Here is a 129,845-nt window from a genome sequence, read left to right as displayed (position 1 = left end):
TTTAATATCATCAAGGCAACATGAGCTTTTTGAGCATATAAATTGAGCATATAAAGTGACATAAAAATATTTAAATCTACAATTATGGTTATTTTATTTATGGGTTTAATTTTTAAAAAAAAGATTATATGGTGATATGACCTGGATGAATTGACATGTAACTACTCAGGTTTGTTATTTATGTAAAAGATTTTGAAAAGTCCAATTATTGCTATTTAATGGCCACAGTAGCCATTAAACATATTCTCCTGTCAAAAAAGCTCAGGATCTTATAATCTAATAATTTATCTTTGCTTATTACCGAGCACAAGTCAGGCAATACAATCTCTGAATAATGGTTTTTTTGCTCTGTTAAAATGTTATTGGAAGAAGCTTCATAGAGCTGAAAGACAAAGGAAACATAAAAAATGTTAATAATAAGGAAACATAATAAGTCTGTATTTTGGCTCCATTAAAATTTTTTGCTGCAGCTCTAGAACAGCTCCAGAGCGGCTCCAGGAAAAACAAATTAAAAAAATAAAATATTTTATAAAATATCAGGTTTAATGAGGAATACAGTTTGCTTGATATAAATTTAAGTGCAGAAAATAGCCTCTCTACATATGCTTGTGAGAAAGCCATGCAAGTGACTACTTTGCACATCTTTATCCTTTTTGGATATTCATCAATTCCCTCAAAAGCTGATTTCGCTTCTAATAGTTCCTTTTCTTCCATAACTTTACAGTCATCCATGAAATTTTTATTAAAAGCATTTTTATTTAAAAGCCTAATTTTGGTTATGCTTCTCCTTTTTTCTTTTTTATCAACCTCTTTTTTAAACTTGTCTTCTTCTTCATCAAAATTAGATTTACCTAAAACTGAATGAAGTATTCTAGATAATTAAGCTGCTTTCCTTATTTCTTGACTTACTGTTATAGTTTTTTTCTGCTATGGCTTTTAAGCCTTGTTTTGCTAATATATCTGATTCTCTTTTAACAGTATTCTAATCAGCATCAACATAAACTGCAGCTAGAAATTTATAATGACATTCTTAGCTTTTTCACAACATACCAGACCCTTGCTAAAAGTTGGGTAGTGTGTTTCTTTAAAAACATCACAATTAGCTAACTGCCAGGTGTGAACAATGCAGCATGTCACTTAAATCTTGGTATGCTTACACCCTTCTTGGAGAATAAAGGTTAGATTTTTTTCCAAACTGCTGCCCTTTCTTCCTTGTTCATATCCTGTTGTAAATACTCCTCTTCATCCAGTATAGCTTCATCTAGAAAATTTTCATCACTTGAATTTTTATTGAAAAGTGTCGTTGTCCCTATTGTTTTAAAGTAACTTATCATATGCAGCAACATAAACCTCATGATATATTATAAAAAATAATTTGATCAAAATTAATTTCTAAAAAATGATGTATACAAAAATAACTTTGATCTTCCAAATTCCTTTTTAACAAAAAATACTCATACTTTGATCTTCCAAATTATCAAAGAGAGAAGCTAGCTCAGAGCTGGCTCTGGAGCCAGCTCTGCCTGCAAATATTTCAGCTCCAGTTCGGGTTCAGCTCCTTGTAAAAATACTAGCTACAGATAGTTCCGGCTTCAGCTCTGGAGTAGCTTCAATGCCCTGTTGACAGCACTTGCAATTGAAAAAAAAATTTTTTGGAAAGCCAAGAAAAAGATTAAAAGAAGATAGTGTCAGCAATAGAGATGTGATGCCTTTTTTTGGTTCTTGTTTTTTTGGGTTTTTTGGTTATTTTTTTGGGAAAAAACGCAGGCGACCATTTTTTTGGTTTTTTAGGGAGATATTCAAAAATTCATTATCTATGCTACTAAATTTAACTTTAATGACAATATCTTAGCTCATATTTTAACTTCTGATTTAAATAGGACAAATAATTCTGAAATTATTTTTATTTTGGTATGCTTGAAGGTTAACACGGTTGAAGCAGTCCTGTATAAAAACTTCTTAGATAATTTTGTCTTCCTCAATTTTCTCTTTATTGGTTTTAGTGTTATATATTGACAAAATAAATATTGTTTATTTACATTTATTAGATTTAATTAGATTTAACAATTGATATATATATATATATATATATATATATATATATATATATATATATATATATATATATATATATATATATATATATATATATTTACTCTGATTCACTTCCACCCAATAAGACTGCAATAAATCACTATTAAGTTGAGAGTTACTAGGAAAAAAAAGAATAGAGTTATAAAGCTAGGAAATGGTTGACAGAAGACTTAAAGAGTAGTAGGTTGTATGAATAAAGAAAACATGAAGAAGAAAGAATGTTCCAAAAGGTTAAAATGCGGATAAAAGAACTAGAAAAATAAAAATTTTTAGAGCATGTAGGGACAGATACAATAAATGAATGAGACTTAGCTGAATGATAAGTCAAGTGAGAATGATTTTTTCTTGATGAAGCTAGAGATGATAAATCCTTTGAGCAGCAACCAGGGTAGAATTTGTAGAAAAGAGAAAGAGATGCAACTTTACGACTATGGGAAAGAGGCTCAAGCTTAGCAGATAGAGCGGTTACAACTATGTTTACAATGCATTTTCGGACCATGTCTAGAAGAAAAAGAGCATCAGCCCAAATATGAGAACAGTAATCCATACAGGGACAAATAAGAGATTTGCACAGGTAAAGAATAGAATCAGGGGTAAAAAAATGACCATAATGATAAAGGGATGCTAATTTAGCGATCGATTATATATTTTGTTTACATGAAAGGTCAGTATTAAATGATAACCCAAGATGTAAAAAAGAGGACTCAGTGAGAGGGTTTATATATATATATATATATATATATATATATATATATATATATATATATATATATATATATATATATATATATATATATATATATATATATATATATATATATATATATATATATATATATATTATTAACTCAATTATTTTTATGTGCTGTGGTTATCTTTTGTGAATAATTCAAGTCTAATTTAAGTTTAATTGTTAATAAAGTTTAATTTAAGTCTAATATTTAGTTCATGCTTGAGCTCATTTTCTATTCAACAGGTCCCTAATATTGTTTAAAAAATGTTTATATTAAAAAGGTCAACTTAGTACTCATAAGAAGTGAAATTTTATTAAAATTCACTTCTTTTGAGTACTAATATTTATTTTAATAGATTTATTAAAATAAAAAATATTTATTTTAATAAATCTATTAAAATAAATATTTTTAAATAAAGATATCAAAAAAATTAAAGAAATTCATGTTTTTTATTTTTGATATAAAAATTGTAGTTTTTCTGCAATAGAATCTAAAAGTAGATTAACACAAAAGATAACCACGCCATATTAAAAACACTAAGTTGTGATTTTCTATCTAAAGCGGTTTTAAAGCACCATAATATCTATATATACATACATATATATAAAGAGAAAGGATATCCTTAAATTATTGAGTGATATTTTTTTTGTTCTTTTTGTTGGTAATCAATTATGATTAAGCTCTCCATTCAGGGGGCAGAAAAAAAATCTTAGTTGCCAATTTATTTAAACCTCTGAACCAAATTAGCAAAATGGAAAAAGTTAAACGTTCCTTTTGCCATAAGATTATGTCTAAAAATTGAACTTGAAAAACAAAGCATGTTAAAAACTTCTGCAAGTGTTCTGATATTGTACTATATAAAAATGTCCAGATAAATAAATCATGTAATTAAAAAAAAAAATCTAGATAAAAAATAAATTCTAAATAAATCACAAATCATCAGATGAAGGTGGTCTGGGAAACTCTGTAAATAATAAAAATTTAAAATTTTTAAATTTTCCTTGAAATTAAGTTCAGTATAGGGTTTTTTTTATAAGGGCCTATTAGCAATATTTTTTTTTTGACAAATATAACAATGTAAGACTGAATTACTACACAATATAAAAATGCTCAAATAAATAAACAATCTTGATAGATTATGATATTAAATTTGCATGGTACTATATACTAATATATTTATATTATCAGAATTAAAATGGTAACTTTCTTATTAGATAAGAATAGTTTCTATATATAATGAGAGTTACAAATGCTAGTACAACATGACAAATTAACATTTCCATACAGTATGAATAGATATATAACTAACTTAAAGTTTAATTTTTTATTAAAACTTTATTTTAAATTGGTGTTTACAACTAATAAATAAAAACTGAAAAATTGTTTAAAAAAAAGCAAAACAACACCCAAAAAAAACAAAAAAAACACGTTTTTTTGACCCAAAAAAATGTCAAAGGAAAAAAACGTGTTTTTTTGCAACTCTAGTCAGCAATAAAAAGGAAACTACTAGATATATTATCAGCATATGTTTTAAATATATATGAAGAGATAAATAGGATAAAAACAAATTAGGTATCTCACAAGTAGTTTAATATGAAATGTGTTGATAAAAAATGAATAGAAAGTTAGTTTTGAAAATATATTTATGTTCTACTATATGTTAAGTTATCACCTTGAATATATAAAAAAAGAGAAAAACTTTTATTGTGGTTATTAAATGACAAATCATTTCATATTAAAAATAAAATATCTAAAATTCTATTCAAATGTACTCTATATATTATTTATTTTAAGTGAAAAACAATATAAATACTCAGTACAAACAAACACAAAAAAAAATTGAAAATATTTACCAACAGTTTTAACATTACCAGATGAATGTTTTTCTATTTCATTTATATGTATAACTTTGATGTCTATGTAAAATATCGGGAAAAAAAAATTAATATTAAATATGTATCATATAAATGCCAATTATTTTTAAATTTGATATTAGTAGACCTTTAAAAAACTTTTTTTTTTTTTTTTTAAAAATTTGACAAATCAGTTTTTATTGACAAATGCTTAATCTATGCAAACGACTATGTTTATTAATAAAAATAACAAACATCTTAAAGAATTTTCTTAAATGTTCCAAAAGAATCATATATTTACTTAAATGCTCCAAAGAGCAAATATACTTTATTACAAGCTTTTAATGTCCCATAGAGCATAAGATATCCTACTACAAGCCTAATATCATATTTGAGAATATTAAAGCAAAGTTTTAATATGGTCTGCTAATATTAAATTTTGAAAAAATAAAAAATTTATAATAATAAAAAGAAAAACAAATCAAAATTTATTTTTAATAAAAGTAAATCAAAAATCCAATAACAAGTTGCATAGTCTTGATTCCTTTATTCAATCTACTAGGAACCAGATACTAAACTACTAAGAACCATAAACATACTTTGATCCAATGCAAAGGCCAATGCCAAGACATTTAAAATTGCCTTGAAGCTATCATAAGACTCATGATACCTATCACTAATATATAATAAAGTATATCTTTTAATCTCATTTTTAACTTATTTATTTCTTATTAAATTATAATAATTACTTATTTCAACTTTATATCATACAGGGCTCAAATTAAGCTTATCGAGATCGCAAATCACAATTGCTTTTCACAACTTCGCAATTAGTTTTTTCATAAAAAAATATTTTTGCAATTTGTTTTTTCTTTTGTTACTGTTTTTTTTATTTTGTTTTCTTTTCTAATTTAACATTTTTTTGGCCATTCTTAAAAGTAATGTTTTAGTCTAAGTATTTTATTAGGGGTCATAAAGTACTTCACGCTAAATTTATCTTTTGAATAGAAGTACGATCTTTGCTCTCTTGCGCGGAGATTTTATTCAACATAAAGCGCTTTTGAATTTAAATTACTTTAAGTCTCTGGGTGGACGCCAATATTATTTTAAAGTTATATTTAGTTTGATTTACTGAATGGATAAAGTACTGCACAGTAAATTTACCTTTAAACTAAATCAAAACAACTAGTTAAGTTATTACAGTAACTTACAGTTACTCAACTATTAAATTTACTTAATATACTCAAAGACTCGCACAAATTAGCCATATAAATATTCTTATTTATATCTTATATGTTGTTTACATATAATATAAGCTTCTAGCTAAAAATTATGTTAACAAGAAAACTTGAATAGAATATAAATAACGCAATGTCATTTTTTAATATTTTATTTAAAGTAATATCAAGATCAAACATTTTCTTTAAAAACCCAAGCTGTTTTTAGGAATTTTATTATAAAAAATCTATTTGAACATAAGAATTTTAGTTTTCTAAAATTCTCTTATTCAAATAATTTTGTGATTGAAATTTGAAATTGAAAAAAAAAAAGGAAAAATTTAAAAGACTAAACGCTCAATAATTATAAATTTAATTCAGCGCGGTTGTAATACCCAGTCCGTAAAACCCAGCATAGTGAGAATCTTTGCTGAATGTTAAATATATATCTAGCTACAGTAACAATATCAGATTTAGAACATAGTGCAAGTAAGGAAGAAAGTTTTATTTAAATTGTAAATGTTTTAAATAGTTAATTATATTTTGTTTCTTGAAAATAGTTTTAAAAGTATAAACATTATTTTGCAAACATTAAACCAGTGATTGAAAAAGTTAAAATAAAAATTAAATTACAAAAAATTTAAATTTAAATTAATAAACTATTTTAATTCTGTTAAAAGAAATTTTTTTCTGAAAAAATAATTTAAGCATATTCTTAAACTTGAGGAAATATAATTTGATTTATTAAACCAAATTTTTTTTGTTTCACATTTTATTGCAAAACAATCTGATGTTAAAACAACTTTTTGCAGTTTGTTTTATTGTTTTATAGCTTTTTACAATAACAATTAAGTACTCTTTAAAAATAACATTTGTTTTATTGTCAGAATGAGTGTATTAAATAGTTTTCTATGACTAATTAAAGTTGTTTAAATATTGTAATATTTGCGTTTTCACTCTTACCTTTTTACTTTTACTGTTATAAGTATCATGTTAAGTTAAAACAATTACTAAAAGTAAATCTTAAGAGCATTAAATATGTTACTTGCTCATACTGCAACTTAAACTTTAAATTATAATTTAAGCTGTAAGTTATAATAGTAACTTATGCAATTTTAAACTCCACCAAACGAGAAAATTATAAGGTATTATTTAAATATGAGAGATAATATGAAATAAAAAAACAACAATTATGAACGAATGTACGAATAATACAATTTTATACTAATGCAACCAACCATCCCTCCCCCATTACCACAAAGTGACACCAGGGATGAGAGGAGGGTAGGGGGGGACAATTCTTTTTTTTTGCAATTAGATTTTTTTTCGTTAATTCGAGCCCTGTCATAGATGAAATTTGAATTCCTATTGTAGCCTTTTTTTGTTTATTATATAAAAAATCATATATATAAAAACTATTTTCCAAATTAAAAAGATGTTTTAAAATTAAATATATTTAACATGTCTATCTTTCAAATTATGAAGCAATTATTTCTTCTATTTAAACAGCTTGCAGAACTTGTTTGTAGTATTTTGCCATTTAGGATCGAATGACTATGTAACCTTATTTATAATTTATTTTATACTGCCATAATAATGGATAAAAATGGTTTTATTTATTATAAAAGTAGGAGGGGGCACAGTTAAAAACTTTTTAATATTATTATGATTTTTTGCTGTAATAAGATATTTATTTTCTGATTAAATTGTGGAACAGTTATTAAAATTAAGTTAAGAATTTCACTAAAATATTAATTTTCTTTAAACTCTTTTAATCACTAACTTTAGAAACTAAGTAGTAAACTAAAAAATTCAATAACCTTTAAAAATAAAAACAAATACCATTTAGAGCGACAGCAAATATTAACCCATACTGATTGGAAACAGCAACATGATTAACTCTCCCATTTATGAATGTAACACCAGGACTTACACGAACTTTACAAAGTTGTCGAAAATAAAAATCCTAAAAGTTGTATTATAATAATTATAATATATGATACTTTTCAAGATGTAATTGAAAGATGAAAGTTGTAATTGAGAAACTTAAAATATAATTTAGAACATGAAGGTTGTAATTGAGAAATGTAAGATCAAGCCTTACCGGGAAGCATGTGCGGTCGCACGCCTTGTACGCTCACGCTTAAAGTAATTTTTTTAAACAACTTGACCACATTTTTATATTGTAGGCATATTAAGAATTTGTGGCAAAATAAAGCTATAAGAAACTAGAGAATAAATCAGCAATACTCAAGGAAAAGAACCAAAGACTATAAAAAATAGAAAATCTGAATAAAATAAGTTAAAAAAATTATTAATAAAAAAAAGAAAATTGTTGTCAAAAAAATAATATACCTAAATATTTACTGTTTTTGTTTGCTTATTTTTAGAGCATTTATTATTTTTCACTACCAAAATTGATACAAGACAAGGAAAAAAGTAGGTAAGAATATAACAAGAATAAAAATATTCTTCGATTTATAATTTTTTCGCAACTTTTTTCAGTCAGTATATAAAGGAAATACTTTATAAATTGTGCTAGAAACACGGACAGTTTTTTAATTTGTTTTTCAAATGTTTTGGCTAAACTTTACTGTTTTTATCAATGGACAGAAAACTAATTGCTATTTATTTGTGAAAAATTTTATTTTTTTAAACAAGTTTTTCATGTAAAAAGGAAACGATGCTGCAAAATTTTGTAGGCAAGTGCATTGTTAATTTATTGAACTTTCTTAACAAAATTTTTAGGAGCCTATTTAAAACTTTTTTTTAAGTTTTTAAATAAATTTTTTCAAACAGAGAAATCGTTATTTTCATTATCTCTAGTAATTTGTATTAACATTGGAAATTGGGCAATATAAAAGAAACAATTTCATACATGCATCAAATGCGGTAAATAAATTTATTAAAGAAGTTATTCTTTTATTTAACTTATTCTGTCATTAACAAAATTTATTAATCAAATAATATTTTTTACAAATAAATAATTTATTTCCTTATTTTCCTATTATATAAGTATTGAGAAAAAGTGTCAAATATAGCAAAAACTTTTTTAAAAGTAAAAAGACATAAAAACGAATAAACGTAATAAACGAATAAACGTAAGAAAAAAAATTAACAAAATTTCTAATAGTTCTTGGTACATAGCATACATTTAAAGCGTATATTTAAATTAGTTTCTTAATTATATGGACTGATAAAAATCGTGAATAAATTGCATATCAAAACTTTCAATAGTTGTTAAATCGTTATAAAAGTTTTTTTTTCAACAACTCTAAAAAAAAGAATAAAAAAGTTGCATAAAAGTTGAGAAAAAACTTTTTTTTTTTAAATTTACTTTTTTTAATTAATAAATTTTCTAGTTTATTTAATTAATTTAATATTTTGTTATAATTTTGTTTCCTTATTTAAGAATTGATTTTTTTTTTCTTAATAAATAATAATAATCTTTATAAGTTAAAAGATGCGAGCTGCCGTGGTCAGTTAGTATAAAAAATTACTTAAAACGCGGACGAATAAGGCATGCGACCACACGCGCTTCCGGGAAGGCTTATAAGATGTAGTTTAGAACATGAAAGTTGTAAATAAGAAATCGTTAGACATAATTGAGGTAATTAAGAAAAGTTTATAATATAGATTCTCAGAACAAAGTTCTTTGTATTTTTAATTTTATTGCTTTAATTTACCTTGTAATTTAAGTTTTACATTTAAGTAAGATCCTAATTTGCCTAGGTGTCCATATGGGTTAGTTTTCAATAAGTAATAATATACTATCAATAAAATAAAAAAGTGATGAAAAAGGCATTTGCGTTTTGGCGGTAACTGGAAAAATCCTATCAGGTGTAAGTTAGAACTTTCTTTTTTTTTTTAGTTTGTGAAAAATTTATTTGGCTTAACATATTAAGCAACTCTTCTGTCATTCGGTGAAGAAAAAACATAATGTTTTCTTTCAACTTGTTTGGTTGTATGTATTTCATGCCAACAAATTGGACAAGCTGGCTCTGGTTGTTCCAGAAGCGAATATAAACTAATTCAGTGAAATAAATGCTGACACAGATTCAATTTAATAGAAGACTTTCAAGTCATATTGACAAATAAAACAACATTTTATTTAATATAAATTTAAAATAAAACACTATGACCCGTTGTTTAAATAAAACAATATTTCAATTCCATTATTATTACTGGTGCATACAAATGCCTAATTTGAAATTATTAATTTATTCAAATTCATGTTCCAGAAAATTTTTTATAATGACCTATAAGCTTATATTGTAAATTTGCAATTACAAATTATATATTCTCATTTACATATTACAACTTTTTAATTATAACTTATATATGCTTAATTACATATTATGATTTCTAATTTACACGTTGCGTTTCTCAATTGCACTTTACAATTTCTTAATTAAAACTTAGATATTCTTAACCACATCTTGAAAAGGTGTAGAGTTAATGTCATTAAATGCAATCATAACGCCCTTAACCCATATTAATCCAGTGTTCCCAAATGGGAACAAATAAATAATTTGATGTTTTGCTAATTCTGCTAATTTTATTTACTTGCTATAAAGACCAGCGTTCCAAAATGAGAACATTTATTTATATCCTCCAAAAACATTATCAATACTCTTATTTTGCAAAAATATATTTTTTCCTGTGTTCACATATGTGGATTCTAATAAAAAATAAAAAAATTTACAAAGAAAAATTTGGTCCCAAATGGGTTAATTAAAAAATAAAGACCAAATCAAATCCAGCAAGCTACTGATCAATATAACTTACTTCAGTTATTAGCAAAGTAATGGAACATAAAAAAGTATCTGGAAACAGCATGGATTAACTAACAAAAAAAAAACTGTTGCACAAACCTTTTAGAACCTATGGATCTACTAACACAAATAGTGGAAGAAAAATTACCAGTAGACATCATTTTCTTAGATGTCACAAGCTTTTGATTCCGTGCCTTATCACACATTGTGTTTTAAACTAAAGTGGTATCAAAAATAAAGCACTATGATGGTGTAAAAATTTTGTGTGTAACAGAGTGCAACGTGTTGTCTGTAACAACAAACTTTTTGCCCTAAGATTTTGTCTTGTCCATTTATGCTTACTGTTTATATAAACGCTTTACCAAAAGAGTTATTAACTAAGTGTAAAATGTATGCTGATGATATAAAGCTAATTAATATAATCAGATCAGCTTCTGATTTAGAAAAAACTCAAACTGATCTAAATAAATTAATGACATGGTCAAAATTATGGTTATTAAAATTTAAGGTAAGCAAATGTAAACGCATATATATAGGTAGTAAAAATACTAATATATTTACACAATGTATGATTGAGTGTTAAATTGGGTTGAACCACCATAAACCAAAGCTGAAAAAAGGTTTAGGAACTATAATTTCAAACGACTTAAAATGGTCTGGTCAAGTCGATTTTGTGTCTGGTAAAGCTGATAAAATATTAGGAATAATAAAACATTCATTTAAAAGCTTATTTGAAAACTTCTATTGTAAGACTGTATCTAGACTATGCAACTTCACTGTGGTTTCTTTACTTAGAACAAGACAAAAAAAATTGAAAAGATACAATGTAAAGCAACACGTTAGAGAGTATACTTAGAGATATATAGAAATATATAGATAGGATATATAGAGATATATAGAGATATCTAATTTAACCCATATGTGGCTAGCGTCAGTTTAAACTGACAGTCACATTATCCGATTTAATTTGCAAAATAACAAACATTCTTTGCATTTTTCGTAATAATTACGTCATGTGTGAATGTATGATGCTGATAATAAAGTAAACTGCATTAACTTATTTTAATTTTTGCTCAGTTGACACACTTTAGTAGCGTTGATAAATATTTTTCAAACATGAGTGTTTCGTCAAGAAAAAGGTATGCATATATGTTTTATTTTTAGTTGAAATATAGATTAAATATATTGTTAAATATCGTTTTAACATTTGAATATTCAGTATAGTCAACAAAGCTAGTCTTTTTAATTTTTATGCAATTTCTGTGCGTCAGTTTAAACTGACACTAGCCGCAGGAGGGTACAGGTTTTCAAACAGTTTATTCACCTCGGAATAGAAGGCATTTTCATCAGTTTGTAGACACTGTATGACTCCTTGTAAATATATGAGCCTTATCTAATACAAAATAATTAAACTACAGCAGTCTGGTATTTATGTAAGTTACTGTGACCCACCTTATTTCCCTTCTGAGTTCTTATATTTGAAGGTTGAGAGTTGTTTATTGTTAATTTTTATCATTATTTTACTGCTATTTTATAATGACATAATTTGTGGGAATGCTTTGACGTCATTTCAACATCAGAGCAAATAAATAAGTAATAACTAATTTCATATATTTTGCAGGTACCGGCTTCATGAGGTGCTACAATTGCTAGAAGATACAGACGATGAATGTCTTCAGAGCGCCGAAATATCAATTGTTCCTCCAATAACCTCTGGTGCAGACACTGACGAAGATTCTGGTGATGAGAATGAGGTGTGTGGAGATCCAAACCCAAGACCCAATGGAACTGATGTTATTGGAATGGAAGAGTCGGACGGTGCAGAAGACACTGCAGAGGAGGACAATGCAGAAAATAATACACAGGACACTGCAGATGATATAGTGGAACAGGGTCCGCAGCACAAGAGAACAAAGAAACAAGTTCCGTATAAACCGTCATGGGTCAAAAGCGACTTCAAGGAGGCCGTCAGAAAGGAAAAGTTTCTATGGACCATACCCCCACCTAAAGTAGAAAACCATCTGTCACCAGTGTCATTATTTGAGTTGTTCATGACACCAGAAATAATGCACAGAATATGCAACGAAAGCAAAGAATACGCTGCTCAAAAAGGCCATGACAATTTTGATCTGGACATTACATCACTCAAGCTTTTCCTATCGATTCTTCTAATAAGCGGCTATGCTCCTCTGCCTCGTCGCCCTATGTATTGGGAAACTGCGGGGGATGTACACAATTCCATGGTGTCGGCCGCTATGTCACGCAATAAATTCAGTTCCATAATGAGTAATATACATTTTGCCAATAACAACGAACTTGATATGACTGACAGGTTTGCCAAAGTCCGCCCTCTTATCCAGTCCATCAATGCTGCTTGCCTGGCAAACTTTCAGCCTGAACAAATCATCAGCATCAACGAAAGTATGATCCCTTATTACGGAAAACACGGTGCAAAGCAATACATCCATGGCAAACCCATCAAGTTCGGGTATAAGATGTGGGTGGCAGCAACTCGTTTGGGATATGTAATCAATTTCTACCCATATCAAGGTGCGCCATTGAAAAACATCAAAGCAATGGACAAGCTGCCTCGTGGCTCGCATGACGTTGCCCTGGATCAAAAGGCTAATGTATGCTTGGTACGCTGGCATGACAGTAAGGTTGTGACAGTCGCATCAACTTACGCTGGTGTCGCACCACTTCGCAAAGCTAAGAGATATTCATCAGCACAGAAGAAGCGCATAGACGTTGATCAGCCTTCAGTAATACAACTGTACAATTATGGGATGGGCGGTGTGGACCGCCTAGACCAAAATCTAGCTTGCTATATGATTCAGCACCGATCAAAGAAATGGTATTGGCCAATATTTAGATTTTGTGTTGATTTGGCCATTCAGAACGCCTTCCAGCTGTACGGTATGCAGGAGAAAATACCTGGCGCCCCGGAGCATGATCTGCTGTCATTTCAACGTCAGATTGCACAAACCTATGTGCAGACACTATCAATGAAGAAGAATTCAGTGCCGTATCCGCCACCTTGTGTAGCAGTCGATCGACGAGTACTTACTGAAGTACGCACAGATGCTACAGATCACTGGATTGCTCAGGGTACACAGTGTCGATGTGTGGCACTCAGCTGCAAAGGCACATCAGTCTTCTACTGTGAGAAGTGCAATGTGGGACTGCATCCTGGTTGCTTTAAGGCATTCCACTGCAAATAACTGATGCCTGTTTTTGTCAATGAAATATAGTCTTTGCAACTTAACATTAATGTGACATTACAGTTATTATGTGCTATTTAAAAGTTCATGACATTTTTTGCATCCATTTCGTTGTTTCTGAACACTTTTGCGTCAAACGGGCAGTTTTCACTCGCTAGGTGGCCTTGTGAAATAATTAATAACAGTTATAAAACGTCACTGTGAGTTATGCTGCATCAGTTAACATTGCCATGTGATTCCTGGTTTCAGAGTTTGACTATTCTTCTTGTCATAGCCAAATATGACACGTGAGAAAACCTGTACCCTCCTGCAGCTAGCGTCAGTTTAAACTGACACCTATATTTTCACCTATATTCACTTAAGTATATAAAAAATTATGAAACAGTTGATGAATATTGTTCATTTGGACCTAAATCACACCAAATAAAGACAAGAAACACATTTTAAAAATCATGGGTTTATATGGGTTAAAAAGTAAGAAAGAATGTAGAGTAAATAGAAAAGGAATAGGAGCTAACTCTATTGTTTGCACAGTTTATAAACTATGGTTCTACAAGAGATGTAGTTGTATATAAGATGCTCTTAATAAAGTTGGTTTTGAATGTAGAAACTGTACTTTTTAAAATCTAGAAAAATAAAATAAGTAATGGTGGAATAATTTTTGGTATCCAAGAGCTCTAAAAATATAAATAAGTTTATGGACTACTGATAGGAAAAAAATTAAGACTTTTAGGTTAGAGGAACAACCATTTTTTGAACCTGGAGTTCATAGGTATAATGGCGGCAAAGACTCCGGGACTCCAGGACTCCGGGCTTAAAAATAATAAGTTTCAAGTCATTAAATCTCATGAATTTTTTTCTTATAGCAGATCATAAGTCAACAAACATGTTTAGAGCTTCTGGACACTACAGACTTGGAAAAAGTAGTGATATAAAGCCGGAGTCCTTTTCGGACTCCGCATCCCTGTTTTATTGTATCATGTTTTAAAATAAAGATGCTTATTTAACCCTTGGAATTAGAAAAAATGAAGTCGGCAATAAATTGCTAAACTCAAAATGTTAGAGGTTGGAATCAGGTCAGCTAAAAAATGTGACACAAAGGGGTTACCATAAAAGATAGAAACAAGGTTGGCAAGTGTTTAAGGTCAGCATTTAGGTCAGCATTGCTAAATGCTGACCCTAATTCCGAGGGCTGATTATTACACCTCAAACTTTTTAGTTAAATAATTAACAAACAACTAACAATGTTTTTTTATTTTCTTTAAACTGATAAAAAAAATATTTTCATAGAAAAAGTATAGATTTAAAACAACAATACCAAACAATTCAAAAGAAATTATCTTACATTAACTTCACACTCAGTTTCTTCCTCCATGTTAGAGAGATTTAAAACTCAAAATATTCAAATCTATTTTCCAGTTCACACTTTTAAGCAGCTAAAACAACACAGACTTTTATTATTATTGCAGGAGTATATGCATTGTGTTTCATGTTCATCTATTTAAAAGGAGGATTTCTTTTCACCCACCCACCCTGGGTCAGGGTAACAACATCAGTTTTTTGCCATGTCTAATAACATCTGAAACTTCATTGGTGTCTAATAACATTTGTGCAAAAATTAAATGAATATTGCAGATGTAGTTAAATCTTTTAAATTATCGAAGTGTAATAACATCTATGCAACTATATCTTTGGATTTTACAGATGTAGTTACATCTTTTCAGTTATCAAAGTGTAATAACATCTGTGCAACTTTATCTGTAGATTTTAAGGTTAAGTTATTTTTAAGATGAATTACCTAAATAATGCATTATTTTACCAGATGTAGTTAGATATAGGATTTTTTCAGATGTAATTACATCTGGAAAAAAATATTTAATAATAATGCATTATTTTAACCAGATGTTTTTACATATAGAAATTTTTTCAGATGTAACTATATCTGTAAAAAAAATTAACTAATAATGCATTATTTTAACCAGATGTAGTTACATAAAGGATTTATTTCAGATGCAATTGCATCTGGAAAAATAAATTAACTAATAATGCATTATTTTAACCAGATATAGTTACATATAGAAATTTTTTCAGATATAACTACATCTGGAAAAAATTCTTCCAGATGTTATAGGAATTGGAGAAAAATTATTAGATGTAATTACATCTTTCTAAAGATGTTGTTAGGGGTCGTTGAATTTTCAGATGATATTGGACAGATGTTATTAAAGTAAAAGAAAAATACAGATGATCTTGGACAAAAGTGTACAGAAGATCTTGGACTACTCCACAGATGTTGTTGGACAGATGCAGTAATCTTTTGCCCTCACCCTTTCATATTTCTTCAAATTTTAACCAGCAGTACCGAAACTTTAATTAACTTATATATTGTGAACTGTTCAGAGTTTAAAGGAGTCTTCTTTAAAGCAAAGTGCAATTATTTAGACATTTTTGAACAATTATTTGATCCATCAAATAAAGCCTTTTTTTTTCTGATGCAATCCAAAACATTTAAGGGAGCCTTGTTCATTATTAAATTGCAGTTTTGGACTAGGAAATAAAGTTTTTCAGTCTCACTCATTTTTGTACAAGTAATTTTAAAGGCTTTAATTTCAAAAGGCTTTATATTCAGCTGTTGATGCTTTAAAAATGATAATTTTTAAATGACCTTTCATAGAGGTCAAGAAAGGCAGTCAAAAAAAAGAATTGTTTACTAATTTTATAGAGGAGCTCATGCTTAACAATAATCAGTTTTTAAAATATATAAGTTTATTATTAACATTTATATAGTTGTAATACAAAAAATAATGTTTTTTCTTCCCACTTTAAAAAAAACTTTTCTTTTGCTCTTCAAAGAATGATTAATTTCCAATGTTGTCAGCATTTTCCAAGTTGTTGTAGTATTTGCTAAACTGGGATGGTGTTTTTTATTACAACTTATTAAGTAATATATACATATATATATATATGTATATAATATATATATATATATATATATATATATATATATATATATATATATATATATATATATATATATATATGTATATAATATATATATGTATATATATATATATATATATATATATATATATATATATATATATATATATATATATATATATATATATATATATATATATATATATATATATATATAATTTTAAAATTAAAAAATGGCAAAGAACTGAAAATAAATCCAATTTCTAAAGTCAGGAGTACCTGATTAGACCATAAAACAACACCATACAAAATTTAAAAGTTGTAAATTCTATCTTATTTTAAAATAAATTTTAAACATATAACTAATAATAAACCTTTTTTTTTTTAAATTTTTATATATAATGAAGCATAAATATATTTTATTATTCTTTTAAATATATTGAAACATAAATATGTCATTTTTTAACTTAAACTTTGTTTTAGATATGTTAATGTCCTTTCAAAAAGGATTGCTTTACCTAAAATCAACATAATTAGATGAACTTATAAAATAAAAGCATTGGTAAAAAACATTATTATAAATATTTGGCTTAACATAAAAAAGTAGCAAAAATAAAGGTTCACGTAGTTCCTTTGAAGTAAAAAAAAAAACTTTTTTTTATTTTTATTAGCTTTAAAAACTTAAGCTTTGCAAAGAAAAAATAAGATGCTTTTGCATTTCATTATTATTAATATTATTAGAATTTATTAGGTAATATATATATATATATATATATATATATATATATATATATATATATATATATATATATATATATATATATATATATATATATATATATATATATATATATATATATAATATATATATATATATATATATATATATATATATATATATATATATATATATATATATTACTTAATAAAAATATATATATATTTAATTTACAAGATATTTATAGATAGTACTGTTATCTAATTAATTATTTCCTCTATTAATAATTATTAGAGTGAATTCAATATAAAGATAATAGAACATTTACAAAAACAATTGCAGTGGTAACTTGAACTTTTCCGAGGAATGAAAAATAAAGTAACTTTTAAAACAGGGAATGAGAAAAACATTTATTTCAAAACCACGTGATTGACCCGACATGATTTAATTGCCTTCTCAGTGTTGTTAAGGTGAGTCAGTAAAATTTACATCAAAAATTTCTAAAAAGTTCCTAACTTTCACTATATTTTACTTTAGGCGGTAAATGAAATAAAATAAATGAAACTTTATGTTTGTTTAATAAAACTGTTTCTGCTTGTGTTAAAAAAAAATACATACATACATACAGAAATAATAGTTTTTATAAAGTCGAAATTTGAACTTTAATGCGATTTCGCTCAGTCTGTTTGCATCAAAATGTCTTGAATAAAACTACAAGTATCTAAAATTTAAATATCATTATAGTTCAAAAAAGCTAGAACTATTACGAAGTGTTTAAACCCAATAACTTCTTTAAAAAAGTGTTTTTTTTACTAAAAATTTAGGTGTTCTTTACTTATTAAGAGTACTCAAAAAACTGAATTGATGTCACTCTTTTTCTTCTATAAGCTAGACGAATTTTCTATTATTTAAGTGTCTTTGCAATAGTTAAAATTACTCCACAACCTTGCGAAGACTAAACTTAAAAATAGGTTTCACTTGAAATGCTATAAGTCTGCAAATTGCTATAATAGTAGCAATTACTCTATATAAAATTATATTTGAAAAGATAGTTTTATTTTGATAGACTTTTTTCTTTTTAAATAAATTGTGAAATTTTTGTTTGCGGAAGACCTCGCAAACAAAAATTTTTCCTAATAAACTATCTGATTATTTATCATGCAGACTAGATATTTTACGGAAAAATCACTCTTGTTTAAACTAATAACTGACTGATCGCAATATCTTTAAAATGACCTTTACTACGCTGAGTTCCCCTTTAGACAGAAAAGTACCGGACTATGCGTCACGATACACATAAAAAAATGACCACTTTAAAATACAGTTTGCATCTAATCTTTGTATCTAAGTTTGTATTTATATACTCAAAAAGTATTTTAAATTTTGCGTTCTATGAGTTTTTCGAATTAATTTTCTCGTATTGTAAAAAATATGGAATACTAGTAGTGTCAGTGACGGATCCATTAGTTTTCGGTCGATGACGGTGAAATATTTTTGTATTTTGTATCACATTGGCTTCTCCTTAAAAAAAGGTCCTCCGTTTCTATGAGATTTAAGGACTTTCAGATTCAGGTGGGAAGGGAGGGGAAGCATCCCCCATACCCTTTCCCCTCCTCCTGCATCTGTCACTGAATTGTGTTAATGTTCTTGAGCTATTTTGTGCTTGGAAACTTTATACATTCATAACTATAAGGAATCTTCCATAAATTATGTCACGCAATTTTTGACCGTTTTAAACCCTCCCCCTCCTTTGTCATTACATCGTAGTAACTTCGTACTATAACATCGTAATAATATCGTACATTACATCGTACATTACATCGTAGTAACATCGTAGTACTTGTTACTACTAGTAACAAGTCGTCATAAAACCACTGACCCCTTCCCGCTCCCATAGCGTGACGCAATTTATGGACAACACCTTATAAACTTTTCAAACAAAAGTTTGGAAATATTTACCAAAATGTAATCTTAAAAAAAATTTTGAGCTTAAACACCTTTTCGAATTGCAATCATATTAGATCCGTTGTCATAGCCTTGACTCCTACAGTTGCTTAGGTCTAGACTACTAGACTTTATTTCTTCAATTAGAAGATTAGAATGAGCTTCACCAGTCGACTCACACACTGCATATCCAATAAAGCTTTCTTGGACAATAACTATTGTTTCATTTTCTTCATGAACATAGCTGATGGTTAGTGAAGTGTGGCCTTTTTAACGAAGGTCTGGAGTGCAATTCATAATAACTAAAAAATGCTTTCCAAACTTTACCTTGTTCACAGTAGCTTATTTTACATGCAAAGCTAAGAGGTTAATGACTTTGTTTTGAATATTAAACGTTTGTGAACGTCTTTCTCCATCTTCAATTTACCGTTAATGCTCCATCCAAATTTGATTAAAATTAACCAAGTATTTGAATAAAACCAAGGAAGTTACAATTATTTTTGGTGTACAGCTTTGATGAGCTTCCACGGAATGCAATATTACCTTCTTTTTTTCCCAAATATAATTTTGGAGTTGGTTTAAACAGATGACAAGGTAGACAATAAGCTGATTCAGTTTCTGGAGAGTGATTAACCCATCACCTCTTCACTTATTTACCATTTTTTGCTACCCTGTATCGAAATTCATTTAAGAAATGGTATTTTTTGGTTTTAGGATATTCTTTATTGCTCTTCAGAAAAGGTATTGGACTCTCTCTTACAGCCAACCGTTTTGGCCAAGTGGACAAGCCATTAGATAAGTATCTGCAAGTGTGACTTCTGTGCGAAACATCTATTATAATTGTGATACTGTTATCTGTTTCAACTTTTATAGGTTTTAAACTACATTCAGGCTCTTTGCCTTTCTTTGATACTTCCTGAGATTTTTGGCTACAAATTTCCAAGGATAGAGTTGATGAACATGAGGCAAAACTAGCTAAAGCGGTTGAACTATACAGCAGAGGGTTACTCGCATTATCTTCCTCGTGGTTAGATATAAACTCAGTGGAGGTCTCACTAGATGTTTTTAAAGAGTTAGAGAAAAAAAAGAATGTGTTAGCTTTGGCACTTTACTTAAAACAGCTTCATAGGCTGCTTGAAAGCAGTTTTTTTAACACCTTTGATAAAATAGTATCAAAATTTAATTAACAGTGTGAAACTTTATTTTTCTGGAAACATAAATCCTCCATGTAAGTTTTTAACTCATCTTCAAGGTCTCTACTAATTACAGTTTGCAATTCTTTTTATTACAACGTTTTTATAAACTTACTTTTTTGTTTTATTTATTTATTGCCCGCGCAAAACAAACATGAGATCAGCGTTAATAATCGAAATTATTAAAAAAAGTAATAAAAACAAACAACGCAAAAATAACCGTTATTTACGCGTAAATAAAAGAATTTGTTTCGCAAAAAAAGTTTCGCAAAACAAACTTTAGTTTAGTGTTTAGGGGAGACCGGGGCTAGTTGCTTCCGTTTTTAATCTTTGAGCTCTGTAGCCCAAACGGCAAAAATTTTTGTAAATATTGCGCAGTTTTAAAGAGTATGAATTTAGGTAACATTTTTAACTTGCATTCATTATAAAAAAAATTTTGTTGGGGCCTCAAAAAAAGTTAGCCAACTTACCTCACCCCGGGGTAAGTTGGCGCAAACTATAAAAATAATTATTAATGTACTATTAAGCGCAAAATTTATTAAAATTTTTATCTGTGAAAAAAAAAACCTAAAAAAAAAATTAATTTTATAAAAATATAAATTTTTTTCCATAGGAAATGCTATGAGCTAACTTACCCCGAGAAAATTTTGCCAACTTACCCCAAAAGCCTTTTTACAATAAACAGTCCAATTGTGACTGGAATTTTTACAATAATTTTTTTTTTCATTCGACTAACTATTTTCTTTGTAAAGTAAAAAAGAAGCGAGGTTCCAAAAGTTACGTTTTTGTCCGAAAAACACATAAATCCTAATATCTATCATGCGCATGCGCGAATCCCAACATTACTATAGTGAATGGTGAAATGGTCAATTAGGAATTTTTGTCACTTTCTGATGAACAAAGCAAAGACTTTGTGTACAAACGCAACCTGAAATATTCATTAAAGTCAATGACTAAAAATGTTGGGCCCCTTAGTCTTTAATTAGTAAAGATATTTTTCTGATGTTACGAAGATCGCTGAAAATGTTCTATTGCGGCGCCCCCTAGGTCGTGGCGCCCAGGGTAGTTTTCCCTGGTTGTCCACCCTAGAGATGCCCTGATTACATCAAATAAAAATGTTTTTGAAAAAGTTGTGGTGATTGGGATCTTGAAACAAAAACATCTTACAAAAGTTTACCCTTACCTAAATGTGAAGGTAATAACTTATTAAAGTAATTTTTTTCACTGTCTTTTATTAAACTTAAACTCATTGTTAGGTTTTTGTTTGTTTATTGTTTCATCTAATAATCTATTAATGTTTAAATAATGACGATGTAAAACTTACAACCACCTCATTTCGAGGAGGAGGAGGGGGTAGAAACTTTTGAAAACTAGACTAAATTCAAAACGTTGAGTTTAAGTTTAGTACATGATAAGTGGAAAAAACAACCTAATTAATTGAAATTATGTATATTATAGTTATATATATATATATATATATATATATATATATATATATATATATATATATATATATATATATATATATATATATATATATATATATATATATATATTAGTAGTAGAAAATCACTTAACAAAAATTTTTTCCATTTAACACTGTGTTTCATCAACAAAGATTCATCAGAAATGGATGATCAAATTAATAAAACTTCAATTTATACCAAAATTAAATTACAGGAAGTTGCAAATGTCTTAACTACTGTAAATTTTCACACATTGGTGGAATTTGCTGACACTATTATAAAAAGAATTCTTTAGAAATGATTACTTATGCTATTTTTTTAAAATGTTTTTTTAAAAAGGGTAGTTAATGTAAATATTATTTGAACTCATTTATTTTTATAGTTTTTTAGGAGAAACTTATTTTCGTGCCTACATTTAGAAATTAATTCCGATCTTTTGTTTAATAAGCATTCTTGATTTGCATGTGTAATTATTTCAAATTTTTCTTGTAGGCATAGTATGCATTTTTTGGAAATATTGTTATATGCAGGCGCTGTTTTAAGGATAGACCAATTCAGTATAAAATCATCAATATTTTTTTCTTTTAATTCCCATATATATTTTGACAGCATGGTGTCTTTTGAATACTTTTTATTCTTGAAAGATTGCTTATGATTGGCAAAACGTTTGGCAAGAATGCTTATTAAACAAAAGATCGGAATTAATTTCTAAATGTAGGCACGAAAATAAGTTTCTCCTAAAAAACTATAAAAATAAATGAGTTCAAATAATATTTACATTAACTACCCTTTTTAAAAAAACATTTTCAAAAAATAGCATAAGTAATCATTTCTAAAGAATTCTTTTTATAATAGTGTCAGCAAATTCCACCAATGTGTGAAAATTTACAGTAGTTAAGACATTTGCAACTTCCTGTAATTTAATTTTGGTATAAATTGAAGTTTTATTAATTTGATCATCCATTTCTGATGAATCTTTGTTGATGAAACACAGTGTTAAATGGAAAAAATTTTTGTTAAGTGATTTTCTACTACTAATATAATTGCTCTGTTCTTTTAAGAACATTGAGCACTCTATTGTGTAGAATACTTTTTAAAGTTGTTTAAATATATATATATATATATATATATATATATATATATATATATATATATATATATATATATATATATATATATATATATATATATATATATATATATATACTTGTATATTACTTATATATAACCTTTATATAATAAGTAATATACAATTATATTAATATTAGTATAAGTTATATTCAAGTATATGTATATTACTCATATAACAATTGGAAAGTGGGGCAAACTTTTTAGGTACATTTTTCCTCCGAAATTGCAATCGCCGCATTTTTTTTCAAAACATTCTTTCTTAGGTGCTTAGTACACGGGAGAAGGGACACCACCCCCACCCCACGATTATTAATATTTACTTGTTATCAACAAAAAAATATCAGAGACAAAAAAAAAAATCAGAAAAAATATATATATAACATTTTTGATTTATATAAATATATATATATATACATATTTTTTTTTTTATAGATATATTATATATCAGCCACTGATAAGAATAAAAAGTTTCAGTGTAACCAGGCCTTAGGAATCGTCGACCTTTAAAAAATCTCATAAATTTGTCAAAAACTAGATTTTTATTTATTTTTTCACCATACCCAAGGTAGTTAAATCGAATTAGTAAATCTTAAATTGAAAATTTTGTTCATTTAAAGCTTTAAATATAGAATGTGAAAAACCTCATTTTTGACATTTTATAATTAAAATTTTAAATGAAATAAAATAAATAAAAATTTATTTTTGTTTTATACCACTACTTCAGCTTGTGTTTTAAAAAAATTTCTTAAAGTTTTTTTTTTGTTTACACAGAATTTAAGACTTATACAAAGTCTTTTTTTGAACTTTATTCATGTTTTGCTCAGTCGGTTTGCCTTAAAGTTTTTTAATTAAAATTAATAAACGCCCTTAATCTAGACATTATTATAGACAGAGGCAATTTTACGGGGGGTGGGGAGTGTTCCACGCCCCCCAAGAAGGTGATTTTCAAGTTATAGTTGGTTTTTTTATGAATTTATTCGGTTAGCCGGGTATTTTACACAATTCAGTCAGGTGAATTTTAGTTTTTTTAAAAAAACGTTATTTTCGCTTTTTTTAAGTTTTTATGTTCTCTACTTAACAACTAAAATAAATCTTTGTTTGATAACAGATACTCATGGAATTCATGACATGAGTATGATTTGAAATTATATTTTACTCATAGAATACTTTTAACAGACTCTACTGATAATCTACTTCTTTCTTTTGTCCATTGGCAAAACATTAAAGAAAACAATCGTTCTACAGAGGAATTGTGGCTTGGAATGCAATAAAAAAATTGCACTATTCTCAACAGTTCACAACCACAGGACTTGTCTGGCAAGTTACTAAAATATTTGACACAAATACAGTTAGAAAGTTTTAACTTGTTGTGTAATTTAATGTCTTTTTTATTGTTTTTCTTTTCTTCTTCATCGATTTTTTTTACCTCTTCTTTGTGCCTTTTAAAAAACTTAACAAAGTTAGGAAATTGGTCATGGCACAATGATTCATTAACTTGAAAAGAAGCTTTTTCATTTACAAATAAAATTGAGTCTTCAACCTGATCCCAAGTTGGGATACTATCCAGTTTCATCCAACTGAAAGCTTTGAACTCTTGGTATTGGAAGAGCCATTTATTGAGGTACAAAATTGAGCCTTCATATACATTAGAAAATTCAACAAATAGAGCACTACATTTATCTCCATATCCATTATTTTTCATTTTCTTGAGAATACTTTAAACATTTAAAGGTACAAAGTTATTACTTTTTCTGTCAGTTAAAATTTCAAGAATTTCCTCTAGGATGTAGATACTTTCAGCTAAACTGCTCTTTTCTTTTTCTAGATAAACAATTCTCTCATGAAATACATACATTAGACTATGAACAAAAAAGTCTAGCTTCATTAAAATCATCATCAAAGAAATTTCTAATAATAATAGGTACAGATTCCTGAGATTGGAAATAGGACTTAAGTGCTAGGTACATTTGTAAGACTCTATTCACACAAGGAAACAAAGACATCCACCTTGTTTTTGAGTGGTATAACAATCGCCTGTATTCTACATCTACGAAATTACAAAAGCACTTCAGTTCTTACTGTATATATTGAGAAGTAATTAAATATTTTCAAGATATTTGACTCTACATCAATGGAAAGTCCTCTGTCCAAACCGTTTTGAATACAATTGTGCAAAACATGAGCAGGACATCCAGATCCTAACATCTTAGGATTAAGGACATTTTTAAGAAGGCTTAACACATTATTGCCCTGACGCCTGTTGATACCCCCAAAGTTAGTGTTGGTGTTATCCCCAGCAAAGGCAATGCATTTGTTTTGTATGTTTGAGTTTTTTAAAGTGTCAATAGTGTAGCCTGAGATAGTTTCAGCTGTCTCATCTGGAGTGGCTTTAATTTCAATGACCTTAGTTGTAACACCTTCTTTATTTGGATCAAAGTACTGGATTAAAATAGAAAATATTTTGGTAGAACCATGATTACTGCCATCGCTTGCTAATCCAAAACAAGCAATGTTTTTCAGATCCTTTATAGTTATGTCAATTGAGTGGAGAGACAACACTGACGTAATTATTGCCTCTGATTTTGTTCTGGTACAAGTGACTTCTTTAGCAATTTTTGAATCAGGATATACAGTTTTGTGCCACTTACTGACACAATCCATCGAATTAAAAGACTAGTGATGACTTACTGTATGAAATGCTAATGCACCCTCTGCAGCATGATTTTTTTCTTGAAGAAGGTTGTCTTGTTTAGGCTGTAAAAATGACTTAATTATCCTAGTAGATGCAACTGATTTTAAACATTTTATGTGTTTTGTTGTGTTTAAGTGATATTCCATATCCAGAGCACCTAAAACAAAACAATATTTAAAAAAAAACCCACATGATTTGTAAAGATGTAAAACATTAAGGCTACGGTAAAAAAAGACTAAAATCAAATCAAATCAAAATCAAATCAAATCAATATATTTTCACTTTAATAATAACTGTATATATACAATCGTGCGGGACATTTACAAACAGTTATAAACTGATGACGCGTAAAGACCTATGATGGTATAAATATAGCATAATAATAATAATGATAATAATAATAAGTAATAAAAAATAAATAAAAATGAATAGTAATAATAATAGTAATAAATAGTAATAATAATATTAAATACAGTAATATAATAAGTACTATCTATATATTTTACTATATATAGGTATATATTTTACTATATATTTATCTATATATATTATAGTGATTATCATAAGGATAATGCAAAAAAAAAAAAAAAAAAAAAAAATATAAACATCATAACAATATCAATAACAAAAAATATAACAGTAAAAAGAAGGAAAGAAAGGAAGAAGAGTCAAAGAAGTAGAAGTCATTGGAGTTTTGTTGTGATCCAGCATTTTTCAAGCATAGAAAAATTGAATATGAATTAAAAAAAAAGAAAAAAAAAAAAAAAAAAAAATTTTTAGTAGTGCCACAAATTTTAGAGCCATATAACTTTACAGGATGATGAAAATGAAGGTACTTGATTGTGACTAAATGAACATTTATATATTTTTATGTTTTATTTTTAGTTTTATGTTTTTATTTTATTTTAGTTTTATTTTATGAGTTTTATATTTATATTTATATTTTATGGGTTTTATATTTTTATTTCTATTTTTGGTTTTATATTTTTATTCTTATTTTTATTTATGAGTTATTTTTATTTATTTCTATGTTACTTTTATTATATTAAAAATTTAGTTATAGAGAATAACTAAATTTTTGATTTGGGGTGATTGCATAACTGATAGTTCATTGATAATTTTTACTGAAGATAAATTTTTTTACATGGGTTATAAAGGCATTTCTATTTGATATTTTGGAGAATATTTTTTTAGTTTCAACAGGAAGAGAGTTCCAACATAGAATTGATTGATACTTGATTGACTTTATGCCATACTTGTGTGTTTATTTTAAAGGCATAGAAAGACTACAATAAGATACAGACCTAAGTTTATAAATATGAACATCATTTGTGAATTTAAAATAGCTAGTGAAGCAGCTAGGCGTATTATGGTGGACAATGTCCCATACAAGAACACAGTTTGATAAGTAGATGAGTTCGTCAAGCTTTAAAATTTTAGAAAGATTATACAGTATGTCAGAACAAAAACTGTTAGGTTGAAAGTGAATTATTCTTAAAGATTTATTCTGGAGATTTGTAAGGTTTTTTTTATAAATGGATGGACTTTGCCCCCATATCTGACAACCATAGCGTAGGTGGGAGTTAAAAATAGCATGCCAAATATTCACAAGGGTTTCATAATTCACAAAATGCCTTATTTTGGTAAGCATTTCATTTGCTCGACTTAATTTGTTTGATATGGACTTAATTTGTTGAATGAACAAAAGATTTTCATCTAATAATATGCCCAGATATTTTATTTTATCTACAATATTTAGTTTTTGACCACTAATTCTAGTTTTTTGGTAATTTTTTTGCCTTGAGGTTTAAATAGAACTAATTCAGTTTTTTTGACATTCAAAGATATTTTGTTTGATCGCAGCCATTGAACCAGTGATGCCAGGTCATAATTTAGGTACTTATTTAGCTTTTTTAAAGACTTATCTACAATCAGAAGGTTAGTGTCATCAGCAAAATGATACACCTTTGAGTATTTAATACAAGTGTTTAAATCATTTATGTAGATAAGGAAAAGAAGCGGACCCAGAGTTGAACCCTGAGGAACACCTATAGATGTAAACTTAGTAGTGGATGAGATATTACCAATAGTAACACTTTGTGGACAATGGTTTAGATATGACTTAAACCAGTTCAGTGCAATTCCCCTTACACCATAATGATACAGTTTTGATAATAAAATTTCATGGTTGACAGTATCAAAAGCTTTTTGCAGGTCAACAAATACTCCACCAGCAAATTGCTTTTGATCCAAAGCCTCACGTATGGTTTCAGTTATATCTATGAGTGCTGGGTTAGTAGAGTGTTTCTTTCGGAATCCAAATTGCAGACTATATAAGCTATCTGATAGATTTAAAAAACTGAGCAGCCTGTTATACATAAATTTTTCAATTAGTTTACCTATATTTGAGAGTAAGGATATAGGCCGATAGTTACATGGATCTTGTTTACAGCCGCTTTTAAAAATTGGAACAACTTCTGCAACTTTAAATAAGTCAGGGAATATCCCTGATTGAAAAGATTGATTTATTATAATACTCAAGGGGAAGCTCAATTCTTGAGATGCTAAGGTCATTATTTTTGAAGGAATGCTATTGGGACCGGTGCTTTTTTTTGGATTCAAGAGGGAAATATAGTCATTTACTTCTTGAGGAGTAACTGGAGATATAAAAAAAGTATCAGGATTTTGATTTTTCAAATAGTGGCTGAAGTGAAATCTAGGAGGTATAATTTCTTTAGAAAGTTTATCTGCAATTGAAGAGAAGTAATCATTAAAAGTGTTTGCAATTATTTTCTTGTTAGTTATAGTTTTATTATTGATATTTAAACTATCTATATTATTGTTGATCTTTGATTTAATATAAATAATACTCCTTATTCCTTTCCAGGTATTTTTAAGGTTATTTAAGTTTTCATTAAAGTAGGTTGAATAATATGATTTTTTTGAGTATCGCAGTAGGTTACTAATTTGATTTCTGCAATATTTGAATTTTTGAAAGTATTGTACCTTTAAATTCTCATTTTTACATTTTATAAACTTCTTGTGCAACTTATTTTTAATTTGTATTGACATAATGATTCCATTAGTAATCCATGGCTTTGATAAAGATTTATTAGCTTTTTTGGTTGACATTTTAAAAGGGGCGTGACTGTCAAGTAATCTTTTAAGTGCATCCAAAAACTTTGAAGTAGAGTTATTAACACAGTAGTTTAAATGGTTTATTGAAAGCCAATCAGTTTCTTTAAGGGCTTTTAAAAAACTTTTTTCATCAAAATTTTTAAAACATCTACGATATAATTTGGAATGAGACTGTTTTAAGTTCTTGGATGGAAAGGATATGAACTGAACAAGATGGTCAGCAAGACATACTGTTAGGTTGCCTGATTTAGTATTTGGAGTGTGAAAGTTTACAAATATATTATCTATGAGAGTCTTTGATTTTGGGGTAATTCTGGTTGGTTGAGTAATTAATGGGAAGAGGGAGAAAGAGCACATAAGATCGAGAAAGTTAGAAAGATCATTGCAGGAGTCATATTTTAAAAGATTAATGTTGAAGTCTCCTAAAATAACTATATTTTTATTCTCTAGTGATAACTTGTCAAGTAAGGTTTGTATATAAGTGATATTAAACTCACTAGTGCTCATACATGGGTGGCGATAAATGCAACCTACAATAATATTTTTTTCTGATGGCAGTAAAATTTCAATAAAGGTTGATTCTAGTTTCTTTAAAATACAAACTAATAGTTATAATAAAGCATAAATAATAATTCAAAAGCTGAAAAGACCTACAATAATTATAGTAAGATGCATTTGATAAATAAGATCAAACTAAGAAAATTTAGATAAGATGAATTACTTCTTACCTTTGTAAGAAACAGAAATATATGTTCCAGAAGGACAAATTTTGCATTCGGCTTCACAATCAATTCTTCCTTTCTTAAAAATAGAAAACTTTTCTTGAAGGACATCATTAAAAGTGCAGCTATACTTTTTCTTTTTTAGGTTTTGGTTTAGATTTGACATTAAAATTAATTAATTAAGTGATGTTTGACATGTTACCTTCGTGTTTACGAGTTTGGAGACACGCGCGCATTTTATAATAATATGTAAAAGAGAAAAAAGAGTACTTGTTGTTTGAGCATTTTCAATAAATCCGTAAAACAGTACGTTTTATTTTAGTTCGCCTTTTTATACTAAAATTTTTTGCATTTAATAATTTAATTTAATAAAACATGTTGCTCTTAATAATTTTTCTATATATTCTCGAAAAGTTCTATATATACTCGAAATTTAGGAATTTGAAAGGGTTTTTTTGATAGAAACTTTCAAAAAGAGGAGATCTTTTTTCTGAAATCCTCCGGAGACATTTTTTTGGCCCCAAAATCCGGAGATCTCAGGGTAAATCCAGAGATATGGGAACCCTATACATATATATATATACATATATATATATATATATATATATATATATATATATATATATATATATATATATATATATATACATATATATATATATATATATATATATATATACATATATATATATATATATATATATATATATATATATATATATATATATATATATATATATATATATATATATATATATATATATATATATATATATATATATATATATATAAACATTCATTATGACTGATATGGGTAGTGATCTATTACATTTGACAAAAAAGTGTTTGAAAATCTTATGTTATGGTTTGCATATTTTTATATTCTTTTATATAATTATACTTTAAAAAAGTATATAATAATTATTATATACTTTAAAAAAGTATATAATAATACTTTAAAAAAGTGTTGTGTATATGGCTGCAAAACTAATTACCAAAGTACCAAAAACAATAAAAGCTTTGAAAAAATATTAGTTTATCGTTTTCCTAAAGATAAAGAACAAAAAAATATTTGGATAAAAAGTATTCCAAATTCTAATATTTTAGTTTCAGATGAAACTGTTTTTGTCAATTACATTGGCCAACAGTTTTTGAAAAAGTTACTGTTCAAGAAAAATAAAGACCGATAATGCCACCATCTGTATGTCCAGGAATATCTTCAATTCAAATACTTACTCTATTACCACGTCATTGCACAACACAGAAATCTTTAAGGGTTGTTAGAAATGTTAGAACTGATGAACTTAGCACTTTTTTATGGGCCGATACAGCAACATATATTGATTTTAAAAATATTTTATTAAATAATCTCAGGGTTTTTTCAGTTTCAGTAATAACATATATGATTGAAAAACAATTAATGTTCAATCTATTATGTTTTATGATGGTATTCCTTTATTTCTTGTTAAAATTTTTGAGAATTTACATTTTGAAACATTTCATTGTGGAATAAATGTTTTATAAAAAGTTTGTGTAAAAATCGTATAAATATACTACATTTTATAAATGTCATGGAAATAGATCATAAGAAAAACATTATTCAGCAACAAATATCAGTTATGTATGCAAAGCTTATTATTATTATAGAAAAAAAAAATGAATCAGATACAATTATACGTAGTTTTGAATATTTTTCAACATCTTGTGCTTTATACAGTAAACTAAGAAACAATTTTCAATTGCCATCAGTTAATACTTTGACATGCATAACATCAAAAGTTTGAAAAATTGATGATGCTAGTTTCTTAGACTCAGTTTTCAAAAACATTGAAGAAAAACAAAAAGTTTGTATAATTATTTATAATGAAGTATATGTCAAAAATATGATGCTTTGCCATGGTGGAACATTGTTTGGTAAATCTTTAGATGATCCATCATTGTTGACTAAAACTGTGTTTGGAGTTATGATAGTATGTCTCAAAGGTGGTCCTAAATTTCTGTATAAGATGATTCCAATTTCAAAATTAAGTTCAAATTTTCTGTTTGAACAAATAAACTCCGGCATAAAACTTATAAAATCATCATCTGGTGATGTAAAAGTTGTTATCTGTGATGGATCGTGTAAACCAAGCATTTTTTAAATTACGTCATACTATTCCAGATAAACCTTGGAAAGCAGAAGATGGGATGTATTAACTGTTTGATTTTGTTCATCTTTTGAAAGACATTAGGAATCTATGGCTTACAGAAAAAACTGGGGAACTAGTGTAATGTGATAATGATATTCAAAGAACAGCTAAATAAGAGCACCTTAAATGTTTATATCAATTAGAATCAGAAAAGTTATTCAAATTGTCAGACTTAAATGAAATTGCAATAGCTCCCAAGCCAATTGAAAGGCAAAATGTATCTACTTGCCTTAAAGTTTTTTCCAAATAAGATATATCATGCCTTACTGACCTATTCTCAAAATATTTATAAATAAAGTAATAAACTGGTGGAAAATTTTCAATGTGAAAGATCGTGAAGCTGATGTAAGACACAATGATCCACTAGAAGCACCTATTTGTAGTCCTGACGCTTTCCTAATACTCTACTTCAGTTTGGTGATATGGCTCTTGAAATGTGTTGTAAAAATGGCAAAAGAGTGAAGCAGTTATTTAATGATTCTGCAAAATCAAATCACCATACTTGCTATGGTATTGTTGAGATATGCAAATATTTATTAGCAACAAGTCATGATTATGTTCTTCTTGGTATGTTTACAAATGACCACTTAGAAAAAGAATTTGGGAAATTGAGACAAGGTTCCGGGGTGCCTACTTTATAAATGTTCAACAAGTTATAGAAAAATTGCATATAAATCACACATCACTGTTGTTATCTTTAAATATTGACATAGGTTCTTTTGATTTTAGTTCAGGTCATGAGTGTGCTTCTTGTACATATGTTTAATGTGAAGCAGGTAGTGAAATATTTGACAATTTAGAAAAACTAGAGTCATCAATTTCTGATACTACCAAAATGTCTTTGATTTATATTGCTGGTTATGTATGAAGAAATGAATATAATGAAAACATTCTGTTCAATCAAACATTACTTTATTATGAAAAATTTGGTAAGTACCTCAAGTCTATATATCGTGGTAGTCTTAAAATTCCACCAGACAAAAACATTGCAACACACTTGCTAATTTATTTTTAAATAATTTTTGTGCACAAATTACACCAAGATCTAATAAAGAACCTGCATTAAAAGTTTTAAAGTTATCATAAATTTGTTTAGAAAATAATGATTTGTATCTGTTGTTGTTAAAATATATGCAAATATTTTCTTTGTTATAATTTTTTTAATAAGAATAAATATATTAAATCCAATTAAATTTATGATGAAACATCTGTTAAGAATGCGCATTTGACTGCAAACCACTCTAGAATTAAATTGTTCTAGAACTGAACTGTCTAGAATTAAATGTATAAGTGTTCGGCAAAAAATTCCCACCCTCCATTTTATTAAGACAACATGCCCCCTTCCCTTCCTTTTTTATTAGATTTAGAATAAAATTACCACCCCTCCCTGCTTTTATTTATAACCATGCCCCCCTCCCTCTTTGTATTAAGCCCGCGATACTAAAGATCTTGCAAAGTTGTATGAGTACAGCAAGTATATTATTATTGAATTGATATTGATTAAATTATTTAAATACATTAGTTTTAAACGGTTAAAACTTTGCTTGGAGCAGCATTAATAAAACAATACTAAAAAAATTTTTCCACAAACAAAAACATACAGTTAAGATAATAATAAGTGCAGTCGTGGTGTAGTGTATAACTTTCTACAAACAAATTTTTATAAAGTCGTATTATATAAAGAATTATTATAATTAAAATATAAATCATATTACATAATGATGCAAAGTGTGGGTACCGCAAGCACCGCGAATTTTTTAAAATAATGTTTTTCATTATTTATATAAAGTTTGATAACCTCATTTTTAAAGAAGATATTGTGTTACACTTTTAAATTATGTATATCCTAATCGACACGATAACTTGTGAATATTTGCAAGAACTTTTTTAAAATCAAAATCAAACTTTTTCGAGAACTTTTTTACAGTACAATTGAAAACATACAATTCCTTTCTGTAATGTTATACGAAATAAAAATTATTTTTGCTACGCATAATTTGTTGCTATTTTTATATATTTTTTATTATGCTTTGTTATGTTCGACCTTACAGGGAACCCCGGGATTGATATTAGACAACCTCAGGATTTCGGAAGTATAAAAAAACCTAGGATCCAGGAATCCCGGGATTACAATTGCTAATAACAAATAAATAATTTTTTTTTAATTTTCTTTTGAAGAATTAATTAAACTTGAAAAATTTTCTGTAATTGCTTTACACACTGTTCTGAATTGTCAAATTTAATTCTTTGATTAATGACACGGAAAAGGTAACTTGCTTTAAAATAGTCCCAGGCCCAAGATATCTTAATCTACCACTAAGTGAATTTAAATGTAACGTTGAGTCATGCGTACAATACATAACACAGTTATATGTCTATTAAATAATGTTATTTAAATTAGTTGCTTTTACATCAACTTATATAATTAATGTTTATTAGATTAATAGAAATAATAAATTTAATTTTGAAAATAAAGTTCTTGATTGACGTAAAAAGTTATTCAAGAATACGAGTTTGTTGATAGTCGAAAATTTATAAAAGAAAATTATTTATTTTATTGAAACTTTATAACATCATATTCAGAAAGTGATTCTCTACAACATGATCAAAAAACTCTTGTAGAAAGTTTATTCAATGACTAATTAAGATCAGTTAATCCATAAATTAATAATATATTAAATAGTTCCTGGTTTTAATAGCTACTAATATGCTTGTAGAAAATTTATTCAATAACTTATTAAAAGCCAAAGAATAAACATCTTCATAACTATTTCATTAAATCCTCAATTTTATTTCATTATATTCTTTATTTTATTTCATTATACCGTCTATTTTATCTCATTCTATCCTCTATTTTAGTTCATTATATCCTCTATTTTATTTCATTATACTCTTTATTTTACTTTATTAAACCCTCTTCTTTATTTAATTATACCCTCTATTTTATTTAGCTATATCCTCTATTTTTATTCTAATCTGTTTTACTTCAATGTAGTTTGCATTAAACATAAAAATTGCAAACATTTTTTATTTTCTTTAATTAGCGAGTATTCGTAAAATGTCACTACATGTATATTACATGTAATACACTTCTTTATGTAATTTATAACAAACTACTTTAAATGAAATAAAAACATATTTTTTATTTATAAAGTATTTGCAAAAAATTATTTGCCTTACTTTTTTTGATCCGTTTTTACCAACACAGTAGGCCATTTTGCATTATTAGTCTAATGTTCGTTTCACCACAAAATACCTATACAAAAATTATTTTTAAATACACAAATAAACGATAATCTATATTCATATCAGGTAAAAAATTGGTTTTAAATTTAAATAAACTTAATTTAATTTATTTTATTTAAAGAAGTTACGTAGCACCCCGGAATAGCATTTGATAAAGAAGTTTCTCGCTGCTCACTAATGTTTGTTTCTCGCTGCTCACTAATGTTTTTTTATGGTCAAAGCGGATATTAAACCATAAATTTTTTTACTCTAAAATCAGCTGTTTAAATAATTGCACTACGACTACTTTATTGTATAGAGGTTCACTTAATGGGCAGCTTTTTCTTCACCTTTTAGTCCCCACTCTATTTGACTTGAAGTTCTTGTTAAATAAAAAGAACATTCGTGAATTGAAAAAAATCGCTAATTTTATAGTACTTTTCCGGTGTAAAATAGCCTAACTATTTAAGAAAAATTACTAGGGTCAACTACGCCTCCGCAATAGGCCATTAAAGATAAACAGTATTCAAAATTGTTAAAGAAGTCTCAATAATGAAAAATTTTATGTTATCGTTAGTCCATTAACAGAAGCAATTTAATAACAACAATGATCAAACAAAAAAGGAACTTTATACTTATCTGTTTTGTAGTTAAATCTTAGTAAACAGTTAAAAATAATTTTAACCGTTTATAAACTATTTGATTTTAAATTATTAATGAACCATTCGGAAAATTTTTTACGCAAGAATAGCTCATCATCATATTTAATGAGACAAATATTTTTAAATTATTAAAGTTTGTGCAAAATAATCAAATTGTTGCGGTGAGTCTATTGGAAAAATATAATTCTTATAAGCTCTTCGCCGTTGTGGATATCCATTTTAGAGAAACGTAGTTTTCAGCGGAAAAATTTCCGTTAGAAAATATAAGGAAGAACAATATGGAGAGCAATAGGGAAAAAAATGTTTAAATGAAAAAATTTAAAATTAATGCAACAAGAAAAATAAGATTAAAAAGAAACTGCACTATTTAAATTTTTTAAAAAGTTAGAAATTTCCATGGTCATGGTCGAAGCAACATTGAGCTTTGCGGCTGGAACGCTGCTGACATTTATGATGGCAAATGCTGTTGTGGTTGCCAGAGGATTTCTTTTACCATACACGTGTAAGAAAGGACACGCAGACGGAATAAAATGTAAAAACTGTTGCCGAATAAAAGAAGTTAATAAAAAGTGGTCAACAGAAGATCTGTTTGGAGAAAAAGTAAAAATGTAGATTAAGAATAATTTTTATGGGTTTTTTTAGGTAAGTTATTGTTAGTTTATTTACAATTATTGATTTAATGTATTAATTAATTACAAAATGAAAAAAATTTAAACAACGTTTTAAACTTGTATATTGAAAAAATTAACTATATTTCAGACTATATATATATATATATATATATATATATATATATATATATATATATATATATATATATATATATATATATATATATATATATATATGTATATGTATATATATATACTACCGTCCGTAAGTTTGGACGCACCTTACAAAAATAAACAAAACGCGTTTTAACTCATGAATAAAATTAATTAAGAGTGTCTACATTGGTCTCATCATAAAGTACTGTGAGAACATACTAAAGAGAGATATTTTTAAAAGAAATATATTCTTACATATATATATTAAATTTGTTATTGTTTACAAAATAAAATAAACAGAAACATTTTTAAGCGATATCCACTTGTATCGTAAAATAAATAAATATTTAAATAAGATTACTTTTTATTTTGTTTGTTATTTTAGTGTGTTATAAGACTTTTTTTTTTCTGTTTTAAAAAGTTAATAAATCTATAGTTTTTGAAAATTAATGATTCGATTGATTTTGAACTATCAATTTTCGGTAAGAAAATTTTTTTAACTTTATTTCTCATTTTTTCAAATTAACTATTTTATTTTAGTATTCTTATAAGATTCGTTATTTAAAATGGCAAAAAGAGGACAGATAAATTTAGAAAAACGTATAGAAATTTGGATCCTTCATAATTTAGGCTTTTCTAATCGAGAAATTAGTCAACGCCTCAGCATTTCAGAGAGTTGTGTCGTAAAACGATTAAAAGAAAGTAGAAACGGGGTCTTTCTGCGATCGTAAAAGAGTAGGGAGACCTCGTTCTAGTACGAAAAAGAGGATAAGTACATAGTAATTAATTCTTTACGAAATCGTAGACGCACAACGCCAGATTTAGCAGCTGATTTTAATGAACATCATACCACAAAAATAAGTACAACGACGGTAAAAAGTGTTCTTGAAGTAGGGCTTAGAGGTCGTGTGGCTGTTAAAAAACCACGTCTTTCAACCGTCCACAAACAAAAAAGATTAGTCTTGGCCAAAGAACACAAAAATTGGACGGTAGAAAAGTGGAATAGAGTACTTTGGTCAGACAAATCAAAGTTTGAGATTTTTGGGAATAAACACGGGTCATTTGTTCGTCGTCGGGTAGGAGAAAGAATGCTGGAGCAATGTACTATGGAAACAATTAAGCATGGAGGCGGGAATATAATGGTTTGGGGTTGTTTCGGTGGTGGCTAAGTGGGATCAATTGCCAAAATTGACGGGAAAATAACAAAAGAAGTCTATTTAAAGATTTTAAAAGAACATGTTTTAGTCTGTGGAACCAAATTAATTGGCGAACGATTCGTGTTCCAACAAGATAACGATCCTAAACACTCTGCTAAAGTGGTTAAGCAATATTTAAATGAAAAACAAGAGGAAGGATTGTTGAAGGTCATGACTTGGCCACCGCAGAGTCCTGATTGTAACCCAATTGAGTTATTGTGGGATCATTTAGATCGAGAAGACCGAAAAACTCCTCCAAAGGGTAAAAATGATCTTTGGGAGGCAATCCAAAACAAAAATATGGAAAAATATTGATGAGTTATATTTTTTAAAAATTGATTGATCGCATGCCACGTATCTGCCAAGCGATAGTCAGAGCTAAAGGTGGCCATTTTGACGAAAAGATGATTTAAATAAAAACATTTTATTTTAGTAATAATTTTTGATACTATTATTTATTTTTTTCTTTAAAAGTAATAAAAGAACATAAAATTATCGATTTATTTTATTAAAGTCACAAATCAAAATTATTCTAACACATTTTCCTCCTAATATCTGTAGTTGCGATAGGTGCGTCCAAACTTATGGACGGGAGTGTATATATATATATATATATATATATATATATATATATATATATATATATATATATATATATATATATATATATATATATATATATATATATATATATATATATCAGGCGCGGATCTAGAGTTTTTTTATATTCGAGCTAACTTCCAGACATGTAACTAACTCCAAAAATTTACATATTTGAATTTATATCAAATAAGAATGATTTGTGATAATTGGAGTTTGGGAACAAAAAAACCCAAAAATTTTGGCTTACAACTGCACCCAACAAGAAAACAACATATTGATAAAATACTTTTTTTACTATTCTTAAATAAATCTAAATTTATTGATAAATTCTAAATTTCATACAATAATCTCTGTTCCAAAATTCCAAAAATGTTGTGTTCCAAAATTATGACAATAAAACGTTTGACCCCCCCCCCCTCGATTTGAAGGGTTACAAACTTTATAAGGTCATAATTTTTAAACGTTAAGAGATTATTTTATGAAATTTAGAATTTATCTATGAATATAAATTTATTCAAAAATAGTTTATTTCAAAAATATTTTATCAACATGTTGCTCTCTCATTTTGAGGTAGTTTTGGCAAAAATTATAGGGCTTTTTTGTTCCAAGAATTTATCAATAAACTATGCGGTAGTAGTGTAGTGGTAGAGCGCTCGCTTCATAAGCGAGCGGTTCCGAGTTCGATTCCCACCACGTCCCTGGTAGTACCGCGCTCAACTTGTTTCTCCGCGCAGCGGCCTTGTTCGTCAAGGTTCGTGTTTCGGAGTTATAGAGTTGAGAGAGGGTGATAACCACAAGTAGCCTCCTCATCTGTAGTGGCCTTCTCGGTTTTAGGGAGGTGAATTATTAAAAAAAAAAAAAAAAAAAAAAGACTCCATATATATATATATATATTTATATATATATTTATATTATAAATATATATTTATATATATATATATATATATTTATATATATATTTATATATATATATGCACTTTAAAAGCAACTTTGTGAAAAGCATCATAAGGTATTATTGGCACAGCCGATGACACCGGGCAGGGGGAGGCAGAGGGCATTGCCCCCCCCCTACCTTTCACATTTTTTTTAAGGGACCTTTTTTTTTGAAGAAATTTTTCGAAATAGGCAACTTATTTAGAAATTGACAATTGTGCCCTCCACTTTTTTTTTACCCGTGTCGTCGGCTCTGATTGGACATGTCTGGCTGGAAACTGGAAGTATAAAAATTGTTCGGAAGTAACCTTTTCGTAATTGATCTGCCTGATAGTGTTTGTTAAAGTTTGATGAGTTATCTTATCTTTGTGTTTATGAAATTTATTATACTTTTATTTAAAAAAAAAACTAAATAAATTTACAATAAAATTATTTTATCTACAGCATGGTAATGAATTAAACTACTCAATCAAGTTAATTTATTAAGTACAAGATACTTTAGCTCTACAAACATTGTTAGCTATACATACATTATTGTCGATTTTAAAAATACCAGATGTACCAGTTAATAAAATCTCATTTACATGAGTACAGGTTTTGTTTATATAATTAAAATAATTTTTTTTAGAAATTATTGAAAAAAACGAAAGAAATTTATTGAGAAGTTATCAAAATAACAGAAATATCGAAAAATCGAAAATATTGAAGTTTATTTCAAAAGTATTATCATTAGTTGTAATGAAAAAGTTTTAATTAAATGTCATTATTTTGATTAATGTTAAAAAATTTTATATGAAGTAAAAAATCATTTTTGTTTTGGTTTAAAAATTAAGTTGAAATATTTTTTATATTTATCTCAAGGAAAATTGTTTAACATATTTTGCATTTATAAACACAATACATCGTCGGTGAAAATGACTTCGAAATGATTTTTCACCGACAACAATACGTTATATAACTAATATTTAGTTTTTAGTATAAACTTTATACTAAGTTTTTTTATTATAGCAATTTATGCGAACTTTTTTTATTAAAAAAACTTGTAACTTTTGTATTAAACTAACTTGTAAATTTTTTAACTAATTAATTTTTTTTTACTAATTTGTAAAGTAATGTTACGTACTGTTGTGTAGGGAAGACAGGGGTAGACAGGGGCAGGACGCCTTCTCTACGCTGGTTTGTCAAACTTAAGAGTGTTTTTTTAAAGAAACTATTTATTTATTTTGTTGCTAAGTCATTAACATAGGATAGATTGGTAGCACCAGGATAGATTGGTTACTTTTTACCCCTGTCCACCCTTAAGATTACGTATATTTTAAGACAAATAAATATTTGAAGTTATCTTGTTATTATTAACTCTAAATAAAACTTTTCATGATCGTACTAACATTTTCCCCCAAAAGTTTCGGCTCTATTTTTTCTCATTAAACGTTCGTTCAATTAGACAAAGAATAAACATCATGCAACTACTTGTTTACATAAACTACTTGTTTACATAAATCAAAATAACAATATATTGTGAGAATGTCTTTATTTATAGTAATTGACAATAAAGCATAAAATAGGGTTAGGGTTACCAAAAATTATTTGCCAACAAAATTGTTTTTTAAACAAAGATACTACAAAAATTGCAGTTACTTTTTATTCTAGCAAACAGAATTGCTAAAGATATGCTATTGCTTTTAAAGTTTGTTATAGTACCAGCGGGTGAATACCGTTTGGACCCGTTGACTTACGTGGGTCCATCTACTGCAGCTGTAATACACGTCATTGATGCAACGGCATCGGTTAGCGTTTGGTAAACTGAAAATCGAAAATTTTTGATGTTTAATTTTATTGACTTTTTAGGCATTTACTGCATTACTTAAATAAATTATAAATTTTTTTCAGTTTTTATCTAAATTATTAAAAGAATATTCTCCGTTTATTTCAAAAAACGCTCATTACCAACTTTAATAACTGAAGATTTTTTAGTTTGTGTTTTATTTCAGTATAGTACGTAGAAATATCAACGTTATTATACCCATTTTGTGCAATTCCCAGAGGAAAATCTATAGTAATTGAATAGACTGATTTCCTGATTAATCAACAACAAGTTTAGAGTATTGATTTTCCATTAGCTTTGACATCAAAACGCTTAATATGGCCACAAAGCAATTTTTAGAAAAAAAATAAGAAATTTAAATTTACTTTTAGAAAAAAAATAGAAAATTAGGAAACCAATTATCAAAAAGATTTTTAACTTTTTATTATTGATAGCTTCTTTAGAAGCATGGTACCATTAATGGAAAACTATAGCTTCATCATTACAGTTGATGTTAGTATTGAGTGGTCTGTAAAAATTAAAAAATACCCACTCAAACTAAAATGCATTGTCCCTTATTTGCATACCATGTTACTAACATAACATACCATGTTATGCTAGTGTAAGTTAGGTTGGCTCATGTTTTTTAAGAAGTAAGCAATCATTTTGTTAAAGTATATACAGACATCCAAGACTTTCTGTCTGCTTTGTGATAATTTTGAATTTGACTATCCAAGATTTAAGATTTAGACTCAATCATATGAATCAGAGCTCATAGTTTGTCTATTTTATTTTTCAATAAAATAGACAAACTTGAATGGTGTTGAATTGGTGTTTGAATGCTGCTAGTTAGTATAATTATCTAGAAATATCAATTAGTTTAGCACTATCTGCAGTGTGAGCCGCGGTGTGAGCAGCATTACTTATGTAGTTTATGTCTATAATATGTGCACTTAATATATGCGGACGATGTCCTTGTAATTGCCTCAAATGTTGAAAAATTAATTGTCCGCCTAAAATGTACAACAAAAAAATTGCCTAATTTAATGGAAACCCAAAAAAACACAATTTATAAAGTTTAAAATGAAGGCAAATAGAACCGAAATAGAAAGTATAACGTTTTAACGAAACACGGAAAACTAACAGTCATCTTCAACCAAATAGCTCGGAGTAAACATTGGAAATGACCTCAGAAGTACAAACTATTGAGAACGAAGACGAGCAAAAATTTTAAAAGCAATCCATGCTGAACAAAACCGGAGTCTAAATTTCTTTTAATATCCATTATAAATATACTTTAGATTAAATGTTATTGTAGATCAACTTTATATATTTGTACCGACGTATGTTATCTTAACAAGAGTAAAATTTAATAGTTTTATACACTTGAATCTCGAGTCCCTAATAAAAAGGAGGGGGGGGGGGACCCCAAGCATATTAAACTCCCCCCCCCCCCCTGTTTAATAATTTTTAATTGTTGTCAGCAAAATATCTCAAAACTAAAAAAAAAAATCAGTGAAAATCGGCCTTAAAAATTAGAAAATAATTCTTTCAGTCATCGATAAAAACAAAAATTTTTAGTGTAAACAGGCTCAAAAAATCGCCGATCTGGTAAATCTCGATTCAGCATATTAAATCCTATTGAAATTATGCTAAAACACCTGTTCGAAAATGCGCAAGCCACCCAAGAATTGAATAGCTTTAAGCGTATTTTGTAAAAAATATTAGTTCGGATTTATAAACTAAACTTTTTTATAAAAAAAATTTATACTGTATCATAAAAAAATTCCCACTCCCCCTTTTGCCCCCCCCCCCCCACGTTTATTTTATCTTTCATAAAATTCCCCCCCCCCCCCCCTTTTTTCCCCTCCCCCCCCCCCCCCCCCCCCCCTTGTATTAACGGCTCGATAGTAAGAGCATTTAAAAATGTTGAAAACATTGCGCGTAACATGTTTTGCTTTCAAAGCAAAACATGTTACGCGCATTTATGTTATTTATTAACTGAATTACTTAACTATTCATGATATGAATATTTATTATTATTAATATATTAGCATCAATTAGTTAATTAATAAAAAAATATTCTAAAAAAAAGCGAACCCGGAACAAAGGCACCACGACATCATTGTGAATGACACAATAGTGCGCAGCAGCCACCACACATAATTGTGAACGACTAAGTTAATAATGTTTAATAAAATAAAGTTGTTTTGTCGCATGATACTTTTTAAGTAATTAACACACTTTAAAATAAAATAACTTCCGCATGATTAATACGTCAGCGTTACGTCAGCGTTACACTATCAGGGAATCAGTGACTCGGGTAAATATATATTAGATTTAGTATTTTTTAGCCTAAAAATTGTCGGTTTTAGCCAAATGGCGTTATTAATTTACGGTTCTGCAAAGTTGTTTATCTTAGACAAAATAGTTGCTTATCTGTATTTTGTTTAAATAAATAGCGAAAAAAATAATTCCTTTCAATAATTAAGATAATGAATTTCGTTCTATATTTTGTTGGGTTCTTTTTTGGTTTCAAAATTTTTAGCTGCTTTTAGTGTTTTTAAGATTTTTTATTTTTTGAAATGAATTTTCGATATCAATTGAAAGTGTTCGGTCTAAACAACTGCGCAGTACGTAATGCAATATTCATGGCCTTAGAATTATAAAAAAGAAAAAAATTTATCAGTATTAAAGAAGATATAGGCATTAGCAAATTAAAGCAAAAAAGAATTTTTCTAATTTTTTGTCTAAAAAAAAATTACTAAAATAATAAATTATTCAATAAATAAGTAACCAATTAAATGAAGTATTAGAATTGGATGCGGCGAAATATACCTGCTTACAGATTTAAAAAAAAAAAGAAAAAAGAAAGAAACAGTGGCGTTAGGCGTCAGCGACTGCCGACGGCATTGCGCTTGAAGAGGGGTCTCGCAAAAATATACTGAAAAAATTAAATATTGTATCTTAATTATAATTGATGATATTTTTACATATCTTATTTTGCTTTACTGGACGAAAATATGTTTATTAGTCGGTTTTATCATCGGTATTATATTACTTCAACTTTAAATAAATATCATTTTCTAAGCATCAATGCTATTTGAACTGTTTCTGATAGCATAAAAGCATTTTTAAATATTGTTTTTTTATTGTTTACCGGCTCTGAGACGTAACGTATCATTAATTAACAAGGAACTTTAATATTCGATTCTAGATCCATAAAAAATACGATTGTCTCTTTCTATTTCATTTTTATTCGATTACAGATAAAGATTTGGCAAGTGATAAAATTTGTCGCTCAGAAAATCAAGTGTGAGCAATTCATTTGAGCAATTCATTTATAAACTTAGATGCGGGAAAATGGACATTTCCGATAACCGATTCTCAGCGTTATGATTTAATTCAAAACAGCCCTTATCAAAATATAGAGGAATTTGATGAAAGTTACCCCAAAGACACAGACATTTTTCTAAATTTCATTTTACGCGAAAACTGGTTAACGGGTAAACTCAACACCGCAGATGATTAGTTTACTCCTTGCCAAAAGATAAAGTTTATTGCTTTCCTTTTATAAAGGAATCAAAAACGGAAAAACAATAGATGAGGAAAACGAGGGATTGATTTGAAAATCTCAAAAACATTGGTATAATTTGTTCGAAAGATGGATTGATATAATAAACTTTTTAGCCTCACACAATCTGGCATTTAGAGACCATCGTGAATTATTTAACCTGGACAATAGCAGAAACAGCGGTAATTTTATAGACTTATTTAAGTTGTTATACAAATATGATCTGACGCTAAAAGAGCACTTGCAATGAATTTATGAAAAGCAAATTGCTCAAAATTATCTGAGCCACGACATTCAATATGAATTAATTATATTGATGTCTGAAACAGGTATTGATGAAATTATACACAGAGTTAAACAAGCAAAGTATTATGCTTATTTGCTCGATTGCACCCGAAATGCAAGTTGTATTAAAAGTCGACTTTATTAATAAAATCTATGTACTATTTTCGAATTCAAGTAAGCGTTGGAAACTTACAAAAACTAAATTGAAACTAACACTAAAACCTCTTCCAGAGACACGGTGGGAGAAAAGAATAGGAGCTATACTGTCGCAATTTGATAATGTTATCGAATGTGTGAATGACTTAAAAAATAAAACGGACGATTCGGAAACTCTAAACGACTGCAAAGCAGTTTTGAACGAAATGTTAACTTTTGAATTTATTGTTGCTATAAACGTGTGTTATGAGATTTTATTATATGTAAATAGTATAAGTAAACTATGGCAATCGCTTCCAGTAAACTTAAAAGTCGCTGTTGATACTTTATGTTCATTTTGTACTTAGATTCAAGAATTCCGCGATACTGGATTTGAGAAAAGCGTTGCAGATGCTCGATTGTTTGTGGAAAAAAGTGCCTACAAAATTGAGTTACAATTTAAAGAAAAAAGACAAGCACGAAAAAAACGAATGTTCGATTATAAACACATGGATGAACTTATACAATCTGCTGAAACACAGTACAAAGTAAATTTTTTCAACACAATGATAGACGCAGTCATAGTCAACACTGAATGTCGATTCAAAGCGGTTAATGAATATTTTGGTTTTATTTACGATATCAATCATTTTGAACCCGCCTTATATTGCTTGGCACACTAATTGCAGATGAAAGATTGTTTATAACAGTACAGTGTCTACAAATAGAAAAAATGGAACTAGAATGACAACTATCAAACCAGAAAGAAAACATAGCCTTATTTTTTACATTTTTACGGCAAGTATTGTTCTTTTCGCGAAAAAAACGCCAATTTTCCGCTAAAGTTTGCCGGAATGAGGGGTACTGCCGCCCAAATTTTATTCCTAGAACGCCCTTACAACTGTTCTTTTTGCACAATCAAAATTAGGCACTCTTACTAATGATGAAATATCTAAAAACGCTTTGACCACATTAATCCGAAAAAAATCCTTTTTGTTTCTACAATTTATACTAACATCAGAAATTGAGTAAGTCATACAAGACTCTCTGCCTTTTGGAATTCTTTCCTTTCTAGAAGAACACCAATGACAACCATTATAGTCATTAAATTACCAGCGAAAAAAAACCAGAGTTCTTGCATCACATGAAAAAATAGATACATAAAAAAAAAATACGAATATTGTTATATAAGAGTATACCAGTAGTGGATAGGTTAGTAAAAATATTAACAAAAGGAGATAAAAATAATTGTATATTTGGTTTTTTAAAACCCGACCAGAGACCAAAAAACAAAATATTAGCAACTTGCAATGAGTATGGAAAATTATGAATGGATGCTAGCAAAGGCCGCTAGGACCAATAATTTGAAAACGGGAACTCCAGGAATTTAAAAACGGGAACATCAGTATTAACAACAAGTCTAATTGTTGCTTGCCCATTTTCTTCAAGATCTACTAAATGTATCCGATTGTTGTCACAAGTGTTTTTAAGTTGTTTGTTTATGTTTAAAATATGAAAATAGTTGCATTGCTTATAAAGATAGGATGATGTAAAATATTTCAAACATTTTGTACACTGCTTATTAAAACTTAAAGCAACTTCACAAACTTCACAAAAAAAACTTTTTCATATAACTCTTTTTCCTTCTTAAAAAACTTCAAAAACAAATAATTAGATGTTGGCAAAACACTGTGTGGCAAAAAATAGTTAAGAGTGTTAACAACGCCTCTAAGGCTTCGTAGGACAAATTAAAACGCAAAACAAAGTCATTATGCTTAAACATGCATTAGAGACATTTATCTTTGACCCAGGATACAGAGGTGGACTCTCTGAGCTTTCATTTTCTTCAAACTCATTATTAGTTGTTTCATTTTCTAATTCACCTAAGTCAGATAATGATCCATAAATTCATCATCAATAGTATCAGATAAACGATCAATAAATTTATCATCAATAGAATCATTGTCATCAGAGGTGCTCTCATTCTGTTGTTGAGCACAATAAACTTTTCTCTTTTCTTACTTCCTCTGATTGCCATTTCTTGAAGCAACCAATTGTGACAAGCAGATAAAATTAAAATTTAGCTGAACAAGATTAACATCAGAACGAGAACAAGAGAACTTATTGTGTTTAATCTAATTGGCCTAAAAGAACAATGATACTTATTTTACAGCTAGCTCCTTAGTATATAAAATATAAACTATACTTTTATTTGATGAAAAATATTGTTATATATTTTAAATGTATTAAGTGTATAATGTATGTATAAATATCAAATGGATATATATATTAAATGAAGGTGTTTAAATGGTATAAAATTTTATAATTTTATTCAAATTCTATAATTACAGGCCCGTAGCAACAGGGGGATTAGCAGGGTCATTTTCCCCCTCCCCCAATAATTTTTCAAATAAATAATTTTGAAGATATATAAAAAAAAGGATAGAAAAGACCTAATTTGTGATCTGTATTTTCAGCGTAAGTTCCTTAGACAAAAATTTTTACCTACTACTATTTGACCTACCCAGTAGTATAGCCTCCCCCCCCCCCTCATATAATTTTTGTTCCTACGGACCTGAATTATTCAGATAAATCAATATTCTTTTAAAAATTGAAGTTTATAAAACTTACAAAATATCTTTTCTGATAAGTCTTAATTGATGAAAGACAGTGTAAAAGGAAATAAGTTTATAAATGATTTAATATATAAGGAGTGAAGGTATATATATATATATATATATATATATATATATATATATATATATATATATATATATATATATATATATATATATATATATATATATATATATATATATATATATATATATATATATATATATATATATATATGGAAAAATGAATCATTATCTATTATAATCAATGATCTACAATAAAGAAATTTAAAATAATAAATTTTTGTGAAATTATAAAGTTGAATATATATTCGCTTTAATAAAGTGAACATACTGAACAACATACCTGAGGTTTTGGAGATTGAGTAGAACTCAAAAAATTTTATTACAAAAATTGGAAAAATAATTTCAAGAAGTTATATGTGTCAAATTTCAAGAAAGTTATAACTATTATCAAAAGTTATATCAATATTTAGTTATAAAACTAACGACGTTTTTGATTATTGGAAAACAGCGCTAAATTTCTATTAAAGTTTTAGATCACTGGAAATAAAATGTCGTTTTTCGTTAAATTTCCAGCGAAGTTGTAAAATTTGCGAAAAACCTAGCGAGCTCAGTGAATTTCCAGTGATCTTTTACATTTCCAGTGAACTTTCACTGGAAGTTCGCTTGGCTTTTTTGTAAGGGTACTACTACTACTACTACTACTACTACTACTACTACTACTACTACTACTACTACTACTACTACTACTACTACTACTACTACTACTACTACTACTATTACTTTTGTTATTACCGTCCCTATTGCAACTTCTGTGATTGTTTTTGTTGATTTTCTGTGATTGTGTTCTATCTAAAAAACTTGCTGTTGAAAAAAATATAACTTTATAATGGGTGATTTTAGTATAGATCTTGTAAAAGCAAACTCTGATAATTCAATCTCGGAGTATTTAAACAACATTGCTTCAACCAACTTTCTTCCTTTAATATCCTTACCGACAAGAATTATGAACCACTCAAGTACTTTAATTGGTAATATATTTTCTAACACAACTTCTGAATATGTTTTTTCCGTCAATCTAACTACTAGAAAGTCGGATCATTTGCCACAGTTTCTAATTTATTCATTTTTAAAAAGAGAAATATTATTTCTCGTTAAAGCAATATTTTTCTTCGAAAAAATAAATAGAGAAGAATTTAGGAATGATTACTTGAAAATAAATTGATATAAACTAATCAAAATTTCCAATGGTAATACAAATAAATTATATGAAGATTTCTTCACTAGCGTTATCTCTCTTCTAAACAAACACGCACAGCTAAAAAAAACTAGGTAACCGTGGCTTATCTCGGAGCCTTAAACCATAGATTACTTCAGCAGTTTTATCTCAATAAAAAAAAATGAAACAAATTATTTGAGGAATTCCTTAAAACAAAAAATCTACAAGACTAATTCTTAAAAAAACTTACAAAGCCTATAGAAATTTGGTTGTAACACTTATACAAAGTAGCAAAAAGAACAACTTTTCTAACTACTTTACTATTAATAGCAATAGTAGAGCTTCATGAAAGGGTATTAGAACTCTTTGAATATATTTTCGGATGATATCTCATACCCATTTTGCAAACAACACCATTATTTACGATCCAGTTGAAATCTGGTAAATTTTTAACTCTTTCCTTATTTCAAACTGCAAAAAAATATTCACTCATTCCGTACTGACTTCCATAAGTATTTAAAAACATCAAACCCTATTTTCATTAAACCTATTAAGAAAAATAAAATAATATCAATTATTCGTGGTGCGATTGATAATAATTCTTTTGCTTGTGACGTCTTTATTCATCTGCAAAAAGCTTTTGATACTGTTGACCACAAGACTTTATTTGAAAAATTGTATTACTAGGGTATACGGGGTATTGTTGATGATTAGTTTTCTTTGCATATCAAAAATTGTACTCAGTCTGTCTCACTTAATTGGTTTCAATCCACAAAGAAAGTTATCAAGTATGGTGTCCCACAGGGTTCTGTTCTAGGGCCTTTACTGTTTGTAATATATACTAGCTGTCTGGACCCTTAAAACGGGTCACGATAGGTCTATGTTTCGCACCAATCACTTGTATTCTAAATTTTTATTTAGTCTATTTATTCCAATAGAAAAGTAAAGGGCAGAAAATAGCAATACTTTATCTTAGCTTTGAGTAAACAATTAACACATTAGGCCGGGTGAATAAAAATGAGCAATTGCTTTTACTCAGTTATTGGTCAGCTTTACGTGAATAAAAACTTTAATAACTTTTCTTAAGTTTTTACTTACGTAAAGCTGAGCAATTACTGAGTAAATTGCTCAACTTTACGTGATTAAAAATTATTGCAAAACTGCTGAAGTTTTTATTCACGTAAAGCTGACCGATTACCTATCATGACTTAATTAAAAACTTTTAATGAAAAACTGGGGTTAGACATTTATTGTTTTTTTACTTTTTCTCGGGCTCTTCCTCTCCCTGCCTAATTCTTATTTAATTACTTAAAAAAAAATGTTTATGTAAAATAGTTTCACAATGAGTAAAATTGTTTCCCATACGACTTTATATTCATATAAAATAATTTATCAATATTTTTACTTTTAAGAAAGGAAATTGTTTCTTTCCTCTAAAGTGAGCAAACTTTACTAATTAAGTAAAGACGTTATTATCTTAAGTATTCCCATAATAGATATTAAAAAGTGTGATCCTAACAACTGTCTCATTGCATTTGCATGGTTTAAAAATTTTTAGAAGTTGAAAAACCAGTTTTTAGAAATATTTCAGACTCTTCCATCTATTAAGACTTCCCTTTCAATCGACCGATAAGAGTAATTTTAATTTAAAATAATCGTGATTTTAAATAAAGAGCAGCTTTTATATGTAACTACAACGAAATTTATTTACAATTATTAAATAATATAATGACAAGTTGTAACGTTGTAACATTAGGGTTTTATCTCCATTTTTTAACATTGAGAGAATTTAACTTTTGATTTTTAATGATGTTTTAATTTTACAGCTGTTGTCGTTTATAAAACGTCGTTTATAAAATGTCGTTTATAAAATGTCATTTATATTGATACAATTTTTTTAATAATATTTGTGTTTTACAATTAACCTTATATTATTAGTTTTATAGTTTTTAAGATTGTTTGTTTACAAATTATTTGTTAATTCCAACTTTATTAAATAAGGTTGAAATCAACTATGAAAAATTAAAAACATACGTTTTTAAATATTATATAAATAATAATAATAAGATTAATATATTAAAGTTATATAGTTTTGAACATAAAAATAACATAATAAATAAGAACAGAAAATTAAATTTTCTTACCATGGAAATCGGGAGATAGAACCTTATAATTCTCATGTACCAATATGCTATTTTGTCTTATATTATTTTATATTACTTAGTAAGTAATAAATAATGTGTGTTCTAAGAAATCAATTTAATAAATTTTATACTTTAATCCTTTAATTTAACAAGTTTAACAAATTTTACTTTTAAATTTAAAAATTTAAGAGAGTATAACAGTTAAATTCTCTCAATATTACAAAATATTAATTCTAATGGCATCAAAATGGACAAAAAATATATTTTTAACAACATAGATTACAAAAATGGGCTTTTCCCTTCCCCCTCCTATTCCAATTTTTAATATTAAAGTATAAAATAATAATGATAAGTTTTTCTACCCTCCCCCTTCAAAAAAAAACAGGGGCTGCAATTCCTGAACACGTTTGTTGTCATATAAAGAAAATAAAACAATTGGGTTATATCACTAACATTATAAAACTAATAAAATTGTACTTAAAAGGAAAAATAACTTATAAAAATTGGAAACCCACATACTTGTTTTTTTATCGTTGCTGTTTAGTCATAGAAGAATTTAAAGCATTTATATATATTTAAGTAGATATGTAAATACATTTGTTAACTGAGGTACCTTTTAATATATGTCTACTTTAAAAAGCAAACTATTAAATGATCATGTTCTCCAGTACACATCATAGAGTTGGCCATGTGAGAATCAAGGATTAATGAAACAAGCATTAACTACAAAAAGTTAGAAAAAATTCTTTTCCACCATAGAATAATTTTCCCCAAGCAGCTAGTAAGCTAGTTTAACATTGAAAAAAGCAGAACTAAAATAGAAGTATAAGATAAAGTATAAGTGTTATAATTTAAAAAAATAACAAACTTTTAATATTCACAATAAAATTAATTTTTTAAACGAATTACTTTGTAGTAACATAAAATTTAGAACTTCTACAAAACAAAAAACAGCAATAAAGAGGAAGTTTTCATACATAATCTTTGCTCTAATTGCCCCAACCTATTTACTAAAAAAAATATTAAAATGAACATATTTTATTTCTCTTAATTACATTTTTATAGCTTAAAATTGCACATAAATTGTTATTTAGTTTATGTTAGACAATGTAAATGTTAAACGAACATCAAACAAATAATAAAAATTAAAGAATCTTAAATATTTGCTTTTACTGTAGCACTTAATGAGTAAAGGTATGAATATCCATTTTCACAAAAACTGCAAAATATAAATTAGTATGAAAAAATAGTATAATAAAAGCTGACTAACTTGTTGAAATTTTGCAGCAGCTAAATAAAACAATCAATGAACATTTAACAAAAAATATGTAATTTAAAAAATATTAGAGTTATTATAAATGAAACTAAAATCTTAATTATCTAAAGAACTGAATAATTTTAAATATATAAAAACTTTATTTTTTTAAATTTGATTGTAAATTAGTTAAAATATAAATTAAAAATAAATGAACTAAACTCAATCAACTAAACAGTACTATAAAAAGTCAAGTGTTATTACTGAATCATATACACATAACATGAACAATAAAAATTTAACTTATTAATCTTAATAAATTTTGTCGCTGTTTTCTTCGATGATAAAAGTAGTATAATATAATAATAATATAATATCTGGTCAGCCTCTAAATATACATAGCCGCACCGGATGAGGTGGGGGGGGGGGGGAAGGAAGGGAGGTGTAACTGGGTACTTTTTCTCCATCACTGAAGAAGAGCGGTTGTTTAGTAACCTTTTTCTAGTCAAGATTTATAATGACTTAAGACCGGCTTACCAATCTGTTAGAGTATAATCTCATAAAATTTCTGTGCTACAACGCAGTTATTGCAAACTTTGCTATGAATAAAGTTCGGATAGTCTATTTCTAAATAAGGAGACCGTAGAATAGCTATTACACTTAAAACTTACTTATTATTAGCTATATAATAAAGTCAGTTACTCGTCTATTTGTCTTTTTTTAAACTAATTTCATTAATTGTTCAGTTTTTTTTTGAAAAATAGTAGCCTCCAAGTAAAATTTTGCTGGTAAAATTTTGACCCCAGGCGTCATAAAAAGTCTCGAAGGGCCTGCATATATATCATACACTCAGATTAAGAGTGCCACAAGTCAAAAAGTGTCAAACTGAGAAAATCAGGGTTGAAGTTTTAAGTTTTTAATATTTTTTCTAAATAAGAGTGTCATTTGTATTTGTCATTTTGTAAACATTCGTTTTAGACTTGTGGTATTTTGTCATCATGTACAACACATAACATACTATCAAATGACATTCATAACTCAATATCCATAATTTTTGACTTGTGGCACCCTTGATCTGGGTGTACGGTATATATATATATATATATATATATATATATATATATATATATATATATATATATATATATATATATATATATATATATATATATATATATATATATATATATATATATATATATATATTATTAGGCTGGGGTGAAAATAAAAGTTTGATCTATCAAAGAACATTTTGGTGCGTCTAACTGTAAATGAACAAAAAATATTAAAAATATTATTATAAGACATGGAAAACCGCCCTATTTTGACTCTTAAACATCAGACAGGTCTCTAATATTATAGAAACAAAAATTCTTCAAAAGTGTCATGTTGGGTCTCAAATGAAGCAAAATTTTCTAAAAATTCAAAAATAATAATCGTGTTTTATAAAAATATCTCTAAAAAAAATTGACTCAAAAACACCATGAAAAAAATTGATTTTTTAATAATGTTATAAAATGGCAGTTTTTACGCATTAAAATGTAAACTAGTAATCTAAATTCAAATTAATTATTATTTTTGAAATTTTTATAAAATTTCGCTTCATTTGAGACCCAACATGACATACTTTTAAAGAAATTTTTTACTATAATATTAGGGACTTGTCTGATGTTTAAGAGTCAAAATGGGGCACTTCCAGTAAAGCATTTTTATTTTTTGCAAATGCTTCTGGTTTCATACATGGATTGGCAAATAAGTATGGTTTGTTGTGATGAAATTCACATTTTTGTTTATTTTCGCCCTAGCCTAGTGTGTGTGTGTGTGTGTGTGTGTGTGTGTGTGTGTGTGTGTGTGTGTGTGTGTGTGTGTGTGTGTGTGTGTGTGTGGCCATGGCGCAGTGGTTGGAGTGCTTGCTTTATGAGCAGGAGATCAAGGTTCGAAACGAGCTCTGGACATATTTTCACGTCACGGTAAGGAAGGAGGCGTGAACTTCCTGATCAAATGCACTTCCGCGGTGCTTCTTGGGGCACTTAAAAAAAAAAAAATTATATATACATATATATATATATATATATATATATATATATATATATATATATATATATATATATATATATATATATATACATATATATATACATATATATATATATATATATATATATATATATATATATATATATATATATATATATATATATAGCAATGGTTGATTCAAAGAAAAATATTTGTGTATATATATAAATGTATACTTTTATTAAATATATATTTATTAAACGTAATGCAAAAAGAAACAATTTCATTCTTATATTAAACTTACAAAACCTTGTTGAGCACGTCAAAGCATAGAAATCAAACTGAAAACTCGCGATGCTTGATAGGCTTTACACGCCACCAGCTGGTACTTTCAAAAGAAAGCTACTTATTTGGCTGAAATAAGATAATCCAACTTTATTATTTCAGCACATGCGTTTTTTATTACCGAAAATCGCCTAAGTTTGGTCACTTAAGCTTTGAACATTTATTTATCAAGCATAAATAAAAAATTTTCAATTTTTTTTCCTGAAACATACAGAAAATTATGTTGATAATTGATATTGTAAAAATAAAAAGCAAAAACTAGTATTCAATATTTAATTTAAAATAAAAACATCTACTTTGACCGAACTTTCAATACCATCTCATAAGTTCAGCCGCTGTATAAATACTGATAACGTATAACAAACTTAACATAAAAAAAAAATGAAAATAAATTTTTAAATGTTGTTTTATTGTAAAATTATGATATAAATTCAGGTAATACCAGTAACTAAGGAGGGCGTCACTCCGTCACTCAAAAAAAAAGTCTTTTGGGGCACCAAAGAAAACAAGAAGGAGCACATAAAAAAAGGCCTTTTTAAATATAAGAAGTAGTATTTTTAATTTTTCTTGTAACTAGTCAACTATTTTATTGCTTTAGCCATTATCATATTTGCTACGTCATTGGTTAATAAAATTAAAAATATATTTTTCAATTAATTTAAAAAGGTTTTTTCATTTAGCAAAAAAACACTACTTTGCTTTAAATAAGCTTTGTATGTTTATTGGAAACTCTTGCACGTATCGTTGACCATAGTAGAACAGCAAGATCCACACAACCAATCGTCACAATATTCGCAACGCATCCATATTGTCGTTAAGCTGTAATTTTATCTCCAAAAAAAATGTCACAAGCTTGATATTTTTTGGAACTCAAAGAACCGTCAGTTAATTTTGAAATTATGAACAAATTTTTTATTCAAATAGAATACCATGGTGTGTATCAATTATAAAAATGTCAAAATTTACTGGTAAATTTACAGGTAAAGTTACCGATAAATTTTACATTCGCAACACTTATCAACATTTCACAATATTACTGTTCATTGTCTCCTTCGTTGTTTATCCGTGAATGACCGAAGTTAGAGTATTTCAAAATTTCACTAATTTTTATAAAAAAAGTAGTTAATTTTCAAAAATTAATAACTTTTTTTTTAAAATAGAATTAATTTGATGATTCTTAATAATACTACGTTTATTTTAATAATTTGCTTATTTTAGATTTAATTAGTATGCATTGTTTCAAATTGATGTTTTGCTAAAGAATTATTTCAGCAGGTTGCATATAAACATTATTATTTTTTTTATAGTTGCATATGAGCATTATTAGTTTTTTTATATATTTACGAACTAATTACAAATATTATTTGAGAAAAAAAAGTTTGTTAAATTTGAGTTTTGCATGCTTTTTTTATATTTTTTCTTAAATGACCGAAGTCACATGGCGATTTTACGGTATATAAAACATGAAGAATACAATTTCGCTATGGTCCCAAATATAGCTTGCGTATTAATTATGGGCGATTACACGATTATATTATTTTGATTTTACTTTTTTTTAACTTTATTACTATTATTTAAAAAATTTGGCATATATATAATTCTGGCATATATAAAATTCGCCAAATGGTCACACGCGAGCAGTGAACGCCTGAGGGAAGAAATGAAGTTCATTAGAATAAAGGAGAATTATTTTTCGAACAAAGCATATTTTGACAGTTGTCAAGACAAAAAATAAAGATCAATAGAGAAATATTTAAATTATAAATACGACAGACAATGCACCTAAACAGTACTAACAATAATAATAAACAGTAAACTGTTTTATAAACACTAATATTAACGAAGATATACAAAAAATATGTCACCAAACAAAAAATAAATACAGCAAAAAATTGATTACAAAAATAAAAAGTATGCATCCAACAATGAAAGGCTTCAGAATGGAAAAAAAAACATTAATGCCAATGTATAGACATAATTTGTGTAGTGATTAAGTAATAAACATCTCCTCAGAGTTGCGTCTATTATTACTGGCGTTTCGATGAGGATCAGCACTTATAACTAGTTTATCCCGTCAGACAAACGCCACTTATTCTTTACTCTGCAACTTTTCTTTCTTTACGCCTATTCCATACTGCAGTAAAAAAAAGGATTTACTACAAATAGCCAAAACCCAACCATACCCAAATTTGTAAAGCACTAATATTTTTTTGATGATATGAAAAGTGTTGATCTACTGCACAATATAAGTAAAAATAATTAAATAAATCACTTACCATACCAACGGTAGAAAAAAACTATGCACAATAAATTAAAATTCAAAAAAAAACCCGCCAGAAACAAAACTAAAACAACTAAAGTGTGCAAACAGAAAATACTAATAAATTTTCCTCTAAGACCATTTAAACCACATAGGTACTTCCAGCACAAATAAACCAAAAACAATCAAATGGCAATATACCCTATTAAAAACCCTTTTAAAATAAAATAAAACATAATAGAGTCTTCAAAAAACTCTAACGCTGTCATAGATACTTCATTCAAATTTTGTTAATCAATCTAAAGTGTAAGAAAATGAAACAACCCGCTTGCGTATTAATTATGGGCGATTACACGATTATATTATTTTGATCTTATACTATTTTTTTTTAACTTTATTACTATTATTATTATCATTAATATACCTTTGTTTTAGATGCCTTATTGATATTATTTATAATGATAGTGATTCCATTGTAGTTATAGTTTTATGGTTATTGTCATAATTTTTGCAATTGTTATATTTGTTTTTATAATATCATAGTCATAGTTATAAATTTTACTATAATTATTTTTACCATAGTTATTATCATTAGTTATAATTTATTAATTTTATCATATTATATTCATATTTGTAATTTTTTATTCATATTATTGTTTTATTATTGGTATTGTTAGTATTATCATTATTTATTAGCGCTTTATTTTCTTTTCTTTCCTTTTTTTTTCCTCTCTCGTTTTTATGTTAGTTTTTTTTATTATTTTTTTTAGATGTCAATAGTTTTGAACTATAAAAGTAATTTTTATGGTAAAAAAAAAAAAAAAAAGCAGTTTTAGTACTGGAAGCAAAAAAAAAAAAAAGTATTAGTTTTGATTTAAAATAATACTCAACTTTACATTTTGTTTTATTTTTCATAAATTATTACATATATAGTTCTTATATCCATACAATTTATAATATACATACATAGATGTACAGACAGCGATTTAAAAAAAGTAAGGTAAGTTCAAATTCTTTTCTAAAAACTATTGTCTCATTGTACAAAACTTGTTTTAAAAGGCATTCAAAAACTATATCTGTGCGTGTGCGTGTGTGTGTGTGTGTGTATATATATATATATATATATATATATATATATATATATATATATATATATATATATATATATATATATATATATATATATATATATATATATATATATATATATATATGATTTAACCGTTATAAATACTAGTGTCTATCTATATAAATTTAAGTATCATAAAATCATAACGAATTGAAGCCAGCATTCTTGAATTTTGTGTTTACAATTCCAATATTTTTGAAATCTATTTTTCTAAAACATTAGATACCGGTTTGTATATATTAATAAAACTACCAAATATAGCCACTGTGTTTTTAAAACCAACAATTTCAAAAAGTGGTGTAGAGTGGTGTAAATGGTGTAGAGCGAATTCTTTTTTTATTTTCTGTTTCAGTGAAAAGATTTCCAATAAGCCCTAGTAAAAACGAGCTTTTGAACAGCAGTTATATGTATTTGGGGTGGTTGTTCGTATCCTAATATAGATTATATATAAAGCTGTATCCTAATATAAATTTTTATACATCTTTTAATTTACGTTAGACTTTATTTCTCAAGCTAATACAAGCACCCTTAAAAAGTGATTGCAGTTTATCTTGCAAGGGATAAATTATAATATCAATTTAGTCAGCTCTCCTTTTTTAAAAACTCTTCTAAGAAAGGAGGGCTGAACAAATTCTCTCTTATAATGTGTTCTTAAGGTATGGTACTTGTGTGACAGATGTGCACGAGTATCGATACTCAATATAAAGGTGCCTAATGCAACACATCTCAAAAACCCTGTCAGATTCATGATCAATCTTATCTGAAAAAACCAAAAAATCTTTCTATTGTATGGACCTTTTAGCATTATATAAACTTTATGAGTTCATTTAAAGGTATTTTTATAATCTTTTAATTTTGTCCGAGACAGAATTTTGAGTTTTAACAGGTGAGTTTTGAATGTCAATCTATAGCAGACAAAATCTCTTTTAAATAATTCAAGTTTCATCGATATAACTCATGATGTTTTGAAAGGGTGACTATGTAAAATAAAATTTACAACCCCCTCAATTTGAGGGGGTTGCATTCATTATATTGTCATTACTTTTATACACAAAAAAAAATTTTGAATAAAGTTTTTTCAAAAAAAAAAAACTTTATTCAAAACCTTTTGAATAAAGTTTTTTCAATCAACTTTGATTTACTTTAAGATCGCGCAATCTTTTTTTTGTCTAAAAAAATATCTTCTTAGATGGATTTCAATAGGGAAAATATATTGTGGTAGTTTTGTAAAAATGACGTAAAATATTGTTGCAAAAATTTATTATCTTAAACATTAAAAAAATTATAAGATGCAACCTTAACCCTAATTTTTAAAGTTCATATTTAGCTTGGTCAAAATTAAAACATTTTAAAATATCTCATCTAAAGAACTCAAAAGATCGAGATGAGTTCTTAACAGTGCGTTGTTGAAAACTTATCTCAAATAAAAAAATAGAATAATATTAATATGTAGACACTGCAGTGTCTACATATTAATATTCTATTTTTTTACAAATCTTTTTATTTTTATTGAAAAAAAAAATTTTGCTCCAGTCTCCAGTGCATAAACTATATACATAATCAAAAATATACAGGTACTTTGGTGGGGACACCAGAGATCTTTTTGCCTTGATCTTCATTAATAGTATTATGCACAACAAAATTGCAAACCATTGTCCAAAATTTAAGAAATTTATTTCTTAATACAAAAAAAGTATTTCTTGTTTAAAGAAATAAATTGCTGGATAGAAAATTTGTTTCTTAAAACAAAAAATATATTTTTTTAAGATTCACAGCAAAATCGTAAAATCACAGTCCGTAGTTAAGAAATTTATTTCTTAAAACAAGAAATAAGTTTTTTTAAGAAATAAATTTCGGGGTGCAAAATTTATTTCTTAAAACAAGAAATATATTTATTGTCTTAAGAAATAAATTTTTAAGACTTATGTTGAGTACATTTTATCCTTAAGGATGCTTTTCAATAAGTTTAAGCTTTCCATTCCGGCAAATAAGACAATCACATACACGAAACATTCATGCTTGATAACAATCGTAGAGAGGATGCTATGAACTTCTTATATCACTAACACCTTTTTTTTGTAAAATAGTTTGATATGAGTTGCAAATACAACGTAGAACTCGTTCTTCTGCATGATTTATGTCACTTAAAAATTTTTGAATACTATATTAATACTATTTTTGAATGCTATTTTTGAATGCTATAATAAAGCCATTTAAATATGTCACCTTTTCTCATGCATAACAGACATACAGAATTTCTAAAGACAAAAAAAAGTAATTTTTGCTTTATTTGGAATTATATATGATTTCTATAAACTTTTGCTGGCTATTTTTTTGCAGCAAATGAATTTTTTTTTTCAATGTTTTTAATTCACGTTTAGTACTAATCTAACTACCTATCTATCTAATTAAAAAGAGATCAGATTCGGCAAATTATTCTTTTTGTAGAACAATCTTATGTCAATTGTTTACTTTTATTTTTACGTTTGAGGTTAATCCAAAACTTATAAATTAAACCAAATTCGTGAATGGAATAAATTGGTGAATGGAACTTAACAAGAAAAATTACGAACAAATCTTTAAAATCCAATGCTCTTATATGTCAAAAATTTTGCAATCAATTTTTTTTTGATATTACTATTTTATTTTATTAAGCCATTGCGGTTTAACTTTTTGTTAACGTTTTGATAACCGCATATAAAATCATTATTCTTCTTCCCATATAAATTAAAATTAAATTCAGTTTTTATTGATGCTAAATGTGCTCTAGAAAAATTTAGTAAAAGTAGCCACACCTTTTGGCACTTTTTGAAATAATTATTTTTTAGTTATGCAAGGTCTTTTTAAAATGTTTTTCTGCATCTGGAATTAGTGGTGGATCCAGTATATTTAATGTTTTAGAAAATTTGAGACATTGTCAAAACTTTAAATTAAAGTAGTACTTATGAACATGGATAAATACTTATGAATATACTATGTTCATGCTTATGGAGCCTGGGAACAAAAATGCTCCAAAAGGTTGACAACCGCTAACCCAAATGCAAAAGCAATGATTTAATAAAACATTTTAGTTTACTATCTTTTACTAATTTAGTCATCTTTAAGTGTTCGAGCGTAATGACCTTATAAAATTTACAACCCCTTTTTTGGCGGAGTGCAAATGGTCTCCCTTTCTTCTTGAATAATTTTGATGACCTGGTTATTTTATTTTAGCGATGATTATTTTTAACTTTAGATTGTTTAGAGTTTCTGATAGAGTATCCCTAGTTTTAAGCAATATTTAGGAGTTTAAACCAACCCCCCTCCCCGACGTCAAAAAATGAGTGTCTATGCTACAAAGTTAACTTTATCTGAAACTACAGATCAAAGTTATGTGAAAGTTACCTGATACATACCTTACTATACGAATTTTTTGAAAATAATAATAACTTTGTGCAGATATTAACTGAATAATTTTGATCACCCTTATTATGCAACCATTCCACTGTGCCTTCCTATTAAACATAGTAAATTCAATCTTATAATTTATTTTGTGAGTAGCCTTAACTGCTTTAATCAACCATTGTTGAAGATTTGAAAATTCAGATCCTAACCTCAAAGCAAATAGGACTCTTTTCTGTACTGAAGTTTAATGGCCGGCAAATGGGGGTACATGATAGTCATTTGTTCAACCAAATTGTTTGGTTGTCAACAGTTAGTTTTAAAGGCACCATAACAGTTTGAAACATGTTTCCTTTGATCACCGAAATTATTCTTTTCTTACAAATTTCTTTAATCCTACTTACGCCATGTTTTTTATTTAATTTTCAATAAGTCTCGTTCTGTTGAAGTTTTCGAATTTATAAAACTACTCTATTTACAATTTAATACTGACAATAAAATTTTAACAGTAATAATAATACGGACATTTTTTGTCCGTATTCTTATCTCCATGTTTTTCGGAACCGAGAAAATCAAGTTCAAAGTTTTAAATAGACCTGCAGATCAATTAACATAAAAAACGCAAACAAAACCGATTTGAGTTAATTTCCTATACATGCTACCACAGTTTCAAAGAAATTGTATTAAAATATTTAAAGTGCAGGTATCTGAATTACTACACTCTGATTTGGAGATAAAACAATGTAATACACACTTATTTTATAAAATACAGTGTTTTTTTATTCTATCTCCATTTTCTGATAAAAAATATAATAAAAGCTAGTATTTTTTATATATATATATCGTGGCAAAATTATTCTATATTTTGGCAATTAAAGTACGGTAAGATACATATCTGTTTTATTAGAAAAAAATCTTATTTTACACTAGCAAACAAATAATATAAACATGCTATTTTGTCTAAAATTTAATTCTTCAGAGAAGATAAGTATTATATTATCTAAAGTATGTACCAAGATCTTCACAACAAAATAAAACTTTAGTTATAAGTTCTAAAAGCATAACATCTAAAATACATTGCACAATAAAAAGATTTATCTTAAAGAATAATTAGTTAACCAGCACTTCTGGTTAGTCCATTAAAAATATAACATTTCAGTAAGAAGCCCATTTAACAACATAACATATAAAACATTATTTTGACAAAATAAATTACTTTAAAACACTCTTATAAAATGCAATATTTAAAGATGCTTTATCTGGATTTGGGAAACAATCTTAAAATTCATATAGCCTGCAATAGCTGAAAAATGTTTGAAATCCAATTTTATACAGAAAAAATATATTTTTTGGAGAGCAGGAACTGTTCTTATTACACCAAGGAGACTAAATATTTCAACAGCGAGTGCTATATCAATCTGACTATCGATATTGTTAATCTTTTGTATACTAGAATTCCCTGGTTCAAAACTTTTGTTAAATTACTCTGATTTTTGGGCAACATATCAAAAACTAACATAAGGCGATGGGAAAATGACTATTTTATTGATGGTTTGATGAAGTTTCTTCTTAAAGTCGTTCAGCTCAGTTTTTACATGTTGTCCATAGGCTAAAAATCAACAAATATACGTGTTCATTTTTCATCACTGATATTCTGCGTGTATTTAGTTGTTGTGTACATTCATGTTAGAATTTTTTTTTTTGGTTACAGACTTAAAGTCTTTTTTTTTTTTGGTTACAGACTTGAATGAAACATTTTCTCCCTTACTATTTTTATACGGCAGTTCAGTTGCTTTCTCACATTCTGCGTCCAAGTTTTAGGTGGATGTTTTACCTTTAAAGTTTTGTTGTTGTTTTTCTGTAATAAAAACTTCCGCATCTACCATTTTGACGTAAATAACTTACGATCGGATAAAACGGAGATAGCATAACATAATTTTAATGTATAATCAGGATTAAGGAGATAGAACAAAATGCAATGTCAGGTATAGTAAGTCATTTTTTTTTTTTTTAACTGATTTATTTATGAAAAATAAATATTTTATCTGTAAAAAGAAAAAAAATTGACCAAATTCAATTTTTTTGATTTGTGGAGAACAAAATAATTCTAACCTCGTGATTATTCTTTTGCTAAAAAAATTGCAATAGGATTATTACTATTCTTTTGCTAAAAAATTCTATTTAAACATCTATTTGTTTTGTAAGGACACGTAAACTAGTAAGTATTTCGAATTTGATTTAAAATCTTGTCCTTCATTTTGAAAGTTCTGTTTTGAGTTGTACTATTTAAATTTTTACAGATTCTTCAAATAAAATTTGCATTTTATGGTTATATACAGGATGCTAAAAAGACTAATTATTTATATACAATTTGTTTCAACCATAACCTTTAATTGTTTCATTTCCTGAATATTTAACAATTATTATCATTTTTAATTAATTCGTAAAATAATAGTTGGTAAATATTCCGGAAATAAAAAACAATTAAAGATCATGACTATCAGTATTTCTAGCATCCTGTATAATACACGCATAATTTTTTTAAATTTTCAACAATCAGTTATATTTCAAATGCGAATGGACTGTTTCCTCTATAAGAAATAACCGCAATGCATTTTGGTCTATGTATTCACCGAAAATAAACAAACGTTATTATGTAAAAGGAATAAGCACAGTTGTTAGCTATGAAAGCAATTTGAAACATGACTTAAATATTACTAAAATTGAAGCAAGTTTTTTTTAAATAATTTTGACCATTTCTCAATCAGTATTTCGAAAAATAACTAATCTAAATAAGATAGATGCTGAAGGAGATGTACTGCAGCAAACAAGTTCAAGATTATGATGTCTTTACTTGCCACCTGATTTAAGTCAAGTAAAAGTGCACAAATAATTAATCGTAGACGATATTTCTACAGGTTTTGAAGCCAGAGGTGCTTTAAAACATTAAACTTTTGGGTATTCGCTATTTAAAAAAGATTTTGTTAAATAAGTTGTTAAGTCAATGTTGAAATAAATTACTTTCTTGTTGGGGCAATGTTGCAACTTCAATGGAAAAAAATCAGCACCTTATTTATATACGCATTGTCAAAACAAAGGAGACTTTATATGCTAAATGTAATTGTAATGCTGATATGGAAGGATGCTGCAAACATATTGCTGCTTTATTATTTCAATTAAATTACCAAGTAATTAAATTCATTCTCCATTCGATAAAACATGCATAGAAGTATTGCATCAATGGAATGTTCCTGCTGCTAACAAAAATTTAGAGACAATTAAACTTTTTATTGTTTCTTATGAAAAGAGTGATTTTAAAAAAGATTGAAGAAACTCACTAATGCACTTTTATGTATCAAATAATGGAGACGTGAAACAAAGTATCCTTATTAAAAAAAAAGATATAGTTATAGCTGAAGCTTGCTAAAATCAAAAAAAATTTTTTTGATGTTTTTTTTAATAAAATTGCAGTATAATTGAACACAGAAAGTTATGCCACTGCGGTATTTTAATGTTATCGTTGACTCACAGTAATATTTTTTTGATGAAATCAGTTATTACAAAGTTTATCAAAAGATATTTTGTCACTTGTAATTATTTTATTTAAATCTTTTTAAGTTTAATTACTTGACTGCTTCTTTAAAATTTTTTAACGCTTATGTGTTTTTTTTTTATTTTTATGGTGAATACAAAGACCAAAATGCATTGCGATTTCTATTGACTTTAAACAAAATCGTGCAATTTTGCGCAGCAAGATTTTTTAATATTGAAAAACTAAGTTAAAAACACTGAGAGATCATGTGGATTTTTTTTATACTTAACTTTATAAGAAGTTAATAAAAATAATAAGTCTAATGTCTTTTATTTAGGGTTATATAAATAAAAATATTTTTTTTTTGCATAATTCTATAAAAAAATGTTTTTTTTTTTTTTTAGAGATTAAGAAAAAAAAATTTTTTTTTTAGCCTTAACATTTAGCTGGGTCGTCCATTAATTAATCACGCAATTTTCGACCGTTTTTGACCCCTCCCCCCTCGTCATATAATCGCAACACTTTAGTAACAAGTCCTGTATAAGTTGTCACAAAACCACTACCCTCCTCCCTTAGAGCATGCGTAACTTATGGACAACCCCTTGTCCCTAGAATGAAATGAAGTTTTAGTTTTAATTAGTTTAGCGCTGCATTCTCCTATGTAAAAACCGAGACAATGGCAGCCATACCTTAATATCATTTAAAAATGTAAATAAAAATTCGCGAAATTCACGCTATTTTACCTTTCTATCATTATGCACACTGAATTACTTAACACTTAATGTGTTTTAAACACATTAATACATAAACACCAGTGTGTTTTAAAGTATAAGTTACATTATTTCAAAGCATTAGTAACATTACCGGAAAACATTAGCGATAAGCAGAAAAGCTTTATGACAACTATATAATCTAAAGATAAAGAGATAATAATTACTACTTGATGAAAAAATGTTATCGCGGTTTCCATAAATGGATTAATTTTTTTATCATACTAAAAAACAAAACAAACTCAGACATTTATTTTTAAAAATTCTGAATAAAATTAACATAAAAGGATTTAAAATAAATATTTTAACATCAAAGCTTCTGTATAAATCAATATATGTATATCAAAATGTATAAATACAATATATATACAGTGTGTATATGTATATATATATATATATATATATATATATATATATATATATATATATATATATATATATATATATATATATATATATATATATATATATATATATATATAAATAGAACCACCACAAATTTTATAAACAAAAATACACTAAGATTTAAGTGTAATCAACAGAACAAGTTAAAGAGGAAATCATCACCAATAAAAATATCCACAATAAAAAGCAGAATAAAATTATTTCCTAAAACATTATACGTTCTCTACTTTATCCACAACTTTTCAGGTAAAGACCTTCTGTGAGTTGGAGTATATATATTTTCTTTAACAATTTCATTTCTTTTCATATCATCTGAATGCGAGGTTTTCAAAGGAGAATAAAAAACGTTAATTCCCTCTCCTTTAGTTTTTGTTGCATTTCTTAACAAACTCATTGATGTATTTAAAAAGCCTTTCATAGAACTTTTTTCTTCTATAGAAAAACTTTTGGATTCAACATAAGTGTAAAGATTGTCAATTGACTTTGAAGAACGCAAACTTACAGACTTTTTATCTACAGACTCTTTCGTATTGATAACCGGTGAAAAAGAAAATGTTCTTGTCGCATCAGATGACGGTATTCGTCTCCCAACATTACCAGAAGAAAAACTTGAATAAACACCAACATTTCTTTGAAACGAGTTGTCCTCATTTGAAGCTGCAATAAGTTCTTTCTTAAAACTCAATCCAGCTAAATCGGATAAATTGATTTTCATGAAAGTCTGCGTTACAGTGGAAACTGTTTTTTTTTTAAGAAGAGTTGTATTTATTGTCGAAGAAGTAAAATAAATATCGTTCTACAAAATGAAAATTTATGATAAAACTAATGTTTAAAAATAAAGGAGAATAAAATAAGTTTTTACAAAAATCAATTTTTCAAGGAATAAAAAAACCTTGGCTGTAATAAGCATAAGATCCGGTACACAAAGTGTATGTACTAAACTTCCATTCACCATTAAACGAATTTCAATTGAGTTATCTGAGAATCCCAACAAAAATGGGAAAGCGCAGACTAGATTAATTAAAAATTCAATAGTATTTCGATGTATTACAATAAATTATAAATTAAACCTATTGTTATTAATTCAATATTACCTATATTTTTGGGTGCATTATTCCAATAAAAACTTGTTATCTCTGGGAGTATATCATGAACTCGAACAAAAACTGATGAATCTAAATAAAATCTAATAGTTTGTTAAGTCTCGTAGTTATATTATAATTTATATTATATATAATTTGTCAAAAAAAAATTTGAAGTACTTTTTAATGATGCTATTTAAAAATTTTTTTTAGATTTAATTGTAAAATTTATACAAAAACAAAAAAGAGATTGTCAAGTTTTCCACTGCAAAGCTACACTGTTTTAAAAAATAAATCAATAAAAAGCGTTTTACTTACGACTGTACGTGAGAAGTAACTCTGGGTTATCTTCATCAAACACATCTAATGCTGATACGATCTTAGGTTTCTAAAATTTTAATTTTTTTTTTACATTAACGGTTACAAAAAAAAAAGATGCTGTAAACTTTTTAAAGAAAAGTGAAACATTTAAAACTACATAATAATTACTGAAATACAAATTATGTTTTAGACTAAGTGTATTTTAGTGACTTCTCAATAAATCTTTGGATGCAATAGCTATGGCTCCAACTTTTTTGTAAAAAAACTTGGTGCCAGAAACTTAGCTGTGAATTATTTAATGTATACTAAAGTTTATAAAACTGTTAAATACTATTTATTACGACATTTTATTTGTAACAAAAATTTACATACCATGTAGGGCTGGGTTTGGAAGCTACTTTAAATGTATATAGAAAATGGGATACCACCATAAAGGAAACACCATTATCATAGCCTATCCTCCCCTCAATTTTAAATATATTTTGAACCATATTTTATATACATATTTACAATATGTTCTATCACATTGTTCTAACTAATATTTTTGTCTGGTCGTTTAAACTATCCTCAAGTCAGTAATTTAAGACTGACTTGTGACTATTTAGATAAGTTAACCTATCCACAAGTCAGTAAATTACTGACTTGTGGATAGGTTAACTTATCTAAATAGTTTTATCTCTACTACTGTTATAGCTATTTGATTCTACTATTTGGTTCTGCTATTTAATTCTACTACTTGATCCTGCAAATCCAGAATTAAAACTGGAGCTGCAATTAAAAACTTTGATGCCAAAGAACCAGACAATAGCTAATAGCTATAGCCCTTATCTAAATATTTTTATATCAGCTCACAAACTTTGGTATCAAGTAGGATTGACTGAGGCAATTTGACCATATGAACAGGTTGGTAGTACTTCAATTCCTTTTTCAAAAAAATGTGACATCTTTTTAAAGATTTTATGATGAGTAAATTTTGAACAGTTTGTTTGATGTGTTTATACTCACTGGTGCTTGACAATATGACAGTACCAAGTTTAAAGGTTATTTTTATTAAGTTTAAAGGTTTAAGAATTATTTTATTATAATATTACACATTAGCAATTGATGGTTTAAGGACAAAATTATTTTCACTCTAAACATGAAGATGGGGCAGGTAGGCCCAACGCAAACAAGGAACGTTGGCCATAAATGAAAACCTAACCTAAAAATTTTTTAATATTATTAAATAGTTTTTTTTAGTAACTTTTAAGTTTTGAAATAAAAAACAAACACGAGCTATTAAACAAAACAAGATGTTTTTTTAGAATTTGAGAGTTTTACACAAATTTGTTTCAACAATCTTTTAACTTTGACCATTTTTTTTATTCTGAAAAAAGTAAAATAATGTAAAAAAAAAATGTATATACACCATTTTAAAATATATATACACCATTTTATACCTATGGGTCATCTTACCCAATAACAAGTTAGGTTGGCCCAGGTAACATGACCTAAAAAAACTATTAACTATAAGTGTATTAAAAATAAAATATGAATTTTTGATAACATTATTTTCAAATAAGTCTTTTCTTATTTAATATGAACTTTTCAAACATGATTCTTATTTTAACACTTCAAAGAAAAAAATTTGAATCTACAGTATTTATCCTACAGTAAAAAATTGGAATAAAAACAGGTCTATCCTACAGTAAAAAATTGGAATAAAAACAGGTCTATCCTACAGTAAAAAATTGGAATAAAAACAGGTCTATCCTACGTTAAAAAATTTGAATAAAAACAGGTCTATCCTGCAGTAAAAAATTTGAATAAAAAAAAAATAACAACAAAACTATCATTAAATATTTTCTTACCCTGTACATTATAATATTCTTTATAACTGAAACTTTCTCTGTTTTTACATTTATAACATCAAAACGAAAACGAAGACCCAAACAAAGAATGAGATCTTTGTTTATATCTGTAGTTATGGTAATAGTTCTTGGAGGTTCACTCACAATTAAATTCTACATAAAAAAACTCATAATTTAACTCTACATTAAAAAAAAAAAAAATCTACAAAAAAAAAAAAAAAAATTAAATTCAACATAAAAAAAATAACTCACTATTAAATTCTACTTAAAAAAAAATAAGGAAACAAACATTTACAAAAATATAAGCAAAACAGTATACTAATTAAACACCAAAATTTTATAAAAATTTAGGTGGTTTTAATGCAAATAAAAACATTGTTGAACCAATCATTTATTCAATGATTAACTTCAATTTTTAGCCTCTGATGAAATAAAGGCTAAAAATTTGATAACATAAAATATTATAACATAAAAATAAAAACAAAAAACTGTAAATATTTGTATTTTTGTAATTGCAACTAATTTAAAAATATGTTAATTAAAAAGAATATGATCAAAACTTTTATTATTGTTCTGCAGCATTTATTATTATTATTATTAATGTTACAGTAACAATTATTATTGTTATTATTAACATTAATGCAACAATTATTCTTGTTATTATTGTTACTGCAGCAATTGTTATTGTTACTATTATAGATGCTAAAAAATTATTGTTACTATGGCAATATTTTGTTTATAAAAAAGTAAAATCACCCTCTCTACTTCAAATCCAGCAGGTGGTTGAGAACCACTTCGATTAATTTGTGAAGCATACCAAACTGTAGATTCATTCCATTGAAGAAGTGAGATACGCCTTCCAACAGCAAATGCCAAACAAATTTTAGGTGATACTTGAGAAGATAACGTATACACATGTGACCCTTTAAATTGTGATACAATTGAGAACAAATAGATATTACATTATTATAATTAACAAATAAAAAATACTATACATTGTTACGACATAATATGTCTGGCAGATCTGAGGACATATTTTCAGACATATTTTCTGCCGACATAAAATATGTCCCACATATTTTCCCACATATATATAAAATATGTCAGACATATTTTCTGTCGACATATTTTGACATAATTTTATGTCTGAATTATTTTCTGCTGACATAAAATATGTCAGACATATTTTTTGTCGACATATTTTGACATAATTTTATGTCTGAATTATTTTCTGCTGACATAAAATATGTCAGACATATTTTCTATCGACATATTTTGACATATTTTTATGTCTGAATTATTTTCTGCTGACATAAAATATGTAAGATATATTTTCTATGGATATATTTTGACATAATTTTATATCTGAATTATTTGCTGTTTGATATTCTTGAAGAAAAAATCAATCTAACAAATTTATTGCGCATTTCAACTTAATTTACAGAGTTAAGTAAAAATAGTTTAACAAATTTGTTGCTTTTTTGCAATCAATTATAATTGAAGGTCAACAAAAAAATTTTTTTTTTTTTGGTGCCGAGCAAACAATTTGTTTTTTGGATTGCTTTTCACATCTTGATTTCAAATATGCAACTCATTTTTTACCATCACGTCAAGTTGTAAAGATATTTGGGTTCAGATCTTTAATATTTGGGGTAAAGTCCCTAATATTGTCAAAAAAAAAGTTGTTCAAAAGTATGTCAACTTGGGTCTCAAAAAAAGCGTATTTTAGAAGATAGTATAGAGATTTTAGAAAATATAAAAATTTTTCCTTAAAATTTTTTGGCAAAAAAATTATTTGAAATAATGCTAAAGACTCTTAAAAAAATGTCAACAAAATGTTTTTTAGCAATAATACAAAAAATACTTATTTTTATTACAAACGAATAACATCTTTAAAATCTCTATGAAAATACGCTTCTTTTGAGACTCAGGTTGACATACTTTTGAACAACTTTTTTTTCGACAATATTAGGGACTTTACCCCAAATACCCCTAATTTTAATAGTATTTGATAGTATTTGATAGTATTAATTAGTATGGATTAGTATTGGCGATTTCCCTTATTAGAATGTAAAAACCATCTCAAGCTGAGTTTTTATTACTGAAAATGGTTTTTATTAATATGACTAAACTTAAAATTATTCTCTTGATTAAAATAATATTTAAAAAAAAACATTTTTAGTTATTTTTAACTAATAGTTGATTTATTCAATAAATTATTCTCCATTTTTGACTTTAAATCGTAAGGAAAACGAAAAAAATAATTATTCCAATATATATTTCACTCAAAACATTTTATGCAAGTTTATGGCAGTTAATTATGCTGTTATAATGCAATTGTCAATTATTTTATTGTTAAATAAATCATAACTATTATAACTAAAAGTATATTATTCGTAATTAGTTATAAATTATTACCGGTTAGTCTTCTTAATATGAATTTAATGAGCTGAATACAACTTTTGTGAAATATTTCAAATTCTTCAGCTTAAATGAATTTAATTTGGTACGAATTTTTTGAAATTCTGTGAACCGTTTTTTTCATAGAATCTTTTGAATTCAATTTTTCATAATGAAATCTATTTCAGGATCAACTAATAATTAAAAATAACTGTAAAAGTTTTTTTTTATTATTATTTTAATCAAAGAAATATTTTAAGTTTAGTCATACTAATAAAAACCACTTTCAGTAATAAAAACTCAGCTGGAGATGGTTTTTACATTCTAATAAGGGAAAGCGCCAATACTAATCAATACTAATCAATACTATCAAATGATGCCTCAATACTAGTCAATATTAGTCAATACTATCAAATGTCAATATTAGTCAATACTATCAATGTCAATATTAGTCATAATCAATAAATAAGTCATAATCAATAAATAAGTCAATAAATGCCAATATTAGTCAATACTATCAAATGATACATCGCTAAAAAGGGCAGAAAAAGACCTTTATGAAACAACTGATGTTTGCTTATAGGGTTTAAAGTAAAAGTTTTATGAAGCAAAATTGGTTGCAAAGACATAAAATTATGTCAAAATATGTCGATAGAAAATATGTCTGACATATTTTATGTCAGCAGAAAATAATTCAGACATAAAATTATGTCAAAATATGTCGACAGAAAATATGTCTGACATATTTTATGTCAGCATAAAATAATTCAGACATAAAATTATCTCAAATTATGTCGACAGAAAATATGTCTGACATATTTTATGTCAGCATAAAATAATTCAGACATAAAATTATCTCAAATTATGTCGACAGAAAATATGTCTGACATATTTTATGTCAGCAGAAAATAATTCAGACATAAAATTATGTCAAAATATGTCGATAGAAAATATGCCTGACATATTTTATGTCAGCAGAAAATAATTCAGACATAAAATTATGTCAAAATATGTCGATAGATAATATGTGGGACATATTTTATGTCGGCAGAAAATGTCTCAGACATATTTGACAGATAACAACCCTGATTGTTACAATTAATAAATAAAACAATAAAGCCAATAATAAAATACAGAATATAAATATGATACAATGCCAAAGTAATAACAATATTTGGTAATTTATAATTTATATTGGTATTTAGATAAAAAATATTGTCTTAATCACTAGACAAGTTTGATATTAAAACTTTCTACTGTTTCTATTGTTTGCTCAACAACTTATGGTGATTTTGTAATGGAAAAAATGTGCAATAACTACCTTGCTGATTAAACAACTTTGCTTTATGCATGCAATAACTTCAACAGTAATGTAGTTTATGACAAAATAAAACTGAATAGAAACTTAAAGTGATCAAAAATTTAGTAAAAGTCTCCAACCAATCATCATAGGTACTGAAATAATTTTAAATAGAGGAACTACATTATGAACAGCTGACACATTGAAGTTAAAGAACACAATGTTCAAGATTATCAAAAATACTTTTATTGTAAAAAAAACTTAAAAATGGAAAAAAAATAACTTAAAGATGAAAAAAAAAAGAAGACCTTATTGGTTTATAGTGATTTTTATATAGTTTAATTTTCTATTTTTTCCTCATCCAAAATGATTTGCACGCATCACTTATTTTGTTTGCTGTATAAAACCTAATTTAATTTAGTCAAAAAAACATTTGATAAACTTTTCTTTCATGAATGACAAAATTGCAACAAAATATTGACAAAGTTGTTATGTCATCTAAATATTAATACGAATTTCTTAAAGTTCACATGGTTTTGCAAGTCTGCAAGAAAATTGGATTTAGAAAATTTTTCTTAGATTTCTTAGTTTTAATAAATAAAGGTTTGTTTGTTGTTGGTTGTTTACTGTTATTGTCTGTTTAGATTTAAAAGGGGTTGGAAATGACTGGTAGAGTACAGACAAAACTGAACAGTATTTTCTGTGCAGTATTGTCTTAAGCCTTTTTCAGAACATTTCTGTTTGCTAACTAAGCAAGTTTTTTTTTTTTTTTTAAGAAAAATCAGAACGAGCTAAAGCCCTTTTTAGTTACTTCACTTTATTGTTATCTTTTATTATGTCTAAAATTAGAAGGGCTAATGTTGATTATATATAATATAATAAGTTAATGTTCATATACATTATATATGAAAATTCCAATGGATGTTTATATATAATGTATGTCAATTTTACTTGATGTTGTGTTTACAAATGTACTTATTTTTATACACAATTATTCTTTTACTATTAAACACCAGATTTTTATGTAAAAAATTTAACAAAGCCAATTTTGTAAGTGGAATCCCAGAATCCAAGTTCAAATCTTACAGGTTTTTTAAATAGAACATAAACTTTAAAAAAAATATCAATTACTAATAGTGGAATGATTGCTCATGATTTGCTTACATTACTTTACATAGACTACTTTGACTTGCAGTATGTGTGTATGTGCTGCCAGATAATATATCAAATTAAATTGCTAATAATGATTTATTTACTTATAATCTGCATTATGGATTGCTTACTTCAAGTTTCTTAATAATAGTAACATTCAAATGAATCATTAGAATTCTTGGCTGAATGATTGAAATCAAAGAAAGTTATTTGTATTTATCGTATAAAAATTATGAGATTTTTTCTAGATCAGCAAATAATTACCAGCTCTCTTGGTCAAAGCGTCAAATTTGCACTCCCTAATCAAAAATTGCAATGTGTGTGCAATTGCAATTTAAAAAGAAAGTTAAAAACAATAAAATATAAAATCTTGAAAAGGCATGCACTGCAAAATAAAAAAATAATTTAAAATATATAAGTTCTTGGAAAAACTAGAAATACAGAAAAAAAAGAAAAAAAAATTTGACAAAAATACAATACAATGTTAATTTATTAGAATAAAAATACCTTTTGAACGTTTAATATAATATTTTAAACAATGCCTTCTGCATAAAATAAAATACTTTTCCACATGTAATTCAGATAAAGGTATTACATAAATACGACCATCTAAATTTAAGTATATTTATTATAGTTACTGTTGTTTTATGTTGCGTATTTATATATATGTTATAATTCTGTTGCTGCAAAAAGATAAAAAAAATGCCAAAAAGGAAAAAGACAACAAGGGATATGTTTAATTTATTTTAGTTCCTAGTTTGTTAACTATATTTAGAAACATTTCAAGTTATAAAAATTTTTTGTAAGTGCAGACAGATACATGTGTGTCAAACTGTGGAAAATTATACTTTGACAAGTTTTCATGAGAAAAGCTTGTGAAAATTTTAAGACAATGATGTTTATCTGACAGGATAAACAAGGTATTGGTGCTGAGCCTTTTCGAAACGCCGGTAATAATAAACGCGACTCTGAGGGGAAGTTTATTACCACCACTACATAAATTATGATTACACAAAAGCAATAATGTTCTTTCTTTATCCTATACCTCCTATCATTTTATATTTATTCATTTTAAATATTGATATATTTATACATATGTATATTTATTTTAAGTATGTTAAACATTTGTATTTACTGTAGATTTATGGTTACTTATGTGTCCTGTTTTAATTACATTTCTATTACATGTGTGGTGTCTAAATTATCATTAATATATTTTACTACACGCTTTACTATAGTGTTCTGAACATCTGTTCAATATATATTTTTAAATTTTTTTATCCTTTCTCTCTTCCAAATTTTTTCCTTATTTCACTTGGGCTTGACAGCTCAGTCTAGTCCTTTGATGTATATTTTTGCATTTTTTTAAATACTTTATTAAAGTAAGTGTGTATATACTTTATTAAAGTATGTATATATATATATATATATATATATATATATATATATATATATATATATATATATATATATATATATATATATATATATATATATATATATATATATATACTTTATTAAAGTATATATATATACTTTATTAAAGTATATATATATACTTTATTAAAGTATATAGTGTATATACTTTATTAAAGTATATATATAAAAAAAACAAAGGTTACATTTTATGGTTTAAATTTAAGACAACCAAGCAAGAGTGTATATATATATATATATATATATATATATATATATATATATATATATATATATATACACTTTATTAAAGTATATATATATATATACTTTATTAAAGTATATATATATATGTATATATATATATATATATATATATATATATATATATATATATATATATATATATATATATATATATATATATATATATATATATATATATACACTCTTGCTTGGTTGTCTTAAATTTAAACCATAAAATGTAAACTTTGTTTTACATTCAGAATGTTTTTTTGCATAGGAAATTTAACCAGAAATAGACGACAATTGCTATTTTCATCCATGTGTAATAAGGTACCTAATAATAAAAAAATAAAAAGTTCACGTCCTGAGGTAACCTACTGGTATTAAGGGTGGTAGCCCTTTTAGTAGAAATTTTCGCTTCAAGATGGATTTTCTTCAAGAAGAAAATTGGCCTAAAATTGGTCAAGGAAATCACAGTAATCTGAGCAGAGCATTGCATGTCTGGTGTGGAAAGTTATCATCATTGGTCTCCTCTCTTACTACAAGAGTTGGGTTTTTAGAAGCAGAAAACAAAATTCAAAAAAAAAAAAAGGAACTTGCTTGTCTTTAAAAAAATAAGTATGCAAGCATCAATTATCAAAATAATACTTGCAGTGCTGATGTTTGGTTTTGTTAACAAAGAGAAGTTTAATCTAAACTTTATGCTGAATGTAAAGTTAGAAATAATGTTCTTCCAAATTCATTTTAAGGCTTGCAAGGGAGGCAACTTAATTGGGGCATTAGAGACGGAAAAAAAGATTTCTGGTCTGTGCAATCTAGCTCAATTCGATGGATTGAACAAAAAGAATGAAACACTAAACAAAAATGCTTATAGTCCTCTTATTCTATTATCTATTTTTTATCTGAACTCAAATGTCTTTACTTTTATCCAAGCTAGAGTTACATCATTGGATTACCCACACATCATTGCAATCACAGAAACGTGGTTCACTTCTACATCTTTAACAAATCTAGACAATTACACTGCATACTTTCAAAATAATTTGTGGAGGTGGTGTGGCCATATATGCTAGGAAAGATATACCTTCATTTGAATGGGAGTTCAGTGATAAACAAATGGATGAGCAAATATGGTTTCGAATTTCAATTGGAAATGATATCTTGTTAATTGGATGCATTTATTGCCATCCGTTTACTCAAAATGAGTCTAATTTACAAATTAATAAGTCAATAAAATGTGCTAAAGCTCTAATTGATGGTGATTTTAATCACAATTGTTAGTGATTTTAATCACAGTGATATTAGGTGGAGTGATTTGGGGCAATGTAAAAGTGGAAATCAGTCTAGTCAACTTTTTTTAGATACTATCAATGATTGTTTCCTATCACAGTTTGTCACTGAACCAACTTTTCTTAATAATACGCTTGATCTAGTGCTATCAGATGACCCTGATTGTATTTATGTCACAATTGGTATTCCACTTGGATGTACTCAGAAAAATCATTTTCACAATTCACTCTTATGGGAATACAGACTTAAATCATTGACTAAAACTTCAAGGCTACACAAAGTAAATTAATCTATAACAAAGGCGACTATAATGCAATTAATGAGAGCTTATAGGCAATCAACTGGCCAAACTTATTCTCGAATAAATCAGCTAACGAAAGCTTCAAATTATTCAAAGACATCATTCAATGTGTTACTTATTTTGAAGAAGAGTGATCCAAAATGGTTTAATTCTTTTATTAAAGCTGCGACTAAAGAAAAATTTAGACTATTTATGAAGTTATGCTGTGCTTCTTGTAAATTTAAAGACAGTATTTGAGTCTTATACAACAAACAAAATCATTTGGTCAAAAAACTTATGGCTGATGCGGTATTAAAATTTGAGAGTGAAATCATCATTGCTTGCAAATCTTGCCCGAAAAAGCTTTAATCTTATGTGAACAGCCAAAAGTCTTGTTAAAGTGTCATCCGATCTCTCTTTGACCACAATGGAACAAAGTTGTTTGATAAAAAGCCTAAAGCAGACTGTCTCAATTATCAATTTTTTAAAACGTTTTCATCACCTGTAATTCACTCTTAATCCCATATTTTTCCTCAAAGAACCAAAGCTGTTAGTTCTCCAGTTTCAAGCTCTTTGTTTAATTCTTGTATAGACAGTGACATGGGGACGGTTTTTACAGCAGTATTAGGGGCAATTTGAAAATAAGTGAGGGTAATACTGTGGTAATGGGGACGACGTTTGCGGTAATACCGTGGTAATAAGGACAATGTTTGCGGTAATACCATGGTAACGTTAATGACTTTTTTTATACATGTTTCAAAAATTAATTTTCAATATGACTCTTTGCCTTTGGATAAACGAGACATAGAAAAACTAATAATTTCAAAGGCCTGCATTAGAAATAAAGATGATAGAACTAGAACTCTTCTACATTTTTTATTAATACATTTATATTTGTCTTCTGTATGTGTTATAAATCGTTTAAAAAAATGAAAATGTATATTAGTATTAAAAGGAATATTACAATATGTTATAATATTTGACAGAAATAATAATTTCGCTTGCAGGGACAGTGCAGGGAAACCTAAAAGGAATGCGGAAATGAGGTGGGGATGGGGACAACTTTTGCAGTAATGGGGTGGGGATGGGGACATAATTCGATGAACGGGGTGGGGATGGGGACAAAAACCTGTCCCCATGTCACTCTATTGTTGTAATATCGAAAAACATTTATCTGCACTTGACATTTCAAAAGCCGCCAGTAATGATGGAATTCATCCTTGAGTGCTCAAAACTTGTTCTAAAGAGTTTAGTGTGCCACTTTCTCTAATATTTATCAAGTCCTTTGATTTTGGTCAAGTTCCATCTGGGTGGAAACTCACTAATATAATGCCAATATTCAAAAAAGGTCATAGTACTAATCCTGGAAATTACAGGCCTATTTCCATCACTTCTGCAGTTGGAAAAATAATGGAAAGATTAATGGAGAGTAAAACATATTTTGTTATCTTGGCATCAACATGGTTTTGTCAGATATAGATCGTGCATTACAAATCTTCTTGAAGGATATAATTACTGAAGCTTTAAGTGATGATTGTGCAGCATTGCTTATTTTGCTAGACTTTGCTAAAGCTTTTGATCATATGTCGCATGTTTTGCTTCATCTCAAGTTGGCTGGCTATGGTTTTTGCAATAAAATTCTTGATTGGCTCAAGAACTTTCTTGACTGTAGAAAACAACGTGTCGTTTTTTGCAATTTCTTCTCTGAATGGATGGATGTCCTGAGTGGTGTTCCTCAAGGATCAGTCATAGGACCTCTACTATTTTTTCTATTCCTAAATGATATGCCAGAACTAGTTAAAAATACTTTCAAACTTTTTGCCGATGATAGCCAATTGGTTGCAAAAATAAAGTCAGTTACAGGACATTGCTATTTTAGGTGATTGGTCAAGACTTTAGCGCATAGAATTCAGTATAAATAAATGCAAAGTTCTTAAGTTTCATGGTGGTTCCTCAGAATTTGAAATCCTCCTGACAATGCCAGACACAAATAGTAGTCTCACTCCTCTTGAAGTTGCATCTATCAAAAGAACATTGGGTATCCTATGTATAATAATAAACTTAAATGGTCAGAACAGATTAGTCAAGCTACTCTTAAAGCAAACTCTGTACTTGGGATACTCAAAAGAACTTTAATACAGCGTATGTGCGGCCAATATTAGAGTACTATGCACCAGTTTGGAGCCCTTTCATACAATAGGACATTAAAAAGTTAGAACCAGTGCAACGTAGGGCAACCAAACTTGTTTTGCAATTGTGCAACATGAACTACAAATTGCATCTGGCAAATTTTGGTCTCAGCTCATTAACTGAACTTAAGAGGTGATCTAATTCAATTTTTTAAAATTTATAAAAACTTGAACAAAGCCAACTGGCATCAAGAATGTAGACAAGCAACTTCCTCACATGTAATGGTCCTGCAGGTAGTCTTCATACCTCAAAGCATAAAATTGAACGAGAAGTTACCAAAAACAGTCAAAGACATAATTTCTTCAAAAATCGTAGTAGTAGTGCCAACATGTAATGCTTTGCCTGCTTCAATAGTTGCCGCTAATTCGGTCAACGAGTTTAAAAACAATTATGACAAACGGACTTGTCCTCTTCCGAGTTGGTCTACTATAGCCGGTTGTCATTAGACACTTAGCTCATAGAAGTCAAACTTCTCTAGTAGAATATTACTATAATAATAATAATAATAATAATAATAATAATAATAATAATAATAATAATAATAATAATAATAATAATAATAATAATAACAATATATATATATACATATATATACACATAAATACATATATATACATACAATTTATATTTATATATCAATATATTTAAGATTTATGTGTATATATATATATGTAAATAAAATATATGTATTTATATATATATAATTAAAATATATATATATATATATATATATATATATATATATATATAAATAAATAATTTGCATGTTTTTATTCAATTAAAACATGCAAGAAGCTGTGGCCAAGTTGTTAAAACAAAATATTATATGCGTGGTCATACAACGCGTGCGACTGCACACATCTCCTTAGATGTGAAATCTCCTTAGGTGTGCTATATATATATATATATATATATATATATATATATATATATATATATATAGAACCCTTAGATGTTGTCCTAAAGTTTTTTCGATATTTTGTTGACAAAAAGTAAAAATTAAAATGCAAGACCGGAATTTTTTTTTTTTAATAATGATAGACTGCCTGCCCCAACCAAACCCTCAGTCGATGTAGCAGCACTCCCTTGCGGGTCAGGCTATTTGTCAGTCGATGTAGCAGCACTCCCTTGCGAGTCAGGCTATTTGTCAGTCGATGTAGCAGCACTCCCTTGCGAGTCAGGCTATTTGTCAGTCGATGTAGCAGCACTCCCTTGCGAGTCAGGCTATAAGATAGTCGATGTAGCAACACTCCGCGCATGATTTACAGTAAAAAAAATAAAAATAAAAACATTTTATTAAAAAAAATAAAAATAAAAACATTTTATTAAAAAAAATAAAAATAAAAACATTGTTTATATTGTTAAAAACATTCAAAATGTTATAAAAACATTCAGAATGTTTTTAAAAACATTCTGGTCAATTAAATTTGCGTTTTTGTGGTTTTTTTAAAAAACGATTAATTTGTAATTAAATTAATGGTTTTTACTTTCGTCCAACACGGAAATGTTGGACGAAAGTCAAAAGTAATTAAAAGTGACGTATGTGTTGGCGTAAGAATCACTTTTTTCCTTCCGCTCTTCCTAAAGCCAACAAACTATAGAACTATATATATATATATATATATATATATATATATATATATATATATATATATATATATATATATATATATATATATATATATATATATATATATATATATATATATAAGGAGCCCAAAATTTAGGTTTTACAAACTGCCCATTATCTATATTAATTCCATCATTTAAAGAGATTGGTATCTCTATATTTCAAGAGCTTAATGCAAATTTCTATAAAAAATCTTTTTATTTCTACTTTAAATATTTTAACATTCTCCCACTTTATATCTTCCCAGCAAAACTTACTATGAGTAGCTATTGCAGACTTAATTTGGGGGACAGTGATGGTATCCACACTAACGATACAGTAGGAAGGTTAACAGAATCTGATTGACTTTTGTTATTTTTTATGGACAGTATTTTTCTAATTAGCTTAACAATATGTTTAAGTTAGCATGTGGTACCCATTTTCATTAAATATTTGAATTAAAAAACTTAACTCATCTTGTAAATGTAAATCATTGCATATAGAATAAGCCCTGTTAACCTAACTTTTAAATATTGCGTTTAAAATCATAATTCATGATTTAAGTGAGGTTCAATTTGAATATTTGTAATGGCTTCCTTTGTGTAAACTTTAAACTTGTTTTTTATTTGTATATGTATGTAATATTATTGTTATTTACCTAAGGTAAATATGTGTTCTATAAGTATGAATTTGAAGAAATGATCGAAGAGCGAAGGCGAATTAAAATTACAAATTAGGACTCGAACTCAACAACATCTAAAAAGTTTAAATGAGGGGAAACTTTATCAGCCTGCAAAGTTTTGTTCAGAAGAAATAAAGTGGGAGAATGTTAAAACACCTAAAGTGAAATAAATTTTTTTTACAAAGAAGTTGTGAGTTGTGTGAAGATTTTGAAATATAAAGGTATCGATGTTCCCCTTTAAACAACAAAATTAATTTAGATAATGGACAGTTTGTAAAAACTAAACTTTGGGCTTTGTTTTTTACATTTTTGCATAAAAAAAAACCCATTCAATTGCTGACATCAGGTAATTTTAAAATGCTTTTAATGATCAAAAAACATTTTGTATAATTTTACAAGCTGATGATTCTGGTAATCACAATGCAAATGAGTGAAAATTTGTGAAAATTTCTTATAAAACATTATTACTTGTATTAAGAGAATTATTATTATTTTATGTTTTTTTATTAATATAACACTCTTATACATGATGTCAACACTAAGCCATACATGTTTATATATATATATATATATATATAAAACAATATTAATGTGATAGCACACTTGTGTTAAAAAAACAAAATTTCAAACAAAACTTACTTTTTTTGACTCTAATAATACAAACATTATAAGATTCTATTACATTTATTTGAGAAGCAGCCATGCTTGAATCAAATACTTGTCGTACATCATGATCTAAAAACAGTATAAAGTATGTACACATCTATATCTATATCTGTATCTATATATATATATATATATATATATATATATATATATATATATATATATATATATATATATATATATATATATATATATATATATATATATATATATATATATATATATATATATATATATATATATATATATATATATAAATATAAAAAAACGAAAAAGTATGAATTTTTTTTGGGTTATAAATATTCTTCATACCTAGATAATACTTGCCCTAACCCAAATCCTAGTCAATATGTGTAATTAAACCATATTTCAGAATAACATCATCAATGACATTTATGTGAGGCTAAATATGCAAACATAAATGTATATTTACAGGCTTTGGTGGGAGTAAATAATTGGGAGAGCAGTGAAAAGCCTATCAATAGACTTTGTGGGCTACGCAAGCTACCTGCCCCAATGATTTTTTGTGTAGCTTTTTATATTTTCACAGATTTTTTTGTTATCTTGTTATAATATATTATATATATCATTATTTGTTATTTAAAACCTTTGAAACAAGATCATAAAGAAATTAAAATGACTTTCATTAAAAAAAATAAAACAGTAACACTGTATTTTTTTATTTTCTTTCAGCTCACTTTGATTATTTCTATTTGTTTTTGTTTCACTCTGTCGTGGTTCCAAAACATTTTTGTTCCAAATTTTTTCTTTAATCTCGGTGTTTTTTTTCATGTTTCAGTTTGCTCTGCTTTGACCACCTTACATTTTGTTCTGCCTTTATTTTAGGAATAGTCCGATTGATGAACTTCCAAATGTCAAAAAAAATGCAAGAATAGCAACAATCACGTTTCATCATACTTTCATATTCAAATATTCTGACATTTTCTTGTAAATTATTATTTATCAATTTAAATAAATTTAGGCAATTTTTTATATACCTCTTTTTAATGCCCAAGAAACTAATGTGGCCTTAATGATATCAAAAAAAAAAAACTTTACACATTTTTCTATACTCAATGATCTTTCAGAAAACATAAAGATTTTGATCTGCAAGAATATGGATTTCTATATACAGAGAAAAGGGTGTGGACTCCACTTTTTTATAACAGAATATTGCGATTGATTTTTCTCTACCTTCTAGACTAGCTGAAGCTCTGAAACTATTGGAATTTCTGAAGCGCTGATTAACTTGCATATTAAAATTGTTTCCAGAGCCCTAGACACATTGGGAGGGGGAGGGGGCTGGTCATATTCTTCACTTATTTTTCAGACAAAATGGAGATCTGAAAATTTCAGCATTTGTGTAGTTCTGATAAATGTGTGTTAAAATTGTTTCCGCGGCAGACAACCAAATGGTCCATGAGGCTGAGACACTGGGGGCCATGCTTGATCTTTTTTTAAATATTTTAAGAAAGTTCATGTTTATAAGAATTTCGATTTGCAAATATACAGAATAAAAACAGTCACTCATCTAAAATAATGATTTTAACAGATTTTTTGTATATACTTGTACTATTTAATTCATACTAATAAATGTACTATTAATTTTGTATAATTAAATTCATATTATTAAATGTACTATAAAATACAAGAAGGGCCTGGCTAATATCTGCTAAAAGTAAAATGGTCATATTTCCAGATGTTACTGAAGCTAGAGGCTAAAATTTTCAAGGAATTCTTATTTTAAAAAGTACTCTCAACTCTATAAAAACCAGCAAATTCTGAGATATAGGGTAATACTTTTAAAAATTTTTGGCTCATTTGACATAGAATTGTCCATAACTAAACTATTTAAACATATGTATAACTATTTTCTTACACACTTATTTAAAGTAAATTTCAAAATATTGGCATTACTAAGCAGTGAGGTAACTAGGGCATCGCAGGAATGACAGGTGCCATGGGCGCCAACTAAGGGATGGCGCAAAAAAGTAAAATTTTTTTTTTTTTAATGATATAAATATGTAGATTAAAGACTGCATAGGAAAAAGAAATGTCCAAGCTCCCAAAGGAACATTAATAACTATGTTAAGTACTTTATTTTAAGGTTATTGAAGTTAAATCTATAAACTATATACTTCTTGAAGAATACCATACATTTATTCATATGTTTATAAAATTTTATTTCTCGATTTTTGAAAAATAGCTGTTAATCTGTGAATAGTGGGCTTTGGCGTTAGACAAAACCTTTTCACAAATTGTTTCTAGCAATAGTAAATAGATGTCTGTTTTCTAGAGAATTATTTTGTTTATAGATATGAAAGTAATGGTTTCGATTGAAAATTGCAGCAGCACAATGAGAGGAAAACCATGGAGAAGAGCGAGGCTTGATTTGGAATCGTCAAGAGAGAATAAAAGATTTCACGACAGCCTGAATCCAAGAAGTTATGTAAGAAGCACATTGGTCAGCAGGAAAACAAAAAATTTCTACTCAAGGAAATTTATGGCCATCACAAAGAATATCACGAAAAAAAATCCCAGTCAGCTTTTAGGTAGTTGTAAGAGGTACAATGATAGGGGAATTCTGATAATGAAGAAGAATGAGATAATAGTTTTAGAGAGATCAAATCGTGATCAGAAGCACCCAAGGATAAATATGGAGAAACTGAGCACTGATTAGGATCAGAAACAAGACATAAGTGGAATAGAGAAGGTAAACAATTTTCCTAAAAATAATACCAAAATAGCAAAAATATGTTGCGTGTACGCCATAATATTCTAAGCATAATACTAAGTAGTGATGCAGAGATCCGCAAAAAAAAAAAAAAAAAAAAAAATTTTACCATATTTTGTTTTATGAACTCATTAGAGCAGATGAGGCTCTTTAGCCATAGTGAATACAACAAGGAAACCAGGAAAAAGAAAACTCTGAAATAGAAAAAAATTAATTGTGGGTAAGAATAGGAAAAATAAAACTAGTGGTTTTGTTAAAAAAATTGTAACACAACAAGATTGTTGTTATTGACAACAATTTTGAACCCAAAATAGTATTCTATATTTTTATGGTATTATAGAAGGAACAATTAAAACCTTTTTTTATTCTTAAAAACTGGTATTGACCATTTTTTTTAACATTTGGTGCTTATAGATTTACCATCATTAAATGACAATGTTGGTTTTTAAACTGATTTAAAATCAGTTTGATACCAACAACTCATAACTGTTGTGTCATAGAAAAGCAATTAGCACTAAATCATGAAGAATTTGGATAGCATTACAAATCATAACTTAATGTCGCGAAAGGTGTCCCAAATAATCGCAGTATTCAACCATCAAGTTGAAATAACCATTTGGTCAATGTACAATGGGGTAAAATTGATATTAGCTGGATAAAACTAATAAGTTTTTTGAATATTCCCACTGCTAACCTAGGAGCACTGTTGGATTGTTTATTGCTAAAGAAAAAATGCATAGCAACTTTGCATTTATAAACTTAACTGATATTAAAACTATAAACCATCAAAATATACACATCAAACAATATTTGATGTTGTTACCCTGTTGCATTTGATGTTGTTACCCTGTTGTTTGTTATGCTGTTGCAGGCCTAATTGCAAACATTCATTTAAAAAATTTTTTAAACTACCAAATACATAAAAAGTCACGATTACTACTTGACAAGTCAAAAGAACACATTAATCGTCTTCAAAAATTTTAATAACTTTTTAATTACAAATACTTTATTAAAAAGAATTTATGACATTTCTTAAAACTCTTTTTGTGATTCTTGTGTCTTTTCATTGAGCTCAATGAAGAGCCACAATTTTTATTTATATCCATTGATCTACAACATAACATAAGCAATGATTTAAGTTTACAAAGCAGACTGTGTGACATGAAAAGTGACAAAAGAAATGTTTTGCTTAACTGTTTAATAACAATATTATTTAATGCAAAGAAAGTCCATTAAAAGGTGAGATTACTATGTACACAAGTGAGACTATGTAATGATGTGATGAGATGTGAGATTACTATGTACACAAAGTGTGCAACATCGTAATCATATTTACATCAACTTATTTATGCATGCATTCTGAAAAAATCTTCTTTAATTGTTTTCATTTTTGGACCAGAGCTAGCAAATCTACTCAAATCAATTTTCATTTCAACTTTATAACAAAGAATATTTTATTTATATTCTTAAACAATATTTTTATAAAATAGTGTTCTTAAAACCAACTATTTCACATTCAACTTTTTAAGTAGACACAACAGGCTGATGAAAGCATAAAGGCAAATTTGTCTCTGATTTGGACTGTTTAACCCAAATCACAGACAAATTTGTGCTCAACTTTTTAGCATAGAAATTGTTTATTTTTATGGAATTGCAACAACAAACTAAATAACACTAAAAAGATTTGATTTCTGTAGATGATATTGTGGCATTTCTTTAATATTAAAATTTTTAATCCACTTTGAAACAATTTTAACTGAACTGCTAAGAAACAAAGATGCAAAAAAGCACTTTGTTTCAAAACTTCAATAACTTCTTTTGTAAAACAAAAACTTTATTGGTCTGCAATACAGAGTTAATAATGGATATGGGTCCGACAAAATAATTTTTTTTTCTTTACTAATCTCCGTTAATTGAACAAAACAATAAAGGATTAATAATAAATTAGCATTCTAAAAGTAAACATTTTCTGTTTTAAATTGTTCCTTTGCTGTTTTAGTTTAAAGACTATAGTCCTAATGTGTGGTTTGGACAATTTTCCATAACATTTTGTTATAAAAAATCTTGGTACTAACGCATTTGTAGAACTTTATTGTAATACCCAACAAGACAACAGCGTAATTATTCAAAGTTCCTCTTATCCCTAATCCCAATTGTGGGGTTTTAGATCAATTTCTTCCTTTTTCTGGATAAGTTAGAAAAAAGTCCCTCAAACAATGTTATATGCATGATAGAAAGTTGTGCACAATTAGAATTATATTTATACTGTGCCAACCCATCTGTTAAACACATTTTTACAACACCAGTAAAAGATTATGATTCAAACAGAACTAGAAATATTTAGTATGTGACAAGAAGATGAAAAGTTATTATTTAATTCCTTAGTGGAAAAAGTAAAGCATATTTAACTATGTGCTAATCAAATTTGTTCTTTGACCTTGACTTTCTCAGTCATTTTTGCATCAAATGAAAGAGTAATTTTTGCATCAAATGAATGAGTAATTTTTGAATAATTTATAATTGAAATGAACCATTGGGTATAAAATAAATTTAAATAACCAGCAAATGAAATTTTAGCTATAAGATTATAATTACACAACTTTTTTCTTGTTAATGCAAAAAAATTATCTTAAAATCATCTAGTTTTAATATTCTTTAAGTAATAAATAGTATTACAGTATTAAAATATATTGTTATAACAGTATTAATAACAGTATTAAAACAGGTATTGTGTAATATATGTGCATTATTGCAAAATATATATCCTATATTATAGTTTGTAGTTTGTTGTAATGCTTTAGGAGACTTTTTGAGATCATCAATGAGTCTCACCCTCACTCTTTAACAAATGTGCATTATAATCATTGTAACTGTGCAGCCATGGTGCAGTGGTTAGATTTGTGGCTTAGAACCAAGAGGTCCAAGGCTCGACACACCCGCTAGAGCCCAATAAGCAACGTTGGTAAGGAGGAAGGCATGAATATCTTAGTTAAATGCTCTTCCATGGTGCTCTGTGATAAGACTGTAAGAACTTCTGGGAACACCTTAAAAATCACCAAAAAAACAAAAAATTATTTGGTTTGGTAATTATTGGTAATTATAATGGCCCTGAATAACATTTCTACATTGTTTTTATAATTTAGTTAATTTTTCAATTGAACTTGTTTTGTTGTTTTTTAATTATAATTATTTTTTCGTTTAGCTTATTCCAAACAGTATTACTACATTGTATAATAATGATAGCTGTATTATCTTTAAAATTTTTAAAATCAACAAAATTTAATAAAACATTAAAATATTACCATCTATTAAAAAAATTCCTAAATCAGTTGAAACAAGTAGTGAGTTGTCCAATGAATCTCCACAATGTATTCTGTATGAAAAACTTGAAAGAACTGCATGAGGAGTCCATGGCTAAAAAATAGAAAATTAAATAAACATACAAAAATATCACATTAATTAAATAAACATACAAATATCAAGTTTATTAAAAATTATTTAATTTATTAAAAATCTTACTGTATTTTTTAAAGCACGCAAGCCTCCCACATTGGCAACACTCGTTGGTGCAACACCTTGAAGAATCTTGTTTACTTTTAGTGCCTATAAAATTATTTATAAAAATTATTATAAAAATATAATAAGTATAAAATTCTAATGGTAATTTAAATAACTCTAAGCTTTTTCCTTTTTATAACAATAAATTTGTAAAACTTCCTCAAAGTATTTTCTTAAAGAAAAAATCTAAAAAGTAAAACAAAATACAACATAAATAAATTATGCTAAACTGTTACTGAAGTCTTCATATCAACTCTTTTAACTGTTAAAGAAGTCTTCATATTAACTTGTTAACTATTACAGAAGTCTTTATATTAACTTGTTATATTAACTATTTCCTACTTTTTTTTTGACATAACTACTAATTAGTATTAAAACCTAAGCTTCTAACAAAATATTAAAACAATACTCAAATGAAAGCAACATTTTTAATATTTAAAAATTATTTATTATTTTTAGTATTTTAATATTATTTTAAAAAAAGTGCTCAAACAATATAATAAAAAATAACAAGGAATGAAAAAACAAGATAAATAAAAATAACAAGGAAAAAAATAAATAATAAAAACAAGATGATTTTTTAAAACAAGATAATGAAAGTAGATAATAAAACAGGTAATTTTGGCACCATTTTAACTTTAATTTATTTTTTAAAAAAATGAACAAGTTATTTTGTAGCAGGATTAGTAAAACTTAATGCAATTTATTTTTGTAGCTTTTTATGTGTTATTTCTGATTATTGCCATTTTATTAAAGTTCTCACATTATTGAAAATTTGAGATAAACATTTCTAATGCATTGGAAACCAAAATTTATTAATTATACCATGCATGAATATAAAGAAAATAAAATTAACAAAATAAAGGTATAAGATAACTTCTTACTTAAAATCTTTTAAAGAAATAATTTTTTAATTTTCGGCCTGCAAATTTTATTAGAACAAAATTATTTTTACTGATTGGTCATTTAAAGATTTAAAAAAAAAAAAAAAACTGAAATTCTTAAAATGTGCTCACTGTAAAGTTTATATCAGGAAAATCTTCATTTGTACTTTACGCAAATGATTGCCCAATGATGAATAAATCTAAAAACATTTGTAACATTCTTTAAGAAATTTTTCGGCTTTAAAATTTGCATTTTACTTTTTCATTTGACAATTTGAACTTAAAACTCAAAATGAACTCTTTGTGTTAGAATTAATAAAATATTATAAAGAAGTAACAAATTTTTTCCTCTTTTTTCTTTTCAATTTACTTTAAATAATTTAAATAATTTAAAGTTTTAACAGCTTTTATAAATTTTGTATTTTTAATTTTTTACAGCATTCATTTTTATTTTATATGTTAATAGTTATTTTTTAAGAACATTAAATTTTAGTTTTATCTTAAAATTATCTCACCTAGGTTACTAATTTCAACATTAGTATTAAAAAATATCAGACAGGCATAAAAAGACAATAAAAAATGAGCACTTAAGAATATTTTTTTACTATCAGCTATAATAACTTCAAATGTTTAAAATCTCAACAAACAAATATTGTAAGAAGTTATTTTTGTTAGTACCTTTTTTTATTATTTTCACTAATACCAAAGATAAATGTAAAAATGATCAAAAAACTCAAGTAAAACCAAAATTACCTGCTTTAGCCTACATAATTACAAGCAATTAAATTTAAAAACCATAAAATTCTTTTTTAGTTCTTATAAATATCTAAAGTTGTGATATAACAAACAAAACAACTAAGGGTAAATAAATAACTTTATATTTTAAATGCTATCTATTTATTGTTGCATTCACATCTTAAATTTCTTTCTTGAAAATCTTTAAAAACTTTTCAGCTTTTCGTTGTAACTAAGTAAAATAGAAACTAACTTGTTGTAACTAAGTAAAATACAAGCTCGTTGTAACTAAGTAAAATACAAACTAACTCATTATAAATAAATAAAAACTAACCTATTAAACTAATAAAAAAAAAAACACTCTTCAGTATAACTCATCATTATACTGTAGAGAAATAACGAATTTTATTTTAACTTGATAAGGTAATTTAGCAATAAATAATTTATCTTTTTGAAACTTTGCACAGTTAAAATGCTCTATGAATGAATTATCATGGAAAAACTTGAATACCCAATTAAAGTCGTTCTCAATACAAACACCTTTTAAAAATACAAACACCTTTTAAATATTTAAACCTGGTTTACATTATAACTGAAACATTTAAAATCATCAAATCATATAAATATCCAAAAATAATGAAATTATGTATTTAGAATTAGTTTTAGCTGGAAATCTGTTTTTAGTAACTAAAAGCCTTTATTTATTTTTAACCACTTACTAAAGCTTCTGAAACTTCTTAAGTAAAAAAGTTAAAAATATAATTCCTCTCAAGAAAACAGTGCAAAAACTTTTTACACTGTTTTTTTGAGAGGAAAAAGGCAAAATCATTACAATCTTTAGCTTTTAGTTGCAGTGTAAACCAAGACAAAATTATTTAAAACCTTGTGAAAGTAAAATTAGTAACTTTAAATATTTAGAGCATAAAATAATTTTATTAACTAACCTGGCCAAACTCAAGAAACACTTTTCTTTTTTCGGGATTGTTTCGAATTTCATTGCAATTAATTGTATCGTCAGAAAACTTCATAAACTTCTGCCACATCAACATGCACATAATTATGATATATTATAATAAATAACTCAATAAAAATAAATATTAATCTGTAGAATGAAACTTAATTGTGTAAAAATTGTTTTTTTTAGAACTTTGAGAGACTGTGAAATACCTCAGGCTTTGCTAATTTGTCATTTTGCAAACTGTTAATTAAACTTTCTAATGTTCTTTGTCTTTTATTACTAAAAACTGGACTTGAGTAAGCAGCTTTCTCCCCATTCATCACTAAAAAGCAAGAGAACTAGTCTTTACACTTGACAACAATTTTCAATCATTTTTCAATCCATATTAAATCATTGTTTACTTGCTACAATGGTAAATTTATAAATTGAATCTGAACAGTAGTACAATAGTATAACATAAGATTTTCAACTCCCCTCTCTCTGTCAACTTACTATAAAACTGTCCACTTGAGTCAGGTTAGGTATCCTCATGTTAAATCATGTACCCTTATTAATGATATGACTTAAGTGAGTATGACTTGGTATAATGGTATGAATTATGACTTAACAAACATTTTTATCAAGAATATTATAAGTGATGTTATTAAATATTCAAAACAATTTTTAATATTAAAAAAATTCAAAACAAGTCTTAAATAAATAAAGTTTATAACTATTAAATGATAGTAATTCTTAAATAGTTTTTAATTAAATTTTCATTTAAATTGATTCATTTAAGCTGAAAATGTCAATAGGTACAAATATAAAAAAATAATAATAATAAACAAATGTAAGGCTAAATAAAGCTTTATTAAAAATGAAATTTGAAAAATAACATTGATCTTACGCTTTGTGATAAGAAAAGATCGAAATTCTTGAGGATTATCAAAATATGGGGGAACGGGGAGAGGTGGACCAAACACAGGAACATTCTCTTCAGATAGCACTGATATCCTAAATATTATACAAATTAGTTAGTTTTTTTGAGTAAGAACAAAAACTAACAATAAACAATCTGTATTCTTTATAAATAATAGAAAAAAAAGTTTTTTATTGGAAAAAATAACTAGACTACTACTGATCATTAATTTGATTTTAGAAGGAAATTACTAAATACATTTAATCTCCAAACTAAAAAAAGCTATCCAATTGAATTTATAAATTAAAAAAATTAATTAGTCCATGTTGGCAGTCACAACATTTATTCTATCTTAATTTAAAGATAATAAAAAATTACAACAAGAATTTTTGAAATATTTTTACAAACAAAAATTTGTTAAAGTGTAAATAGAAGCAATTTATTTATTTTGAATTAAAAATTTCTTAAAAATAATAAAATATTAAATTATTCATATTTTATAAAAAGATAAATCAAGAATTTTGAGGTACTAAAAAAAAAGCTTTAATCTTTTATCTTCTCTTTTTTATTTCTTGGTTTAAAAAAAACCTGTCACAGATTTTCAATTCAAATTGTTATTGTTGCCAGGGTTATATTTAGTAACTTTTTAAATATCTTTAAATATAAACATTTTTAAAAAAAAGCTATATTTAGTTAAATTTTCATTTAAATATAAACAATTTGTATTTTATTTGAGTTATTTGTAAAACAATTGCTTTAATGTTTTTTTAAGTTAGAATGAACTGTTATCAAGCTATAAATATAAATATTTTTGGGATTGATAATAAATTTTGAATCCTTGTTACAACCTTTGTTGATTTATTTTGAGTATAAGGGTGATTCTTTTGCTTTGTGTGTGACTCTGGTACAAATATTTTCCACTATAAAAGGCTATAAAAAATAGTTTACTACAGATATGCAAGATATTATTGCTGTTATTATAGTAGGAGATGTGTCTGATATAAAATAATATTTCTCTTAATAATATGTTCATTGCACATATTAGTAAATGAACTGATTAGCTGCGTTACTCGTGTGACACGTACAAAACAATGAAAATTTTGATTAAAATTTTGATTAAAACTTTCTGCTAATAAGCTATGATTAATTTGATGATTTTTTTTATCTCACAAACAACATTTTGATGTTTATAAAAAATACTTTTTGTTTTTATAATTTCACCAACTTCATAAGAATAAATGATAAACTTTAGCGTTACATGTGTGAAAAGTTTTATTACATGAGCAACAAATTTTTAATAATTTAATAAATTTAAAACAAACTTTTTTTTTAATTTTTAGATTTGAACTGAGCAGCACTTTGTTTTATAGTTTTCTTAAAGTTTCAACTTTTTAAGTTTTATTTTATCAGGGTACATAGTTTGATTGTTCTGCACAAGATACCAACCATTAATAGCTATTTCTGGAGATTGGGAAATTATTTCGGGAGCTTGCATACTATTTATATAGTTTATTTGAAAATCAGATGACTTTGAGCCAATTGTTTTGAAAAATGGCAAGCATCTATTGGAAACATTGACATGATGAATTTTTTGTATTCGTGGTGTTTTTTTGACTTCTATCCAAGGCTTTTTGTTGTCTTTTTTACTAATCATTTCATCATTGCTAACATATAAAATATTAGTATCAGTCATTAACAGTTTGCAAACATTAAAAAAATCCATAGACGTTTGTACACACACTTCTCATTTTTGCTCATATATTTCATTTGAACAAAAGACTCGGCTCTTCCTCCAACGCCATCTATAAGCCCTTTTCCATGAGAATTTGTAAAATATTTAAACTCAAACCTTTTATTATATTGCTAAGATAATTGGTTAAGTAATTTCATCATAAATTTATTTTTAAATTTTGATGAAGAGCCATCAGTGAAAAGAGTTCATTATTACAGTATCATTATTACAGTTTTCAGACATGAGTATCTCATATATTTTCCCAATAAAGCAATAAACACTACCTTTCCCCTTGTATCTAGTGTTTGAACAAACAAATTATGTTTTGCAATTATTGTTGTTGAAAACAGCACCAATAAACAATTGAACAGTGTTCCTAATCCATATTGCACTTTGTGCTTCATTTTGATATTCACAAACATATGCCATTGGAAAATCCACCAGAAGAACTCTTTTCCCTGCAATCTCCTTGTCTTTTTCAAATTCAGCTGCTTGAACTCTTTTTATACAAACATATTCCTGAAATTTAGATAAGGTAGATAAAAATTCTTCTATTACTTCTCTTTTGCACCCATTTTTTTGATTTTATTTGAAGATGTCCAGAGTCGTCTTTGGTCCAGCCAACAAAATGAATTAAGTGACTGTGACCAACAGAGATTACCACCATGAACTACTATACCTGATGCCTAATACTTTAAATAATAAGCAAAAGTTCTCATGCAGTTTGCACGTACACTGGTTGGCAGGTGTTTCTTCTAAAACGATTATACTTTTAGGGCTTAGTTTACAAAATGTAGAGAAATGCATTACTTCCCCATAGGTTGATTGAAAAATTTAGCGAACCTCTCTAAAAAACATTGTTAAAAAATATTTTTTCACCTTTTTTCTCTTTCCATTTTCCCACACTATTATTTCATCTTTTATACTGGGCATTGTGAAAGCAATGTCTGTTCTGTAATAAAAATCAATTACTAACTTATTCTTTTTGTTAAATCACTTCATAACTTCTTTTCTTTCTCAACTTTATTATTAAAAATAAACTCGATACTATTTGCCAAACTTATGTTTAGTTTGGAAAGTAATTTGAGCTCTTGGCAGTGCTCTCATTTATTAACCTAAACTGAAAACAGGAAGCTATTAAAATTTACAAAGACCATGAAATCAATTATTTATAGAATTACTTAATTGCATCTTTTCAAGCAAATCAAACTGAAAATAACTTTCAAAATACCATAATGAAGTTATTTTCTTGTTAAATTTGATAATGCAAATTATAATTAAAAAAAAAAAAAATTAAATTAATACTATATTCATGTTAAGCTTTTATATACAAAAAATATTTTTTATCATTTTTATCATGGTTTTGTTCCAATCCACATCAGCTATTTATTTTCTGATGTTTTGAATTTAATATTCTTATCTGTGTACATATAATATGTAATATTCCTATCTGTCATATGTAATATTCTTATCAGTCATATCAACATATGTAATATTCTTATCTGTCTCACACATATATCATTAACTAAAAAACTGCGTTATGTGTTTGACCGAACTCTTTTAAATTTTTTTTAGGTATATTACTATAATATCATATTATCAATTTTTTTAATTCTAATGTTATTGAAGATAACTCACATGCAATATACTGCATAAACGTTATTTTCAATAACAATGTGAAAATCATGCGGTAGTGGTTGAATAGTAGAGTGCTCGCCCTTATAAGCCCAATGGCTTTTAAAAATACTCATTACCAACTTCGATCAGCTAAAAGCTTTAAATAATCTAAATCCAAACATAGAACTGTTTATTATGGCCATGAATCTATTAAATATCATAGCATATGCACATGAATTAGTCTCCCCTCACATTTAAAATCTCTCTCTACACTTTCCAATTTCAAAAACAGCCTATTTAATTTTTTATGAAACAAATATTCTTCCTAATTCCTATGCTTCTCTACTGCTAACTATCTATTATCCATCTTAACTTAACTTGCTTCAATGCTGGTTTATAATTACTAATACTTGACCTTTTTTTAATTTTTTCTACTACTTTCTTCATTTCAATGCAGATTTATTACTAATACTTGCTCTTTCTTAACTTTTTCTCAAATTAATATTATTTTTTATATCACTATTCTATTTCAAACTCTTTTCAAACTATTATAAATACTGCTATTTTATTATTGTTATTATTATTAATAAAATTGTTATTATATAATATATTATTATATAAAATTGTTATTATATAATATATTATTATATAAAATTGTTATTATATAATATATTATTATATAAAATTGTTATTATATAATATATTATTATATAAAATTGTTATTATATAATATATTATTATATAAAATTGTTATTATATAATATGTTAAATAAAATTGTTATTTTTATCGTTAGTATTATTATTACTTTGATTATTATTACCAATAACTGGAGTTTTTATTATTATTGGCTATAATTAATAATATTGCTGATACTATTATTACTTTATTATTTATAATGTTGTTACTGTATATTATAATAATCTACTTATCTTTTATTGCTATATCTTAATTAGGTATATAAAAGTCTTAAATGTTAGATATATGTATAAAAGTAAGTTAAATAAGTATATTTTGTTTTAAATATATCAAACTTCTTACTTTATTATTATTACATAAAATTTTTTGTTTAATTATTGTACTGCTTACATTTTTTTTTTTGTCATTATATTGTATACTTAAAATTAGTACTTGTACTATATGTAAATATTCCATGAAATGTAAAATCTATTTCAGAATACATTTGATTTCATATAAGCAAGAAGTTACAGCACTCAACTTGTTTCTCCGCGCAGTGACCTTGTTCATCAAGGTTTGTGTTTCGGAGTTATAGAGTTGAGAGAGGGTTTGTAATACAGTACTTTTGCTTTTGATTATCTTACATTTTACTATATATGATTTCAATATAAACAGGTGCAACTATGAGATTTTGTGAAACTGAAAATATTTGTAAAGTAAGTATACAAAAAAAATGAAAAATAAAGTAAATAAAAACGCTTTCTTGGTAAGAAGAATATATATATTTTTTCAACTTTATTATTTAATTATATATATATATATATACATATATATATATATATATATATATATATATATATATATATATATATATATATATATATATATATATATATATATATATTTTAGTATTAAAAAAATGTTTAACTAGACAGGAAGAAAGTTACCAATAAGATTTTGTTTGGACTGAGTATCTTACTAAAGCAAATACATGAGTGAACTTTGTTCTTATAGAAGATGGCTTAAAACACACATCTTCAGATGGTTCTCCATCAATAAACACAATTACAGCGATGTCATTACCAATATGACGTTTTCTTTCAACCTAAAAAGTTAAAAATTAAAAAAGAAAGAGTTGGTGAACAAACTGGCATAAAAATTTTTCCTGAAAAAAAAATCACCTGCTGAGAGTCTTTAGAAAAAGGAAGCATTACAGAAACATGGAACATAACTTCATGACCTTCAAACATAGTATACAGTGAGTGAGTGCCAGTCATATTATCTAGATTATAATTTAAAAAAAAAATTATAATACTTCCTCTAGAGTATATTTGTGAAAATTAAAAAACTAAAATGGTAGGTTGTATTCCACATAAGCTTATATAACATAGAAGTAACATGACACTATAGGAAAAAAAGTTCATTTAGCTTAAATTTCAGCTGTGAAAATAGAACGTTCTATGTTTTTAAAGTGCTTAAGGGTTACTTGCATAATAGCAGTTGATGTACACAATACACATAGTTAGTTATAGAATATAGTCTTTATTGAACATACAAGCTCATCTATATTTGGTAGATTCAAAGAAAACATACAAAACTGTTTGGATAGAAAACTTTATTATTTGGTCATAAAAACAAACTGCATCAATAATATAAAAAAGGTTTGATTTTTAACAGAAAAATATTAAAGCACACTGCATCCATTACACAACAAAAGTTTGGTTGAATGGTATTAAAATATAATATAAATAAATATATATTAAAAAGTATAAAAATACTAATCCATAATCTTAATGTTAAATAACAAGTACTTATTAAAAACAATGTTTAAAAATCATTAAAAAAAATTTACCTTTAACATCTAAGCCACCTCTGAATCTATTCCAACCTTGTAAAGTTATAACATCACCAAGTACATGAAGAAAGTTACTAAATTCCTCACTTCCACACTCTACAATATGTTTAATTCAAAGTAAAAAAAAAGAAAGTTACTAAATTCCTCAGTTCCACACTCTGTAATACTTTTTATAAATTCAAAATTAAAAAAGAATGCAAAAATCTGAAAATTTATCAATACCATTTCCAAACATTTCATCATCTGTAGCTTGACCTTGTTTTGCATATATTACACCAAATTTAAAATTCACGGAGCCCTAAAGTGAATAAGAATATATATATATATATATATATATATATATATATATATATATATATATATATATATATATATATATATATATATATATATATATATATATATATATATTTATATATATGTATATATAACATATATATATAACAATTGAAAGAAAACTAATGTTAAAAAAAGTTGTACAATTAATATAAAACAAGTAAGATAGAGAAGTATAAAATATAAAGAAAATAAAGTAAGATAGAGAAGTAATAGAAGGAATGTTATAATAAAAACAAAAATAAATCTGTGTAGCTACAACCATTACCTCCTGTTCTTCAAGTATTAAAAGTTCCTACATTAAAAAAATATTGTAAAAATATAGTATATGTATAATATTATAGTTAATAATAGGACTGCCAGTAAACATTCGAAGTTTTGTTTTTAATTTACTTTTTTAGTTATTAATTTAGTTAATACAGTTGCAATATAAAGTAAATAAAAATACTAAAAATTATATTTAATACTTATTTTTAATACTTAAAATTATTTTTGGCACTTTATAAAACAATATTAAGTTAAACAAAAATATTAAAAACTATATAACTTTTTTTCGACTGAACAAAAAATGGCTATATTTCTAAACAAAAAATATCAAGTTTTTACCATGAACAACTGAATGACTATAAAATATGAAGTTTTGATCAAAATTAGCAAAAACGAGGGCTAGCTATTTTTTGTTAAATAAAAATCACAATTTGGGAAGAAATTTTTTTTTTTTATTTCCTCTTTTTAAACTCTGTCATTCCTAAAAATTTAAAACAAATAATTTAACTTTAACAGTAAATTACAAATAGAAATTTGCAGCTAAATGCCAATGTGTTACTTGCAGAAACACTATTTGTCTTAAAAGTCAAAATTTCCTTTAGCTAAAATAAAACACCAGATTTACTCCAAAGAATTTTTTTAAACATCACATCAAAAACATATTCTCATAGCAAAGCATAGTCCTGTTGTTTGTGTCAAACTTCGAAACTTGATGTAATCCTGGTTTTGATGAGCAAAATTGAGAAAAAAGAGAAAGAGAAGCAACATTACTATGATGATCCTCGAAGATGAAAGGTAGATGACTTATTGAGTACATTATGGTATATAAATGTAGGAAGATCTAGATTATTACAATAACAAATAGTCGAAAAAAATTGAGTTTTATCTGAGTTGAAGTTCACTAGCCACTGAGAGCAACATGTTGTGGCAAAAGAGGGATCCTTTTAAAGCTCAAATGCCCCCTTAAAGCAATCAAAAAGTGTTGGCTTCTTATCAAAACAAAAATAAATTGTAGTATCGTCAGTAAACAATGCCACCTTAGATCAGGCTTGGCCAGGAAGATGTGCGATTTCAAGTCTTTATATGACCTCGCAAATAATATTTTGTTTTGATGATTTAACCACGATTTTAAACAAATGCGCTGAAATAATTAGTTTTTAATTACTTTGAAAATAAATAATTTCGACACGTTTATCTTTATTAATGTTTTTTTATTAGCAAAACGCTTTTAAATAAAGTAGCTAATAATTTTAATTAAAGTATCATTGAAAGTTGTATAATTTTTTATTAATATTATTTAATTATATAAGATTTTTTTATAAGTAAAACAAAAGTAAAAATTAAAAAAAAAAATTTATAAGCGATGACTTTAAACAGCGAAGGTCTCTTTAATAAACTTTATATTCGAATCGTTAAAGTTTTCGCTGAGAAGAAAAAAAAAAAGACGAACTTTTTTGAAAGCCGTTTGAATTAAATAACTTTGTTTTTTAACGTAAGTAACATTGTTACTTACGTTTTCATATTATTGAAACGCATTTAAATAAAGTAACAAATCACTGCTAATGATTTTTTATAAAAACATCAATGAATAATATGTTTTTTTATATTTATTTAGGCATTTATTTTTTATTATGTTTTTAAAAAAAAAAAATTATAACAATTTTTTAAATAAACGATTTAATTATTTTTACTTTTTTTACTTTTTGTGCGAAGAATTGTTAAGAATCTTTTTTTAAACTTTTAAATGTACGCGTTTATAAAACAATTGTCAGCTGTAAGTGTTACTTTATTTAAAAAGAGTTTCACATAATAAGAAATTATAAAAACATTAGTAAACGATTCAAAGTTATTTATTCCAAACGTAATTTAGATAATCTTATCGTTATAGTTTATTATTTATTTTAGTTAAGTTTTAATTTTAATTTTGCTATTTTAGTTTTAGTAAAGTTATTTTTATTTTGTTTTTCGCTATTTTTTTACAAAAATTTATTTGCTTCTTTAACGATAAGTTTTTTTTAAGTTTCTTTATAGTTGAGTTAAGATTTTTATAGCACGTTTTTAAAACGCATACAAACTTTTAAAACTTATTAGCGACCGTGGTCAAGTTAAGTAAAATCAAATAGTTTTCATAGCGTGGTCATATTATGACGTGAAATCACACGCCTTCCTGGCCAAGCCTGCCTTAGATGTGAGAATTTCAGGGTGATTGTTCAGGTAAAATAAAAAAATTATAAGGCCAAGAATAGAACCTGGAGGATCCCCTGAAGTTACAGGATATGAAGAAGAGTGCTTTCCATCGAGGACAACTTTTATACTACAATTGGTAAGGAAGAATTCAATAATCTTAAAGATGTTACCTGATACACCGTAAGAAGAGAGCTCATGGAGAAGACCAGCATGCCAAACTTAATGAAAATCTTTAGAAATATCAAGAGCGATAGCCTTAAACTCTCCACTATCTATCAAATGTTCAATAAAACCTATCAGTTATTACTTTTAACAAATCAGCAGTAGAACAAGAAGATTGAATTCCATATTGATGATCCGAAAGATATTAAATTCAAGATGAGATTAAGTGTTTGTTAATTCTCTTAGGACTCAAAAATCTTGCTTATGACAGTAAGAAGACTAATGGGATGGTAGTTAGACAAGTCAGATCGCTCTTCAGAATTTTTGAAAATAGGTATAACAAATGTTGCTTTCCAGTAGACTGGAAAACAAGACTCTGATAAGCACTTGTTAAATAGTTTTGAAAGTATAGACGACAGCTTTGGAGAACACAAGACTAAAGAGATATGTTGTCCAGACCTCAAGCTGTAGAAGAATCTAAGCAGGAAATCCATTCCAAATTAAACAATACTATAAATGCACATAATTGATCATATTAACTTACTTTTTGAACTTCTGCTGATATAATTTCTCTTGGATTTTTTTCCAGTTTATCTTTCATAAAAAACCTTTAAAAAAAAGTTATTTAAAATAGAGAAAGAATTTGAAAATATCATAAATATAAATAAAATATAAATAATCTGCACACAAAATTTTCTTTTTCATCCAATTTATGGTGCATAAACTGAAGGTGCACTTTAACAATAAAGTGTAGATACACTTTATGAGTATACTTAGATGAGTAGACTTGGATGAGTAGACTTAGGTTACACTTTAGTAATATATATCTAAACTTTTGTTTAGATATTTACAATTAAAAGTAGAGCTTAACTTGATTCTCTGCACAGTATTCTCAAAGGTGTTTCGGAGTTGTGAGAGAGTTTTAACAACTATTTAAAAAAAGTTACCTCCTCAACTGCAGTGGCCACTCAGCCTTATGGAAATAAACATAGTAAAAAAAATAATATTCATAAAAAACTGACAATAAAAAAAATATAAACAAAAAAATAATCGCATAAATTAATCCCAACAAAAACTAAAATACTTAAAATTAAAACAAGTATTTAAAAGATTTTTTGCAACAACATTATGATCATGAAATATCAGAGATTAAACAGTCTTTTTTTAAATGGAATTTTTTTTTTAATTATTTATTTTAAATATTAAATAATAAGTAATTAATTTGTTAGTAACAATTAATAAATATTATTTTAAACAAAATATGTAAACAATTGCATAACAAAATAATACTTCTAATTGATAATTAAAATTTGCTTTCCAACAAAAGTTTTACCTAAGCACATCTTTTACTGTGTACTTTTTTTGAGGGTCATAAGGAAAAGTAATTCTTCTGCAACCCTAAATATACAAAATATGAATAAACATTACAAAACAATTAACTAAAATTATACACAAAAAATTAAAGACGGTATATTTTATAAACTTATGATCTCTTATAACCTTCAGCTTGTAATATCTACTTTAACAATAGAAACAGTTTTGTCCTCCTCCCCCTGCCCTAACTATTTAATTAAGAAAAATCTTTTTTGCCATGCATTGTTTATTTTTAAACTTAATTTTATTTGCAATCAAACTTAAAAAGCAAAATAACTGTAATGGTTTAAATTTGTAACATTAAAAAAAATATTTTTTTTGAATAAAAACTTTCTCATAAATCAACATTTATGAGAAAAATATTAAAAAAATATGAAATATTAAAATATTAAAGAATATTTTAGTAAATAGTTTAAAAACATTTTTCAAACACATAAATATGTGAGTACTTTTTAAATTAAGTTCTTAGTAGATGTGTATTATTTAATTAGGTTCTTAGTAGATGTGTATTATTTAATAGATAGTTATAAAATACAGATTAGATAATTTTCAACAGAAAACCAAAAAAAGATTTTGCACTTTTTCTCTTTGTGCATAACTTTCATCAACTTTATGTCATGCATCAACTTTATGTCATGCATCAACTTTATGTCATGTTTTGCTTATCAATGTCTATTAAATATTTCAGCTTTACTAAACTCTATCAACTTTATCAAAATTTTTGCTCAACTAAAGTTAAATTGTGTTGATTAATTAATTAGTTGTGCTTTTTATAATTCTTTAGATTATAAAAAAGAAAAAACTTAATTTAGATATGTTAACATTAGTAAAATAGAGATTACAAACACAGCTAATATATATTTGCATATATATTAAACCAAAATATAAAAATATTGGTTTATTTGATATTTTAGCTAATAATAGATGATTCATGCTTAGTGTCTCCTCTGGTGCTAATAAATTAATAATAATAAAAATATAATTAATAATAGTAAATTAATAATAATAAATTAATAATAATAAGGTATTTAGATAATATAGATGCTATTAAATTTTTTCATTAGGACAAAATGCTTGAAAATATAAAATTTGCTTTACTTAGATATTGTACCGTGATTTTCTGTAAAACCTTTAATTATTTTTTTTAAATTGGAAAAAAAAAAAAAAAAAAAAAACTTTTAAAAACTGCAGAAAAGACTTGAAGCTACTTAGTCTCTGAAGAAGCAACTATATAAAAGTAACTATAAAAAAAGTAACTATACAAATTCTTGAATTTTTTTATTTTTGTGGCAACTTTAAAGATAATAAAAATAACTTAAAAAATGATAATCGAACATAAAATATAAAGCAAACTTTAACACACAAATAATGACAAAATCTTTGTAGAGAAATAATAATAAATAATTGTTAATTAAAAAGTAATTATTGTTAATTAAAAAGTAATTATTGTTATTTAAAAAGTAAATTGTTGTTGTTTTAAAATACGAAGTATGAAAAATAGTATTTTTAAAACTTTACTATAAAATATAAATAAATAATTAATAAAGAGCTGATTAAAAAAAGGTTATTTTTATGTGAATTTGATTTATAATTATTGATAAAAATAGCCAATTGAATTAGATTTAACTATAATTCAATAAGTAAATGACACTCAAACAATAATTTGAATATAAGGAATGTGGAGCCAGAGAACTAAATGCTAAAGCAATCAAAAGAATAAAAATTTTGCAAAACTTATACAATACTTATAAATTTTTCAATGCAATGTTATTTCATTTATAAATTAAAAAACTTCATTTATAAACTAAAAAAGTTTTCATTCATTCTACAAATTAAAAAACTAGTTTTCATTCTGTTAAAACATTTGTTTTTAATGTTATGAAAAAATTGTTTTGAACTCAAAAAACATATCTACATAAAAAAACAAACAAAAAAAGACTGTTAAATAATTTTTTTAAATCTGGCTCCAAACCCTTGCTCATGATTTTATTAATAAAACAATATTATCCTTTTACACTTTTCATAAAACAATAATATCTCTCTTACATTTACTTACCCACTTACGCCATAATATAGCTCTATATTGTGGTATACCTTGATTCTCTATGTCAGTCAAACATATTGATAAGGCATACGCATTATTACATGAATCTGTAAATACGTAGTTGCAATGAACTAAACAAAAATTCATCTTATCAAAAATGAACTAAAGAAAATTCATCTTATCAAAAATAAACTAAAGAAAATACATCAAAAATGTATGAAACAAATTTAAGTAAAAAATTTATAATAGAAAAAAAAAAAACCTTGTCCAAGAAAGTACTTGAAATACCATCTTGTTTGGAACTCAGGATTTTCTAATTGTGCTAAGCATGGCGAACAAGCAATTGTTAATTGCGTTCCCTACATATGATAAGATTACTTAAAAATTACTTATAAAACAAAGAAAGGTTAAACTTGTTTCCATAATATTATACACATCATTTTTACTTTTTACACTTGATAATAAAAAACATCATATTTTGTTATTCATGATAAAGTAAATACATAGAACAATAATTTTGAAAAAATTCTAAAGGCTTTTGGCATGTTTATTTGAAACATGTTTATTTTAAAGTTCTGCTGAAGAAATAACTATTTTTGAGTTAAAAAAATAAACAATTCAAATATATTAATTTCCAACCAGTTAAAAAACTAAAATGTTTGTAACTTTAATAAACTTTGAGAACTAAACAATCTTCAATATTATTTATTTACTAGCTGTCTGGACCCATAAAAAGGGTCATTGTAAGACTTTTCATACTTTTGATATATAAACTTATTTCTGATACAATTTATTTATTTATATTTTTTTTAGTAAACGATAAAAATTAATTGATATAATATTATTATCTTAACAATTATATTATTTAACATTAATATTTAACATCCTATAGTAAACTTCCAATAATAAAAGGGATGGGGTGATTAAGCGTTTATTAGTTTTATGGGTTTATCCAAGATAAAGCTTATTAGAATCTTTGCACTATTATTAAATATTAAAAAACTGTTTACTATATATTAATATTAAAAAAATAAAATGTTTGAAACTAAATCTTCTTACTTGAAGATAAATATAATATAAGAAAACTATTTACAGTGTTAAACTTACTAAAAGAAAACTCTTTACAGTGTTAAATGAGCTGATTTAATTACGTACTCTTAGGTGCCTAATACACGGGAGAGTCGTTTATTAATTTTTGAAAAATTTGTCATGCTTAACTCAATTTTAAAAATCTTTAAAAATCGGTTTTAAAAATTGTGGACCTTTAAAAATTTCATAACTTTCGATTTGCCAAAAATTAGGGGAAGATAAAATTTTAAAAATAATTTTAAAAATGATTTTTCATTGTAAAACATACCAATTAAAAACATTTTCTTTTTGCTTTTTTTGATTGATGCATAACTATGATGCTTTAATTAATAGATAATATTTTATCATTATATTTATTTTATAATTAATTTTATAAAATGTAGCGCAAAAACAAAAATCTTAATTAAACTTAACTAAACAACTTAATTAAACAACTCAACAACTTAATTAAACAAAACAACTTGATTAAACAGAAGTTTATTGAGATTAGCAGCCACAAAGAGAAATAAAGTCACAATGTATTTTCTACGGTTTTTTCAGATATGTGCAACTATCTTGAGGCTTGGAACTGCTTTCATAATTGACTTAAATAAAACAGTACAAATTTATTATTTTGGCACTTATGTTTCAATTATATTAAATCTTTTATTAATCCATTTATTTATTGCCCCAAATTATGTCTGATCCTAACTTGACTGTTAATTATAGACAACAATATTGACATTGAAAACATACATCCATGAATAACCTAACATTACAGCACTCACAGTTAGGTATTTAATAGTTTAGCTCAAGGCTCCAAAAAATGTATACATAGGGTCATTCCATATGAAACCATCCAGACCATGGCACCCTTACGTCTCAGAATTTGTTCATTTTTACCTCACTTGCAGTCCATATTAAAAAATATAACAACTGCGAAAATTTTAGTTAAAAAAACACATGGGTTCCAGAGATATCGCCAATTATAATAATGCTGACTCATCATTTTAGTGATTATCTGAAGCAACTACAAAGCAAATTTGACATATAGTATCTTCATAATGGCTTGGGGAAATTTGAAGACTTGATTATCTCAGGAAATGCCTCATTTATCCAATTTTGTTCAAAATTATTGTAAATTAATGATTTTTGGAGGTGAAATGAAGAATGTGGCCCAAAATCCAGAGTAAAAAGTTTAATTGTATTTATTTAATTGTCATTATTTCATCTTAGGTCTACTGAAAAAAACTAGATTCATCAATTGTCTCTCTAATACTTGATCAAAGTTTGCATTTAAAAATGGTATCTTTTTAGAAAAACTTGAATTTTGTAAGGAAAGCAATTGAAATGTTTTTTAAAACATTTATTTAAAAAAAACACCAAATAGCGTTATTTAGTGACTATTTTAGGACATTTATATTCATATGCCAAGGGAGGGCCAGGAGGACTCTGACTAACTCTGCCCCCCCCCCTCAATCTTCCTGGATTTTTTTTTTTTTTTTTTTACATACAATGAATTAATAATAAAAAATTATTAAAATAAAAATTAATAACATTTTTTTTTTTTTGAGAAACAATTTATTTTCATTATTTCAAATTGGTGAATGCTTACATCCTGTTATATCAAAAACAGGCATAAGTTTTGTTTTGTTCTTTTTAAAGGTTATACTTTACTTGTTCTTATTTTCTTAAAGAATGTGAATTTTATTGTTATATATTTTTTTTGGCAGATAATAGAATAAATAATAAACATATTCAATATGGAGAAATGTGGCATTGGAAAAAGTCTTAACATTCATTGCCACAAAACTAGATTTTCTAAAAAACAAGGTTTTGTTCAATTCAAAGATCTTCCTTGTGAAAAACAAGAAGAAATAATAGACGAGCAAATTTAAGGGAAAAATATTGTTCAATAAGAATTATATGTTGTTATCATGACCAGTTCTATGGGAAATATTTTGAGAGAAAAATTACAAAGTGTTGCAATCCTTTTGGAACACACAAGGAAAGTAAAAAAATTGCTATAAAAGGTAATCGAACATTAATTACAACAGAATTGATATGAAAATTAAAAGAAATAGAATTGATTATTTATAACAATTTTTTTATTTTTAGTTATTTAAAAAACTTAAAACTAAATTTGTTTCTTAGGTAATATAAAGGTTTCCCTGGGCTTGGCAAAATTTTTGCAAGAAAATAATGTTAATTTAACCCCAGGTTGGAAATTCTGCAGTAAATGTTTCAAAAAAGCAGTAGAAACTGATGAAGATTTAAATTCACAAGAAGAATGGGAATCAAAAAGTGAGAAAAAAATTAAGTTAGATGCTACTATAGAATTGCTTGGAATTTCACCAGTCAAACTAAAAAGTCTTTCAAAACACAGCAAATTGCCTGCAGCAAAACAAAAGTTTGAGAACACTATTGACAGAGTTGCAAAAATGGTCTCATTAGCATATAATATTAAAGAAACTTCTTTAACAACAGAAATAAAAAGCCCAATTTCAAACAACGACATTAACAATAACCATGATCTAGACATTTTAATGTACGAAATAAAATAAAAAAATTTAAGAGACTGACTCTTATCGTCATAAAGTGCAAATGTTAACACTCACACCAATCATCGACATGTACAAAGATATCAAGCTACTTTGAAGTGTCTGAGTATCTTATTCGAATTGCAAGAAAAGTTAAAAGTGAGCATGGAATTCTATCATTGCCTGAAAAAAAAACTGGAAACCCACTTTCACCAGAAACAGTTAATTTAGTGATAAACTTTTAATTAACAGTTAATTTAGTGATGAATTTTCAAGAATGATGCCAGGAAAAAAGATTTTGTAAGTGTTAAGAAAAACCAACATGTTCAAAAAAGATTATTGCTACTCAATCTTAATGAATTACATGATGCGTTCAAAAAAGACTACCCTAACATCTAAGTCAGTTTGTCAAAGTTTTGTACGCTTAAACCTAAATGGTGCATTACAACTAATGCTTACAATGTATATGTATAGGTACTTACAATGTATGTGTATGTATACATCTCCAAAATACGAAATTTCTCATTGATGCCATTAGGTGGAATAAAAGTTATAAAAATTTCATGGCATTGATTGTTTGTTCTCTTGAATACGCAGAATGTATGTTGCATTGATGTAACCAATGCCCTAGTATTGAAGTATTAAAAACTTTTTTAGTGCAAGAGTTTATGGACCATGAGCTCAAAGAAGATATAGCATTCAAGCAATGACAGAGTACCAATCGTACAACACTATTATTACAGTCTTTGCCACTAGATGAATTTAATGATTTATTATGTGACAGCATTGACAACCTTACCACTCATTCATATATTGCAAAAACACAAAGTAGATACTTGAAAAACTGTAAAGAAAATCTTAACTAAAACGAGTGCCTAATTTTAGGAGATTTTGCTGAAAATTATCAATATGTTGTTCAGAATGAAGTTCAAAGTTATCACTAGTCAATGTTCACTCATTTCACATTTTCATTCACATAAGTCAATGTTCACTCTTTACAATTGTACTTTATTTTATAGACGAAAAACTTCTTAAACATTATTCTTTTTGTTACCTTTCAGAAGATGTTGATCATGACACAGGATTTATTTACAAGACTCAGGAAGATATAACTAGATATATCAAAGAAAATTTACCTGATGTATCAAGTGTGAAATACTTTTCCGATGGTTGTGCAGCAAAATTTAAAAATTGTGATGGTATTGGTGGTACTGTTAAAAGATTAGTATGTCAAGAAAGTCTAAAACAAATAACTACTGGGCAGATTTTAGATGTTAATTTAATGTACTTATTTTGAAAAGCCAAGATAAATGGAACTTGTTTTAAATTATTTTCAAAAGATGAAATTGACCAAACAAGAGTTCAATTAGAAAAAAAGATATTTAGGTGGAAGAACAGTTCCTGGCACAAGGATGTATCATCACTTTATTCCAATTGCTTCAAACACTATAAGTTATAAAAAAACAAGTATTGATAAATGCACTGAAACATTTGCTATCAAGATGAAAATGTAAGTGGCCTTGATATAAAAGTCAGATTCATGCATCCAAATGGACCAGGTAAAAACTTCTTTTGGCCAATGAGAAATGACAAGTGTTGTGTGCTTTGGCATATGAATATGAATGTCCTAAAATAGTCACTAAATAACCCTATTTGGTGTTTTTTTTAAATAAATGTTTTAAAAAACATTTCAATTGCTTTCCTTACAAAATTCAAATTTTTCTAAAAAGATACCATTTTAAAATGCAAACTTTGATCAAGTATTAGAGAGAAAATTAATGAATCTAATTTTTTTCAGTAGACCTAAGATGAAATAATGACAATTAAATAAATACAATTAAACTTTTTACTCTGGATTTTGGGCCACATTCTTCATTTCACCTCCAAAGTTCATTAATTTACAAGCCAATAATTTTGAATAAAATTGGATAAATGAGGCATTTCCTGAGACAATCAAGTCTTGAGGGTGCTATTTTTGAATTCCTCGAATAAAAATCTCCCAAAACCATTATGAAGATACTGTATGTAAAAGTTACTTTGTAGTTTTGAGTCTTTGTAGTTTTGTAGCTTTGAGTCAGCATTATTTCAACTGACGATATCTCTGGAACCAATGTGTATTTTTAACTAAAATTTTTGCAGTTGTTTATTTTAATATGGACTGCAAGTGAGGTAAAAATGAACAAATTCTGAGACGTAAGGGTATCGAAAATGTTTTTTTTGGATGATTTCATATGCATTTACCCCATACTTAGAATTATTTTTAAAATCCAAGATTTTCCAAACATATATTTTTTGTACTATTGTTTAATTTGAATAGAAGAGAACAGTCATAAAATACAAGAGTTAAATTAGAAGAAAAGTTGTTTGCAAATAGTTCAACCTTATACTTGGGAGAGGTAATAAGATCAGTGCCATGAATGAGAGATGAAAAGTTCGATCTACCTTTGTTAATGACACTGTTGAAAACTTTCCAAAAGTCTCTAGAACCTTCTTCTGAGAAAAGATACAGGATTTAGTGAACTGAAAATAATGGAGTTTAGCATCAGACAGCACTTTTTTACATCAATTTCTTGCAATAATAAATAGCAGTTTGTTCTCAATAGAGTTATTCTTTTAAAAAAGATGAAAAAAATGACTAGATATAGGAGCTGCACAAGAAGGTGAAAACCGTGGAGTAGAATGAGGCTTGACTTGGAACCAACAAGAACTGTTGAATCAAGAACCTATTTCTGCCTGAACTCAGGAGGTTACGTAGAAGGTACATTTATTAGCTGAAAGAGAAAAGACATCAGCCCTGTTTTTTTCATGGCATGAAAAAAATCACAAAAAGAATTATAGTCAACTTAAAGGTAGTAGCAAGTAGTGCGATGTTAGGGATATATATACATACACATAAACTATTAACAATAAATAAATGCACTAAAAATATAAAAAAACTGAAAATATAAAAAAAGCTTAATACAAAAAAAAAGGAGTTTAAAAAAAATATACCTTGGTATCTTCGCAAGGCTCTACACGAAAACGACTTGCTTTTCTTGACTGTGAATTGGATGAGTCATCAGGACTAACCTGTATAAAAATATTTGATTGCTTGTTAAAAATTTTAAACTTGAATTAATGATTGATATAAATTTCAATTTCAAATTATAAAAGTTAATGCGAATGTCAAACTAAAACTTATGATTGATAATATGATTGACTTATAATATGATTGCAGGCCTTGTTAAGAAGCGTTACGCAGCTCGCATTTTGCTTGCGAAAAGGCGATTTGCCTACGCGTTCAGCAGTTTTGCGTTATGCAAAAACTTATATCTTTTAGAATATTTTTAATTATCTTTTGATATCGTTTATGTGACGTTAAATTCGGAAGATATAAAGTCGTAAGTAAAAGGATTTAACTGCAATTGTAAACTAATAGATTTTTTGTTAAAGAAATAGTTTGTTTAATAATTTTTTTTATTTTTGTTAAAAATTAGTTAAAAAAATTAAAGTGTTTTAAGTTTTATCTTAAGGAATTAAATATATAAATTCCTTTTAAATGTAAAAATTATTTTTTGTCATAATAGTTTAAGAAATGCACGATTTATTTTAATGTAAATATTTTATTAATAAGATATTTTGTTTATTGTTAATTCAATAACGTAAAGTTTTAATGACGTTTGTTTAATTTATGAAAATAAATTATGATCACGAATATATTATCGGTAACTGATAAATAACAAAAAAAAAAAACTCTTTATTGTTTAAAAACATTAAAAGGAGTTCACAAATTAAATAAGAAAAAATTTATTAACAGTTAATAAAGTAATCAAAAACCAACTGTAAAATCATAAGAAAATAAACAAACATTATTTTACGTTTTATGAAAAAAATATTTTTTCAAAAAAAAATTTAGTTTTGAAAAAAATAATAAAAATGATTTTTTAAATAAGAACTTAGATTTTATTTGTAACTTTTGCTCTAGTGAGAAAAAAACTAACTGTGTGTATGATTTTTAACGCGTTAATAAAATAACTTTAATTACAATGCGGTACTTGAAAAGATGCTAGTGATGCAATATAACTTCTAACGATGCAAAATATATTTGCTGAGTTGAGTTACTTAGAAATACGTTACGTGTTTTCGCTACGCAGCGAAATCTCGTAACAAGGCCTGTGATTGGTATAATTATGGTATAATTAATGTATAATTATAATATTATTAATATATATATATAATTATAATATTGTATAATTATAGTATTATAATTATGGTATAATTATAATATTGGTATAATTATTGGTATAATTATGATTGATAATATGATTGACTTATAATATGACTTATAATATGATTGGTTAATATGATCGAACTTTGATTTGTTAATATGATTGACTTATGATTGGTTAATATGATTGATTTATGACTGGGTAACATAATAGACATGATATGTCCTAAATGCTATGTGAAAATCTCGCATAGGCCATTTATCTTTCAGTTTTATTGGGCTTTTTGGCAAAAAAAAATTGTTGAATAAAAAAAAAAACAAGATATTTTTTTACAATATTACTTGTTTTATTAATATAAATTCAGCTAGTGCCGTATTTATATTAAAAAAACATTCTTAAACTTTTTTGTTTTTCTATTGCAATTCTATTTTTTTAATACAGTATTTGCTTTCAGTTTGCAAATGATCACAGATGCTTTTGTTAACTGTAACAGTATATCTTGTCTCTTAAAATTCCTTAGCGCTGTGGTTTTGTTTGCTAATAATTGATACTTAGCTGAAGCTACAGAAGAGTTTGTTGAAGTATCAAGATAGTTTGTCTTTTTGTTAACTATGGCATTCATCATGCTGAATAATTGCTCAACATGAGGACTACTGAATATACTTAGGCATGCCTTAATAATTTCATTAAGCTCTTTTTACATTTAAAAACTTCTGCCTACCAATAATCAAGACGCACGGGGTTCATATCAGCAAATATTGGTGGAAGGGCCCTATCTATCTGAAGCTGAAACTTCTCAATTAAATACTACTTTCTTTATATCTACTCGGGAAAGAAAGTTAGGAGTTTTATCAGCATTCTCTCTGAAATTTTATGACTTTGAGACTTTCATCTTTATAAAGATTTTTATGTATGATTACCAAACTTTTTTATACCTGTTTTGGAATGACTAATTAAAGTGAAAGGAGGTATCCCCTAAAGCGAGGGAAACAGACAACCACCATGGAGAAACCCTCTGCTTTGGTGAGTTGTATGTGATACCTGTGAATTGACAATAAATTTTCACAAATGTACAAAGATCTGGGCTGAACATAAAATCAATATAGATATCATCCAGTAAATTTTCAAATACCTGGCTGAAAAAAGAAGCAAATTTTTTGATAACATTGTGTACATGATGAAAAATGTCATCAATATCAAGTAAGTGAAAACCCCTTTTTTTAATCTTGTTTCAATCTCACTAATTTTTTCCTTCATATAATTAGAAGTAGAATCTAAAAAAAATGAAAACTAGATCACTTAATAGAACTGTGTCTTTGTTAAATAAATGAGTAACAGCATTAAAAAGATTTTCTTCATTTATCTTACCAAGAAATAATGACACAGTATTTTATTACAACTTTACTAGCTTTGTCACAAAAATATGGTACAAGTATACTAAGAATCTTATCAGGTTTTGCAGAGAAGGACTCATTTATGTTAAGAAAAATCATTTTAATTTTTATATCAAAAACAAGCTCAGCATGAAAAGCTAATGTTTTGTAGCTTATGTGAAGCAGTTGCTCTGAACATTTCTACATTAGATTCTTTTATTCTTGAAGCTAATTCTAGTGAAACTTGTTTTAAGCTTTTATCTTTTTTTCAAAGCTTTTATCTCAGCAATGTCAGGTAAACTTTTAAGTTGCATTTTCCGCAATAACGAGAACTTTCTACAAATACTTGATTTAAACTTTTAAAATGGAATTTATATCAATTAACTTCTTTTGAAAAGGAATTTCTAATATTTAAAATAGAAAAAAACAAATACTGAATCTTTTTAGTCCCTGTGTAATAAGCCACATTTGTACTCCCTGTGTCATAAGCCACATTTTTACTCCCTGTGTAATAAGCCACATTCATACTCCCTATGTAATAAACATTCGTTTGCTCCCTGTGTAATAAACATTTGTTTGCAAACTGTGTAATAAGCTTAACAAGAAAAAGCTAAAAAAGTTCACAACAGGAAATAATCCACTGTGAAGGGGGATAGCTTTCCAAAAAGAAAAAGATTAAATGGAAATGGAACAGGAAAGCAATTTTTTAAACCAATTAAACAGGCCATCTTTTGGACAGGGTAATCATTCTCCTGTGTCTAAAATGTTACAGGAATGGTATGGAAAACTTTCAAAGTACCTCATCATAGAACTATCAAACAAAGTAAAACATCTTGAGGATATAATATTAATTATATATATATATATATATATATATATATATATATATATATATATATATATATATATATATATATATATAAATATGTCTTCTTTGTTTGGCCATTTTGTGCTTAAGCCTTTTTGCGCTCACCCATACGCCTGCAAAAACTTTGGCTAGTGCATAAAATTTGCTTACCAAAAAATCTTTTTTGTTTATAAAATGCTTTTATGTTTGAATTATTTTATTTAAAATAAACAAATACAATGTTCTTTTTTTCCATTTTTATTTTAATTATATTATTTAAAATTTAAATAAAAATGTTTGTTTTACCATTTTCAATGTTTTCAATGTTATATTTAATTTTTTTTTAAAGTTTATGTAAAAATTTAAAAAGTTAAATTTAAATAAACTGTTATTTTTATTTTATTTTGTTTTGTGCCATTTTTATTTTAATTATTTTAATTTACAACTTGAATAAAATGTTTCTATGTTTTTATTTTGAATGTTAGTTTTGATGTTTTTATTTTGATTATTTTATTTAGAATTTAAATAAAACAATCTAATTTTCATTTTTATTTTAATTATTTTGTTTGATATTTATGTAAAACAATTTTTATTTTTATGTCGTTTTTATTTATTAACTTATTTTTTAATTCTGATTCACTCCCAACAAGGCTGAAAGCAACCTCTTTTAAGTTAAAAGTAACTAGAAAAAAAAAGAATATAGTCAAAGAGCAAAAAAATGGTTGACAGAAGACTTCAAAAATTGTAGGCTGTATGAGTCAGGAAAACATGAAGATGGGAGTGAATTTCAAAGGTTTGAATTGCGGGGAAAAAAACTAGACAAATAAAAGTTTTTAGAGCATAGAGGCACAGATACAGTAAAATATAAGACTTTGCTAAATAATGAGTCGAGCTAGAATGAGTTTAGGTTGATGGAACTAGAGATGATAGCTCCTTTGCGATAACAACCATGAATTTTTGTAGAAAAGAAAGAGATGCAAGTTTACAATGATGGAAGAGAGGTTTAAATAACAAGCCACTGCAAGCCACAATCTGTTACAGAAGTGAGATCAGATTCAAGATCGGCTGCCTGTACTAAGTGATCGAAAAAAGAAGACTTTTTGTTTAGACAGGAGTATAAAATTGATCTAGTCAAATTTAGGTTGTCAGGAAGATATAAAAAAATACATAAGAAATAAAACAGGACCAAGGATAGAGCTTTGAGGTACCCCAGAAGTTAGCGGAAATAAATAAGAGTGTTGGCCTTCGAGGATGACTTTAATAAAGCAGTTAGAAAGAAACAATTTGATAATCTCAAAAACTTTCCCAGATACACAATATGAAACAAGCTTATGAAGAAGACCTGCATGCCAAACTTTGTTTAAAGCTTTAGATAATTCAAGAGCAATAGCCCTAGCCTCCATCTAATGCACAAGAAAATCTTTCAGTCACAGCATTTAGTAAGTCAGCCCTAGAGCAAGAGGATCGAAAAAGTGTATTGATTGAATCAAAGTAAGTTACTCAACTTAAGATGGGATGTCAGAAATTTATTGACTGACTTTCGTCTTTCTAACTATTGTCTAATTAGTCCTCTATCTGTTGTTCAACAGATAGAAGACTAATCGGACAATACTTGGAGGGGTCAGAATGTACTCCAGAGTTTTTGAAAATTGGAACTACAGATGCCATTTTCCAGCAGGAAGGAAAACAAGACTCAGCCAAGCACTTGTTAAATAGTTTGAGTGAATTGAAGGGAGTTCTGGAGAACACTTTTGTAAGACTATGACAGAAATGTTGTCAGGATCACAAGCCCTAGAAGAGTTTAATTGAAATAAAGATTTGTCTCTAGAACCTAGAGACAAATCTTCAACACAAAATAATAAATAGGTATTTGTCCTCCAGAGAGTTGTTCTTTTGAAAAAGATGAAAAAAATGATTACAATTAGATATAACAGCCACACAAGAAGGTAAAAACCATGGAGTAGAATGAGGCTTGTTTTGGAACTGACAAGAAGGAATAAAAATTTCTATTCCTGCCTAGATCCAAGGGGTTACGTAGGAGGAACATCAGCAGAGAGAGAAAAGACACCAGCCCAAGGACCATCACAAATAAAATTACGAAAAGAATCCCAGTTAACTTTAGGGTAGAATTAAGTAGTGGAATGAAAGGGTGAGTCCAAAGAAGAAGTACAAAACGGAACCACCTACAGCAAAAAATGAGAAACTGAATACATGCTAGGGTCCGAGACAAGACACAACTCAAAGATTGAAGGTAAGTGTTTTAGAGTTGCCTGGAAAATGAGTCACAAAGTTAATAATCTGAGTAAGAGATTGAGAAATAGAGAAGTTATGGGCTGTAGTGTCAACAAGGTCAGTGGTATTAAAGCCAAGCCATTTAGTGTGATGAGCATTAAAGTCACCATTATTAACAATATTGGTAGAGGGGTAATAAAAAAGGGCATGGTCAATTTGATCAGTAAATCTTAAAGAGAGCTGTTTTGAGAAGAAGGAAAAAGATAAAGAACAAAGAGAAAGATGATAGAGAGAAGAGGTGCTAAGTGGAAGCACATAAAAGAATAATCAGAGGATTCAAACCTGATTTATCAACAAATAGGTGAATTGATGTGCATTGTTAATACTCTAAAGTTTTACATTATTTTCTTTGAGAGCTACCACAGAGTTTGGGAAACCTTACTACTAGCTGGGCTCAGAATCATTAAACTGAGTTTTAGAGCTGTATCTTCATTAGGAGATAACAGGAAAAGTTGCATAGCCACTATCAAAGAGGCACGAGTAAAAATCTAGGAGTAGAGTCAAGAAGATCCAGTATTTATCATTCTACACAGAAAACAATCTAACACAGATTTACATCTGCACCAGCCTAGTAGATGAAGAAGGGATCTGAGGCTAGTCAACAGAATTATTCTGCTTACCCCTAAGTCTTTGCCTAGGAGGCTTTCTATAAGACAGTAGCAGGATGCAGTTAACATCTGCCTAAGATGAGCATTTTTATCAAGACATAGTCTATAGACTTTATTCATCCAAGAGCCTTAAGCCAGGGGATTTTAAAGTCAGAGTTTGTTTCTCCTAGCCTTTGCCTAAAAAAGCAAACCCTACAAGGCAGTAGGACATATGGCAGATAATACTGGGTTACATGATATCAGTAGCAGAGTGATCGTGATGATCCTGAACCTGAACTACTTTTTTTCAAGGCTATTTATATCTGGGATAAATGTTAAACTTAAATGTTAAAATAATAAATGATAAACAAAAATAATTTCAAAAAATAAAACTGTTTTTCAAATTACATACACACAAAGAAACATATATACAAAATAATAGTAAACAAAATCGCATACCAAGCAAACATTAAAAAATATATATATATATATATATATATATATATATATATATATATATATATATATCTCAGTATGATTTTTGGCATTTCATTGTTCAGTGCCTCATAATTATGTGTATGACAATAATGCTGTTAGCAAACAAGCATTAAGATGCTTATCAGTTAGCAAAGATCTTTATTTTATTAAATTTATGTTTGAAAACTGGAGATTAAGTTTGCTTTTTTTGTTTAATAAGTCTTTGGGATTTTTATACAATAAAATTATTAGTTTTTCATATAAGCATAATAGGCATTTTTAAATTATGTTGTTGTAGGTGGGGGCGCTTTTTATGATGGACCATGTTAAATTGGGTGTTGTTTTTTAACTTATCCTTTGTATCCCATAGGAATTTTCAAAGTGTGGTTGTATTTTTAAGTTTTTGTTTTTGAACGGTTGGTTGTGGTTTGCCCATCTAATTTTCCACATGCCCTTTGTTGAACCTATATATGTTTTGTCGGGTGTGTTTAGGAATGATGCAATGGACTTGTAAATTGAATTTGTTTTTCTGCGATCTCCGTTCATAGGGCAGGTTTTGTTTAGTTTACAATTGCAAATTAAAATGGCAGTTGAGTTCATCAAAATAACTTTATTGTTGTGATTCTTTATAATTTTTGCTATGTTGCTTGTACAGCTGTAGTTGACTTTTATCGATTAGTTGTAAGAAAGTTTTGCCTATATTTGTCAGAACTATTTGGTTTTTTGAAAGGATGATGAGTCTTTTTCCGAATTAAAAGTTATGCCTAGGAAGTTGGCAGTTGATAGATTTGTCCTAGTTTCTATTTGGAATCCAATTTTTTTTTAAATTATATATATATATATATTTTTTTTTTGTTATTCATCTCCTCAAGGCCAAGAAGGCCACTACAGATGAGGAGGCTACTTAATAGTGGTTATAACCCTCTCTCAACTCTATAACTCCAAAACACGAACCTCGACGAACAAGGCCGCTGCGCAGAAAAACAAGTTGAGCGCGGTACTACCAGGGACGTGGTGGGATCGAACTCGGAACCTCTCGCTTATGAAGCGAGCGCTTTACTACTACACCACTACCGCATTATATAGATAGATATATATATATATATATATATATATATATATATATATATATATATATATATATATATATATATATATATATATATATATTAAGGCGGGTCATACTTTTTTTTTTTGTGGCTATAGCATAAAAAGTTGTTCTATTGGTCCAAAATCTAGGGACCATAAGATTTTTTAAATTTTAAGCTCAGTAAGTACTTGCAATTTGTAGTTGAAAATGTGGAAATAATGTGAAAACGTATATCAATTTTATAAAGGCATATTCTTATTAGTGTTCACTGCGTTTATATTACATTCGCTGGTACATGAAATGAGATTAGAAAAGTTTTAGTAACCATAAATTAATCATACATTACCTTATCTCAACCAAAAGTGATCCTAGCATATTTTGTAAATTTACCCTCATCAAACCCTGTATTACGGTAATATATGTGTTTAACATGTTCTGTTTTATATTTTAGATTGTTTAAAAAAAGTGGTAATTGATTCTTGCTACAACAGGGTTTATTTCAATCAGTTGTTTATAATCAATCTTTTCTAATTGTTATATGATACTGTTTGGACAAGTTGGTTTCCATTGTATTGAGTATTAATAAATGGCGTCCGTCAGCACAAGACTTGGGACTAAACACTCAGTTCTGGGGCAGCCTGCAGTTATAAAAAAAAATCAACTTCCTACATCTAGTGATGTTTACAGACTGTATGACTACTACTTAAAGCACAATAAATATGATTGTATGCAGAAGAGAGTGACAGCTGTAGCACATGAAGTTGTAAGTATCTACAACACTGCGAGTATCCCAGTAATTGACACAAAGAGTGTAGTCAATCGTATAACGAAATTGATTGATAAAGTTAAGGGTCTTGCTAAATATCCCAGTTCTAAGAAGACATCCATCAACTACCAAGACTGTTTGAAATCATTACAAACTGTATTTGATATATGTACTTGTAAATATGTTGACAGCGGTATACAAGAGAATTCATGATGTATTTGTCCACTGTCGCATAAAATACCTCCAACAGAATGGTCTTTCTGGTTGGACCAAAAAACTGAAAGGAAAATGTATATAGGTGCTATAGATATAAAAGCTACAGGTATGTTGCAGAAGAAAGAAATGAGAGCAGGCAAACGTTTAAAATTTGAGCGCAATCAGAAAATAAAATATGAGACAAAAATAAATTATATCTACAACAACATGAGTGATGATGCTGATGATGATGGTGGTGAGGATGTAGAACTTCAACTAAACATGGGTGATGAAGTTCTTGATTATGAAATTTCCAGTGGTGAATCTGATGATGGTGTTGCAGCACCCAGAAACATGAAACAATATCCGGAGTTGTGCAAAGCTTTGGACAGATGCAAGATTAGTAACAGAGAAGCTTGTCTTGTAGTGAATGCAGTGCTATATGAAGATATGAAGCTATTGTCGGCAGAAACTGCAATAGATCCTGCAAAACTTAGACGTCAAAGAGGTCTTTGGCGGCAGAAACAAGTTTCTAAGCATGCTGCCGAGATGCAAGAACTAATTTGTATTGGATTTGATGGGAAGAAAGACTTAACTTTTGTTGAGAAGTCTGGTATACGTAGAAGCATAAAGGAAGAACATTATGTTATTGTATCATTTCCAAACAATAACTACATTGATCATGTAATGCCAGAAACAGGTAAAGCAGTTGACATTGCAAATGAGATATTATCGATAATTGCAAATACAAATTCAGCAAGTACGCTACTAGCAGTTGTTTGTGACGGTACAGTAACCAATACAGGCAAACGAAATGGTGTGATTCGAAAATTAGAGAAAGGCGTTGCAAGACCACTGTAATGGCTTGTTTGCCTGTTGCATGCTAATGAACTACCATTTCGGAAATACATTTCTGCTATTGATGGAGGATGTACAAGAGGTCCTAGTAGTTCCAGTGGTGTAATTATGAGTGCGCTAGACTTTGACCCCAAGGATTTACCAATTTCAAAGTTTAAAGCTATGTTAGGAAAAGTGGTTGAGATTAATGATGAGGTTAAGAACAGTCTAAGTACAGATCAAATATATCTTCTTAGAGCATGCTTAGCAGTGCAGCAAGGTTATACAAATAGTGATGAAATTAGGTCTTTACAGAACGCAATGCCAGGAAATTTAAACCATGCTAGGTGGCTGACAAAAGCCAACAGAATTTTGAGATTGTATATGTCAAAAGAAGTCTGTTCCCCATCACTATACAAAATTGTACGCTTTATAATAAATGTTTACGCTCCTTCATGGTTCAATATCAAGAGCTGATGGTGCAAAGAACTTTTTTTACTTGCTGAAGCAGTGTCATGAGCTTAAAGCAGAAGATTGGAAAATATTAGAGCCTGTGTTGCAGAACAACAACTACTTTGCCCACTCCGAAAACATTTTTCTTTCTGGTGTTTGTGACAATGATGATTCTGTGCAACATTTCTGTTGTGAAAAAATAATTAATTTGAGAAGTACTTCATGTAGTTCTTCTGTGCGTGTTTTTGATAAGTCAAGTATCAAGCTAAACGCCAATGCTTTGACTTACGTTGATATGATTGACTGGACTACAGCTAACCTCACACCACCAACGTTGCTAGCAGCTATTGAAAGTGAAAAACTTCAACACTGTCAGTTTGATTTCATTTTTGGTATACCCTGTCACTCTCAGGCAGTTGAGCGTGCTATCCAAGATATCTCTGCAGCAAGCTCAACCGTTTTTGGGCATGAATCGCGACATGGAATGATTTTACAGTGTACTGCATCAAGAACAGAACTACCTAGTGTTAGCTGTAAATCAGACTTTTTGTAAATTACGTTTGATTATATTGTTTCATTGAACTAATAATATCTAGTAAGCAAAAAATGCTTATAAAACCCCCAAAAAAATACTTTTTTGCGCTAGCCATGGATATGGCCTCTGTATCATATTAAGTGCTTGATGAATTTCTTATATTTTTAGCTATAAGCCATTAAAGGGTAAATCTTTGCAGTAAAGTTGCAAGTACAAGACACCTGTTGTTTTAAATGTTTTTGGCCTTTTTACAATAAGTAGCACCTAGAGCAACTTTTTAGACCATAGCCAAGTTAGCAACTCTAAAAAAAAAAAGTATGACCCGCCCTAATATATATATATACAACCCGTAGATGTTGTCCGAAAGTTTTTTCCATATTTTCTTGACAAAAAGTAAAAATTAAAATGCAAGACCGGAACTATTTTTTTTAATTAATTGATAGACTGCACTCCCTTGCGGGTCAGGCTATTTGTCAGTCAATGTAGCAGCACTCCCTTGCGAGTCAGGCTATTTGTCAGTTGATGTAGCAGCACTCCCTTGCGAGTCAGGCTATAAGATAGTCGATGTAGCAACACTCCGCGCATGATTTACAGTAAAAAAAATAAAAATAAAAACATTTTATTAAAAAAATTAAAAATAAAAACATTTTATTAAAAAAAATAAAAATAAAAACATTGTTTATATTGTTAAAAACATTCAGAATGTTTTTAAAACATTCTGGTCAATTAAATTTGCGTTTTTGTGGTTTTTTTAAAAAACAATTTATTTGTAATTAAATTAATGGTTTTTACTTTCGTCCATCACGCAAATGTTGGACGAAAGTCATAGGTAATTAAAAGTGACGTATGTGTTGGCATAAGAATCACTTTTTTCCTTCCACTCTTCCCAAAGACAACAAACTATATATCTATATATCTATATATATATATATATATATATATATATATATATATATATATATATATATATATATATATATATATATATATATATATATATATATATATATATATATATATATATATATATATATATATATATATATATATATATATATATATATATATATATATATATATATATATATATATATATATATATATATATATATATACATATATATATATATATATATATATATATATATATATATATATATATTATATATATATATATGGGATGCGGAGATCCAAAAAGGACTCCGGATTTGAAAGTCACAAAAAGATTACTTTATCCTAGTTTTTGGTATCCAGGAGCTCTAAAAATATAAATAAGTTTATGGACTACTAATAGGAAAAAAATTAAGACTTTTAGGTAAGAGGAACAATTGTTTTTTGAGCCCGGAGTCCTTAGGTAAAATGGCGGCAAGGACTCCGGGCTTAAAAACAATAAGTTTCAAGTCATTAAACCTCATGAATTTTTTTATTATAGCAGATAATAAGTCAACAAACATGTTTAGAGCTTCTGGACACTACAGACTTGGAAAAAGTAAAGATATAAGGCCGGATCCTTTTGGGACTCCGAATCCCTGATATATATATGTCTCTCTCTTTCTCTTTCTTTCTTTCTTTTTCTCTCTTGAAAGAAAAAGTTTTTTTTTTAATTATTTGATAGACTGCCCCAACCAAAACTTCAGAAATATTTTTAAAAACATTCAGAATTGTTTTTTAAAATATTTTAATCTTTTTATTTGTCTCTCTCTCTATGTGTGTGTGTATATATATATATATATATATATATATATATATATATATATATATATATATATATATATATATATATATATATATATATATATATATATATATGTATATATATATATATATATATATATATATAGATATATATATATATACATATATATATATATATATATATATATATATATATATATATATATATATATATATATATATATATATATATGTATATATATATATATATATATATATATATATATAGATATATATATACATATATATATATATATATATATATATATATATATATATATATATATATATATATATATATATATATATATATATATATATATGTATAATATATATATATATATATATGGGCAATTCCGTTTTTAACTTATGTTACAGGTACAACAACTTTATCAAATATTTGCCTATTTAAACTGTGAATTAAACTTTTAGCTATTTTGTATGAAAGCTGTTAGTCTAAAGAATAGAATGAGCTAAAAAGTTTTGAGTCTGGCCAAAAGAGGGTGAATAAGTTTACTGTAAATGCCACTTAACTTACATTACATGGAGAACAAGGTAAAAAAATTGCTTTAACATTTAGGTCAGATTTCTGTGAATAAGTAAAGCAGTTTGTATTTGAAACTTTCATAAGAAGTTGAGAATTATATATAAATTTAAAAAATATACAAAAGTTTATCAGAGGTGACCGGCTAAGGAAAATAAACTGGTTTTTTTGATACTTTTTTTTTAACTTTTACTACATTAACTTTTACTTATTTAACTTACGCTACATCACTTACATTATCGAGTGATTATTATCGTGGATTTTTTATATCTATTATTAAAAGTTACAGTTAAGTAACAAAAGAATTGCTAAAGTATTGAAATCATTAATTAAAAATAACTAACACAGGAAATTTAAAAAAACTGGCAGCATTCTTCCTGAGTGATTTTTCATAACATTTACGAAAGTTATCAAATCGAAAAAGGTTTTTTTGCAAGACCGGGAGCAACTTTAAAAAATTATTTTATTATTACAACTTTATTAATACTTTATTGATTTTATTAATTTGAGTCATTTAAATAAGAAAATCTTTAGTTTGTTGAAGCTTTTACTTACACTTCTTACGTTTATGCATATTGCCTTATTTTATTTTTTAATTTATTTTGTTAATTTACCTCCCCAAGGCCAAGAAGGCCACTACAGACAAGGAGGCTACTTAATTGTGGTTTATAACCCTCTCTCAAATCTATAACTTTGAAACACAAACCTTGATGAACAAGGTAGCTGCGTGGAAAAACAAGTTGAGTTCGGTACTACCAGGGATTATATTTTCATATTTTCATTAGGTTGAATTTTTAAAATGCTGCAAAGTATTTAAATTTAAATATTTTAAAATATTTTTGACGTAAAAACTGCTATAACAGTTTAGGAGGGAGAGGGGTTTAGGAATATGTGATCGCCTGTGACAGAAGGGAAGGGATTAAGAATTGACAAATATAGGTTGACAAGCTTTATGGATGACCCTACTTAATTGCATTTACAAACTATTTGTTTTACTAAAACAAAACAATAAAGGTTCTAACTGATTTTTTTATATTAGGAGAATAGCAAATGAATCTTCTCTTTTTTTTTTAATGACTAAATAAAAATATTTACATAATTCTTATTTTTATTTATGTTTATTTATATGTCAACCAAAATAAGAACACATAAATAAAAAATAATAATATAAATAACTTTAATTAACATTAAAAAAATAATAAAAGATTTTTTCCTAAATTCTCCTGATATAAAAAGTTTCAGTTAAAACCTTGCAGTTTGCGGTTTAAAACTTTCAATTTTTTAAAATGCTATCAATTTTTAAATTTATAATTTAAATTTCCTATTCTTATTTGGACAAACAAGTTTTGAAAAGAGTAAACATTCCAATATATCTGTTAGCAGTAATGACTTCATAACTTTCCATTCATTGTTTGTACAAAACAGAAAACTACTTTCTAATTTAAACTGAACGTGCAATTTAATTACTATTAAGTGTGTTGCTTTTTATATACTTAATTATATACTTAATAAATATGTAATAGACTTATATAATATACTTATGCTAATATAATATATATATCTATATAATATATATCTATATAATATATATATATATATATATATATATATATATATATATATATATATATATATATATATATATATATATATATATATATATAGATCTATAGTTTGTTGTCTTTGGGAAGAGCGGAAGGAAAAAAGTGATTCTTACGCCAACACACACGTCACTTTTAATTACTTTTGACTGTTGGGCGAAAGACAACATTTGCGTGTTGGACGAAAGTAAAAACCATTAATTTAATTACAAATAAATCGTTTTTTGAAAAAACCACAAAAACGCAAATTTAATTGACCAAAATGTTTTAAAAACATTCTGAATGTTTTTAACAATATAAACAATGTTTTTTTTTTTTTTTTTTTAATAAAATGTTTTTATATTTATTTTTTTTTACTGTAAATCATGCGCGGAGTGTTGCTACATCGACTATCTTATAGCCTGACTCGCAAGGGAGTGCTGCTACATCGACTGACAAATAGCCTGACTCGCAAGGGAATGCTGCCACATCGACTGACAAATAGCCTGACCCGCAAGGGAGTACTGCTACATCTACTATCTTTTAGCCTGACCCGTAAGGGAGTGTTGCTACATCGACTGAGAGTTTGGTTGGGGCAGGCAGTCTATCAATTAATTTAAAAAAATAATTCCAGTCTTGCATTTTAATTTTTACTTTTTGTCAACAAAATATGGAAAAAACTTTCGGACAACATCTACGGGTTGTATATATATATATATATATATACACATATACATATATATATGTATATATATATATATATATATATATATATATATATATATATACATATATATATATATATATATATATATATATATATATATATATATATATATATATATATATATATATATAAAGACACACACACGCATATATATATATATATATATTTTTTTTTTTATATTACATTTTTTCTTTTGAGAGTATGCTTCCCAAAGTTTCAATAAAAAATACAATATAACAAATAATAATAAACAGTAGAATCCCATTAACATGGGCTCTGATGAGATTTATATTTTGAATTTTTCTGTTATAGTTCTAATTTTTAGTTTCGTTTAGCTTCAACTTTTTTAATAAATAGACTTTGTTATAAATAGACCAATTTGAAGATATCAGTAAAAATACTTAGTTTGTTAAATTATATTTGACAAAAAAGTATTTGATATTCAAACATTTTGAATTTTATTTGATGTTTTTGAAATAAATCATTGGCTCTCTAGCACTGAGATTTTTAATTTTAATTTATGCGTGACATACTTTATAATGAATATAACTTTGTTGATATTATTTGAGTATTATTTAACAATATGCAAAATCTACTGTTTAATTAAACATATTTTGACTTCAGCAAAAAAATTTCACCAAAAATATTTTCTATAAAATCAACTTATAATTTTCTCCCTCACAAGTTCTTCAGACAAGCGTGATTTTTTACTCTTGTAACAAAACTAGCATGCTATTTGTCACACCCGAAAAACCATTTTACTGGTGTGTTTCACATGCATGGAGCGATTGTTCCCATTTCATCACAAGACCTGTATATATCAGGCTCGGTCAAGAAGCGAGTGGGCAAAAAATATATATCTTATATCTTATAGCTTATATCTTATAGCTTATCTTGACTGATAGGAAACAATTACATAAAAAACTTAGCTAAAAAAAGAAAAGAGTTCTTAATGAGAAAAAAAACTTAACTAAAACAAGATAAACTATGTTTAGAATTAATAATTTCTAAATTTTGCTCTTTTATTAAATTAAGTGACACTCTTTTATATAATGTATCAACTTACTATTAATGATGGTTTGATCTAGAAACAAAGGTTTTAATTACTCAATTAATCAAAGAATATAATATAATTTTTTTTATTCAAATACTTATGTTTTATTTCAACAAGGTTCTAATAAAACTAGCAAGTTGAATAATTTAATAAATAAAAAAGTATTATAAGAATGAGTTGATAAAAATCTAATTTAATTTTTTTATTATTAAAACGCAAAAAAGATAACTTAAAAAACTTTATAACTTACCGCTTCCATTGATCCATAATACTGGCTTCGAAAGAGGATATTTCCAGAATATCTTGAAACAGAACTTAAAAAAAAAAAAAAACATTTTGGCAATTATATGAAATTATAACTATAAAAATTAAATACAACAATAAACAAAAAGAATCAGTTAGATATAGAAAACTGACATTTTTAGATCATTTTCAGGTCTTGGTGAGAGTAAATGCGAGAGCAGAGAAAACCTTTTAAAAAAGTTTATTATGCAATTATTGGTTGAATTTTAAAAATGACTTTTCATCTTGGTTACACCAATAATGCTTTTCTTTTATAAAGAGATTTGGGAACTTTTATGAAGAGATTTGGGAACCATATTGTCATTAATGTTATAGTTATAGTACACAGTATTTCATACCAAGGATTTTTGAGAGAAAAAAATTGATATTTGTGTTTAAAAAAAATAGCAGATTTTTTTTTTTTACTAATTCTGTAATTACTTTGTAATGTAATTATATAATATTTATATTCACATTTATAATACTAAAAACAAAACAATTGTTGCAGTATAAAATAACATATATTATAAAGTCAACAAGTTGTTAGCCATTCCTATAGTTAAAATATAATCTCAAGCACTACAAAAAAAATCAGTGACTGTTGTGCAAAAAAAATTAACAATCGCATTTCATAAGGAAAAACGAATCAATCTGAAACTCAAACATTTTCTTTTTTATTCAAATTCTTTTTTTTTAATATGAAAAAACTATCAATTACAAAAAAATAGACACAAAAAGACACTAAATTGAATAAATCAGGAATCACTTCAAAACCATGACTATGAATACATTATTCATTTACCAACATGATATTTAAAATTACATTATTTTTAACTTATAATAGGCTGCTGCAATGCCTGTACAGAATTATTTCATTATTATCTATTTTAAATACCAAAACATTGGTTGTTTATCTAAAATTTTTTAAATAAAACCTTTGATAACATTAATATGACCTCAAATGAAATCTTTTTCTGAAGCATAGTGCTGCAATGGTAAAAGCATCTTTTAAAGTTGTAAAAAAAAACTTTATTTAGTATTTAAAAAAATGTTATACCCAACTCTTTCAACAACAGTTGGCAAACCATTCTGCAAGTTAAATGAAGTTTGTTTTATGCTAAGATCCTTTATATCTGCCATACCACTTAACAAAGTAAGCAATTAACTTTACTTTCATGAAATATTATATACTAAAAAAAACAACAGAATAGATTTCACAAAACTGAAAAATTAAAAAAACAAAATATATTAAAAAGATAATAAAAAAAAGTTTTTTCAAAACAAAATAGAAAGCAAATTTATTAAAACATATTAACAACTTAATCTTTTAACAATTTATTAAACTATAATAATACCTTATTACTTTTTTAATGGTAAATCAGCAATATCTGTAATTTGACTTTTAATCAACATAAAATCAAGAATATATGTCAAATTAATTGCAGATCATATAAAAAAAATTTCAATGAAAGATTAATTATATTGAAAAATAGAGATTGAAAAACTTTTAAATCAATATATTTCAATGAATAACTTTTTAATAACAAAACTAAAAAAGCATTTACAAGCCACATACATAATAAATAAATCTTCAGGTTAGATTAGAGCAATTAAATCGTGTTTGAGGTTTAAAAACTTCTATTTTATTGTTAAAAAAAAAGCATGATACGGTGATGTAATAAAATAATAAAGAGGAAGTACTTTTAATTAAAGTTATTATCTATAAATATCTATTCCATTAATTTCAAAAAATACTTAAAGCGTTTATATGACTTTTGCATAAAGCCAATTAAAGTGAACAAACATCATAAATAAAATACATATTCACATAAGAAAATTACAGATTTAT

At 26.8% G+C, this 129,845-nt stretch overlaps 2 protein-coding genes and 1 long non-coding RNA gene across 9 annotated transcripts in view; 1 reads left to right on the top strand and 2 right to left on the bottom strand.

The window, feature by feature from the left end:
* LOC100197226 (nuclear pore complex protein Nup214) overlaps positions 1-35,977 on the bottom strand; it is a 101,597-nt gene extending 65,620 nt beyond the window's left edge. The window contains exons 1-7 of one of the 6 annotated variants that reach the window (XM_065791072.1): positions 35,888-35,918; positions 35,208-35,283; positions 29,845-29,917; positions 25,975-26,135; positions 15,240-15,330; positions 7,741-7,864; positions 4,682-4,744 (exon numbers count right to left, since the gene is read on the bottom strand). In XM_065791072.1, coding sequence (XP_065647144.1) covers positions 4,682-4,744; positions 7,741-7,864; positions 15,240-15,269 — 217 coding nt within the window. In that variant the 5' untranslated portion in view covers positions 15,270-15,330; positions 25,975-26,135; positions 29,845-29,917; positions 35,208-35,283; positions 35,888-35,918. Of the gene's footprint in view, positions 1-4,681; positions 4,745-7,740; positions 7,865-15,239; positions 15,331-16,715; positions 16,835-25,974; positions 26,136-29,844; positions 29,918-35,207; positions 35,284-35,369 lie in introns of those variants that run through there. The other 5 variants (XM_065791067.1, XM_065791070.1, XM_065791069.1 and 2 more) reach the window with 5 other exon arrangements.
* A 104-nt stretch (positions 35,978-36,081) lies between these two features.
* LOC124811889 (uncharacterized) lies at positions 36,082-40,514 on the top strand. Its single transcript, XR_010636337.1, has 2 exons — positions 36,082-36,556; positions 40,042-40,514. It is a non-coding gene; the product is annotated as an uncharacterized LOC124811889 (long non-coding RNA).
* A 25,935-nt stretch (positions 40,515-66,449) lies between these two features.
* Positions 66,450-129,455, bottom strand: LOC100199749 (GTPase-activating Rap/Ran-GAP domain-like protein 3). 2 transcript variants are annotated; one of them, XM_065791064.1, is made up of 26 exons: positions 129,352-129,455; positions 129,054-129,186; positions 127,965-128,028; positions 111,407-111,484; positions 105,070-105,166; positions 104,820-104,938; positions 102,723-102,787; positions 101,934-101,997; positions 99,042-99,068; positions 98,660-98,735; positions 98,435-98,533; positions 97,764-97,864; positions 97,530-97,687; positions 92,546-92,652; positions 91,869-91,981; positions 91,646-91,735; positions 89,044-89,127; positions 88,827-88,938; positions 82,764-82,859; positions 74,919-75,020; positions 70,316-70,482; positions 69,560-69,712; positions 67,707-67,776; positions 67,401-67,481; positions 67,199-67,317; positions 66,450-67,102 (listed from the first exon to the last, which is right to left on the bottom strand). In XM_065791064.1, the coding sequence occupies exons 2-26, from the start codon at positions 129,134-129,136 to the stop codon at positions 66,530-66,532; spliced, it is 2,898 nt and encodes a 965-aa protein (XP_065647136.1). In that variant the 5' UTR covers positions 129,137-129,186; positions 129,352-129,455; the 3' UTR covers positions 66,450-66,529. The 2 variants fall into 2 exon arrangements, with proteins under 2 accessions (XP_065647136.1, XP_065647137.1); XM_065791065.1 differs by having other exon boundaries at positions 129,360-129,416.
* Between the last annotated feature and the right edge of the window lie 390 nt (positions 129,456-129,845).

The sequence above is a fragment of the Hydra vulgaris genome, chromosome 02 (assembly GCF_038396675.1).
Source record: "Hydra vulgaris chromosome 02, alternate assembly HydraT2T_AEP".
Classification (NCBI taxonomy): domain Eukaryota; kingdom Metazoa; phylum Cnidaria; class Hydrozoa; order Anthoathecata; family Hydridae; genus Hydra; species Hydra vulgaris.
The sequence above is the reverse complement of the archived record's forward strand: the minus strand, read 5'-3'. Positions and strand labels throughout refer to the sequence as shown.

Bases quoted from the DNA above. Each gene is read 5' to 3' on its own strand.
- LOC100199749 (XM_065791064.1), bottom strand. From the start codon at position 129,136: ATGGCAGATATAAAGGATCTTAGCATAAAACAAACTTCATTTAACTTG. The intron at 128,029-129,053 runs GTATAACATTTT...TTTTTTTTTAAG, and splicing joins ACTGTTGTTGAAAGAGTTGG to TTCTGTTTCAAGATATTCTG. The intron at 104,939-105,069 runs GTTTTTTTTTTT...ATTTTTGTTTAG, and splicing joins CAAGTACTTTCTTGGACAAG to TTCATTGCAACTACGTATTT.